Source organism: Rattus rattus, chromosome 13 (genome assembly GCF_011064425.1).
Source record: "Rattus rattus isolate New Zealand chromosome 13, Rrattus_CSIRO_v1, whole genome shotgun sequence".
Taxonomy (NCBI): domain Eukaryota; kingdom Metazoa; phylum Chordata; class Mammalia; order Rodentia; family Muridae; genus Rattus; species Rattus rattus.
The window spans coordinates 40,468,056-40,608,055 of NC_046166.1; the positions used below are offsets into that span (position 1 = coordinate 40,468,056).

At 43.5% G+C, this 140,000-nt stretch overlaps 2 protein-coding genes and 1 non-coding gene across 4 annotated transcripts; 1 reads left to right on the forward strand and 2 right to left on the reverse strand.

Moving 5' to 3' along the window:
* Positions 1 to 19,511: 19,511 nt before the first annotated feature.
* Positions 19,512 to 37,355, reverse strand: Rwdd4 (RWD domain containing 4). Of its 2 annotated transcripts, none has more exons than XM_032918925.1 (8): positions 37,065 to 37,355; positions 33,674 to 33,754; positions 27,961 to 28,070; positions 27,733 to 27,880; positions 26,487 to 26,604; positions 23,213 to 23,262; positions 23,076 to 23,078; positions 19,512 to 20,726 (listed from the first exon to the last, which is right to left on the reverse strand). In XM_032918925.1, exons 1-8 carry the CDS (start codon positions 37,086 to 37,088, stop codon positions 20,694 to 20,696), a joined length of 567 nt encoding a protein of 188 aa, XP_032774816.1. In that variant the 5' UTR covers positions 37,089 to 37,355; the 3' UTR covers positions 19,512 to 20,693. The 2 variants fall into 2 exon arrangements, with proteins under 2 accessions (XP_032774816.1, XP_032774817.1); XM_032918926.1 differs by having other exon boundaries at positions 27,961 to 28,066; positions 37,065 to 37,347.
* A 169-nt stretch (positions 37,356 to 37,524) lies between these two features.
* Positions 37,525 to 83,032, forward strand: Trappc11 (trafficking protein particle complex 11). The gene is made up of 30 exons (XM_032918601.1): positions 37,525 to 37,683; positions 40,122 to 40,347; positions 41,324 to 41,493; positions 42,770 to 42,840; positions 43,757 to 43,871; positions 46,101 to 46,200; positions 46,523 to 46,596; positions 47,741 to 47,837; positions 50,566 to 50,699; positions 53,465 to 53,612; positions 55,317 to 55,410; positions 56,044 to 56,123; positions 56,215 to 56,293; positions 56,369 to 56,423; positions 56,744 to 56,889; positions 57,653 to 57,714; positions 57,807 to 57,939; positions 59,168 to 59,298; positions 60,591 to 60,746; positions 62,412 to 62,599; positions 62,704 to 62,852; positions 64,612 to 64,733; positions 65,190 to 65,309; positions 66,859 to 66,924; positions 67,026 to 67,182; positions 69,907 to 70,018; positions 72,570 to 72,661; positions 74,348 to 74,481; positions 77,182 to 77,349; positions 82,193 to 83,032. The coding sequence occupies exons 2-30, from the start codon at positions 40,144 to 40,146 to the stop codon at positions 82,235 to 82,237; spliced, it is 3,402 nt and encodes a 1,133-aa protein (XP_032774492.1). The 5' UTR covers positions 37,525 to 37,683; positions 40,122 to 40,143; the 3' UTR covers positions 82,238 to 83,032.
* A 29,443-nt stretch (positions 83,033 to 112,475) lies between these two features.
* LOC116915184 lies at positions 112,476 to 112,609 on the reverse strand. Its single transcript, XR_004389843.1, has one exon. It is a non-coding gene; the product is annotated as a small nucleolar RNA SNORA70 (small nucleolar RNA).
* Between the last annotated feature and the right edge of the window lie 27,391 nt (positions 112,610 to 140,000).

Below are 140,000 nucleotides of genomic sequence, written 5' to 3' on the forward strand. Positions count from 1 at the left end.
ATCCCAAGTATTCAACAAGGTAATCAGCCACTAGCCAGGTGTAGCTACTCTACATTAAAATTATCGAGTGTCGGGGCTGGAGAGATGGCTCAGCGGTTAAGAGCACCCGACTGCTCTTCCAGAGGTCCTGAGTTCAATTCCCAGCAACCACATGGTGGCTCACAACCATCTGTAAAGAGATCTGGTGCCCTCTTCTGGTGTATCTGAAGACAGCTACAGTGTACTTATATATAATAAATGAATAAATAAAAAAAAAAATTATCGAGTGTCCTAGTTTGATTTCTACTTCTGTGCTAAAACGTGGACCAAGAACAGCTTGGGAAGCAAAATGTTCATTTGGCTTCTTCATCACTGTCACAGTCAATCACTGAGGGAAGTCAGTGCCTACTGTGTAAGTAATGCAGTAACTGTAGATTTAAGTAGTTTGGGGATGAGAACCATCATTGTGTTGGTCTCTTTCTCTTACGCACAAAGCCAGGAGCTGAGGCAGGGGCCTTGGCAGAGGCTGAGTGGAAGGACACTCATTTTTAGCTCACTCCTCAAGGCTTGCTCTTCTCGTGTATACAACCCAGGAGCACCTACCCAGGTGTGGTAACACCCCGGGTGGGCTGACTTGCATTCGGACCAATCTGATGGAGTATTTTCCCATTGAGATTCCTCCTTCTCAGATAACTCTGCTTTGTGTCAAGCTGACAACCAGCCAAGTAGATGTCATTTTTCTGTGGGTTCTGGGGAAGCTAGGCAGACAGTCTACTCTTTTTTTTTTTTCTTTCTTTCTTTTTTTTTTTTTTTTCCAGAGCTGGGGACCGAACCCAGGGCCACTGAGCTAAATCCCCAACCCCCACAGTCTACTCTTGAACTATGCTCCAGACCCTGTAACCACCGACTATAAATTAGCAGTTAATTTTCTTGGTCACACTACCCACATGCATGCAAATATCCACATCCAACAGCCACGTGCCCCTAGCAGCTATCTTATTGGGTGACACAGCTGTAGCATACTCCCGTGGCAGACGAAGGTTATGTTGGAGAGTTAGGCTGAACTTGGGCAGGAAACAAAGCTTTGAATTGGCCGATGTCTGAATGTCAACAGAAGCCTGTTAAAAAGAAACACTGTTTACTGTGGAGTGGTGGGTGGGGCGTGGGTGCAGGTTCCTCGGCCTTCGTCTCACCAGAAGCCGGTTAAAAAGAAACACTGTTTATTGTGGAGTGGTGCGTGGGAGGGTGGGTGTAGGTTCCTCCAATTACTCTTGAATTTTCGTCTTGGGCCAAGCAAATTCACCATAAGTAATTCTAGATCCAGAGTCTTGGCTTCTTACAGACAATGCTTTCACAAGCCTCACTTTGGGGTTTTGCTTGGGGAATTGCGAAGGCATAAGCTGTGGTATTCTGATGTTACTGTGGTATGATGGAGACCTGTGTAGAGATTGGGTAGTCCCTGACAGATGATGTGTAAACAGAAAAACACTTGGTGAGGAAACTCTGGGACAAAAAATAATATTAGCGGGTACAGAGAACACAGAGAAGTTTCTTGGGAGCATTGTGACTTACAATAGTTAGCCAGCAAATTGGCTTTGAACTTTCTGCAAGCCAAAGAATTGGGGAGTGAGTGGCATGTCTTTAATGAGCAAAAGGAGAAACTACATATTTTGAGGGTGGGGGAGTGGAAGCTCTTAAAGCATTTCTCACCACAGGAATTGCTTATATTAAGTTTCACACTGGGAGTACAAAGAGGTTTGAATAACGGTTGTGTAAGTTGATGTTTGGGTTTTGTTCCATTTCTTTTTGCTTTTGTTTTGTGACGCTGGAGTTTGAATGCAGCCATATCCCCAGCCCCTGCTCGTAATTTTCACTTTGAAAGAAGCTCAGACCTACAGACAAATAACAAGACTAGTACAAAGAGTACCGAGTCCCATACACTCTTCACATTCCCCTAGCAGTGGTTTGAATAGCCACGGCCCCCACAGACTCATGTGTTTGATTGCTTGGCCTTAAGGAGTGGCACTACCGGGCGGTGTGGCTTTGAGTTTCTGATGCTCAAGTTACACCTAGTGTGATTCTCAGTCTCTTTTTGTTCCTTCAGATCAAGATGTAGAACTCTCAGCTCTTTCTCCAGCACCATGTCAACCTGCGTGCTGTCATGATGCCCACCATGATGATAATGGACCGAACCTCTGAAAGCAGAAGCCGGCCCCAATGAAATGTTTTCCTTTATAAGAATTGCTGGGCTGGAGAGATGGCTCAGCGGTTAAGAGCACTGACTGCTCTTCCAGAGGTCCTGAGTTCAATTCCCAGCAACCACATGGTGGCTCACAACCATCTGTAATGAGATCTGGTGCCCTCTTCTGGCCTGCAGTCACATATGCAGGCAGAATGCTGTACATAAAATAAATAAATAAATAAATAAATAAATAAATAAATAAATAAATAAATCTTTATAAAAAAAGATCTTAAAAAAGAATTGCTGTGGTCATGGTGTCTCTTCACGGCAGTAAAAACCCTAATTAAAATACCAAGTGTTAAGTATGTTGTTTCTCTGTGCAAGAACTTAGTCACCATTGCTTTTTCTTTCTGTTTACTTCTCACTGAACTTATATATAAATTTATATATAATTGGACCAGAAGATCAAGGAAATATACACGTATATGCATATACATACATACATATATCGATGTATGCATGTTTCTAAACCACATTTGGAAACAATGGTCCTTTACTTCTAAATACTTGAACATGTTTAGCCTAAAAAATTTTTATTTTTAATTCTATGGGGCTGGAGAGATGTCTCAGTGGTTAGAAACACTGGCTGCTCTTCCAGAGGATGTGAGTTCAACTCCTACCATGTACATGGTGGCTCCAAACCGTCTGTAATGATGTGTGTTTGTATGTGAGTGTGGGTTCCCAGGGAGGCCAGATATGTTGGCTATCCACTGAGCTGGGGTTCTAGGTGATTGTGAGCCACCTGGTGTGGGTGCTGGGAACTGAGCATGGGTCCTCTGCAAGAGCAGCTGGTGCTCTAACCACTGGACTGCCTTTCCAACCCCTCGATGTGTGTTTCTTTAAAATGAGGGCATTTTCTCACATAGCCATAGGACAGTTGACAATAAAGCACTGTTTTCTAGGTTACAAACCTTTCCTAATTTTGCCACGCTTCTCCTTGTAGAAATTATTTAATCCCAACCCTCGGTTTCTATCCCACCTTTGACCATTTAGTTCCCAGATAAAAACCACACATGGCCTTTATATTTACAATAAGCCTCAGCCAGTACAAGAGCTGGCCGGATACCTACCCTCTATGCAATTAAAATCTACATTGTTATCAATAACCCTGAGTTATTATTTACTATTTGCTATGTTTCCTCTGGGCTGCTCTTACCTCCAATCGGCCAGCCCTCAGGGACATGTTTTTATGCCTCACCTAACCCCTGGCAGCCTCTCCTTCCTCCTGCACCTACTTCTCCTCTTGCTTCTCCTCCCACCCCGAGCCCAGGAAACTAAACCCCACCTATATCTCTTCTACCCAGCTACTGGTTGTTAATATCTTTATTTACCAATCTAAAATAACCTAGAGGACTCTCTCATCTCAGGGACAACCAGGTCCTGGGGCCTGCTCTTAGCATTACAATGAGAGCAAAAGACCAAACCTCAACATTTCTCTCCTCCACAAGAATCTTCTTTAAACTCAGCCTTGTAATCTGTCATTTTTGGCTTCCAGGCTTAAAAAAAATGGTTGGGACAGCAAATACGTGACAGCAAATGTTAAAGGAGAGGGACAGCTGATTATTCCACTGCCCATCACACCAATTTGCTTTTGTTTCTGGGGAAAAATGCATATACTTTTTCCTCGTATACACATATATATGTATTTATACATATATACACATATAACTATACATATGTATATATACCTATATATGAACTCGTGTATATATATCATAAAAGCAAAAAAAGCAAAAGTTGTCAAAATCAAATAGGAATTGTTCATGTTAACCCTAATGTCCCAAAGTAAATAAAATCAGGTTGGCTGATTGTGTCTTTACAGAAATTACCCGAATCTCATACTTGTATAAGCCCTTGTGGTAGCAAATTTTGATTGTTGACTTAATATACTTGGGAAGAGAGAGCCTCAATAGAGAAACTGTCCCCCATCGGGTTGGCCTATGAGTGTGTCTTTGTTAATTATAGGAGGGTACAGTCCACTGTGGGCAGCACCATCCCTAGGCAGGTGTATCTGTGCTATACATGAAAAATTGTAGAATAAGATCCTGAAAGCAAACTAGTGAGCAGAATTCCTCCATTGGTTTCCATTTGAAGGTCCTTCCTTGAGTTCCTGCCCTGGCCTTCCTAGCTAATGGACTGTAATCCGTAAGCTAAAACAAAGCCTTTCCCTTTAAATTGCTTTTGGTCACAGTATTTATCTCAAAAACGAACCCTGCTACAACTTGGTACAAAAAGCACATCTTCAAGGACATCTGCCCAGCAAGTGTGTCTTATCATGAAGATTATCAATCATCGCGGCCAAAGATATCTGGAATAACCATCTTTATTTTCTGTCTTTAAGACTTCCGGGGTTGAGATTTAGCTCAGTGGTGGCGCTTGCCTAGGGCGCAAGGCCCTAGGTTGATCCCCAGCTCTAAAAAGAACCAAAAAAAAAAAACTTCCCTTGTCTCAACCTGCTTGAATGTGTTCCCTGTACAGTTGAGTGTATAGACCCATTGCAAAACTCTGCTATTCCTAAATGCATATGTGATTCTTTTTTACACCATCTGTCTCTCTATCTCTCTATCTACCTACCTATCTATCATCTATTTACCTATCTATTTTATGTGTCTCTCTATGTATATGTGTATGTGTGTATACGTGTGTGTATGTATATGTGTATGTGTATATGTGTGTGTATTTATGTGCATATCTAAGCATGTGTGTGAATGTGTATATGCATATGTATATGTATATATGTATGCATGCATGCATGTGTGTGTTAGTGTATGTGTATGCATGTCATAGAGAACACAGGGAGGTCAAAGGATTTCTGAGAGTGGTTCTCTCCTTCCACCTAGGGATTGGACTCAGGTCGTAGCTGTTTGGTGCCACGGTGGTCGTTAAACAGCAGGTATTACAAAGCTTCACTCATAGCTGAGGAGCCATCGATAGCTGCTGGGGAAAGGAAACTCAATTTTCTTCACGATGTAGCCCCGGGAGGCCTCAAAGCCCTGTGGGTGGTCTGTACCCACACACATACTGGCAGCACTTATCGGACTCCACAAAGAGTTAAAAGCCCACATGAGCTGTGCACAGTGGCACACACGTTTAGTCCTAGCATTTAGGAGGCAGAGTCAGGTGGATCTCTGAGTTTGTGGCCAGCCTGGTCTACAGAGGGAGTTCCAGCATAGACAAACCCTGCTTTGACAAACAAACAAACAAACAGAAAGACCACATGAAATTGGGAGGGAATAGCTGTTGGGAGTGAGGGACAGAATTTAGAGGGTGAACTAATGGGTGTAGACTTGATTAAAACACATGCTATGTATGAAATTCTCAAACAATTTTAATTTAAAAATATCTGATGCAATCGTCTTCATTTCCATCATTAAAAACTAAAAAGAAAAAAAGGAAAAAGTCCAATCAGGCGGTGTGGGGGCTGGAGAGATGGCTTAGCATTTACGAGTAAGTATTGCTCCTGCAAAGAGCTGGAATTGGGAGGTCTCCGCTCAGGACTACCTGTAGTTTTAGTTGTCGAGTGTCAACCATAGAAAACCTCTTCTTTTATGTGACGCCATCTCAGGCACGGGCACACCGCTGAAGGCCCACTGTGCTGTATATACAGCCCCAAAGGCCAAAATCATAACTTCACAGCTCAAGGTTTGAGGCTAGACCCCATGGTTATATTTTGTCCAAACTAATCTTAAAGAGTTTTAAGGACCAAACTGTGGTGGTGTGAATATGCTTGGCCAATGGGAAGTGGTACTATTAGGAGGTGTGGCCTGGTTATTGGAAACATGTCTCTGTAGGAGTGGGTTTTGAGGTCTTTCCCTATGCTCTAGCTCCAAGCAGTATGGAAAAGAGCCTCCTTCTGACTGCCTGTGGAAGCCAGTCTTCTTCTGCCCATCCCCGGATCAAGATGTAGAACTCTCAGCTCCTCCAGCACCACGTCTGCATGGACGTTGCAGTGTTTCCCACCATGATGCTAATGGACTAAACCCCTGAACCTGTAAGCCAACCAATTAAATGTTTTCTTTTATAAGAGTTGCCTTGGTCAGGCTGTCTCTTTACAGCAATAGTACCCTAACTAAGACACCAACGTACTTAAATTGAAATTTGGGTGAACATACATAAAAAGACAGATTTTTGCTTCTCTTTAAAAGATCTATTCCAGCACCTTCTTTCTTCTGTGGTGACTTTGGGATGCCATCCAACAGTAGGTGCTGACTTTGAACTCCTGCATTCCCACGTTTCCCTTCCCTGCTCTTCTCTCTTGCTATGGACACCAAGACTGAGTGGTATGTTGTCATTCCTTAGCACTCCATGATGTTGTTGCTTTTCCTAAGCTTTTTTTTTTTTTGTTTTGTTTGTTTTGTTTTGTTTTTTTTTTTTTTTTTTTTTTTGGTGGTGGTGGTGAAATTTGAGTGGTGAATCTCTCTGTGCAGCCTTGGCTGTCCTGGAACTCGCTCTGTAGACCAGGCTTCAAAACACACAGAGATCCTCTGCTTTTGCTCCCCACATCCTGGGATTAAAGGCTTGCTTTTCCTAGTTGTAACGTATATGTCACTTTGGTGACTGCCTAACTGGTTCATGTAGGCTTTTAGCCATGCAATCCCTCCCTGCCAGTGTACGTCTCCTAGGGTCACAGAGAGTCAGCCCTTGGCTCAGGAAGCGGCAGCAGCGAGCGCAACCTTACAGGTTCTAGGATTGAGCTAAGTAGAATCATCTGCTTGGAGTCTGGCAGACTTGCATTGCACACTATGGGTTCATAGGGAGCAGACAATTCCATCGTGGCACAGGATGGTAGCCTCTGGGCTGCGCTTGTATTTCTTTGAAATGTCTCATTTATCTTTAGAGTAACAGTGGCTTGGAGGAATGGGATACACTATTTACCATGTTTGTGTTTGAATTTGGGGAGAATAAAGCTTCTGGAAGCCATATGTTGAAGAAGGTGAAGGAATATAAGAGCTGGGTGACCGTGTCAGGTTAAGGGTGGGACATGGAAGGAGGGTGACTGCTTTGGCAATCCCAAAGACTCCTCTTCCTGCTCTGTAGCCTGATGCTATTCGGGCTTCTATAAGCTGACAGCAGAAACATTTGCTAAAATCTAAGCCATCTGTTCCAACTGCTGATGCCAAGTAGTAGGGATGCCCTGAGGAATACAAAACAAAGAGAACGTCCACTATGGGTGTCAGACCTGACTTTGGTATTTTAGGGGCGTTGAGGGTCTGTGACAACCCTTGCCCTTCAGTGGATACCCAGAAGCTAGGAAGACAGAATCCTAGCATTCAAGTATAGCAGAGTCTTCTATTAGGCTGGGTCACAATTGGGTAAGCTCACGAGTCTCTCTGGGGCAGGGGAGGACTCAGTGGATGAGCTTGCCTGCTAGTGACATCGGAAGTGAAATGGCAGGCGTTGGGAGGCGTTGGGAGGTGTTGGGAGGCTCCACGAGATCCTTTGCTGTGCCTGAAGGACACACCAGCCACGGTAAAGTCAGAAGCAATGGGAACGAAGGGATCCATAGTAAAGTGAGAAGCATAAGAGCTCCATTCAGTACGCACAGCAGAACATTTTGGCCTCACCGATGGTCAACAATGAAAGGGAACTTTGCTGGACAGGGAGGCAGAGATGGGTAGGAGAGTAAAGCAGGGTTCATTGCTGTTATCTGACAGGAATGATCAGAGCACACTGCTGCTGACAGGGATGATCCAGGAGGCAGAAACTGATAGAGAAACGGGGACCTGTGGAAGCCATCAAGAACAGTAGAATGTGCGGGACATAGAACCCAAGTAAGAGTGGGTGTTTCAGACCGGCTCTGAGTGGAACCGTGCAGGTAGTCTTGGCAGGCAGGGAAGTGAACCATGAAGAGGTAAGAACGAAAACTCAGTGATCTACTTCATCAACCGTGATCAGACTTCAGGGGGCCTGACCACAGGCACTTCATTCTCAATCATTTTAAACGCAGTATGATTTTGGGGGGGGGGGAGTTTCCTGGTGTAGTACAATCTCCCTGGGGACAAGGAAGGGTAAGTACACCAGGAAACAACTCAGGGTACATTGCCACTTCTTCCAAGAAGGTGGGCTCCAGATATAGGCTGCTGTGCTGGCTTAAGGGCCTGAGGAAGGATTAGGCCTGGTCTCTATCATACAGATAGCATTTGGGCTATTAGCCACCTCTGGCCCTGGTTATAGGAGGTTGATATGGCCAGACACAACAGATGATACAGTCCACCAGGCTGTTAATCACCTCCAAGTCTCAGACTTCTGGAAGAACAGGTTTACATCTATTCTTTTGTGAGGCAATCCTGTGTGCCTAACTTTCCTAGTGTCCTAGTGGAGATCCGTGGGCCCAAGGACTTCTGTGCTGTGCTCGGCACCAGGAATGGCTGTGGATGTGGGCACAGGATGTGCTAGTGGTGGGAGAAAGATGAGCTGCTTTAAGCCGTTTTCCTCTGCATCTAGAGTGGCAGGCACTTAATCAGAGACATTGATGGGCTTTTATAGACAAAGGGGTTATAGAGGATGAGGGCACAGAGAAGGAAATTGGGGGGTTAACAATAGTATCTGGGTGCTGAGAGCATGCAGCGGGAGACGGGAGTGTGTTGGGAGGGAGCTCTCAGTGTTTGCAGTTTTACAAACTAAAATACAGGCTTCTATTCACAGGGATCTGTCCACAGATTTCCTGTTCCCGATCTACTTGTAGATCGTTGATGGAGCCAGGCCAATGAGTCAACCAATAATCATTCAAACAGAACCAAACCATAGTTCCCAGCAGGGGAAGGCGTTTTAAACAGCCAGAAAAACTACCTTAGCCCAGTAGCCTAAGAAAAAGAACATCTTAGTTTGCTTTGTTCTGCTGTGACAAAACATTGACCAAAACCAAGTCGGGGAGGAAAGGGGTTGTTTCCGTTTTCAGGTTACAAGTCCATCCTAGAGGGCAAACGCTCAAGGCAAGGAGCCTGGAGACAGGAACTCGGCAGGACTGTGGAGGAATGCTGCTGCTTGCTGGCCTGCTCACCTTTCGCCTCTGATTTCTCCCAGGACAACCTGCCCAGGGGTGCCTCCATCCACAGGCCAATCTGATGGTGACGATTCCTCCATTGAAGTTTCCTCAGTTTGTGTCTGGTTGACAACTAACCAGGGCAGTCAGATCTGAACATACGTTTATTTTTCAGTCAGATCTGTGCCCACTGTCTAAGACGTAGTATATGTGGAAATGCCAGGCGGGTGGCAGGTCTTGAAAGACCAGCGGGGTGGGAAGACCCCCACTCAAATCTCAAGACGACGCAACCCCCAAGAACTCACGAGAAACCGGTCTTGATGTAATGAGCAAGAGGTGTATTTGAGGAACCAGAGCTCTGGGGACGACACGTACCTCACACAGGAGACAGAGGAGTCGACCCGAGCCCAATTAGGGGAAGGCATTTATAGGGAAAATTACGTAGGTAGTTAGCAACAGTTACACAAGCAAAGCAATTTCACTGGTTTGTTTACATTGGCGCACATGATCTAGCTTGGGCTCAGTCCAACTCCAGGCCACCCTGCCTCTTGGGTGAGCTGACCCCAACTCTTTTTCCTCAGGACTGGTAAGTCGAGGCCAGGTGTGTTACAGCGAGTCAGGCCTTAGTGAGGCCAGATGGCTTATGTTCGGCTAGGCCTTATCGAGGCCGGATGGTCTATGCTAGGCTAGGCTTTCTCGAGGTCAGGTGGTCTATGGCTGGACTACTTCCCCATAACATGTGATGTTGCTCTTTTGTGAGGTGCACTGGCCCTCACAGCAGGGATAGTGGGGGATAGTTTAAAAATCTTTATTCTTTCATTCTTTCAGGAAGCCGGTAGCTCAGCGTGTCATGCAGTAATAAGAAAGAAGTCACCATGTCTGGAGAAGGAAAATCACCCGAGGGGTACAGGTTACAAATACGAAATTAGAACCTGATAATCAACTGCTTCTAAATGATGCTTCTCTTGCACATGGGTGAAGAGGAGGGGTCTGTTTCTGTTTTTAATGACCGACTCAACACGGTAGCAAAGCCTGTGTTCTGCCCTAAAGCTTGACGTAATCAGAATGACTCAGGCACGGCCAGTTCTGCAGCGCAGGAAAGGAACCCCCGGGGTGCTTCTTCCACAGGGTACATGATTTTGCTCCATATTGAAAAATAAAATTATGCAGAACCCATTTGCTGACAATTTAAGGTGTTGGATGCTTGTTCTGTTTGCTTTAATCTCAGCCTGAACACTCTTGGGACTTTTATCCTGCTACAGTTGTTGGAGGCTGGAGCGGGCAAGGCTCTCAGGATGCTGGCTGTCTGATTTGTCAGAGTTCATCCTCACTGATTCTGCTACTTTGATCCCATCTAAGAAGCACTAGGGATACACACGAGGTCAGACAGTCTGAGTCTGCTCACCTTCGAGCCAGGTGGCAACTTAGGGCTGAGAAAAGTGACTTTTGATTTGTTTTCCATACAACGCCGGGATTTTATACTGCGGCCTACCCTTACAGAGCCACTTGCGGGTTCTAACGCAAATTGGCATCTCATAGAACACTGTCTAGTCTTGGAACGTATACGACATCCAGTCTCTTTTGTTCAGAAAGAGGCCACCAACATTCGACCCAATTGCTTCATAACCAATGGATTGTGAACCAGTTTGGAAGCAAACACACTTGGGAAGGTATGGTTTTTTTCCCTCTCATTTTACATGTCTATACAGTATGAGAGGTGAGACTTTATAGACTAGGCAATCCCTGATATTGATATTTAAGGATATTTGAGCTGGAGAACAAAGGTGATAAGAGTATTTATTCTCTATCTTCTCCCTGTCCCTGTCCCCCCTCTCCCCCTCTGGAACTGAGGATCTGTCTCAGGCCCTATAGCTTGCTGGGTATGAACTCTATCACTGATAACCCCCTACTCCTGGTTGTTTGACACATGGTTTCCTGTACCCCAGGCTGGACTTGAACTTGTGGAGCTACTAGAAACTTGATCCTCCTGTCTGCTTCCCCAGTGCTGGGATTATATAGGCACAAACCACTATTCCTGGTTCATGCAGTGCTGAATCAAACCCAGGGCTTTCATGCATGTTGTGTAAGAGCTCTGGCAGCTGAGCTGCTCCCCCCAGCTGAGCTGCTCCCCCCAGCTGAGCTGCTCCCCCCAGCTGAGCTGCTCCCCCCAGCTGAGCTGCTCCCCCCCAGCTCAGCTGCTTCCCCCAGCTCAGCTGCTCTCCCCAGCTCAGCTGCTTCCCCCAGCTCAGCTGCTCCCCCCAGCTCAGCTGCTCCCCCCAGTTCAGCTGCTCCCCCCAGCTCAGCTGCTCCCCCCCAGTTGAGCTGCTTCCCCCAGCTCAGCTGCTCCCCCCAGCTCAGCTGCTTCCCCCAGCGTGCTCCCCAGTCTACCCCACCTTGACATTTATTGTAGTCTCCAGAGCTAGTCTTAGGCTGTCCTGGTCGTTGCTGTCAGCTAGACATACTCCAGAGTCTTCTGGGAACAGGGAACCTCAGTGGAGGAACTGCCACCATCAGATTGGCCTGTGGGTGGAGCCACCTCGAGGCAGGTTGTCCAGGGAGAACTAAGAAAGCAGCCAGTAGTTTCGGGGGTGCTCCTTATTCTCATCAACAGGAGGACTCCAACCCACAGAAGGGTAAGAAGTAACCAGGCTCCAAAGAAAGATGACTAGGCCAGCAAATGAATGGATGTGTCACCGTTGCGGAAGGCGACACGATGAACCAGAACGTGACAGCGTAGCAGCTCAGTGTGGTAGAACCAGTCCCCTTGACTCCAAGTGCTGTGGGATGGGCGGATGGCAGCTCTGTTTATGATGATGGCTTACGTGCATGTGGCTGTGGAATACAGGCAGGCTGCCACCCACCCACCACACCCGGCTTTCAATCTGTATTGTGCTTATTTATTGTTTGTAAATGATCTTACTTAGTTTCGTGTCACTTTGGAACGTGTTTACTAAGCCGTTGTTGGGCTGTTTCAGCAAGGACATTTTTTTTTCTAGTTAGTCTGTGTGTTTGGTTTGCCTTAAGAAATTGACTAGTAGGGCTAGAGAGATGGCTCACTGACTGCTCTTCCAGAGGTCCTAAGTTCAATTCCCAGCAACCACATGGTGGCTCCCAACCATCTGTAATGGGATCTGAAGCCCTCTTCTGGTGTGTCTGAAGATAGCTACATTTACTCACAAAGTAAGAAAGAAAGGAAGAAAGGAAGAAAGGAATTAGCTAGTAGTGGCACACACCTTTAATCCCAGAACTCAGGAGGCAAAGGCAGGTGGACCTCTGTGAGTTCAAGGCCAACCTGGTTTACACAGTGAGTTCCAGGACAGCCAGGGCTACATAGTGAGACCCTGTCTCAACATCAACAAAATTAAAAACCACAGTGCCAAAACCAAAATAAAAAAGACTTTGGTTTCTCTTTCTTTAAAAATCCTTTTGAGGGTGTAAAGATAAGGCCTAAGGGCCCTGGATGATCTTCCCGTAGACTCAGGTTTGATTCTGAGAACCCACGTGGTGGCCCATAACCATCGACAACTCCAGTGCTAGGAGGTCTGACACCCTCTTATGGCCATCGATGACACCAAGCACACACGGTATATAAACATAAACATGGGCAAAACATTCATACACCAAAAATGAAATAAATGGATTTTTTAGAAAAATTATTTGCAGTTGGTGGTAGTGTACACTCTTAATCTCATTGGATGGGAGGGAAGAATCCCAAGTTTAATCAACCAACCAATCAGTTAATTCTAGGAGGATTATCTAACATGGCAGTATAATTTTAGGGAGATTTAATATTTGCATTATTTTCCCAGTAGCCCAGTGTCAAACACTAGAAATCATTGTTGCCTCTCCCTCCCACTGACAAGTTCTGTCGGTGTTCCTCTCAGTCTAAAACCAGAAGCCTCTCCATCTGACATCAATTGCCCCGTGTTAGATCTCCCTGCCCTCTCTCTTTGCCTCAGTCGCTCAAGCAGACAACGCATTGTTCAAACACGATCACACCTCTGTTGAAGCCCCACAGGGTCTCTTCCTCATTCAGTGAGATACAAAGCTGTCAGCTCAAACCTGAGGTATGTGAGCCTGAAGAGGACTTCCTGGAGCACACGCAATAGCCAGGTCAAAGGTCACAAGACGGGTCACAGTGAACAAGGTCACAGACAAGGGCCACAGAATCATCTGCCTGGAGCGGGAATGGAGGTAAGAGGCACACAGCAGAAAGGTCTTGATGAAACTTGATGCATGACTTTGAGACAGAGTTTCACTATGTAGCTAGTCCTGACTGGCCTGGAATTCTTTCTCTACAATAGGCTGGCCTTGAACTCACGAAGTCTGCCAGCCTCTGCCTCCCGAGAGCTGAGATTAAAGACGTGTGCCTCCACACCAGGCCGTGTATGACTTTTAATGAAGCAATATTTTCAAACTTAAACTGGAAAGAAACATCTTGACACTCAGGGACAACTGAGCAGACGCCACTGGTCAGCATGCAGTAGGAATTAGGCTTTTCTTTTAGCAGATGGACAGAAATCCCTACATTCTAGACTCCATAACTTCTCAGTTATCCCGGGGGATTTTAATGAAAGCAACTCACATTCGTCAATTTAAAAGTTAAATGCCTTTGGAGGGCATTTGTCAAGTGAAATGGAAAACTAATGAATAGTAGATATCCAGAAAAGGATTCTGAGGAGACAAGACAGTCAAAGGATGTAGGGGGAACTGTGTAATCCACTGAAGGAGTCTCAAGGTGACTCTCCCCAGGTGACGGGTCTAAACGTAACCAAGCTTAACAGGGGTCCATGACCCTTCCTAAGTGAGCCTGGCCACAGGCAACCCGAATACCTTCGGTCTTCTGAAGAAAAAAAACCTCACAGGCCGTCCAGCTTCACCTTGCAGTGTGAGCAGACTCCTCAGAACTGGGGTTCCCGGTAGTTCTGAGCTGTCTGACGGGGTGTTGGGAACTGAACCTCAGTCCTCTGCAAAAGCAGTAAACATTCTTAATCTTAACTGCTGAGCTGTGACTCTGCCCTGAAGGCCTTTCTCCATACATTTCTGTGCTTTACAATCCTTCATAATATTTAAAAAGATTTGTGGGCTGGACAGATGGCTCAGTGGCTTAGAGCACTGGCTGCTCTACCAGAGGTCCTGAGTTCAAATCCCAGCAACCATGTGGTGTCTCACAACCATCTGTAATGGGCTCCGATGCCCTCTTCTGGTGTATATATGGACAGCGACAATGTTCTCACATATAAAATAAATATTTAAAGGTTTATTTGTTCATTGTGTTTGTGCGTCTGAGTGTACCACATGTATTCAGGCGCCCAGGGAGTCCAGAAGATGGTGACAGAGCCCATGGTTCTAGAGTTACAGTCTGCCCTGTGCAGCTGCTGGGAACCCAACTTTGATTCTCTGAAAATGCAGAACACACTCTTATCCATTGTCCTGTCTCCCCTTCCTCTTCCTCCTCCTCCTCTTCCTTCTCCTTTTGGGTGCCGAGGCTAGAGCAAGGTCACATTGAATTTCACACAGCTTCAGGCAAAATGTTTTAAATCCATGTGCTATGGACAAAGCTCAGTGGTAGGACAATGGCCCAGCATGCATAAGGCCTGAGGCTCAATTTCCAGCAAAATAAGTAAATAAATAAGTAAATAATATTGTTTTTAATTTGTATCTTTCTCGTGGATATTTGCCTACTTTTCTAAGATAACACTTCTTTTATTAAAGAAAGAAGAAAGGACAGCCTACAGGTCAGAGCCTCAGCAGGCTAAACCCCAGCTTGCTACATCACAGAGACCTGGAATCACAAGTGGAAAAAACAGCAGGGTGAGGCCATTTCCTGACTGTTTGAACTGGGCCATTGTCCCATTAGAACAATTTATTGTAGAAACCAGATTCATGCAGGAAACTCAGCAAACGGAGACGGCAGGAGAACAAAACATATTTTTTTGATTTTTGGTCCTCATCTGTTAGAGATCGGAACCATTAGAAGAATATGCCTTGTTGGGGATTTAGCTCAGTGGTAGAGCGCTTGCCTAGCAAACCGCTCAAAGGCCCTGGGTTGGTCCCCAGCTCGAAAAAAAAAAAAAAAGAATATGCCTTTGCCGAGATGACCCCTTGGACTCTTCCATCAGCAACAATCCTTCCTGAGCGTTGTCATTGTTCCGTGTACAAAGCCATTCCCAGTCCCACTCTTACGGGCAGTGCTTGTGGCCTTCCTTACTTTATCATCGGGAGCAATAAAAGTCCTCAGTGCTCCAGAGGCAAATTAGGTTTTTACATTTTTGCATCTTCACAGTCAGTGGCTTCTAGATTCTCATTTTCACCTAATAAGTTTGACGTCATGACCAGTACCCTCCACCACCCTCACCAGCACGGAAACCCAAGCAAGCTCTCACAGAGAAAGCGACCCCAGGAAAGGTAGAGGGCATGCTGGTATTTTCTGCTCGGCTCTAGCCTTCTGTTTCATTAAAAACAAAACAAAAACAAAAACAATGCAGTTTGAAAGATGCACTCTGGATTTTGTAGCAAAACACTGAATTCTAAGACACAGCCTTGCCAGACCGTCATTCCTGTTGCTTTTAATTTTGTGGAAATTCTATGTTAAAAAGAAAGGAGTCTGTCAATAGCAGGAGTTTTTGTTTTTTGTTTTTTTCCCGGAGCTGAGGACAGAACCTAGGGCGGCCTTGCGCTTGCTAGGCAAACGCTCTACCAATGAGCTAAATCCTCAACCCCAATAGTGGGAGTTTAAACATTCTATTTTTAAACAGGCTCTCTGTAGCCCACGCTGGCCTCAAACTCTCCGAGATCCTGCTGCCGTTGCCCCTCAAGGCATGAACCACTTTTGCCCCTCAAACTCACAAGGCTCGAGCCACCACACACAGTCTCAGTTTATTGTTCTTCTGACTACCACATCATCCTCTGGAAAGACTGCCCAAATCTTGCATACTTGTCTTAAGAAATAAAGTGTGGGTTTGGGCACATCTCTAGTCCCTAGCAGAAACTGGGGTTAGATTTATCCAATTAATCTAACCTGTCGTGGCCAGTGAAGAAATGATATGGGATGAATGAAGTTTTAATGCTGAAATCTACAAGGAAAAAAAAAATCTAAATTAGAGGTTTAGCATTAGTTTCACTCAACAGGGTATTTATCTGGCTTGACTTACCTCCTCCCGCACGTTAATTTCAGTGATTGTGTTTTTCACTGACAAATTCTGTATAGGGCATTCCTGCTTGATTTTTAAGTTTCTTGAAACATATGCAATTTAAAATACTTAGTAGAGTTGGAGAGATGGCTCAGCGGTTAAGAGCACTGGTTGTTCTTCCAAAGGATCCAGGTTCAATTCCCAGCACCGACATGATGGTTCACAACTGTCTGTAATTCCAGCTTTAGGGAATCTGAAACACTCACACAGTCTACATGGGAGCAGAACACCAATGTACATAAAATAAAAATGGTAAGTTACTGAAACAAATACTTAGGGTGTGGGAATGCCACTATATCCTGGTGGCTTAGTCCTCAAGCTTTCCTCGTCAGGTTCTTACAGGACGGTGCTTGTGGGAAACTGCCCATGATACCTGACGCTGGGCAGACATCCATGTGCTATGTGGATCTATCTGGAGTTTCGTGTTGAATGTGGTTGTTCTAGAGTAGATTTGTGTTCATTTCTATCATATGCCCACATACCTTTGTAATTTGGGTATCATTTAATATTTTTTCTTTTTAAATAGTATTTTATTAATTTTTTGTGTGTGTATGGGGTGAAGTATCATAGAGCGTATGGCAATCAGAACGATCAATTCTTTCTTTTTACTGTTCTAGTCCCAGAGGTAAGCACCTTTACCTGCTGAGCCCTTTAGTAAGATCTTATGTGAAAGTTTGTTTTGTATTTTTCTCACTGCCTTAGTAACCTTGACATCACAATGACAAACACCCAACAACACTGAAGAAGAAGACATTGTGGTTCAGGATTCAGGGGATGGTCTCATGGTGGGGAAGGCACAGGGGTGACAGGATGAAGACATGTGCTCATTACAGTGGAAATGAAGCAGAGAGCTTGGGGTGGAGTTGGGAGCCTGCCCAGAGAACCCACAGTTCCAGCCTTGCCTACTGCCTTGAGCTAGGCTGGTTCCTCTTTCCAAAAGTTCCACAACCTTCTCGAACAGCGCCACCAGCTGGGGAACATGTGTTCTAACACATGAGTCTGTGGGGGGTCATTTCATACTCAAGGGATAACAATTACTAGGGGGCAGGATTTGGGCTGAAATCCTGTAAGGAGAATTTTGGAGTTTTGGTTTCTTTAGAAAACGCATAAGTATTATATGTTTTTGTTTTAATCCCAGGGGTTGGATATGGGGCTGCTTCAGATTGTCCACAGCGGATGACTGTGATTTGCCTTGTGCTATGGCAGATATGTGGTTTTGCCAGCTGCAGACAGTTTCTGTGATTGTGTGACGTTTGGAATTCTGGAAACTTTTCAGGTTATATAGCTGCTACAGCCCTGATAGGTTGGTTATTAGTTGCTGTTGGTCACGGTTTGTTAAGTAGTGGTGTTCAAAGAAGAAGGAAGAAATTAGATATCCTGATAGTGAAGATCAAACTTGCCCCAAGGAACTAGAAGCCCCTAACCAGCAGGAAGTAGCTTAACATTACATCACTTCCTCTCCATTCTCTCCTTTCTCTCTCCCCTATCTACCGTTAGGGAGTTGAAAGGGTGGAGAAGGGTGGAAGAAAGAACCCACACGATAGTAAAAGACAAGTTACAGGATCCGAGTGTGTGGTAACTCTTGGATGCAGCGTGTGCTGATAGCATATGTATTTGTGTATCGATAACCCTCCATCAGAACAGAAGCTCGGGGTGGGGCCTCTCACTCAGGGCCCTGGCTGGACAATGGGTCTGAGTTAGTAATGTGCAGACAGGTGTGTGTAGCTTCCAGTACTAGGCTGACCGGAAGCACAAGCTGCTTTAACTTCCATTGCAATTTCCATCTACTTATTTTGGGTATTCCTTACTTTCTCTTGAGCTTTTTTTTTTTTTTTAATATTTCTTCTTTGAATGGTTCCCAGCAGGAGCACATATCTCACACCATAAGATAATTTTACTGAAGATTTTAAAAGTTATTCTTTCTGAAGTGATTTGAAATAAACATATAGAAAAAGTCACTGTAATTCACACTTTATTGCTCATCAGTCACGTCGTCACACACAGTTTAAGTAAACAGACTTTGAGAAAATATACTGGGAGCATTATCAGACCAGCATTATTTTTGATGCAAATGTTCAAGTGTTTATAAGGTAACAAGGGATAGCATTGCCACCGTCTGCCCCAGAGATCTATACATTTCATAGAAAAGAGTAAAAATAGTTCATTGGCATTTAACTAGCATTATTGTTTGCAATCTAAGAACCACAATAACTTTGACCAGAGAACCAGAGAAATGACCTTTAGAACAGAACAAAATACTTTTTTTCTATTACAAAATGTTTCTTGAAAAGAAAAAAACAAATAAGATGACAATGAAAATGCACAAACAGAAGCTGTCAAAGAAAAGCTGTTGTAGTCTAGGCTTCTCCAATATTTGTCTAGAAAACAAGACAGGCGTGAACAAACTCTCACTGTGACTACAGGTGTGAGCAAACTCTCTCACTACAGGTGTGAGCAAACTCTCTCACTACAGGTGTGAGCAAACTCTCTCACTACAGGTGTGAGCAAACTCTCTCACTACAGGTGTGAGCAAACTCTCTCACTACAGGTGTGAGCAAACTCTCTCACTACAGGTGTGAGCAAACTCTCACTGTGACTACAGGTGTGAGCAAACTCTCTCACTGTGACTACAGGTGTGAGCAAACTCTTTCACTGTGACTACTCAGCTCATACAATTTAACCAGAGCCAAGGGGTAACTTTGTGAAATCCATACATACATCTGCTCTTATGCTAAGGTAACGTCTCTGAAAGTTGATTGGTCTTTAAAACATGATATAAACTACACAGTAAAGCTTGGTGTTCTAAGAATGTGGAAGCACACACAACCACTGTAATACTAACACACACACACACACACACACACACACACACACACACACACACACACCAATACCCCAATACCTGTCCTAGTAAAACTATAGCGAGTTTCCTTTTCTAATGATTTTAAAAACCAAGCATGTATAACAATAGTTCAGCATGTCAAAGACTGGATATATATTATTAAAAAGACACAGAGATTAGGAAACACATTTGGATACTTGAAAAGACACTATAAAAAAAAAATACCTACCAAAAAACAAAACCCCCACAAGAACCAAGCACCGCCCCTCCAGATTCAAAGCGTGTTTAATGTTGACTCCACTGAAAGACCTCTTACCAAACAACAAAACATCACAATAGCAAATATTAGGAATTAAAACCACTGTCTCCAACAGTACAAAAATTAAATATTAAGGCATCTTATACTTTCATCCTGACCTATGCAGCAAAGAGAAATATCTTAAATAAGAGCTAGCACTTATTCAAATGCTTCCTAAAGTATTTGGCAAATTTGTTGTTTTTGCTTTGTTTGGTGTGGTATACGGTCGTGCATGCAAGTGTACCTGGTATTTGTATTTGTGTGCAGATGGGTGTATGCACATGTGCTTGCCCTCAAGGCCAGAGATTTATGTTATATGTCTTCCTCTATTGCTCTCTACCAGAACCAGGAGCTCAAAGATTCAGCTAGACGGTCAGGCCAGCAAGCACCAGGGCTCCTCCTGTCTCGGCCTCCCCAGCTCCGGGTTCCAGGTGCAGGCCCAGTTTTTTATGTGGGTGGTTGGGGATCTGAACTCAGGTCCTCAGGCTTGCACAGCAAGCCCTTGACTGACTGAACCACTTCCCCAGCCCCTTAATTTTCTTCTTATATTCCTTTATTATTCACATAATTGAAAGCTTTCATGATCACACACCTACATCCAATCTAAAAGGATACATAATTATCAATTTATTTAGGAAAAGCAATTCGCTATTGAAAATGAAGAGGAACTACAGAGTCACACAAAGCTCAACACCCGTACTCAGACTTCTCTGAATCAATTTATGTTTTGCTACCTAGGCAAAAGGCGAGCCGCTTTAGTATGGGTCACACCTCGGATGCCAGAGACTTGGAACTGGGCTCTGCTGAACTGAGAGTTCAAACATGGTTTTGTCGGCCTTTAAAAATGATCACATGGCTTGGGTCAGATGGCTAAGTGACCGCTGACTTCACTCTGTGGAGCCATCCACTGGTGATGATGCTCGACAGCTTCAGAAAGTACTCTGAACAAGTTACACTTTGACCTTTTATTAAGGCGAGTTTGTGAAGATAAATTTACTACAACCAAACCCCTTCATGAACCTTCTGCTTATATTTTTTCAAGACACACACAAAAGAACATGTCCTGTAAAAAGCCACTCAGTACCAGAAAAAAAGGAAGGAGAGATGCTGAGCCGGGCTGCTTTCAGAGGCTGCTCTTGCTTTGGTGCAGGGGCTTGCTACTCGTCATCTTTAGAGCCAGATTTGCTTAACTGATTAAAAAAAAAAGAGAGATACAAGTATTAAGTGGAGACAATCTGCAGTATCTGAGTCATTGTTTCTAATCAGAATCAAAACTAAATAAGTAATGGGAAAGACAGATCAAGTCATGGGAGCTTAAATTGTAACTGTTTTTATATGTAACCATTTCTAACCCTAGGTGAAGTTACTTCCAACAGGTATAAAAAATAACCCCAAAGCTGGGTTCAGCAGAACAAGGTTATATGGGGGAAGATCTGGCGCAGCTTTCTAAGAATAAATCAAACCCGAACCGAGCATATAAAAGGTAGCTTGCTAAATGAATGCCATTCTTCTATTCCGTCTTCTATCACAGGTTGCATTTTGTTCGCCCAGGCTTGATATTTTTGCTGATAATAGTCTGCGAATCATGCTATATTGATAATGTCTAGTGCTTTCTCGGTAACTAGTGCTGTTCTAAGTGTTTTGGTGAACACATTAACTCCATAGGAGCCTCCTTTTCTGTCACACTTTATTAGAAGTGTGAGACCTGAGATACAGTTGTCCTAAAGCATCTGGCTGCGGGGCAGAAGAACAGGCTCCCACCCAGGGCAATCTGACTCTGTTGGCCTTGGTTGTAACTCCTCAGACACCATGTCATGCATGTGTCAATACAACAAAGTGGGGCAGCAATAGATGATAAACTATTATGTTTTATAAATTTACACATTATTGTGTGTACTGGTGTGTGCACATGCGCATGTGAGGGTGCATGAGTGTGCCCAGATGTGTCTGTGGAGATTCAAGGAGCACTTGTTCTGACTTAGTTCTTTTTTCCTACCAAGTGGGAGCTAGGGATTGAACTCTGGCCAACAGGCATGACACCAAGTGTCTTTACCTGTAATGTAATGTAATGTAATGTAATGTAATGTAATGTAATGTAATAATTCATGGTGATGGAGACCTATATCATCAGACCAAAAGGTAAATTCTTCCTTTTGTAAATTTAGATTTTTTTAAAAAAAAGTGTACATGTAGTATATGTATGTGTGCTATGCATAGACGTGTGTTTGTGTGAATAAAAAAATAATTGCTTTAATAAAATAAGCCACCTTACAGATAACAATTCCTAAGTGTGAAACCATAACTTAAATTTTAAATCTGCTTTTTTTTTTTTCTGGTAAAAATCTTAAGGAAGAGTTGGCAAATTTGGGGATGAAACTGATTAATTCTCAAACCACACAAACGTGATTCTGAATAGGATAACCACCCATCACCACAGATCAATCCCATTGTGTACCACATGACGAAGACCGTGGGAGTCGGGGCTGCAGAGATGCCTCCGTGGCTAAGAGCTCTTGCCGCTCTTGTGAAGGACCCATGTTCAGTTCCTAGAACCCACATTGGGCAGCTCACAACCAACACAGACATGGTGTACACACAAGCAGGCACATATGTACACACATGTAAATGGCCAAGAAAATGATTGCTAAGCCAGACGACCCTTCAGTCTCCAGGACCTACAGGGTAGGAGAGAACCAATTCCTCCAAGTTGTCCTTGGGTCTCCACACCCATGGTAAATAATGTAATATGGTAAATAATGTAATAAAACAATTTTGAAGAATACTGTGGGAAACTATGGCACCATGAAGGGTAAAAGTTCCCAAACACAGGGATATTGCTAAATAATTGAAGGAATTAAAGACTTCCTGTTTTTAAACCGGTTACAGCTGCTGCCTTTAGAATTAAAACTAACATTCATTCATATAAAACTAATAATAAACCTATAATGCAACAACCCAACCATTTGCGTGTGTGCGTGTGTATATGTGTTACATGTTTATGTGTGTGTTACATGTTTGTGTGTGTTACATGTTTGTGTGAGTGTATCACATGATGCCAGTCAAGTGACCTTCTTGATTGTTTTCCACGTTACTTTTTTAGACATGTCCTCCCACAAAAGTTAGAGCTCATTAAGTTAGTTAGGCTTGCTGGGTAATGAATTCTGGGCTTGGCCAGTCTCTCACCCCTAAATGCACGCCACTGAACCCAGCTGTTTATGTATGTGGAAGTCTAAACTTGGGGCCTCATATGTGCACAGTAGGCCCTTTACTGACAGAGCTATCTCTCTTCCCTCAGTAATAGCTACGCTTTCTAATGAAGACCTGGAATGGGGCTGCTTTCTGTCTACTGAGCTCTCTTTATGATCTAGTGCAACAGAAGGTGGCTGGATTCACACAGATCTGCTCTACAGAAACTGATCCTGGGCTGACAGCGCAGCAAAGGGACGAGAGCCAAGCTTCCAGCTCCAGGGCTCTCACTTCTGAGAAAGAACGCCTAACAGGAAGGAAACAGAGAATGTAAAGACTTCAAGAATACTTACATGCTAAATCCAAAAATGTGAACAGACATCCGGAAAGTCCCGAAGGCAGCAGGAAGAAAAATGAAAAATACACATTTTGTTATTTGATGGCAATAAGTTTTAACAACTTTGAAGGCTTGAGTGTAAGTCTGCTATACCTTCACGACGTCAACCCAGTTCCAGCCTCGAGGGAGTTCCCCTTTGTGATCTGGAAAACAAAATCAGTAACTTTACTACATCCGGTCTGTTAGCTGTAAATGAACCAGCCCAGCAAAGAATACTTTCTATATTATTGCACTGAACAGGTCAATGGCAAGCTGACATCACACACCACGAACGTTATCTTTGTGACCTTAAAGGCCCATCCTGGAGGTAGCTGCAAACTCTCTGAGACACACCCCCTTTCACATTTACCCCACATCCACTCAGGACGAAACCTGTTACCAAAAAAGCAAGCAGTGCGATTGACAACATATTGCTTCCACGCAGGTGCACAGTCCTGCTTCCCCTGGGCCCTTGGCTCTGAATAGGAGAGAATGTGTCAACAAATGTTTGGCTTCAGGACTAAGAGGACTGCAAGCTAACTTCTATATAGCTTGGCCATGCTCTGACAAAACATTATCTGACGTTCTTCAAAAGGAGCTTCAGTCTATTGCAGCGTTTCTCCACCTATGGGTCACGACCCCCACAGAGATCAAACATCAGATCTTCACGTTACTATTCATAACAGCAGCAAAATTACAGTTACAGAATAGTAATGAAATAATTTTAGAGTTGGGGGTCACTGCAACATGAGGAATCGTATTAAAGGACTGTAACATTAGGAAGGCTGAGAACCAATGCTCGATTGAGAATGCTTGGGACAAAGCTCACAAGGCCTCATATAGAAACACATGGTTTAAACTAGGTTCTCTGCATATATGTTATACTTGTGTTGTGTGGTCTTCTTGTGGGATTCCTGTGTGGGAGCGGGGGTTGTCCATGACTCATTTGCCAACCTTTGGGGACCCCTTTCTTTCTGGGTTATCTCCTCAAGCCTTGGTGTGAGAACATGTAGGGTCTTATTGTAGCTTGTTATGCAGTGTTGATGTCTCTGGAAGGCCTGCTCTTTACTGAGGGGGAGTTAGAGGGGCAGTGGATCGGGAAGAAAGGAGATGCTCAGGGGAGGGCCTGGGGAGGGAGAAGAAATGCAATCAGGTGTACTGCATGAGAGAAAAATTAAAAAAAGGAAAAAATGCATGGTTTATAAAATGTTTTCATTTTTTTAAAATTTATTTATTTATTATATGTAAGTACACTGTACTGTCTTCAGACACACCAGGAGAGGGCATCAGATCTCATTACATATGGTTGTGAGTGGTTGCTGGGATTTGAACTCAGGACCTCTGGAAGAGCAGTCAGTGCTCTAAACCACCGAGCCATCTCTCCCCCATGTTTTCATCTTTTAATATTCAAAGTCAAAGAACAATTTAACAAATAGACATTTTATTTAAAAAGTCTTCACTATTAGTGTCAGCAAGATGGCTCAGCAGGTGAGGGACACGCTGCCTAGCCTGACCCTCAAGTCCAATCCCTGGGCCCCACAAAAGTTGTTCTCTGATCCCACACAAATACTCATGTGTCCACAGAGACAGGTGCGTGCACAAAGGAAATGGAGACAATTCTTCTACTTCAAATGCCTTCTCTTATTCTTCATGTAGGCTGCATGTCTCACTTTATGAAGCTTTTAAAAAAAAAACCTCACATTTGAAACGTATTATATGAATTAAAAAAACCCTCTATAATCTGAAAGTTTTTGAATAGTTTTAGACTTTGGAGCATTTTAGACCTTGAATTTATGACTGCTCAATCAGGAACTATGAAAATATTCCAAATCTGGAAGGTTCTGAACTCTGTGGCCCCAAGCATATGTATAAGACCTGAATTAACTTTCCAGAAAATAATTTAGAAACTATGATTCTCAGAGAAAGGCAATTCTTATAGGAGCCCGGTTTCTGATGGAAATGTCAGACCAGCCAGTAAGCATCCAAGTCACGGGTCACTCGGCACACGGCTGGATCATCAGTTAGGTGCACAGGCTAGCCTGTTTTCTTTAGCATGAACGTTCTCAGTCACACACTCCTCCATTGTCATCATAGGGTGATTAAACCTTAGTAGGGCATCATCAAAGAGGCAAGCATTGGGGTGGGGGAGACACTGTTTAATGAAAATGACCACAGGCTGTAAGGCACGAGGGGTGACTGCTACAGATGCTAAAATGTTCCAAATGACAATAACCAGAATTCTAGAAAACAGAATGCCATGGCTAATTTCTTTTTCCCTTCAGCTATGTACACTTTACCACTTCCTGACATGCGGGTGAACATCGCCTTTTGTAGCACAAACTGTTATAATTTCAAAATCGTGTTGAGGGCCACTGCAATATTAGTTTCTTTTATTCTACCATCAACAGACATTAAACAAAAATAAACCTATGATCCCTCCATAAAACCCAGGGCAGAGGCTGGAGAGGTGACTTGGCAGTTAAAAGCACTTGCTGCCCCTCAAGGACAAGAGATTGGTTTCCAGGACCCACGTCAGGATCTGCCTGTAGTTCCAGGGCTGGGGGCTCCAACACTCTTTCTGTGACCCCATGAGCATGCATGCACACACGCAGACGCACACACGCAGGCACACACACGCAGGCACACACGCAGGCACACACACACACACACATACATTTATGTAAATGTGTATGTCCATATAACAACACTCTTCTTTTCCCTAGTTGGGAAAATTCAGATGGATGCCCATTTGCCAATCTAAGAGGAAGAAGAAGGAGCAGACATAGCTGTTGATTGGAGCTGAAGCTTATAATCCTTTTCTGGAGGAGTCTGTTCTCATATACACGGGGATTCTTTTCTGAAGACTTATTGTATAATCAAGTTAATTATAGGGGAAAAAAATTAAACAACTATGCTAAGTTGGAATGATGTGCCAGACTCGAGTGGAAACTATTTCACACAGCTTTTACAAGTACACGGGCAAGTAAGACCCCACACGCTCAGGTAGGACGTGCCTTGTCTATTTTTCTAATGCCCCTCAGTGAGAATATTTATAATTGCTTTGTGAGTCATTCTCTCAAAGTAGCAATAAATAAGTAGCATCTGTACTGTGACCAATGAATCTCTGATTCACATGCTCCAAGAATACACTACAGAATTAGCCAGGTAGTGGTGGCACACGCCTTTGATCTCAGCACTCTGGAGGCAGAGGCAGGAGGATCTCTGAGTTTGAGGCTAGCCTGGTCTAGAGTGAGTTATAGGACAGCCAGGGCTGTTACACAGAGAAACTCTATTTTGAACACAAAACAAACGTAAACCTAATCATAGCAAGCACCACAGTAAAGCAACCCACGTCCCGAGTTACCCAAGACAAACAGCAAGTGCAAACCTGTTTTATCTGCCAGCTTGCGCTTCTGAGCTTTGGAAAGCTGTTCTTTCTTGTCCTTTTTCTTACTTGATGGGGCTGCGCTGGGAGCTTCAACCGAGATGATATTGGCTATAGGCGTCTACAAGAACAGAAACAGATCTTAGACTCACACCCGAAAACCTACTGGATTAGAGTAAACATGGATACATCTTGAAGGGAATGAATGGTGGGTTTCTAAATTTACAAAGTAAAAATGTTGCTGCTGTTAATCACTCAGTGGCCCAGGCCTCCTCACTCAGTGGCCCAGGCCTCCTCACTCAGTGGCCCAGGCCTCCTCATTCAGTGGCCCAGGCCTCCTCACTCAGTGGCCCAGGCCTCCTCACTCAGTGGCCCAGGCCTCCTCATGCATCACCGGCCTCGCTCCCATTTTCAAGGACACAACGCTGGGACAGCAGTTGAACCAGGAGAAGGAGTCTGACTCTCCATGTTATGTTGACGATCTGAGGTTCCAACATTACTGTCTAAACCACTGGGCTTGCTGTCACTATTGGTGGCTCTTTAGAGACATCACACATTCCCCCTTAGATCTTCTTGTTCCCTGAAGAAAATCTTTAACATATTTGGGCTTGCAGAGTCAGCACTTCTGACTACATAGATCATTTGTTTGAGCCTTACCATGGCTGTCTAAAGTAGACACTATCATAACCCCACATAACCCTGAGAAACTGGGCACACAGAGATCATGACAGCTGGCCAAAGTCATAGGGCTAAAAAGGTAGTACAGGAGGATTGGAACCCGTGTAAGTCTCCAATAGAACCATGACAAGACCGACTCCCCTTCTCCTCCCCCCCCACCTCCCCCCCTTTTCCCTTCATTCTTCCTTCCTTCCTTCCTCTTCCTTCCTTCCTTCCTTCCTTCTTCCTTCCTTCCTAAGTCAGCACCTTACTATGCAGCCCTGGTTGGCAGAAATCACAGTCCTGCCTCTGCCTCCCTGGCTCTGGGATTAAAGACATACACTATCATGCCTTGCTTCAATTTCCATGGTTAGAGGTATTTTAACCTTTGCTGGAGAAGGAAAATTGACAGCTCACAATTGCATTCTCTCCATTCAATAGAGGAAAACCAAGATTCATTGGTCTCATTTAACCCAAATGTCATTCTCTGTTTACCGCAAACACAAAATCTTCTAACTTTCAGAAACCAACTAGTAAAAAATAAAACCGACACGCCCAGGCCAGAACCATCTGTGGCACCAACTGCACTCACTGTGGAACTTCCGGGATGATGGTTCTCCATGAACTGCTCTTTATTGTCTTTAGCATACTCGAACAGCGTGTAGGTCATGGCCGTGCCGAGATTCACTTCTACTGCTTCCTGTAGCTTGGCTAAGATACTCTGCTTCACAGCCGAGGAGCTGCGATACAGAGAAATCATTGTCAAGGGCAAGTAAAAGGGAAGAAACCGCTGAGAAAACCAGAAAACCAAACCACTCACATGGTGTTGTTAAAAAAGGCGTTCATAGAGATGACCGGAGGCGTCTGGGGGTATGTCTCTGTCCAGGAGATCTCTATTAGAAAGGCTTTGGGATCGCCGTCTTCACCTATCTGAAGAAAAGGGAGTCTTAGGCTTGTGGAAAGTCATCAGGAGAACCACATTACTATCTATGAGGTGATTCTCTCCAATACTCATGTTCAAAATCTGAGGCATAATATGCTGAGAAGTTCCAAGGTACTGGGTAGAGCTGACCAAGGGTGAGGGGACTATGAACAGCTCTGACTTCTGCTTTAGTCCCATCCTGCTCCAGGAAGTGCCATTTCTGCTGCGGGCTTTTCAATGCTAAGGATACATTTTACATTTTTTTTTGTTTCCAATGGGGAAGATAAGATATCAACTACAAGGAACAGATGACAACCGAGCTGAGCTGTGTGTGACAGCACGGGGCTGGGGTGGAGGGTGGGGGTGGGGCAGAGGCAGGTGAACCTCTGAGCTTGATGCCAGCTTGGTCTACAGAGAAGCCCTGTGTCAAAAAACACAATCAGGACCTCAGTAGGCGAGAATAATTATGCACAAATTTGAAACACCTTGTCTTGGAGGCTTCTAACTGCTAAATTGCAACAGGCACAAAGAACTTGGCAAGTGATACATGCTGTACAAGTGGGAAGAGACCAGAAAATGGAGTGTAAAACAGACTAGCAAAGCAAAGGGCCAGGGAGAGGGCCCAGTAGCCCCACCCCGCAGAGCAATTCCTGAGAGAATGCCTTCTGTTTTGTCAACTTTTTATTTAAAGCATCTTTAATCTTCGGGAAAAGCTAAACTGGCACCATAAACGCTCACTGGTATGTACTTACTAAATGCCACATTCCGTTTCTTTGTCATTTCCCTCTAGCACAGAAATGAACATCCACTCCTCTAACATTTTCTTCACTTTGGTTTTGGTTGACACATTTGAAAGTAATGCAACGTCTTTAGTTATTTATGGGTGAAAAGAAAATAACTCAGGGTATCTTTATAGTGAAAAGACAATCGTCATGCCCCCAAGAATTCAACACATATAAAAATCTCACCCAATAATTATTCATATTCATCCTCCAACTATGCTTAGAGTGCCCTTTAATTGATACCACTCCCACCCCGGAAATCTAAACCCACTAAAGGTATTTTGTAATTCATTGTAATATCTCTCTAGTCTATATTAATAGAACCCTCCTCCAGGCTTTTTAACTCTTTTTATGATCTTAAGAGTCTAGGCCAGACCCAGGTGTGGTGATGCATGCCTTTAATCCCAGCACTCAGGAGGCAGAGGCAGGCAGATCTTTGAGTTCAAGGCTAGCCTGGTCTACAGAGCAAATTCCAGAAGAGTGGGCAGACAGCTACACATAGAAACGCTGTCTTGGAAAAGAAAAGGAGTCTAGGCAAGTTTTCTTGACTAACACCCCAAATAGACAACGACCTCCTCTGTTCAGATTCAGATGGACCACCTGGTGAGGAGAGGTGGCACGGTGGCTCTCGCTGCATCCAATCAGGAGTCACCCCCAGGGACAATGTCTTCACTGTAGAGGTAATGAAGTAATCCGTGCAGTAATAACACAAAACTACGTCACCACCCTGTTTCCTAGCAACCTCTGCCTAGAGACTTTAGCATCTGTTAATAACACTTGCTGGAATCAAGCCTTTCACTTCCGGGGCCTGTGAGATAGATGGCTTAGGGGGGTAAAGGCATATGCTGTAAATAAAGTCTGATGACCTGAGTTTGATCCCGGAACCCACATAGTGGAAGGGGACAAGCAACTCACATGCGCTGTGGCACGCCTGTGCCCCTCCAACATACACTCACACCAAATAAATGTAAAATAGAAAAAAATTTCACCTCAAATGAGTATTTGCTTCCCCTTTATATTCTGCTCACACTCAGTCTCCTACTTCCTGCTACACTCAGCATCAATGCAAGTTGAGGCCCAGAAACAGCATCAAATAAACGTAGGACCTCTTGATAGGTCAGCATGAGTCAATCACAGGCATGCTGGATGCAGTAAAAGGGGAGAGAAGATGGACGCTTCAGGTCCTCATCAGGGTTTAGGAGAAACAGACTGCCAAGCTCTCACCGTATTAAAGACAGAGCCAGGACCACTCCTGTCTTCGAAGACACCCAATGGCTTACAAAACTGCAGAATGGATAGCGTTTAAAAGTAAAACGAGGCAGGAAGTGAAGATGAAATTAAGTCTGCTTCAAACTGAGGGCAGACAGAGACTGGGCAAATGGGTCCCAGAGGTTATTTTAGCTCAGAGAAGTCACATGGGTAAGAGACAGAGAGGAACAGAGTTACAACGTATTAAAGACAATACTTAAGTGGGGGAAAGACACTGAGATCATTTAGCAGTCTGTTGTGCCTAATAAGTTGACAAAATTTGGCAGAGGTAGCGCGAGACGAAAGGAGTGGCTGGAGACCTACCTGGCTGAAATTAAGAGCACCTGCCACATAGGACACACCCTTAATCCCAGCGCTCGGGAGGCAGAGGCAGGTGGATCTCTGTGAGTTTGAGGCCAGCCTGGTCTACAGAGGGAGTTCCAGGACAACCAGGGCTACACAGAGAAACCCTGCCTCAAAAAACAAAACAAAACAAAGAAGAGTGTTTGTCACTATTGCAGAGGACTGGGGTTAGTTCCCAAAACTCTCACAGCAGCTTACGAAAGCCAGTTAACTCCAGTTCCCTGGGATGTGAAGCCCTCTTTTGGAAGAGTACCAGGAACACATGATACACACACACACACACACACACACACACACACACACACACACACACACACACACACGATACATCTAGGCAAAGCACTATAAACACAAAATAAAAATAAATCTCTTTTTAAAAGTGGACTTTGATTATGGATCTAAGAACAGAGCCATCATTCTACAGGCAAGAAAAACCCAGAAACCTCTTTAAACAGGCAATGACAAGACTACTTAAATGTTGAACTGGTGGCGTGGTACAGTGTAAGCAAGAAGTGTGTGGGGCGGGGTGAGGGGAAGGAGGTGGGGGACCAGGGCCATCATTTAGGAGCCTACTCAGCTGCTCTGTGCAAGAACAGAGGGTCCAATGGGGCAGAACCCTGGCTCTCCTCCTCTGACTACTGACGCACTATCTCCAATGTCCTGTTTCACTCTATTGTATAGCAAACATACGTAACCCAGACCATTCTGCATAGTGCACTCGATAAATAACTGATACCATTAGTGGAGATGTTTAGGAAAGCATATGAGAATCCTCAGAGCCTTTTGGTGAAGAAAAATAACAGTGTCTGGGAAAATCTGAGAAGGCAGCTGGACTTAAAACAGAAGAGCCCAGGTCTTAATTCTATCATGACCGCGGTCATTAAGAGTTCCCTGATATAACTTGATGGGATTTAGAATCACCCCAGAAACAAACCTCTGGGCATGTCTGTGAGGGGTTTTCTAGGTTATGTTAACTAAGGTAGGAAGACCCAGGCTAATGTGGACATCGCTTCGTGGGCATGTCAGAAGAGTGAGACCTGGGTACAAATGTTCTTTCTCTCGGCTTCCTGACTTTGGGTAAAATATGGGTAAGCCACACAGGATGCTTCTGCCACAACTTCCTTGCCACTGATGAACTGTACCTTTCAAACGGTGAGCCAAAATAAAGTCTTCCTCCCTTCCTTTTTTTTTTAAAATTCATTTATTATTACTGTGTATGTGTGATTTGTATGGAGAAATACAAGTCCCACAGTACACAGAGGCCAGGACTGGGGGCTTGCACAGTAAGTGTTCTTAGCTCTCTGGCCCTCTAGTTGCTTTGTCAGATATTTGGTTCCAGCAACAAGGAAAGTAACAGTTACAGTTGTTACACAGATAGAGGCAGTAGGAAGGCAGTCAGGCCTGAAGAGGAACTGGGAACTGCTGTAGATCAGTGCTTCTCGAACTCGTGATCCTCCTGCCTCTGACTCCTTCAGCAAATCCTACCGGTGTGCGCCACCACAACCGGCGATCAGTGCTTCTCAGTCTGAGTCTCGACCCCTTTGGGGTTCAAATGACCCTTTTAGAGAGGTCACCCAAGACCAATGGAAAACACAGATATTTACATTATGATTAATAACAGCAGCAAAATTACAGTTATAAAATAGCAATGGAAGTAATTTCATAGTGGGGGGGGTCATCACAACATGAGGAACTGTATTAAAGGGTCACAGCATTAGGAAGGGTGCGAATCACTGCTATAGAAAGTTTATTCTGGGCTGGAGAGATGGCTCAGAGGTTAAGAGCACTGACTGCTCTTCCAGAGGTCCTGAGTTCAATTCCCAGCAACCACATGGTGGTTTACAACCATCTGTAAAGAGATCCTGATGCCCTCTTCTGGTGGGTCTGAAGACAGCTACAGTGTACTTATATATGATAAATGAATAAATAAAAAAAAAAAACCTAAAAAAAAAAAAAAAAAAAAAGAAAGTTTATTTCCTAACTATACTTGTGAGTCTAAGGTAAGAGAATCAAGAATTCAAACTAGCCTGGGCTATATGGTAATATTCTGTCTTAAGAAAATGAACAAATGGGCTGGAGAGATGGCTCAGTGGTTAAGAGCTCCGACTGCTCTTCCAGAGGTCCTGAGTTCAAATCCCAGCAACCACATGGTGGCTCAAAACCATCTGTAATGGGATCTGATGCCCTCTTCTGGTATGGCTGAAGACAGCTACAGCGTCCTTATATATAATAAATAAAATAAATTAAAAAAAATATTTAAAAAAAAAGAAAATGAACAAATAAAAACTCATCTTCTGTTACTGTATACAATCAAGTTTGAGGCTGTATCATTATCAGCTGTGGCAGACTTTAGGCAGCTAGGACTGAGGGGCCTTCTTTAAGAAGGTAATACCATGCAATTCCTAAGATATCTTTTACCTTTAACATTTTATAATCAAGTCAAAATGATTTTTACTGTTTTTTTGGTTTTGCTTTGTTTCATTTTGTTTACCTTCTGAATTAGGCTAGAGTGATGGTTCAGTTGTTAAGAGGGTTGGTTGACCTTCTTAAAGGACTTACGTTCATTTCCCAGCACCTACATGTCAGCTCACAATAGTTGTCCATGACTCTAGTTCAGGGGATCCAATGCTCTCTCACCTGAGCTCTGTAAGCACCGGGCATACATGTGGTACACAGACATAGTTGTTGGCAAAACACCAGACACATAAAATAAAATTATATATATATATATACATATATATATGTGTGTGTGTGTAATATATTTATATACATATATAAATATATATTTTAAATATAAATATATGAAATGTATTTTTTACAAGAGATTCTAAATTTAGTTATCAATACCAATATCATAGTGATGTGTTTTCTTTTAAATGTGTCAGGAGGGCTGAAGAGATGGCTGAGTTGCTACTGCTCTTCCAGAGGATCTTAGTTTGTTTTTCAGAACCCACGTTTGGTGAATTACAGGTGACTTACAACCACCTGTAATTCCAGCTCTAGAAGACTCGATGCCCTTTTCTGGCCTCTGTAGGCTCCCACAGAGACACACACAAGTAATAAAAACAAATTATTTTTAGAAAAACAAAAGTTTCAGAAACAATGGGTATGCAATAACGTTAAAGCACTAAGTGAAAAGACAGAACCAGGTTTTTATAGAATCTCCACATTCTTCTCAGTACCACAAAAATGCATGCACTGTACATGCTGTGTCTTACCCTATATTGAAATGAAACTGGACTTAATTCCCGGAAACTTTCATCTCCTTCATAAATAGATCGTAAAGCTTCTAGTTCCATCTGGAAAAACAAACAAACAACAAACAAATAAACAAAAACAATGGATTTTGTTGAGTGTTATGCATGGATTAGAAAGACTTTAGCTTCTCATTCAGACCCACATTACATATAGTTAAAATGTGGTCTAACTTACTGGCCCTAAACCAGGATATGTGTGCATACCAACACAGTACGATCACATTAACAGCATCTTGAGGGCAGGTGTTGGGCGGAGCTAAGGACTTTTATATTGTATCAGCTCACTTAATTCTCACATAGGCCCTGTGAAGAGCACATTACCATACTTCCTTCTCTATACGGTAGAGGAAAGATTTAGGTTAGAACAACATGAAAATATTTTGTCTTTTATCACTCTACTTATGGACACCTAACCCAGTGTATAGAAAATGCACTAAACTTGGAAATGAGAAACGGAAGCACAACGATTTCCCATTTGGAAAAGAACATCAGTTATATCTAATTATTTCTATAGAGGAACACACAGCTTAAGTGATATACAACAGCCCCAAGAAAGAAGAGAATCGACAGGATCTATTCCAGGATCTATTCAAGATGGTGGAAGGACTAGACGAGAAGATGCTAATTAGTAACCCCTGCCTGGGATTTGTTCTCAATACCGTGGTTCCACAAATGAGAAAGCTCCATCACAATGACTGAAAGCAGGGTCTTGGAGAAACAAAACCAAGGCTATCTGTTTTCATTTGCAAAAAGATTGATGTCATTAATCCTACAGATTAGAGAGGGGGACCTTGATTTATTCTCCGTGTATGAATTTTAGATTAGATCATAAAGAAACAGGGCATAAGAGCTCAGAATCCTTAGGATCCAGCAAGCATTACAAGATATAGCTAAAAAACCCTTCTCAGAGTGATCGTGTACTTTCGAGAAGAGCACCAGACTCGATCTCTTTCGATTTCAGCAAGGCTCCCGTTAGATCAGAACGAAAACAATACAAAACGATAAAGAAAAACACAGAAATCCAAACTGGATTCAAGAATGTCACTTCAGCCATAACCCCTTTCCATACTTTAATTAATAACTTGGGCAGGAACAAAAAGAGAAGACAGGCTTGGTAAAATGTGTGGATGATAATTTGATGAGAAAACGAATCATGACAATGAAAGAATTAAGATGAAGTGCTTTTAAATCAAGCTATGATATACTTAACAGGGTAAATATTAACATTATTACATTAAATATTACATTAAAATTGCATCTAATACCTAAATATCAAAGTAGAGGATGAAGGATGAACTGTTATTGTATAAAGCACTGAGGGGATGTTGACAGACAGTAACTCAGAAGACGGTGTGATGCAACAGTTTCAGCAGAAGCAAACGGAGATTCAGTTCACACACTCAAGTCAGGACAGCGAAGGAACTAAGATAAGTGAACAAAAGTGAACTGGAGACGTATGATGTCTCTTTTTTGCTGTTGTTCCATTTTATTTTCAAAGCCAGCATCTTCAAAATTGGGCAGGAAACTATCTTCAAAGATCCAGACACCTATCATGAGGAAGAATAAAACTTCACTGTTGAAATCAAAGGTTCCTGGATGCTAGCACAGTAATTTTGCTAATTAGTAACCCCTGCTGGGGATTTGTTCTCAGATACTTTAGGTCTGATGTGGAGTCAGCTACCAGCCATGATGATGAACCATCAGTCAAGTCCATGAAATGTTACATGTGCTTTGCTGCAAGAAAGAACTATTTTCAAATTGACACATAATAATTTTATTTACTGGGCTGGAGAGATGGCTCAGGGATTAAGAGCACTAGCTGCTCTCCAGAAGACCTGGTTTAATTTCTAACACCTATATGGTGGTTCACAGCTGTCTCGAACTCCAGTTCAGTATATCCAACACCCTCTTGCTGCCTCTTTGGTCACCAAAAACACCCAAGTGGTGCACATACATACATGTAGGCAAAACACTCGTATAGGTAAAAATAAAGCCATTTTAAAAATTGTATTTATTTATGGGATACAATGCAGTTCTTTGATAAGTGTCCTGTTACAACTATCACCTCAAGTTTTCAACCATTTATCTGTCAATGAACCGTTCAAAACTCTTCTAGCTATTATGAAATGCATGGGATACTTTAAAACTAGTCATTCATGGTGTAAAAAGACATCAGACTTTCCTCATCTCCACTTACGTTTGTATTCACTCACGAGTGTCTCTCTCCTTTCTCTATAGTCTCTCCCCGGGATTCATCCATGCTTTGGATTCACTGAACTGGCAGGAATATTTTAGCAGGATATTCAGATACCAATTACCCTATGGATGTTGGGGTCCTTTATGGAGTATTTGTAACCTAGCTTCTTTTAACATCTACATTGTCAGAACATTTTAAGGAACATAGTCAAAATAAACAGCAAATTACTACATTTCTACTACTACACAAGGAGTCTACTGCGACATAAGATTTGTCTCCTATGAGATGGGATTTCTGGAACTACTCCTTTGAACCAGGTTAGTCTCAAACTCTGAAATCGGCCTGCCTGCTGCCTCCCTAACCCTGGGATTAAAGGCGACCATCTAGAGATTTATCTTCTAATCCTTATTCTACCACACTCACCAAGCCGCCCTAGGGTGCTCGAGCACTGTTGACACTTTGCTTTCTCACCTGGACACATTATAGAGTTAGAAAGTTAAATGACAAATAATTTATAGCACCTATTCCTTCCGACTCTATACCAATATATTTTGCAAAACGAACAAACAAAAAAACCACCACCACCACCATCACCAACAAAACCCAAAGCACAAACTACAAGATTCGGATTGATATGTGGATGCTCAAAACATTGTATATCTACTCAACAGAATGACTTCAGACTTCACTAAGCATCAGGGGCTGAAACCAAAACACAGGGTCATTCATTTTTCTCCAGAGATTTTACTTACTCAACCCTTTCTACGAAACCACAAGTTTTAAAATTTAAAGGTGTCCAGATTTTAAGACAGAATAACTGGACACACAAGCGCTAAGCCACAAAAGGGATTTAAGGACGGCCAAGTGCACTAGGGTCGTGGACCAAGGACACTCATCTTAGCAAGAAAATCTAAGGAGACCTTTGGGTTGAAAAAAAAAAAAAAGACAAATAAGGGAAGCGGGGGGTTTAGTCTCACGTGATCCATTCATGCTTGCTGGCCATACGGTTGCCCAGTGCTATCTGGCAGGCGATCCACCAACGTGGGACATCCGGACAGGCAATGAAGGCTCTCAGAGCGAAGGACATGTGCGAAGTCCGGGTGCACCACGTTGGGACCTGGGCCGAGACAGAGGTGACCAGTCCTGTGTTCTCACCTCCTGATCCTCGTTGGCACCCATCGCGCCGGGCGCTCGGCGTTCGCTACCGCGAAGAACGGGCGGGCAGCGGGCGGGAGGCCGGGGCACCCCGTTTCCGCGCCTCGGTCTAGGGAAACCTTCCTTGCAGCCGTGGGTACGACCTCGCGCACTCCCGATCCTCGGCAGCGCCAAGCCACCCGCAATCGGCTTTGGGCCGGGAACCAAGGATCGCGTTAAGTGTAATCAGGAACCAGGATCACGTTAAGGGACACCTAGACCTCTGACCAGCTACTGATGGGCGGTAACGAGGAAGCCCCGCCCCCTCTCACGATAGCTTCTCCTATTGGCTTCTTCTTTTTCCGCCCCCAACTCCTTCTCCTCTAGGAAATGGAACTCCTTCCTAACAAGAAACCCCGTTCTATTCCAGGACTGGTGTGTGGTACTGTCACTCAAGCCCCAGGAAGTGCTTCCTGTGCCAACGGAGGCGGGGAAAAGGAAGTCTCGCTTTCTGCCGCCCGGTCTGGGGCTGGGGCTGTCGGTTGTCCGTGGCCGTGTTCCTAGACGCCCCTCCCTGACTCTCCTGGCTCTTTCGGGGCCGACGGAGACTCGCCGCGGCTGCAGCGGGTCCTGGGCCTGGGTAAGTTGAGCCCAGAAACCTTCCAGGCCATCCCGACTGGTTTAGTGGCCTGAGTGTCCCCTTGGGGACTGAGTTTCTCCTTCACCTGCAAAGAAGAACGCACTTATTTCTAGTGAGGTGGGAATGGTGGAGGAAAATTGTCAGTTTCTAGGACTTTGAGGTTATTCTCCTTGCCCAGTTGCAGCTACTAGCGTCGAATGCTGCGACCCTAGGGACAGTCTTTTCGTTCATTTGATCCTTTTGCAGGTGGGCGTCTGTCAATCCTTGGTTGCTAGCCCGTGTCTTGCATCCCGAACCACCTGTTTATTGATAGCCGTCTTCTTTAGTAGTTACTTTGATTGAGTTAGCTTGTTTCTCTTCTACGATAGCTTGCACTAACCAGGTGATCTGGTGCTGAGCACTTACTTTGTACTTTTATATGTTCCCTCCCTGTCAATGGTTTGCTTGACATATATTGACAATAGTTACTCCATTATTTTCCAGGAAGCGATTTATTTCCTGTGTGTCATTGAAATCTATTCAGTCAGCACTTGCCCTGTACCATCCCTTTTTAAATTTCCCTACAGCATAGGCAGGACCATTGCAAGTGCCAACGCTTGTAAGGTAGAATAAGGCAGGGATGGCTGGTGCAGTTTTCATGATGTTGTTGGAACAGATTTGCAGTAATCAAGAGCTACACTGTCAGTAGCCAAGAAGGGGCTATAGACACTTGACATTGGCTAATCTGAACTGAGGCGTGCTGTTCCTGTACAATACACACAGGGTTTGGGTTTGAAGACGATACACAAATAGGTTTTTACAAGTTCATGGATTACTTACGATGTTTGGGAAATATTTTTGGCTAAAATAGAATATGTCTAAAATCCCCCATCTTTCTATTTCTTTTTTGCCGGGTGGGTGGGGGACACTCTTTGAGATCTCCATAGCCCTGGCTGCCCTGAAATTGCCCTATGGACTGGGAATTTGAATAGTCCTCCTGCCTCTGCCTCCCGAATGCTGGGTTTTCAGGAGTTTGCTTTCTGAACCAACTTCTCTTTTACCTTCTAACATAACTGCTGGGAATTTTGACATTATTTTTGTGATTCATACTATATGCCTCTCAGGCAGTACTAATTTAAAAACTTTATTTAAAAAGGTTATTTCTACTCCCTGCCTGTATCCATTCAATATTCAAGGGCCACAGCTATTTCTTTCGAGCCTCTTAAGATTATCAAGGGAAATGCTCTGTTCACACTCTTGTCTAGAATGTTTGGTATTAGGCAGATATGGAAGCCATATTATATTTTGACTGCTTCTGTTTTGCTCATTTTCAGTTCCCCAGAAGCAGTTCATTTCTTCGCCCACACAGCCCTTCCCAAACGTCTTTTAAAGCAACTCTGCAAGCTTATGTTGTAGATGCATCATTTCTGTCAAGCTTTTCAAATGTTTCACTATCCATTGCTCCTTAGCATTTGAGCAGGAGGTCGCTATTAGTAAAGGTCGTTAGCTTTCCAGTTAGAAACAATCCACATTTTAGGGATCAAGTGGCATTTGACACTAAAATTTTCCCAGAGTTGGCCTTGCATTTTGTATCATGTGATGATGACAGTCCCTTCTTTAAAGAAGCATATGATAAATCCTTTCAGAAATAAGAAATTACTCTAAAAATATTGTGACACTTTTGTTTGGAATAAGCACATTTTTATACAGTGATTTTCTAAAGTCAGTTCATAACTGCATTTATTGTAGACTCAGCTAAAGGATGCCATACAAACGTGTCCTAGGGATTTCTGTTCATTTCCAATGTCTTTTTTTTTTTTTTAGAGATTTTCCTTTACCTATTGATTTTCATGCTATGTTATGAAAATCAGGAAAGCAGCTATTAAATGATGCACCCTTTACATGAATTATATTCTAAGTGCTGAGAAATTAGATAATTGTAATTCCAAAGAAATTTGAGAAAGTTGGATTTTTTATATATGTAAGTCAATAACTATTTTTTAATTTTATTGATTATTGTTGATACAGGGCACATATATGGCTTGAATATTCTTCTTAATAAAAATTTATTTTATACCAGCCCATCTTGAACACTTGATCCTCCTGTGTCAGCCTCCTGAGCTCTGGGATTACAGTATGTGCTAGCATGCTCCAGGCTGGATCTGTTTTAATTTTTCACTTAATCTGCTTTCTTAGTCTGTTCATTCCACACTTTGATAGACATTTTGAAAGATTATTGAAATAGAGAATTTGTCTGAAAATTGAGTACAACCTTTTCTAACAGCAGTGCAATTAGTAATTTTAATAAGTCTGACTTAGTAATTAGAGTTTTCATCTGCTCTCTTCTATTTGCTTGACTGTGTATATGCAGAGCCTTTTGTCTTTTTGCAATGTTTATAATTAGATACTGATGTTGGTTTTTAAAACTAATTATGGCTATCTTGACATTTGTATTTCAGAGTTTTCTGTGACGTCTTAAACATGAGCCCCACACAGTGGGACTTCCCTGTGGAGTTATGTTGCCGGCCTATGGCTTTTGTTACACTTACTGGCCTTGATGTGGTGTATAATGCTGTCCATCGAGCAGTCTGGGATGCTTTCTGTGCCAATCGGAGAGCTGACCGGGTACCAATTTCTTTCAAAGTGCTCCCAGGTGACCATGAATACCCAAAATGTAGATCAAAGGTAATGACATAGGGTCACTTGCATTCATTCATAGCCCCTGTCCTCTTCTTCCTTTCAATCCTGCTCCAGTTATGTGTACTGGGAACCCCTGAGTTTATCAGGGCAAAGGTTACCATGTGCCTAAGGAAGAACAGGTATTTCATATACTGTGGAATGTATGCGTATGTTTAATAACACGCACTTTTAGCCTCAAGAGCACTAGTCACAATGCTTTCTGTACTTGAGCCTACATTGTTTTTTCTAAAAAAAAAAAAATGTATCTAGTGTGCGTGTTTGTGTGTGTGTGTGTGTGTGTGTGTGTGTGTGTGTGTTTGCGCACACAAGTCTGATGACAATTTGCAGTGTGGGTTCTGAGAATTGAACTCAGGAACTTTTAGGCTTTGCAGAAAGTGTCCTTTCTATCTACCCCCCTTTGCTTTTCATTAAAATACCCCCACGTTCCATAATGTTAACAGTCTTCTCAAAAGGAAGAAGCCGCATTACCCATTCATCACTGCCAGCTTCGTTTGGAGTCCATGGCCTTTGCAGTTAGGTTCAGCTTCACCTGTTTTCTAAAGCACTTTTATTTTATCCACAGTAAGACTGTCATGGCAGTACGTGAACAAATGAAGGCACAGTGGATCTTAGATCATTTTACTATTTTACAGGAGCAGAAATCAGGTGGGAAAGTGTAGAAGCAGACCTAGAAAATGGCTGAATACTTTTTACAGGAGCCGAGGTCCTTGGCATTACCGAGACTTTTGTTTTTCTGCTCTGGCCATTCTTCCTTCCATGGGAAGTGTAGTGTTTGTGTGGTTGAGGTTCCACTCTGCTTAGACACTCAGACCTTTTATTAATATCTGATGGGTTGACTTTCCCGTCTTAATAACAGATAGTGTGCATACTGAATGAAGCAGACAAATGTGACGTGCCTGGTGCTCCGGGGGTGGCATCTGCTGCTTTTCTCATCAGCTAACTTTTTCGTCACGGTTGGCAGAGAACTTCGTATGAGTGGTACATTCCTAAAGGAATCCTAAAGACCGGCTGGATGAATAAGCATCTGAACCTCGTGCCAGCGCTGGTGGTCGTGTTCTATGAACTGGATTGGGACGAACCTCAGTGGAAGGAAAAGCAATCTGAGTGTGCCACCAGGGTGGAGATTGTCAGGTATGGCTCTGTCAGGCTTGCAAACCTCTGTTCTCCAGGGTCCTACGTGTGTGTGGTTCCCGGGTCGAGCCCACGGCCAGCACTGAACCCTGCACTGTACTCTCACCCCTATTCACAAACACTTTTTGGAAGTAACCGAATAGTGTCTAAACTGTAATGGTTACTCTGAGAGTGTTAACCTCCTTTGAAACGCATTCTGTTTCTAAGAGGTGATATTAAATGCCAAGGATGTGAAGAAATTTTGAAGGCAAATTGGCCTGGAGTTCCAAATTTTTATCTTATACTATGATCTCTTGAGAGATAACAATTTATATCAGGCCCCATAAGATACTTTTCTCAAAGGACTTTTTTTTTTTAAAAAAGATATATTTTATTATTTATTTGTGTATGTGTATACATATGTATGTGTGTTCAAGTGAATATGTATCCTGGAGTTTGTGGAGACTTAGAAAAAAGCATCACATCCCCAGGAGCTGGAGTTGTAGGCTGTTGTGGACCACACCACAGTGGTTGCTAGGGATTGAACTCTGGTCCTTTGGAAGGACAGCAAGAGCTCTTAAATGCTGAGCCATCTCTACAGCTTTCATAACACTTAGACATTGTTTATCGTTGTTTATGTACATGGTTTGTTTTTGTGTTCATATGTGCCATGATGTGTGGGGGCCCAAGGGCAGCCGTGGAGGGTTGGTTCCCTCCTTCAACTTCACATGTGTTTGGGGCTCTAACTTAGGTTGCCAGTTGACAAGGCAGGCACTCTACCCTCCGAGTGTTTCACTGGTTCCCATAAGACTTGCTTTATCATGTGTCATTCTAAGATAATTATTCCAGATGATAATGTATCACTGTGAAAAGGTAAGCTAACTAATTTTTATATAGAAGTGGGTGTTTAAAATTCACATTAAAATGGTCTTTACATTTATTTATTTATTTATTTGGAAGGCGGGTCATGTGTGTGGTCAGAGAACAGCTTGGGGGAGTCGGGTCTCTGCTTGCAGTGTGTATGGTTGGAGAGTCCAGCTCAGGTCATCTGACTGGCCCTGATGTGTCACTTCTAAAGGAGATTAGAGTAAGCTTGATATGAGATTATTCTTTGAAAAGGGAAGTCATTATGGGAATGCAGTCACTTATAGGAAAAGATTTATTCTGATCTTAATAGTTGTTTAGTTGAAATTTATCTTCAGTTGAATCATGAAGTTTGGGTTTGATGTGAAACCTGAAATAGTTTAGGTAAAACAAGTTCATTGCTTTATTAGTTTATTGTTTTTTTCCATCACAGGCAAAGTTTGCAAGGGAGAAACACAAAAGTTGCAGTCGTCCTGATTCAAAAGAAAACACCTTTACCTCCAGGTATCAGAAGGTTCATTTATTGCTTTATTCTCCAGTTGCCAATCCAGGAGATACTAGATTTTTTTTTAATGTTTAAATGTTTTGCATGTTCATTTGGGGGAATGACAATATGTTAACTTTTAAAAGGCACCAATAAAAGGCTGGAAAGATGGCTCTGCAAGTTAAAGGCATTCACTGATGGCCTGAGTTCAGTCAGTTTTGGTGGAAGGAGAGAATCAGTTCCTGAAAGCTGTCCTCTGACCTCCAGATACACTGTGCCTCAGGTGCACATGCATGCATACATGCATACATACATACATATATACATACATATGTATGCACACATACAAATAAATAAATGTTGTAAGTAATAATATACAGACCCTTGAACAATGACATTTACAAATTCTGAGTCCTGTTTTTTCCTTTCTGCTTAGCCCCTCATGTACATGTATCAGTTGACAGAACAGTTAACTCAGTTGCTTCTAAAGTGTCATTTACCTGGCTGATTCTATTTAAAGTGTACTCTTACACAGAGAAACATCAGATTTAAATATTGTCGAAGAAAAATCTTCCTTTACACGATTCTCTTCTTTTCATAAGCTGAATAATTTTCTTGCCACATCGAGCACCCTGAGGTCCTTGGAGACTTCTTTCTGAATGAATGCCTCCATTTTTATTTATGTTTTGGAACAGCCATGTGATGTGGTTTAGGCATTGTTTGTCCTATCTGTTGTGCTCAGGAGAAGATTCTACAATATTTTCCAGATAAATATGAACACATTAACTTATGGGAGTCCTAAATCCTCAGGGAGAGCAGGAGCCCTACTGCCGTGGTGATGGACTTGGAACTTTTCCTGATTACAAACCTGAGTGAATTTTACTACAGTAAACTGACACCTTGCTTTGTTTCTGTTTGTCTGGTGCTTGTCGACAGGGGAAGATATCATTGCTTCTGAGCGGGCTGCAGCTTTATGCAATGTGTGTGAGCTCTCTGGCAAGTCTCTGTTCGTGCTGCCCCACACTGACCACCTTGTGGGCTACATTATAAGGTAAATCAGGGTTTTTTCTTGGAAGGAAAAGTTGATAGCTTAGAGCCTTTTATTTATAAACAACAAAATGTCCATTAAAACACTTTGGACGGTGAAGTTCAGCTTGGCCAACCACTAAATGAACAGACTGAAAGGAGTCTGAGACCAGCCTGGTCTACATTAGCAAGTTCCAGTCCACCTGCGCTACATAGTAAGACCCCCACATCAAAAACAACCAGTGAGGATCTTGCAACCTTGCCTGATAGCCAGGCTAACTCTCTATCTACCTATTTTGCTTGAAAGCAGGGAAGAGTTCAGGTAGCCAGGGGTTTTGCTTTAAAATGGCATGTATTTACTAATGACTAAGTGGGCAGGGGTGTGCACACGCCACAGAGGTCAGAGGACGGATCAGGGGAGTCAGGTCTGCCCTTCCACTGTGCGAGGCCCTGGGCTTGAACTGAGGTTGGGGCAAGGCAGCGCCTTTCCCTGCCGAGCCATCTTACCAGCCCACCGTCCAAGTTTAAAGGATTAACCAGGCCTACCCATCCTCAGGTCTGTTCTACTTGGTTAAAACATGTTTTATCTGAGTACTCAGCCCACTTGGAAACTGGAAGGAGCTTCTCTCCGACATTTCCTAAGGACAGAGAGGAGGAACTAACTTCTTAGGGAAGGTTATCTCTTCATCATTGAGAATAACCCGTAAAGATAGTTCTGGCTACAGTTGGGTATTTCATGGTCTCCCTTAGTGTTCCCACTTGTAAACCTTGGAGGACAAGTTTAAGTTAATAACATTTGTTTCAAGATTAGAATCTAATTTATTTTCATATTTTAACATTTTTTTTTAAATAAAAAATGTTAGCCTAGAAAATCCAATTTAAAATGCATTATCTGGGGCTGGAGAGATGGCTCAGCGGTTAAGAGCACCCTACTGTTCTTCCAGAGGTCATGAGTTCAATTCCCAGCAACCACATGGTGGCTCACAACCATCTATAAAGAGATCTGATGCCCTCTTCTGGTGTGTCTGAAGACAACTACAGTGTACTTATATATAATGATAAATAAATAAATCTTAAAAAAAAAAGGGTTAATTTATTTAAAATGCATTATCTGCCAGGAATGGTGGCAGATGCCTGTCATCCAAGCACTTAGGAGGCAGAGGCAGGAGAGTTGACAGTTTGAGGCCAATCTGGGCTACACTAGTGAGTTTAAAGCCTGCCAAGACTACATAGTTAGACCTTGTCGATAAAAAAGTAAATAAAATATTTGATTTTAAAATTTGACGTACTCCATTTTCCCAGATATGCTAAAAAAATCTTTTGAACAAAGGTTAAAGTTAGGTTTTATTCTGAGGAGGAGAACCCTTGGTGTCTGTCACCTGTTCTTTGCCTGTGGATGTGTGCACAGTTACCTCTGACAGTCACGCTCTCCAGAACAGCATGAGTCGCTTACTGGTCTTCCAGCAGATTTCTTCTTTGGTGCTTATATAATCTCAGAATTATATGATGAAGCAAGACTTTAATAACATTAATGTCATTTCTATCTCGCTTGCCAATTGTTTTTATTCTCCCCATAAGTTTTCTCATTCTTTTAAACAATAAATATTAGAAAAATAAAAAACAGTGAGATCACCTAATTAGTATAAATTATAAGTTTTGTCTTTTTTTAAATCTTGTATATCTTGTGTTGTAAATAGTTTTCAGTGGTGGTAGGGGAGGTCTTATTTTGGACTTTAACCCTAGAAATCCAGATTATACACTGCTTCGTTTTCATCTTAATTATGAAGTGTTGGTTGACAAATTTGCTTTCGATATCAACAAATATTGCTCTTAAGAAGAGTTTGCTTTTTGAAGGGGCTTGAGACCCCATATGAACAACAATTCCAACCAACCAGAGCTTCCAGGGACTAAGCCACTACCCAAAGACTATACATGGACTGACCCTGGGCTCCAACCTCATAGGTAGCAATGAATAGCCTAGTAAGAGCACCAGTGGAAGGGGAAGCCCTTGGTCCTGCCAAGACTGAACCCCCAGTGAACGTGATTGTTGGGGGGAGGGTGGTAATGGGGGGAGGATGGAGAGGGGAAGCCCATTTAGAAAGGGACGGGGAGGGGTTAGAGGAATGTTGGCCTGGAAACTGGGAAAGGGAATAACATTTGAAATGTAAATAAGAAATATCCAATTTAATAAAGATGAAAAAAATAAAAGTTTGCTTTTGAATAACTACTATTTGTTGTTTTTTTTTAAAAACAGATTAGAAAATGCATTTTATGAGCATGCCCAGACCTATTACTACACTGAGATCAGAAGAGTGAAATCTCATAAGGAATTCTTGAATAAAACAACACACCAGGTACATTTAAAAAAATAACCATTACTGGTTATATTTGAGATGATTCTTATTTCTTCAGTACTGATATTTTAAATTGTTTAGTACTTTAAAAGTTTTTCATTAAGCTCTTAAAAATGAATTTGTTTTCAAATTAGATTCTTTTGCCCTTACTTTCAAACTCTTACGTATAAGAGCTCTTAGAAGCCTTTTTAATTATGTCTTTGTTTCTTGGGATCATTGTGAATTTAATTTTTAATAATTTCCTTCATATTTCAATGCATCATAATAAATATTTTACCTTTAAAGAGCATGTATGTAATCATTCTTTAATCATTCTTTTCAGCTTTTGTTTGTTAGACATCAGTTCAAAATAGCTTTCTTCAGTGAGTTGAAACAAGATACACAAAACGCCCTGAAGTAAGTTTCTGTTTTCAAACTAAATCTTTTTTAAATTCTTGATGTTAATGATACTATATAGCTGTCTATGAATCTCAGTCATCTTGATTTTAAGATTTTTTTTTTTAAGATTTATTTATTTTATTTATACGAATACACTGTCACTGTCTTTAGACACACCAGAAGAGGCCATCAGATCTCATTACAGATGGTTGTGAGCCACCATGTAGTTGCTGGGAATTGAACTCAGGACCTCTGGAAGGGCAGTCAGTGCTCTTAACCACTGAGCCATCTCTCCAGCCCGATTTTAAGATTTTTCTGTCCTGTTCACATACTTACTTAATAAGTAGTTCTTCCATGTTAATCTTGGAAATAAATTGTTGTAAAATTTCCTCGTCTAATTTAACTAAATTTCATGATTTAAAGAAAACAATGTCAAAATTATCCTAATTTTTCTATTTGTATATTCAGTAAAATTTTTACAACTAATTTTCAAAGTATAATAGATATTAAATATTTTATTCAATTCAAATAATATTTTATCATTGTTTAGTTTGTCATGTCATATTCTATTTGAAGGCCCTGCTTGGAGCCCCAAAGGCTAGCTGCATGTATGTTGACGAGCTCAAACATTTGATTCCTTTGTTTTCCCAACTGCAGTTAATAAAACGTGACCTCTGTGTGTTAGCTCAGATCTTTGGATGTACAGTGGCAATGTGGAATGGGTTATTTATTTATCTTGTAATTGAGGAGGTGGAGAAGAAAGCAAGAGAGCAGGGTAGTAGCTGGCTGTAGTGTAGTTTGTTTGCATTGGTGGACGGATGGCGTCAGGTGAGACCCTCAGTTTCAGGTCTGCTAGCAACTGATGCTGTAGAGGAAACCACTTACTGGAGAGGAGAAGAATACTCTTTTCCTATAGACATGCTGCATTTTCTGATTGTCTCCCTTCTCAAGGCTGGTTTCTCTCCTCGGTCTCCTGTACTAGATATGCTAAGGGTATTTCTCTCCTCTGCAGCCTCTAAGATTAGTGCTATTTACTTAACCTTCCTTTGTACCTGGCCATAAAACACTTCTTTTGGAAATGTTATGTAAATACTGTGTTATAATAATACTGTTCTTCGGGATCCTAAACATGAATTAATCATCATCCTCATGTTTACATTAGGAATTACAGGACTGCCTATAACCTCGTACATGAACTGAGGGCCCATGAAACTAATATTCTGGAAATTAAGACGATGGCAGGATTTATAAACTACAAGGTATAGTTCTGCTTTAAAATAAAGGGATTTACTTTAAATGTTAACCTTTTTAAAATGCTAAAATCAAAATCAGTTCTTAATTCATAAACGTGCTATTTGGTGAATTATGTTCTTTTTGATATTCTTTTACTCAAGAATGGCTGTGATTCTCAGCAGCCTCATTTAATAGCTGTGTTTTAAATTTATAGATACTAATTGAAACTCGAGAGTGTTGCAGTGTTTGAAAGAGAAGGGAATAGTAAGAAGAGAGCCTCCTGTTGTTGAGTTTTGAAAAAAAAAAGAGATGTAACATCTCTTTAAGAGACTTGAGAAATGTGTATGCATTTCTTGTCTTCATGATTCGACCATAGAAAAGATACATCTGTACACTTTAGTGGGTTGTGTTTTGGTATAGACTGGTCTCGAACTCTGGGACTCAAGTGATCCTCTTGCCTTAGCCATAGCCATAAGGACTCAGCAATCCTTAGCTGAGTAGCTGGGATGACCGTGTCCACCCCCACTACTGGCTCAGTTCACTTTAGAGAAAACCGAGCTATTGTTTGAGCATTTTATGGTCATGCACAGTAGAGATGATCCTGTTTGTCCTGTGTCTGTCCCATTCCATCCCTGTGCTATGGCCTGTTCCCTCCTCCCCACTTCCCAGGGACAAGACTATAGTTTTCCCACTGTCTGCTACCAGGAGGGTGTTGGCGTAGAGAACATATTTTTAGTGAGCACAAATCTCAAAGTGGGTATCCCTACCTGATAATCCTTTTTAGGAAATTTCTTTGCCAATTATGATAATATCTATAACTCAAAATCTGTGGATGCTTACTACATTTTCAAATAGGAATATGTTGGAAATAAGCCAATAGGTGATTGGTTAAACTAAGACTGTGGCAGTTCCATCATTTGAGATGAAAAGGTAGCAATGTGTCTTAGTTTGGTTTCTATTACTGTGATAAAAACCATTATGATCCTGTGTTCACAACCTTTCTGCTAGTGCAACCCTATAATACAGTCATTGATTCCTTATGGCTGGTGACCCCAACTGTAGAATTATACAGTTGCTACTTCATAACTGTAATTTTTCTAGTTGTGAATTATAATGTAAATATCTGTGTTTTCTAGTGTTTTTAAGGTTTATGAACCATTTCCAATGGTTCTCCAGGGGGTTGTGACCCACAGTTTGAGAACCATTGCCTTCACTGAATGCAAACTGGGGAGGAAAGGGTTGGTTTGTTTTAAATATATCAGGTCACAATCCACTGAGGGAGCATAGCCAAGTTAGGAGGCAGGAGCTGAAGCAGAGGCCATGGAGGAGTGCTGCTTTCTGGCTTGCTCTTTGTGACTTGCTCAGCCTGCTTTCTTACAGCACTGAGGACCACTAACCAACCTAGTGGTGGTATCACTCACAGAGTGCCATCAAAAAAATCCCTGGGGTTGGGGATTTAGCTCAGTGGTAGAGGCTTGCCATCAAAAAGGGCCCTGGTCTGGTTGGTCCCCCAAAAAAAAAAAAGAAAAAGAAAAAAAAAAAAAAAAAAAAAAGGAAAAAAAATCCCTGAGGCTTGCTGGCCTGCAGTCTGATGGGGGCATTTTCTCAATGAAGATCTACTCTTCATAGGTTTGTCTAGGTTTGTGTAAAGTTGACAAAAGCCAGGTAGCATAATAAGATACTGTTGGTTTAAGAATGTTAGATGTAACTCAGCATAATTAGCCTGATGCCACATGGCTCCTAGTTTATAAGTGTGAATATACACACACTTACCTGTCTGTAGACTATACTGCCTATATGCTAAACACTAATTGCCTCTGAAAAAAAAATTTCAATGACTGAAGGACATGATGGATAATAAACTTTGGCTTAGTGGGTAAAGTACTTAGCAGCACAAGCATGAGGACCTGGTTCAGATCCCCAGAGCCCACTTCAAAGCTGGATGTGGGCATATTCTGTAACTAGAGCTGCCTGGGGTGGGGGTGGAGGTGTGGGCAGATCCGGGGGCTCCTTGGCTGGCCAGTCTGGCTATAACTGTGAACTTCAGGTTCAGTGAGAGACCCTGTGTCCTAAGTGAGACAGAGCAGTAGAGCAAGGTACTGTGAAGCAGTCTTCTAGCTTCCACGTGTGCACACAGGTGTATACTCATACCACACACATTCATACACATACACACACATGCACATATACACATAAAACACACACAGATTGTTTTTTATATACTTATTTGAACCTAAAAAATAAAATCGAAAGTTGTTATAATCATATAATCAGATGGAAATAGTCTTCAGCTTTGTTTCCTTTGGGTTCATTAACCCTCAGTTCACGTAGATTATACTATTTTTGAAACAATGTACAGTTAGTGTTCCAGGAAAAAAAGTTAGGAAATTTTCTGTTATTCTTGTTGATGTGTAGGCAACTAAACTTTGACTGTGCCACAGAAATATTTAGTCTTCTGACAATTCTAATACTCAAAGTCAGTCTCTCCTGTATAAATTCCTATTGAAAATAGTACAGCCCATTATAATATTCTTTTGATGTGAGTTTTAAAAAGTCTGTACTTTGAAAAACTTTTGTAAGGCATAAGACAAATTCAGTTATTATTTTATTTCATTTCTCAAAGCATTCTGATGAAGAGAATTGTATATTACAGAGAACTTTAGAGAAGAAAGTTAGTCTCTTACCGTTTGCATTGTTAATGTGTCTGAATGTGTCTTTAGGCTTCTCTCTCATTTGGGGATTTACATTTTTCAGATCTGTAGGCTGTGTTTTCAACACAATACCCCACTAGATGCCATTGCTCAGTTTCGAAAACACATTGACTTGTGCAAGAAGAAAATTGGGAGCGCAGAGCTGTCCTTTGAGCATGCTGCGTGGATGTCGAAACAGTACGTTTAATTGCATTTTCGTAATATTTTAACAATGGAATGTGGGATTTGAAGAGATGGCATCAACTAAGGCTTTGGCTCTAAATTGAATTGAGTGGGTCTTTCTCTTATTAAGTCAGGTTTTAATAACATATCCTAGGTATGTGTGCAGGAATAGTATGTATTGACTGTTGTGATTTCTTGATGGAAATTGGGCAATTTATGGTACTATCTTTGACACTGAACATCTATTCACTGGGCTTACACTTTGTGTTTACATTCTGAAAATAGAAGAGTGCACAAAGCAAAATTCCCTCTTGATGGAGCTTAGTGTTTGTCTCAGTCAGGGTTTCTCTTGCTGTGATGAAACACCATGACCAAAGCAGCTTGGGAGGAAGGGTCTTGTTTCATCTGGCACTTCCAGGCCACCGCCCATCACTGAGGGAAGTCAGATAGAAACTCAGGACCAGAACCTGGAGACAGGAGCCAACGCAGAGACCAGGGAGGAACACTGCTACCGCTTGCTCCTCATAGCTTACTCAGCCTGCGTTCTACACCCAGGACCCCCCTAAACCCTCCACCCCAAACACACAGCAGCCACTAATCGAGAAAATGCCCACAGACTTAAGAGAAATCTGTCAGAAGTGTTTTCCCAGTCGAGGCTGTTCTTCCCCTGTAACTGTAGTTTGTGTCAACGTAACAAGAAAAACAGACAAGTAAACAGGGCAAATGACTTGTCAACTGGACACACCAATATATTACTGTTAAACTATAACCTTTCAGTTTTTCTTTATATTAGTACCACAATATAAAATACAAATACTTTTAAAAATTCAGTCTTTTTTTAAGCATTTTAAGATTTATTTATTTTATGTATGTGTGCTCTCTGCATATACACTTGTGTATCAGAAGAGGGCATCAGATCCCATTACAGATGGTTGTGAGCCACCATGTGGTTGCTGGGAATTGAACTCAGGACCTCTGGAAGAGCAGCCAGTGCTCTTAACCACTGAGCCATCTCTCCAGCCTCAGAGTTCACAGTCTTTAAAAAAATCAAACACTTCAAACATTTGGTCCCTTTAAAAGAAATCCAAAGTCTTTTTAAAAGTTCAAACTTTCCTTAAAATAGCCAGTGTCTTCTGTCAGTTTTTATAAAGTAAGAACCAAGATGAAAACCGGTCTTAAGGAGGAAGAATCCATGCAGTCACAGTCGACTTAAAACCAAAGGGAGTCTGTGCTTGATGTCAGGGACCCGGCCTCTCCTGACCAGGGGTCTACAAGCCTGGGCCTCTGTCCTCCACAGCACCATAGCCTGTCTCATAGGCTCAGGCCACCTCCACTCCACAGTAGCTGCTATTCTTGGTGGTTGTCCCATGGCCCTGTCATCTTCGAAATTGTGGGGTCTCTACTGCAAATGGTAGCCTCTCACCCTGCAAGCCTCAGTCGCTCTCTGACTTCTCTGTAACATGCTTCCAAACCTGGTAAGCTCTTAGACTTTACCTAGTTTGGCTGCCAGCTTGGGATGTGGCCTTGGCCTCCTTTGGACCCCAGATTGTGTGAGGTGACCCTGAGGAAGTGTTCCCAGAAGATTTCACCACAGTAAAGCCTGGCTCCTCTTAATCACTCCTCATTTCTCAGCACCAGCTGACCAGCGTCGGTTCAGTTAAAGCACCAGGTTAGCGTCAGTGCTGCAGGTCCTTTGCTAGTCACAGCTGGTTCTTCAGCTCCAGTTGATGACACCACAAATTCTTAACACAGAATGTCACACAAAGTGGCCCTGGTAAAAGCTTTGCTTCCTCCTGAACTTTCACAAGCCAGAACTCCGTCATCTGCATGTCTCAACACACCCATCTTTCAAAAGCCCAATAAGCTTTCAATAGTTTTTTAAGTCCAAAGTGCCAGAATCCTTAATCCCTTGATAACATGATAACAAGAGCAGATTAATATCCCATGAGGCTGCTACCAGTTTCTGAAGAATTTCTTTCCTTTTTTTTTTTTTTTTTTTTTTTTTTTTTTTTTTTGAGCTGGGGACCAACCCAGGGCCTTATGTTTGCTACCAAGCGGCTCTACCACTGAAATAAATCCCCAACCCCGTAAGAATTTCTTTCCTATTGCTGTGATAAACACCATGACCAAAGGAACAAGGGTGAGTTTATCATCTCACACTTTGAGTAACAGTTGATCACTGGGGAAAGTCAGGGCTTGAACTCAGGCAAAAAATGGAAGCAGAAGAGCATGGAGAAGCAGTCGTACTGACGTACTCCTCATGACTTGCTCAGCCTGTTCCTGAGACACTCAGGACCAGCCGCTCAGGACTGGTACTACCCACCGTGGCTGAGCCCTTTCACGTCAGTCAGGAAAATGCCCTATAAACTGTCCATAGGCAATCTGATAGAAGCATTTCTCTACTGAGGTCCTCTTCCAGATAGTGCTTGCTCATGTCAGTTAACAGCAGCAACAACAACGACAAAAAGACCAACTAGGACCATATAGAAATGCTGAGTAAAGTTACTTCCAGGAACTCGCTAGTACCCAAAGAGTGAGGTTAAGAATGATACAGTGGCGCAGTCATGGACTTGAGTGGAAGACATCACAGATGACTTAAAGAATGTGCTTGTAACCTATCAGTAGTGTATGTTGTTATTTATAAATAATTAGTTGTTAGTAGCTTTATTAATAAAATAGTATATTGAGCACATGTTTCCAGCATAACTAATTAGAAGTAAGCTGCTTTTTCTTTCCCTTCACTACCCATTCCTTTTATTTCTTGGTTTGTTCTTTTTAAGATTCCAGGCCTTTGGAGATTTATTTGATGAAGCCATTAAGTTGGGGCTGACAGCAATTCAAACACAGAACCCTGGTTTCTACTATCAGCAGGCCGCTTACTATGCCCAGGAGCGAAAACAGCACGCAAAAGCCCTTTGTAACCATGATGTAAGTCCCGGCCTGCATCACCTCCTGCTCAGGACACTGGTTAACCTTCCCCTAAGAGAAGCTAGGGCTAGCTCATGGTGTCGCTTTCCCCCTCGTCTTTGAATATCTTTTAACCCAGGAATTCCATGAGCAGGGTATTTCTATTTATGTTTTATGTGTATTAAGATTTTAAGCTTTGGATTATTGTAATTTGAATATAGTATTTTAATAGATGATAAAAACTAGGTTTTGTAAAGAACTTGTGGAGTGGGGCATTAACAATAAGATCCAGTAGGACATAACGAGCTCTGCTGTCAACAGAGGCGTGACCTCTCCACACGTTTCATTTTCAGAAATAGGATGACAGATCTTAGGGGACACATCAGCTTAGTTACCAAGTCCACATAGGCTTATTGAGTGCATTGTAAAATAGGAACATTTTTAAAGATTTGTTTACTTTTATGTGCATTGGTGCTTTGCCTGCACGTATGTCTGTGCGAAGATTCCCCGGGACTAGAGTTACAGACAGTTGTGAGCCGCCATGCGGGTTCCGGGTCCTCTGGAAGAGCAGCCACTGCTCTTTAACTGCCGAGCCATCTCTCCAGTCCTATAAAATAGGAATATTATAAAAATTTATTAAAAATATGTAACAGCTGAGAAACATAAGAAAGCAAATGTCTAGAAGAATATTCAGTGTTAAAGTGAAATGTATGGAGTATATTTAAATGGAAAAAGTAGGTTGAAAATTATGCTAATCAGTTAAAATTAAAGTTTTGCATGATAATATGTGAGAGTAATTATATATTCTTAACAAGTGGCAGTAGATTTTATTAGTAATTGAAATTTTGTTTTTTTCCTTTTGGGTGTTTTATAATTTTCAATAATGTAGTTATATTACAGTTTGGTTTTTAATACAAAAAAGAAGTAGTGTAAATATTTTCTTTCTAGTGTTGAAAAATACCATTTTCTACCAGTATCACAACTAATACAGAATAATGAAGAAAAGCAAGTCTGTTTAGTACTCCATATGACATTGTTTATTTACACAGAGAGCATTTTATATATGAAGTACATATAAACCATCACTTGTAATTCTCTACTTTATTATAGCAAGGTGAAAAAGAAGTCAGTAACTGTGAACTCAGCACCAGAACCAGATCACAGCTCTTACACGATCTCTTGTTTGTTTTGCTTGCTTGCTTGCTTTTTGATTTTTAAGACAGTTTCTCTGTACAGTAGTGGCTGTTCTGAAACTTCCTCTGTAGACTAGGCTGGCCTTGAATTCAGAGATCCACCTGCCCCCGCCCCCAAAGTGCTGGCATTAAAGGTGGGCACCACCACTGCCCACTTCAGTTTTTGTAAGCTTTCTAAATGTCAGTAAAGAATGTTAAAATATGGGCTGGAGAGATGGCTCAGCGGTTAAGAGCACCCGACTGCTCTTCCAGAGGTCATGAGTTCAATTCACAGCAACCACATGGTGGCTCATAACCATCTGTAAAGAGATCCGATGCCCTCTTCTGGTGTATCTGAAGACAGCTACAGTGTACTTATATATAATAAATGAATAAATCTTTAAAAAAAAAAAAAGAATGTTAAAATATGTATAATGGTGCTATGTAACAAGTACTTGATGTGTATATTTACTGGTATCTCTTTATTCAATCAAAGATTGGGTTTGGGGTGGATGACATAGACTCTTCTACAGATTTGTCCTGTTGATTTCAGGCTGCTGTGGTGTACCCCAGTCCTGATCCTTTGGAAACACCAACAGGTGTTCTTGACTTCTATGGACAGAGGCCCTGGAGACAAGGAATACTAAGTAAGTAATTTTCCTGTCTTTTTCTCTTAGCGTCAAGAAGACAGAGAGAGCTGTCACACTATCTGATGCCTGATGGAATTATATTTAAGTGCATGTACAGGTTTTTAAGACTTTAAAAAGTGTGATTTCCTCGTCTGTCTGTCTGTTTCTAAGATTTGTGCACTTAGTTTTTGGAATGCTTTCTTTCCTTACATATTAGAGTCCTAATTAAAGGTAATGATGCTGTTAAAACACTTGACTATTTAAGCTTCAACTTGGGTGAGTTATTTGACAAAGCTGCAGGCCACGTATGGCCTTGAGCAGCATTTCTGGGCGTCGTTTGCACTCAGTGCGTGCGTATTTGATCGAGTGGCATCCCCGGCAGTTGGCAGCTTAAACACTAGTGCCTGCGAGTCATCCACAGAGTGTGAGGGCATAGCACTCAGCAGCTGGGGAAGAACAGCAGGATTAGGAATGTTCTGGACAGAACAGAGATGGCAGAGAACTCTCTAGGTTAATAAAGCTACGTCTTAGAGTCGTTAGGCTTCTAGAATATTCTCAAGTCTTAAGTGTATACGATACTGAAGTGAAGGATTCAGGGCACACGTGTACAGAGTTGTGTGAGCTAAGATGATTGCTTCTCGTCTTACACAGGCTTTGACCTCTCAGACCCTGAAAAAGAGAAAGCAGGGATTCTCGCCATTCAGCTGAAGGAGAGAAGTGTTGTCCACTCCGTGAGTTTCTTTCTCCAATATAAACAGTTTGAGCACTAGTCTAGTCAAATCACATTCATTCCGATGTCGCACACCGTCTCTCTCCTACCAGGAGATGATAATCACTCTTCTGAGCAATGCCGTTGCACAGTTCAAGAAGTACAAGTGTCCACGGATGAAGAGCCACCTCAGTATGTACCCACTGCATGCCGCTCTGGGCCGCGCGGAGGACTGCTAGCTTACTTACACCTTCTCTTCCTTTGCAGTGGTTCAGATGGGAGAGGAGTATTATTATGCGAAGGACTATACCAAAGCTTTGAAGTGAGTCACATTGCTTCCCATTCACAAGTGTCTGATTGCCTTATAATGAAATTGGAAAAGAAGTTTATATCGAAGGGTTTGCCGTTACTGTGTTTATTTTCATTAAATTCCAGGTATGGTATTTTCTCAAGGCTCCTCTGCTAGCATAGCCCTTCCTTAAGGTCTGAGGTAACCTCAGGTGTAACTACCTGGGAACAGTATCCGTTAAACCATCCTAGCAGGCTTTCTGTAGTTACACAAGGTTAGAAAGCACATGCCTTTATTCCAAAGACCTGTCAGCCCTCTGGAGAAGCCCTTTCAGTGGCTCTTCTCTCTCTCAGGCTGCTGGACTATGTGATGTGTGACTACCGGAGTGAAGCATGGTGGACTCTCCTCACATCTATATTGACAACAGCCCTGAAGTGTTCCTACCTCATGGCCCAGTTAAAAGATTATATTACTTACTCTCTGGAACTCCTTGGAAGAGGTAATTGATGCTTTTTTTGTAAAAGTCCAGCTCACATAGTTGTTTGCATTATAAATATTTTTAAACTGGAATATTTCATTGTCAAATATTTAGAAGTGTTTTGGGGTTGGGGATTTAGCTCAGTGGGGGGTTGGGGATTTAGCTCAGTGGTAGAGTGCTTGCCTAGGAAGCACAAGGCCCTGGGTTTGGTCCCCAGCTCCGGAAAAAAGAACCAAAAAAAAAAAAAAAGAAGAAGAAGAAGAAGTGTTTTATCCTGTGTATGATATAGCACATCTTTAATCCCAACATTCAGGAGGCCAAGGTGGTAAATCTCTATAAGGTCAAGGTCACCCTGGCCTACATAGTGTGTTCTACAGAGCTATATATGGAGACCCTGTCTCAAAAAAACCAGTAAGAAGTAGTACTTTTATTATATAAAATTGCCACGTCATGGTAGAAGTACTTATTATAAGATATCTTAAGGGGCTGGAATGATACCTCCATCGGTACAGAGCTTGCCTGATTCTAGCTCCCAGTACCCATGTTTCTGCCAGGCATGGTGGCTTCCAAGACTAGCCCTGGGGCTCCTGACTAGTCAGTCTGCCATAATTGGGGAGTTCCAGGCCAATGACTGACCCCGTCTCAAAGGAGGTACACAGAAAGAATGCATTTTGTTAGGGCTGGAGAGGTAGCTCTGTTCCCAGCCTCCTTGGGCTGTAACCCCACAGTAGTGTGATGGACTGACCTGCCTGTCTTACAGCTCTATTTTCTTTTCCTATGTCAGCTTCAACTCTGAAAGATGACCAGAAATCTCGGATAGAAAAGAACCTCATGAATGTTTTAATGGTGGGTTGTGATTCCTTGTATAAAGTGCACCAGATCTGCATCTGGACCTGTTTTCCCCAGCTAACTGGACAGAGTTTGAACTCTCATTGCAGAATGAAAGTCCTGACCCTGAACCTGACTGTGACGCCTTAGCAGTGAAGACTGCTCAGAAGCTGTGGGCGGACCGGGTCTCTCTGGCTGGCAGCAATGTCTTCACAATAGGCGTCCAGGACTTCGTGCCATTTGGTGCGTAGCCACACCCAGTGTGCGTAGAAACCCTTTGTCTGAAGTGAATACATGCAGAATAATGGAGATGAAAGCTAGTCAGAGTATAGCCATCTCGGGGATAATCAGGAATCTTGTTTTTCTCTCCAGTGTCTCGATATGCTAGCAGATATTTTATTTTAAGTTCAACAAGTATTTATTGAACAAATATGTAAGTCAGGAAGACCATCATCTTGTTTACTGTTACTTTAAAACACCACAAGAAAGAACATTTTTCTAGTTTTGTTCTATTTTCTTTTTTGAAAAAGGTGTTTTATTTTGTGTATAACAATCTAGTGTGTGTCAGTGGATCTCAACCTTCCTAACACTGTGACCTTTAATGCAGTGCCTTGTGTTGTGGTGACGCCTTCTTTGCTGCTATTCTATAACTGTAATTTTGCTACTATTAGAATCATAATGTCCATATCTAATATGCAGGATATCTGATATGTGACCCCTAAAGGGGTCGTGACCCACAGGTTGAGAGCCCCTGGTTTACATATTAAATAACACTATAATAGAATGATTTGATGTTGTATACATTTGGTATATGTATATAATTCACAATTTAAATTTGCTTAGAAAAATCGAATTTGAAAAATATTGTTCTGGGGGATTTTACAATCTGAAATACTCCCCTGTTCAAATACTTATATTTGTTTATTAAAATACACTTTGCTTGTTTATAATTCAAGTATGATATGACGTGTCCTGGAGAAAATAGTATTTTAAAGGTATGTGCATTATGTCCAATCAGGTGCTTTGAAATAAGATAATTCAACATTGTTGTGTTCATTTTGACACCAGCTTTTTATGGACAAGTGTGGTTTTAAAATTAAGAAAGTTTTGAAGCTGGGCAGTGGTGGCAACACCTTTAATCCCAGCATTTGGGTGGTAGAGGCAGGTAAATCTATCACTTGGAGGCTAGCCTGATCTACATAGTGAGTTCTAGGACAGCCAGGTCTACATAGAGAAACACTGTCTCAAAACAAACTTACAAACAGCACCCCCACTCCAATGTTTTTGAAACTACTTTGTTTAGCCTGTGTTTTCACAAAGAGTTCTGTTTGCATTTGCTGGGCAGCGGCCCTCCATGAGGACACTAAGTAGGCAGTGAGAGTAGATTAGCTGCTTCTGCAAGATGGCTCCAGGCTGTGTGTGCTCTAATGCCTGGTGCTGCCTGACTTAGCCCCTCTTGTTTGATTTCCAGTGCAGTGCAAAGCCAAGTTCCATGCTCCCAGTTTTCACGTGGATGTTCCTGTCCAGTTTGATGTTTATCTGAAGGCTGACTGCCCACACCCCATTAGGTTTTCCAAGCTCTGTGTCAGCTTTAATAATCAGGTAGTATACCCACTAGTCTGTCCACTGTGTGCGTCACTGTAGCTCTCAGTAAACTGCAAAGTGAGTTTGTGAATTTCATGTCTTACTATCTGATTTTGTCTAGACTTAATTAAGAATGAATGTATTTGTATTTCCAAAGTCTACAATTCAAATATGCCTTTTTACTCTTATTTTTTTCATTTCCAGCTTAAGTAAGCCAAGCATGCTATTCTTAGTTTTTATAATGTGTATCTTGAATTCCAAATAAGATATATTCAGTGTTAAGTTAGCCTAATTTTTAAAATCATTTGCTTTATTTGTTTTATTATTGTTAGTTTTCATTTTAGAACTAGTATATGTTTGGTTTTGAAATACTGGAATGGAGTGGACAGACTTGATGTGAATAGTGAACCTGGGCCCCTGCAGTCCCGCCCTGCTGGAGGCAGGGTTTCTCTGCTAACTTCCTAAACAGTCTAGTGTTTTCTATGGACACACAAGCAACATTTCATTCTCTAGGCATATGAACATTTTAAAGTGTGATATACCAAAGCCAAGGGCTGGAGTCTGTTCCCTCTCACCTATGTGCTCAGTTAATTATCTTCTGATCACCTAGAAAGTGTATTAAGCCTTTAACCAGCACATGTATTGAAAGTTACAATATTCTCATGGTGAATGTAAAGAAATATTGTGTATCGACCCCGTACACACACACACACACACACACACACACACACACACACACACACACACACACACAAAGTAATAATAAAAAGTAAGTGTTTTAAAAAAGGAAAGAGTGATCAGTGGTAGTCTCCAGTGCAGCAAAGAACATATACTGTTTCTCCTTCAGAATTGGTAATTCAAATCTTCCAAAAATCAGGCATACTAAATGCTTTTTTTCTTTGTGTCAGCAGTAAGTACATGAACTTGGCATCAAAATAATTTTTATATAAAAACCACTTTATAGTGTATTAATGGTATTTGTGCTAGAGCAGTGGTTCTCACTCTTTAATGCTGTGACCCTTTAATACAGTTCCTCATGTTATAGGACCCTAACCATAAAATTATTTCATTGCTACTTCATAACCGTAACTTGCTACTGTTATGAATTTTAATGTGAATATCTGGTATACTGGCTATCTGGTATGCAACCCCACAACCCCCATGAAGGGTATTTGATTCCCAAAGGGGTCACAGTCTACCCGTTGAGGGCCCTGGGCTAGAGCTGAATGTGCTTTGAATCGCTTAGTGCTCAGTGTTAGCAAAGAACCAGTGTCTGATGTTGCAAATGATGATGCTGCTCCCTCTCTAAGGGTTACAACCAGTTCTGTGTATTGGAGGAAGCATCGAAGGCAAGCGAAGTCCTAGAAAATCTGACTCAAGGAAAGATGTGCTTAGTTCCTGGCAAAACAAGAAAATTGTTATTTAAATTTGTTGCCAAAACTGAAGATGTGGGAAAGAAAATAGAGGTGAGTTATAAAATTTGCTTTAAAATAATTTGAATGGCAAATGTAGTATGTTTATGCTGAAAGTGTAAATACTGCATTCATAGTTGTTTGGTAGGCTTCCTTCCAGATGCTCTTTGTTGATATGTTTGTGCTGTAAAATGATGTAGTTAAAGATTGGGCCCTGTGGGAGTGGATGTGGATGGAGGTTAGTGGTAGAATCAGTGCTTGCTGGCATGCTCAAGGTCCCCAGCATGAAGGAAGACGAGGGAATTTACTGGACATCATACTCGGTTCCTGGCTTTTTTCCCACCAATATAAGTAGACATTATTTGCTCTGAGTACATAAGACCAATCTCATTTTTTTAATGAGTAAATTATCAGTTAAGAAGTTTTCGATGATTTCTATTACATAATACATACTTTATCTCTTTGGTGTTCAAGCATTGCTGTTTGATACAGTATAACACTTGAGAAGCCCTTTGGAGCTGTGTGGTGAGAAGAGTCTTTCACGGCGTGTGCACTCTGGAGCCAACTGCTTCTCTTCAATTATAGTCTAGCTTATGAGGTCCTGGGCATTCCGTCAGTCAGCTGTAAGATCTGGCATTCATGGACTTGCCAGTCCTTTCAATGCCGACAGTGTTTACAGTGTAGTAAGCACTCACCAAGTGCTTGGTGTCCGTGACTTAAAGAGAATGGGTCAGACCTTGGGACCATTGTTAAAAATGTATGCACATAAGCACATAAGGTTATACTACTTACACTTGCATGGCCACCTCTATAAAGTAAAGGGATTCCTTATGGAGTAATATCTAACACTTAGGCTCTTCCAGGTAAAAGTCCTTCATGAAATCTACCTAGAAGTTTACTGCTCTAGTCGGCAGCGTGAACCTGAGAGAGATGGATTCAAGTCTCAAGCAATAGCCAGCTTTATTCAGAGCAGCAGGCAGTTTTTATCCTGAGGCTAAGAGGGGTCACCTGAATAAAGTTGTCATGAATTCAAGCTGCATATGGCTTTCCAGAGAGGCATAAACAATAACAATAGCCAGTTGTGATGAGTAATCTGTTCGCTACACCTGGGAGGGGGCACAAAAGCATAATCAGGAACAGCCCTATGTTTTTGAGGAAACTGAGGTCATGAGACTTGGTTTCTTGGGTTTTTTTCCCCAGTGCTCAGAATTCCTTTTCCACAATTCCTCTTCCACAATTCCATTCTTGGACTGTGTTCCTACACTTAGAGCTGTATTTTATTTTTTACTTAGTATCTGAGGAAACTATCATATTAATAATCTGATGTTGGGTCCTTTTGTAAGTGGATTTATCTGAAAGTAATATTCAGTTAATAAAACGTTTCATTACAAGCATAACAGAAATGTTTGTGGGATTAGACACTAGTTTGTAAGTTAATCAGTGGTACTTCTTATTTCCTTCAGTGTCCACCAAAAAGCACCTGTTTTGCCAAGGGCTATGCCAGTGCTGGCATCATGTACACGTGCAGGCTCTTGGAAGTTGAGGGTGTGAGCAGTGTCTGGCCAGGGTGAGCGTCTGACAGCAGGCGTTCTGTCTTTCTCATCCTGTGGTGACGAGGTGAATGTTAGGTGTGATCGTCCTCACTGCAGATAGGTTGTTGACAGGGGACGACGACAAGCACATATGTGATGGCGGTTCTGGTGTGCCTTCTTTTTTCAGATCACCTCTGTGGATCTGTTTCTGGGCAGCGAGTCAGGCAGGTGTGTGGTTTTGAGCTGGCAAGGAGGAGGAGGGGATGCTGCTTCCTCCCAGGAAGCCCTGCAGGCTGCAAGGTCTTTCAAGAGGCGGCCAAAGCTTCCGGACGATGAGGTTCACTGGGACAGCATCATAGTCCAGGCAAGCACAATGTAAGTGTGCTGTGAAAGCGCTGAAGGTTGCCTTACTTCCTCCAGAGGGTTGCTTCCCTTCCTTTATCTCTTAAAGTTGCTCACTGAGCTCTTTCTTCTCAAAGGATCATTTCCAGAGTTCCAAACATTTCTGTACATCTGCGACATGAGCCTCCTGCTCTAATGAATGAGATGTATTGTTTGGTTGTAACTGTTCAGTCCCAGGAAAAGTCCCAAATCAGGGACGTGAAGCTCACTGCTGGCCTAAAGCCAGGTAAGCATTCACTTTGTAAGTTCATAAGCATTGTAAGTTGGCTCGGTATCCATGTATTATGTTGGTTGAAAAGGCACTGTGGTTTTTTTGCACTGTTGAAATTTGCCATTTAATATTAGAATAACACTAATAAATATGGTTATATTAAACATGGTTTTAACATGGATTTCTGACTTTTGATAATTACTGTTTAATTTTATATTTACATTACACTATGAAAGTTGTGTTACATAAAAAGCAGGTTTGACTCTTGCTCTTGCCTTCTTCCTCCCTGCTCTGTCCCTTGACCCTTCCCCCTCTCTCCATGTACTCATACTGGCCTCTACTCCTCTCCTCTCCTCTCCTCTCCTCTCCTCTCCCTATTTCCTCTCCTCTCCTGTCCCTATTGTATTTTCTCTCCTCTCCTCTCCCTATTCCCTATCCTCTCCTCTCCTCTCCCTCTCTTCTCTCTCTCTGTCTCTGTCTCTCTCTCTGTCTCTCTCTGTCTCTCTCAGTCTCTATCTCTACCTCTACTACTCTCTCAACTCCCTTCTCCATGTCCTGAATAAACTCTATTCTATACTACACTGTCATGTGGCTAGTCCTCTGAGGAATTTAAAAAAAAAAAAAAAAAGGTTTGAATGATTTTCTTTGAAAGACTTTTTGGTTGTATAAATGTTGTATAAATTTGGCTGTGGGCTGCATGTACCATAGCATGTGTGGATGTGTGGGGAGGTCAGAGGACAGCTGTGGGGGTTGATTATCTCCTTTCATCATGTGTGTCAGGTCATTAGGCTGGGCAGCAAGTGCTTGTACCTGTGACCCATTGAGTGGTTTTTTCATACAAGTTAAAAACGTGGGATAAAGCACTGGAGATAACTCCCAACAGCAACAGCACATCTGGCCTGTGTACACAGACAGAGACACACACAGACACACACACACACACACACACACAGTGCTGGTGGTTCGAGATCTTGTGGAAAGGAAACCAGGCACCTGAAATGAGGAGCTCCTGATGTGCAGCCCTCAGAATCTGACCATGGGAGAGCGGTCTTCAAAGCTGATGTCTGCAGACCTGTGTGAGAAGTTGCCAGAGAACTATTCCATAGTGACCGGCTTTTAAGTCAAGTGGGAAGGCGCAGAAGCACCCTCAATAGATCCTCAGTGAGCTGACTGAGAAGAAAACATCCATCGTTCTGAACTGTCGCTCTTACGCTGTACAACACCAAGCTTTTTTCTGGTCAGATGGTGAAGTGAGGACGATCAGTCGGACGGACTGTACAGACACCAGGCTGTGAGCAGTGCTGTGGTGGAGAAGCAGTTCCAAAGCACTTTGCAGAGGCAGATTTGCAACAACAAAGCTCATGGTCACTGCTGTCCACCGCTCCATTGATCCAGTGCAGCTTTCTGTGTCTACCACTCTACAGCATTCTGTGGGGAAACACTTCCACAGGCAGCAGGGTGCAAATGCATGCCAGGACTTTGTTCAGTCCTAAGCCCAGATATTTACACTGTAGGAATAAAACTTCTTCTTCATTTGCAAAAATATATTGATTATAATAGTTCCAACTTGGATCCATAAAGATGTTTTTGAGCCCCGTTACAGTGAATTAAAATGCAGTCTGAAACCACAGTTCCCTTCACACCAACATAGGAACAAGGTAAACAGCATCACGTCAGTGATAGGATATTTATTGTAAAGCTGGTGTACAGAGTGTTCTTCATAGAGTATCAATTACTATAACATCCTAAAACACCGCTCTATCAACCTTCACAGGGCAGGATGCCAACCTGACTCAGAAGACCCATGTGACACTTCATGGAGCAGAACTATGTGATGAGTCCTACCCAGCCTTACTCACCGACATTCCTGTGGGAGACTTAAACCCAGGGGAGCAGGTGGGCGTGGCCAGCGGGGACTGAGGACAGGGCTTGGTCTGTAGTTCTGCCGCAGCGGGGCCATCACTGGCAATGTGACTGACCCATCCAGCATCTCCTAGCATTTGACAGACTTAGGTTTGCCCTGTGCGGGGGATTTAGAACAAGTGAACACTGCTTGTGTTGCTGGTGAAATCCCTGGTGTCTGTAACCACACTGATTTCTCCATCAACTTCTGTTTCCAGATCACATAAAAGCTTGTGGGGGGTGGAAGGAGAGTGAGAAGGCGGGGGATTATGTCATGGACGTCAGCTAGGGTTCTGGGTGGCTGGTGGCCGAGCTTTCCTTAGTCACATGGGTTGCACTGCAATAGCCTCTATAAAGTATCTAAGCAGACATCTCTAACGGGAACGTTGTCTTAGAATAGCTGGAGGAAGTCTCTGTGACATTGCATTTTCAATACTTACTGTGTTGCAGCTGGAGAAAACAGTGTATGTTCGCTGTGGAACAGTGGGTTCCAGAATGTTCCTTGTGTATGTTTCTTACCTGATCAATACAACTGTTGAAGGAAAAGGAATTATGTGCAAGTGTCACAAGGTATTTTTTTTCATGACTACTTTTCATGTATGAACCACTTCCATTTTGTTACTTTAATATTATTTTGGTCTTCGCAGTAATATCTTATAGGTTGTCCCCTTGGCCCAACAGAAGCAAAAGCTCAGGAATTGAGGATGATAGTGTGGTTTTTATAGAAGTTTTGTTCCATGGGCCATTTATAAGTCATTGGGAGACAACCAGTTGAAAGGGTAACTTAGCAGATAGGCTGCCAAACCCATAAAGTTAGAAAGTATGGACTTTATGGAAACATCTTTTCTTTTCTTTTCTTTTCCTTTCTTTTCCTTTATTTTCTTTTCTCTCTTTCTTTCTTTCTTTCTTTCTTTCTTTCTTTCTTTCTTTCTTTCTTTCTTTCTTTCTTTCTTTCTTTCTTTCAAGACAGGATCTCTCTCTCTAGCTCAGGCTGTTCTGCAGCTCACTGTGTAGACCAGGGTGGCTCAAGCACACAGAGATCTGCCTGCCTGCCTGCCTGCCTTCCAGAATGCTGGTTGTAAAGGCATATACCACTGTGTCCGGCTTACATTACTTTATTTAATCTTCATCACCTCGGAGTGTTACAAAACTGAGACCTAGAATGTAGGCTTATGTGTGTGATTTTCCTAAATCACATCATCATGGCCATAGTCATGCAGATGACAAACATCTGTCTGATATTACAGCCTGACTTCTGTTCGCATTTGCTATTTTGCACACGCACTTGGGCACATACACATACATGTGCACGCCACAGTGCATATGTGAAAGTTGGGGAACAGTTGTTGAAGTTGGTTCTCTCCTTGTACTGTGTGGTTTCCAGAAATTGATCCCAGGTTATCAGACGTAGAAGCAAGCTCCTTTATTCTTTGACCCATTTCACTGGTCCAAAATAATCTAAAAAGGTTTCTCATCAATGTGTTGGGTTATTTCTTTTAAAAGGAAGAATGACCCATGGCCTCTCAGCCATTTAGAGGGGAGATGCGGCATGTTGGTTAGGGTAGAGTAGAGTTTGTCTTGTGACTTACACTCTAGGCCTCCATCTTAGAGAGTCAGTTATAATAGATGGGATGCTATGAGCGTTGCACTGTGTGTGCATGGCACTTGTGGTAGTGTCTGTTACGGGACTGTGTGATTAGCTCAGCCACCTTGAGTCAAGGTGAGGTAAGAAAAATCACATGAGGGGAGGGTGCAGATGCTGGGCGTGGCCCCATTGGGACATTAGGCAAATCATTCTGTCTTCTTAACATCTGACTCTCCTCTGTAGACTGATGGTGATGCTTGTCTTGCCTGCTCCACCAGACCCTGAGATACATAGTGCAGAAGAAAGCCCCTTGCTGTCGACAGCTAGGGCTAGGCAGTCAGATGAGTTACTAGGGAGAGCAGGTTGTTAGGAAGACTTTTACAAATGATATCAGGAAAAGACCCTTGCTTCCTGTGTGTAATCTGGGATTCTTTATCAATCAATTCTAGATTATGCCTTATCTGCTTTTTAACTTTAAGACTTCCTGTTAGGAGATTAGAAAAGCCATTGTGTGCTCCTTGTGCTTTCTTACAGGATGAAACAGTGACAATAGAAACTGTCTTTCCATTTGATGTCGCAGTCAGATTTGTTTCCACAAAGGTATGTTCTGTGATGGGTGCCAGAAATCATGACAGTTTGAGTGATTCAAAGAAACAAATTAGTATAATTGCTGACCAGCCTCTTATGTTCCTTGGTGGCAGTTTGAGCACCTGGAAAGAGTCTATGCAGATATCCCCTTTTTGTTGATGACGGATATTTTAAGTGCCTCACCTTGGGCCCTCACAATCGTGTCCAGTGAGCTACAGCTTGCTCCGTCTATGGCTGCAATGGATCATCTGGAGTCCCAAATAGACAAAGGTGACGCTTGACATCATTCTCGCATACTGGGCAGACATGTATGTGCGTGCGTGCGTGCGTGCGTGCATGTCAGTTAGCAGTATAATAGTTGATTTTTGCAAAATAAAGGAATTTGAGACTTAGACCTTTAGAGTTAAGATAGGATTAGCATTTATAATGTGCATGAGTATATTATATTTTAAAAGACCAGATATGGGTTTTGTTTAGTTCTTCTGTTTTGAGAGAGGGTCTCATGTAGCCAAAGCCAGTCCAGAACATGGTAGCTCAGGGTGTCCTTGACCTCCTGACCCTCCTTCCTTTACCTTTTGAGTGCTGTAATTACAGACATGTGTCACCATAAAAAATCAGCATAAAGGTCAGATTCTTTTTTCTTTTTTATTTTAAGGAAGTAACATTTTGAGAAATATACCTGAAAGCAAAATAGGATTTTCATTTTTGAAATTTTAAGTTCTGTTTATTTATTTGAAATTAATGTTTGCTGTTATTTATAATTAGAACTAGCACAAGGTATTTATTAAATAGACAACAGATCTGCTAACTTGCCCAGCTAAAGCAGTTCAGAGAGCAGGTTCAAACCTAGGTGACACCATTCCTGTTCAGTGTACTTTGATAAACTGTTAGAAGTTATAAAGCCAATGTGAATGTTAAACCAAGCAAAAGTATACTCAAGTAGGCACTAAAGTTAAGTGTTGTGAGGAAAACAAAACCGGCAATGGCTGGTTGCTTTGGTGCAGGTATTGGCCATTGCAAGCAAATCAACTCTGTGTGATGTTGGTCATTTCCAAGGTCGTGGCTTGGGCTTCCCTCTGTCTTTAAGTCTTCAGCTGCCATACAACTTTAGGCCACCATGTTACTGGTCCTGCTGGAGGGATGAGTGTGCAGGCAAAGGGAGAGACTGAATCCGGCTTCACGTGCCCTTTCTCACTGCCCTCCTGGCCCCCTCTCTAGTGGCTGGCAGAAGTAGCTTTCTAACTGGACTGTTTCCCTCTTCCCTGGTGCCTGCGGCTAGAGTCTGATTCCTCTGAAACTATTCTGGTCCTGTCGTTCCCACTCCAACAGCCTTCTAGCACACTAGACTTTAGAGTCCGACTCTGGGACACTTGCAAGCGTACTTCACACCAGTCTCTCTGCCGTCCTGTGCTCTCTTCCCACTTCAGCTGAAGCTGACTTGCTGTTAGCCGACATTGCTCTGTGGAAATTCGAACAGGTTATCTATCACTTTTCCAAAACCCTCTCACATCTCTTTCCACGTTTCACCTTTGCTCCCTGTGACTCACGAGCTCAGGACCACTCCTCTTTACACCCAGGACACTCTGTACACACGTCTGTTGTGACAGCCCATCATCTGCCTCTACAAATGACCCCCTCAGTACACTCTGCTCCTGTAGACTCAGAGCTTTTTCATCTTTATATTGCTGGCATCATTTAATGACCATATATTAAGTTGAGGACTAATTTCTAGTTGGAACCTCTAGTTGGAACACTTTAGGGAGAGCCTCGGTAGATTGTATTTTATAAAACATCTCCAAAGGTTTGAACTGATGCATTTCTAAAAAAGCAATAGGCTGCAATATTATTTGTTACTTTTTAAATTTACTTGAAACAACTTAAGAACTGACCAGCCCTTTTCTTTCTCACTGGGGACTACTTCTCTACAACCAGTAACTGTTCACCTAGTACAGTTGTCTTTATTGGACAGCTATAAAAATACTGACCCAATGTTTAGGAATGTTGTCATTTCATACTTGATCACAGATTGGCTAAAACTGTGTTAGCTAGAAGTTGGTGTCCACTTGCATTTAAAGACTGACATTGTGGCTGTGAAGTGTTGAAAGGTAGAGATTTGATTTAGATAAATGCTTATCATCAAGGAGTTTGCTAAAAAGTAGCCAGAGGAACTCTTCCTCTACAGAGATGAGTACAACTGGTCAATAGTGGAGCGATGGTGATTGATTTCTGTTTGCGTGAGTTCAGTAGTGAATCAAAAAGAGTAATGGTGTCAATAGTATTGGAATAACAGAGTTTTCCTTTATCCTTACCCCCAAAATATCTATCTACCTTCCTTCCTTCCTTCCTTCCTCTTCCTTCCTTCCTTCCTCTTCCTTCCTTCCTTCCTTCCCTCTTCCTTCCTTCCTTATCTTCCTTCCTTTCTTCCTTCCTTCCTTCCTTCCTCTTCCTTCCTTCTCTTCCTTCCTTCCTTCCTTCCTTCCTCTTCCTTCCTTCCTTCCTCTTCCTTCCTTCCTTCCTTCCTTCCTTCCTTCCTTCCTTCCTTCCTTCCTTCCTTCTTCTTTCTTGCTTTCTTGCCATGAAATAATTTGCAAAAGGGAAAATAATTACTGTATCATATTGTCTCTTCAAGCCGTCTATAGGACTTTGTTGTATATCTATAAATGTCCCATTGGTGGTGCTGCTGCTGGTGTGTGAGTGTGCATACACACATATGTATGTGTGTGAGTACACACACCCATGTGCACATGCACACCAGAAGAGTGTGTCGGCTGCCCTGCTTCGGTTCTACTCACTGGCTTTTACTGTTTGGAATATTGATAGATTGGCCCAATAGTGGACTTACGTGACCCAGACAAAGTAATTCATGTAGCGTTTCTGAGCCTTGGTTTCTACGTTTCTAAAAACAGTCAATTTTTAAGGGATTGCTTTATTGTCTACTTGAGGTGAAACTCTCATAGATTAAATTATGGTGCAAGCTATAAGTCTTTCTTGCAGTTGTCTTACAGACAGGAGAGAGCGCTAGTGAGTGCTTCTGTCTTCGCTGCCCATCTCCTGGGAACATTGAAGGTGGAGTGGCAACAGGACATTACATTATCTCCTGGAAGAGGTAAAAATCGCACAATGTCACACTCTCCCTCAATGTCTTCTTGTGATATCGGTACTGCTTGTCATTACCATTTGTCACACTGAAGTGCAGGGTGGAAGTGACAGCCGGATGTGTGATTACCATGTTAAGTCACAGATGAGGAAGATAAAGCAAGCTTTGTCTGACACAATTTCTGACTGAATGCCAATAAAATTTTAGTCAAACTAAAGCTGAATATGGGGCTGTGAAGAGCCTCAGGTGGAATGCCCATGTAATCGGTAGGATCGTCTCCAGGAAACCCAAGAGATGCTGAACCCAAGATGATGGTTCAGCAGCCATCGTGCTTGCTGCTAGGCTGACAGCCTGGGTCTGAGCTCTAGAGTGCACACGATGGGAAGACAACCTGCACACTCAGGCTGTGGCCACACATCTTTATACACGTGTGCCTGTGTACACGCTTAAACATAGACACGTCTTTATACATGTGTGCCTGTGTACACGCTTAAACATAGACACGTCTTTGTACACGTGTGCCTGTGTACATGTATGCTTAAACATAGACACGTCTTTATACATGTATGCCTGTGTACACGCTTAAACATAGACACGTCTTTATACATGTATGCCTGTGTATATGCTTAAACATAGACAAAGTAGATTTTTTAGGAAGAGAACCCAAGGGATTAAGGATTTAGGGGGTTTACTGGACATAATGCCAGTGTACAAAGCTTGGTTATGTTTCTGTTGCTTAGAAATAAGCTTTTCTGTGTCTTAGAAAGGTGTCATCTGGATCTGGAAAGATAGCAGTTAAGAGCACTTGTTGCTCTTGCAAGAAGACCTGGGTTTAGTTCCCAGAAGCATATATTGGCTCATAATCATTTATAACTAGGAGATCCAACATCCTCTTCTAAAGTTCATGGGAGGACACCAAGCACACATGTGGTGCACATATATCCATTCAGACAAAATACTTACACACAAAAGATAAACAAGTCTAAAAATATTAAAATTAAAACTTCCAGTTCATTGAAAGAAATTACAGAGAATGGAAAGATAAAATGCAAAATGGGTGAAGATCTTTGTAGATCATTACCTCTGGGTGAACTTGACCTCTAAGATGTAGATGGGTTTAACATTTCATAGGTTTTAGTCAAATTTGAGGAAGAAATCCCAATAGGAATAGTTATAAGGGAGCTTTAAGTGGCGTTTGTCTGTTTTGTTGGAGGGTATGTGGCTGTCAGAGGACAACTTGCAGGAGTCGGTTCTGTTCTACATGTGGGCCATGAGTCTGCTCAGGCCATCAGGCTTGGTGAAATGCCCTTACCCACTGACGTAATCTTACTGTCCCACAAGGAAGGGTTTTATACATCATTTATAGTGAATGGGAAGAGCTTAATGTTAGGGAATGCCTGTCTCTAAAATGTTACAAATTGTCAGAGTTAACTGAAGTAGAAAAACATTTTAAACCTATAAAATAGTAATTCAAAACTGTGCAGAAATATTAAAGTTGCCTTTAAGCTTTGAAAGAAATGTTTAGTGGGTCTAATTCCCCTGCGTCACTGTTCTTGTGTTATAAATCAAATGCCAACAGGGCAGGAGCAGTCCCCAGAAACTATTTCCACTGCTGGGGTGAGCCTATTGCCTACCTCATGCTTGGCTCCAGGCACTGACAAAGCAGAACTGTATGCCATTGTCAAATCTGTGGTCTCATGACACCTCCACACTTGAGACTCCCTGGCAACACTGGAGAGGAGGGCCTATGAGTTATGCGTACCAGTGTCTTCACAGCAGACTGAAAGGTGAGATGATCTCACTAAGATTAAAGCCTAAAATAGAGTTCAGCCTGCCATTTCACTCCTCCACTTGTAAATTTACCATGCTGATGCTTAGTTTATGTGTTACACAAGGTAAGCATCAACTGGAAGGCACTTAATGTCTGCTACTAGAGTTCTGTAAGGCAGGCTTTACTGGCCTGCCTCCTGCTGCCTTTGCTGTCTTGTAGGTCCCACAAGTCAGGGGCTCTACTCTCCATGCAGGGAGGTCTTACAAGAGATTCAACAATGTAGCTCCTACCTAAGCTCTAACAAAGGAACACTGAGTAGTCCTGTTTTATTACTTTATCTCAGTAAATCTTACAGTACTGTACTTTGTACTGATAGTAAAATGTTTTAACTTTTTGTTTCTACTGTGTACTTGTGATGAGTTCTAACTATGCCCTTTGAAAGCCCACCTCAGCATCACCCTGAGAGAGGAGGGGTTTGTGTCTAGTGTAAATCTGCAGTATTTTTGCCTTGAAAAGTCCTCTTCCCAGACATAGGATTGAGTGGAGTGCTTAAAGTCTTGACAGTCACAGCTTCTACCTTAGCTCCCAGTGGTAACGCATAGCAGCCATAGGTTATAATATCTGCTCATTGAACATTCAAAACAACAGTTGGATTAAGAAAGCTCCTTCTGGACAAAACTATTGGTGGAGTTTTGGAAAATGGATAATTTGTTTTTCTTTTGATGCTAGTTGTAAAACAGATTCCTATATTTGGTTAAGTGAATTTCAAAGCTGAACTTTTTGCCGTAGGTCCTCAGGCATGGAAAACATCCCCGCCATCAGCACCATCATCACACTGCCTCACGTGATTGTTGAAAACATCCCTCTCCATGTGAACGCAGGTAGCAGGATTCAGATGTGACCGATACTGGGCTTCATAGAATTTATAGTTTTGTAGCAGTGTATTATGCAACATGCCTGACATCTATAAACTTTAAATGGTCCTATCCCGATTATTATCAGCCAGATCCTACATGTCATCTCATCTATAAATACTTCAGTATGAGGGGAAGCATAACTTTTTGTGAACCAATTGTTTCATTACGAGACTTAAAATTATCAATGAATTCTGTGTAGGAGGGTGGTTGAGGCAGGATCTCACTATTTAGTCCTGGATAGCCTTGAACTTGCTAATAGGCCTCAAGCTCACATAGAGCCTCCTGCCTCTGCCTCACGAGTGCTGGGATAGAAGGTGTGTGCCCTTGTGCCCAGCCTAGCAGTAGATTCTTAAACATCACCAGATTCCAATGTTGAAACTTGGTTGGCTGGGGGTTTCTCAGCTTGTCTTAAGGTCTTTCCACTGCAGCATGTGGATAAGTCGCATAGCCATCTAAGTCTCTAGGTGGGCTGCTGTCCTGCCCCCTCGTCCTCGCTTCCTCACTGTTAGCCCCTAGCGCTGTTCTCAGTGCTCCTGTCTGCACACCCACCTCCTCTCCTGCTTCCTTCCACCTGCCCTCCCCTCTTCCTGACTATTTATTGAAGAAACCAAGTCATTTGGCAGAATTTCTAACAGCTTGGATTTTACCAATTTTATGCTGTCATTTTTAACTTTTTGTATCCCTGTAAATTGACAGTCTTCGGACTTTATCAGATTCAGGTTTAAATTTTTGTTAAGAATGCTTCACAGTTAATGTCCCCTTTAGTGGACACATAATCAGCCCCTCCTGTTTTTACATAGGCTCACACACAACCCTGGCTGATCTCAAATTAGGAAGCACACCACATCTGTCATAATTTCAACCTATCACCCTCTGTTCCTGTCTCTGTCATTCTATCTCTGTCTCTGTCTCTGTCTGTCTGTCTGTCTCTCTTTGATCTTTTTAAGGTAGGGTGACATGTAGTTGAGACTAGCCTCAGACTAATAAGTATAGCCAAGGCTGACCTTAAACTCCTACTGTTACTTCTACCTCTCCCTTCCAAGTGCATGGCTTATAGGTGTGAGCGACTACATGCCTGGTCCATTTCTCCTCTCTTTGTCACATAATTCTATGAAGAGAAACATTTCATTCAGCCCCCAGTATGTCTATAATGCTTTAAAATAGCACAGTGCCTGCCTCCCACCTGCCACTTCCTGCGGTGCTTGTCTAAGCGGAGCTGCATGTGACAGAACAGCATTAGTGTGGCCTCTGCAAGGATGGTCACACGTGTACAAAACATTCCATGTTTATATGTTAGCAAAAGTAAGTCTGCAGAGCTCCACTGAGGAAGGCACATCTGAAGGCGTGGGTGAGTGGAAATTTTACTAGTTTCAGTAAAATACAATGCTTGCTTGTTTAGGAGTAGGTTAGGAACGGTGCTTGGTATTTTGGGAGATGGTTTGCAGGTTGTAAAGTTATTTGTAACAGTTCATCATGGCAGCCAGACTCCCTCTGTGTGTCAGTCACTTTCAGACGTAACTCCTCCTCTCCCAGTGAAGGACCTCGGACACAAAGCCCTGGCCTGTGTACCATTGTGTCTGTCTAGTCCAAGCCCCTGTGATGAGCCAGCTTTCACTTAACTGAGAGAACCATGCTCCTCTTCCTCCCTAGACCTGCCCTCGTTTGGACGAGTCAGAGAGTCGTTACCTGTCAGGTATCACCTACAGAATAAGACCGACTTGGTTCAAGATGTGGAAATTTCTGTGGAGCCCAGTGATGCCTTCATGTTCTCAGGCCTCAAACAGGTACAGGTCTTCTTTGCTGGTGCTGCATGTGTGACCAAAGGAGTGGGACCAAGAAGTGTTGAGCTGGAGTTCGGGTTTTGATAGTAGTAAGTTTTTAAGCCCTTTTAAAGATTAACTTCCTGCAGAGGTATGTTCCCGCTTCACATCTTTGAGATCAGACAGGGGTTCTTACTCGTTATAAAGCACGGTTCACTGGCGACTGGACTATATTCTAACAACATGCTAGAGTTCCTGAGAACTGTGGCCTCTTCTTTATTTGCCTTGTGTCGGTCTGGAGCCTGGAACACAGCCATAACGAGGATAAAGCTTGCTTTTCTTCTCTGAAGACTTGTACAGGGTTTGCTCTTGTGTAGAATTTATGTTTCCCTGCTATGTTCAGGAGCCTTTTATCTACTTGTTTGTTTGTTTATTTATTGCCTATTCAACCTTTCTTCCTTATTCAGTCAAATCAGATGGAACAGTTTGTCAGTTTTTAAAATGGAAAACTCTGTCAAAAACATGTTCCTGAGGAGAGTCAGAATGCTAACAGACACCTCATGTTTGTCAGGAAATGCCTGTTATGAATAAGGAACAATTTTAATTACAGAACCTAATGTGTCTTAACACAAGTGTCTACTCTGAACAAATCAACCAGTTTGCTGTGCATATTCAGAATTCTGAGTTTATTGTTAGATGCACAGTAGAATTGTACATGAATTATGCAATATTACTATGTACCATTATAAATTTATACACAGTGTACCATTATAAATTTATACACACTGTGTACCATTATAAACTTATACATGCTGTGTACCATTATAAATTTATACACAGTGTACCATTATACACACTGTGTACCATTATAAACTTAGACACACTGTGTACCATTACAAACTTATACACACTATGTACCGTTATAAACTTATACACGCTGTGTACCATTATAAATTTATATACACTGTGTACCATTATAAACTTAGACACACTGTGTACCATTACAAACTTATACACACTGTGTACCATTATAAGCTTATACACACTGTGTACCATTATAAACTTATACACACTATGTACCATTATAAACTTAGACACACTGTGCACCATTATAAACATACTGTGTACCATTATAAACTTATACACAGCTTAGCTTTAGTACATCCAAAGCCTGTGCTGTCTTGTCCCTGGCACAATGTGTGCGCATACATGCGTGTTTCTCATTCATAAAGAGTGAGCTCTTTCCGGATATTGTCTTGATAAAACTTTATACTGTATGTCTTTCTAAAGTTTAATTTTACATATATATATATATGTATATATATGTACATATATATAGTGTTAGGTGTTATACAGTTATTGTGTGTTAGGTGTTGTATAGTTAGTGTGTTAGGTGTTGTATAGTTAGTGTGTTAAGTGTTACATAGTGTGTTAGGTGTTGTATAGTTAGTGTGTTAGGTGTTGGATAGTTAGTGTGTTAGGTGTTGTATAGTTACTGTGTTAAGTGTTGTATAGTTAGTGTGTTAGGTATTGTATAGTTGCTGTGTTGGGTGTTGTATAGTTAGTGCATTTATTTGTATGGTTATATTAGGTGTTGTATAGTTAGTGTGTTGGGTGTTATAGTTAGTGTGTTGGGGTGTTGTATAGTTACTGTGTTAAGTGTTGTATAGTTACTGTGTTAGGTATTGTATAGTTACTGTGTTAGGTGTTGTATGTAGTGCGTTAAGTGTTGTATAGTTAGTGCGTTAGGTGTTGTATATTTAGTGTGTTAGGTGTTGTATAGTTATTGTGTTAGGTGTTGTATAGTTAGTGTGTAGGTAGGTGTTGTATAGTTATTGTGTTAGGTGTTGTATAGTTAGTGTGTTAGGTGTTTATAGTTAGTGTGTGCTGGTATAGTTAGGTGTTGTATAGTTATTGTGTTAGGTGTTGTATAGTTAGTGTGTTAGGTGTTATATAGTTAGTGTGTTAGGTGTTGTATAGTTACTGTGTTAGGTGTTGTATAGTTACTGTGTTAGGTGTTTAGTTAGTGTGTTAGTGTTACATAGTTAGTGTGTGTTAGGTGTTACATAGTTACTGTGTTAGGTGTTATATAGTTACTGTATTAGGTGTTATATAGGTGCTGGGTTAGGTGTTATACAGTTGTTGTGTGTTAGGTGTTAGTTAGGAGTGTTGTGTACGTTTGCATCAGAGTGACTGTGGAGGTCAGAGGACCTTGTGTCGGAGACAGTTCTCTCCTTTCATCATGTGGGACATGGAACTGAACTTAGGTTGTCAGCCTGGGCAGCAAAGATTTCCAACCCCTGCCTCTCCCCCCAGTTGTTTACCTTAATCTATAGTATGAAATCCCTAAAAGAAATAACCAAAATCGTGTAGTTTTTATTTGGATGAAAAATGCCTATAAAGAGACACAGGGTTTGGGTTTTGGTGAATTATTATATAGTATCTTGTGAAGATTGCGATATACTTGATCTAAGACAGAATGGTAACCTGACTAGAGCTCTAAAAAGGCCAGGTCACCCTTCAAACGTCACAGAAACTGAGCGATGGCTCCTGTGTCATCAGGCACATTTCCATGTGTTGTAGAAGGTGGGCTAGAAGAGAGGGGGCTTGCACACTTCACCAGGAGGATTTGTCCTTCATAAACAATTGAGGGTAACGACGTAAGTGATGTGTGTTCATACAGGATGTGCGTCTGAATGTTTTTCTCTGGATTTTTATCACTAGATCCGATTACGTATTCTACCTGGCACCAAACAGGAGATGCTGTATAATTTCTATCCTCTGATGGCTGGGTACCAGCAGCTACCATCGCTCAACATCAACCTGCTGAGGTTCCCCAACTTCACCAACCAGCTGCTCAGACGCTTCATACCAACCAGCATTTTTGTGAAGGTAAGGCCTAGCCTTTTCCTGGCTTTTAAACTTAAAAACTTTTTAATCTTAAAAGCAGGCAGAAGCTTCACCGAGTCCAAGTGCAGGCTAGCAGTGGAGGCTAGCGTTTGCTTTTATCACACGCACTGGTAATTCTCTTTACTTCTGTGCTACTATTTTATAGATTCTACTTCTAAAGATTGTCATTTCTGTAGATATTGGTTCACAACCTGTGGGTTGAGACCATCAGAAAACACTTCTAATGGTCTTAGAAATCCCCAACCGTACATTCATTTTTTTTCTTTTTCTTTTCCTTTTTTTAAATTGGATATTTTATTTATTTACATTTCAAATGTAAATAACCCCTTTCCCAGTTGGTTTCCCCTCTGCAAACCCCCTATCCCATCTTCCCTTACCCTGCTTCTATGAGGGTGCTCCCCCACCCACCCATCTACTCCTGCCTTACTGTCCTAGCATTCCTCCACACTGTGGCATCCAGCCTTCACAGGCCCAAGGGCCTCCCCTCCCGATGCCAGATGAGGCCCCTGCAACTCCTTTGGTCCTTCCCCTAACTCCTCCGTTGTTGTCCCTGTGATCAGTCTGATGGCTGGTTTCAAGCATCCGCATCTGTATTGGTCAGGCTCTGGCAGAGGCTCTCAGGAGACATCCATATCAGGCTCCTGTCAGCATGCACTTTTTGACATCAGCAACAGTGTCTGGATTTGGTGTCTGCCATGCATTCATCTTTGTTGCTACTTCATATCTGCTATTTTGCTACTGAGCCACGTCTCAGTTCTTAAGACCATCAGCAGTAGGTGCTTTCTGGTGGCCTCAACTCACAGGATAGAACCACTGCCATAGACAGTGACTTGTCTTTGCGGTCTCCTTGGACTTGGTTTTCCTTAGACGTAGTAAAGTGTGTTGTCATTTGTAGTTCATAACTGTTTTATCAGACAGATTAACTTTCTAAATAGCCTTAAACTTTATTAATTCTTACCTCTTTAATATGGATTTAGATCTCTTCTGAAAAAAGGCCAGAAATTATATTCTGAATTAACATGTCAGTTTTAAACAGTCATTCATTCCAGTATCTGCCTTGGTTGCCGTGTGTGTGTGTGTGTGTGTGTGTGTGTGTGTGTGTGTGTGTGTGTGTGTGTGTTCATACCTCCTGTTGGGAGGACAGATGCCCTTACACCTTCCTGTGTATCTGTCTTAAGGTTTGGGGATCTTTGTCAGAAATTGGTAGGCAACTAGTCTGTGCTAATGTCTCCACACTCCCCATTTTCTTGTCTAATTATAGACTTAATATACAATATTGCTTCACCTAGTGGATGATTTTACTAACATCCCAATCTCCAGTTTCTTACTGTACTTTAAATTATAAAAGGACATCTTGGCTTAAGAATGTAAGCAGTTTTGCATTCCTGAGAGCCAGGGTTTGATCCCCAGCACCAAAAACAATAATGGATCTCTTTATGTTAGAACTAGAATTTTTTTTTTTTTTTTCCGGAGCTGAGGACCGAACCCAGAGCCTTGTGCTTGCTAGGCAAGCGCTCTACCACTGAGCTAAATCCCCAACCCCTAGAACTAGAATATTCTTACCTGGTCACATTTAAAGGCACCCACCTTGCCATTCTCATGCCCAGTGTTGCTTCAGACACTGGCAGTAATTATTCTGAGGAGAGGCTTGGGCTCATCAGCTCATCCCCTTCATTCCGTTATCTACCAGACCTAATCCTAATCAAGGTCATCTCAGTCTTTTGATTGCTTTCATGGTAAACCTTTGTGGTAACAGTTGTTTAAATTCACGAGGAAAGGTTCCAGGTAATAAGCGCAAGTTTTTTGTTTGTTTGTTTGTTTGTTTTTTAAAGATTTATTTATTTATTTCATGTACATGGGTACACTGTCGCTGACTTCAGACACCAGAAGAGGGCATCGGATCCCATTACAGATGGTTGTGAGCCACCATGTGGTTGCTGGGATTTGAACTCAGGACCTCTGGAAGAGCAGCCAGTGCTCTTAACCACTGAGCCATCTCTCCAGCCCATAAGTGCAAGTTTTAATGTAATTAGCAGTCTTTTTCCAGCTGTCATAACAAACATGCTACCTTTGCAGTCAAGAGGGACCACTGGACTCCTTGGGCAGCTCTGTCATCTGTTGGAGAACCTACAGTTCCACAGAGTATGCATCTTGAAATACAGTGCATGCCATATGAGACAAAGTCTTTATGTGCAGCCAAGCTAGCCTCGAAGTCTCCATCCTTCTGCCTCAGCTTACCCAAGAGGCAGGATTATAGGCATACCACCGGGCCTACTCCTCACTTCTGTCAATTAAAGTAGCATGAGGGCTACCCTTTCCCCCACACCGAATTATCACTTTCCTAGGTTTTAATCCTACTGCACCTTTATGTATTTCTAGGCTGGTCAGTCTAGTTAGGTAACTACTTGCCGCTTGAGATTAAATGACATTAAACTTAGAATTCTTAGTGTCTGAATGAGCCACACTTCATGTGGTCAGAAACTAAGTACGGTCAGTCAGCTATTGAACACAGCTGTTCTAAAGCAGAGTTGTCACTGTTTTTCCTTGAGTACTTATATCCAGGTATTTATGCACTGTGAATGTAGTCTGAGGGTGTACCATGTGTGTTTGACTAGCGGTAAATGGGGCCACCATTTTGTTCCTAAAATAGTCACCTTCATCAATACTAAACAGATAAGGAATAAAAGTCAGGGGTAGGAGCCTAGTCTTCAGTGTTCGGTTCCCACTGTAAATGTGAATATCGTATGTTCACCAGTCTAAAGGCAGTGGCACCTGTAAGGGTGGGGCCCAAGAATGAGGCGGACTGAAGTCTCATGCAGTAGGTGACTTTCAGAGCATCAGACAGTTTATACTCTGAGAGTTAAGAAGAATCACCTCAGGCTGGAGAGATGGCTGAGAGGTTAAGAGCACTGGCTACTCTTCCAGAGGTCCTGAGTTCAATTCCCAGCCAGCACATGGTAGCTCACAGCCATCTGTAATGAGATCTGGTGCCCTCTTCTGGTATGCAGGAATACATGTAGGCAGAACGCTGTGTACTGTGTACATAGTAAATTAGTAGTTAAAAAATAAAGAGTCACCTCAAACACAGCAGCATATAAACAAATAATAGTTGGAATGGCCAATCTGAGGTAAACCCAAACCTGTCCGCTACATCTGGGAGGGGCCCAAAAGCACATTCCAGGAACAAGTCATTCTTTTGAAAATACTGCCAAATCCCCAACCCCAGGTCTCAAGAGTATTGTCTTGTTTTCTTGACGTTTCCTCAGAATTCTCCTTATTGACTCCATTCTTGGAGCGTGTTTGACACCCACACATTCTACGCGAATCTATAGGGTACACTCACCCACACCTGCCTTGCAGATGTACACCTGCACACTCATCCACATGTACATATATTGACTGCTGTGGAGACCCAGTGCTACCTCAGGAAAGTGAATGGCTTTTGATTATGGCATTGTTCCGTTCCATATTCTGAGCACTTTCCAATGCTTTCCCCTACAGAAGTTGACTGTTGAGTATCTGTGATAAAATCAGCACCTGAGGGACAGAGGTGGGTGGATTTAGTCTATAGAGAGTTCAAGGGCATCCAGAGTTACACAGAGAGAACCTGTCTTTAAACCTAACCCCAACCCATTGGTTGACTCTAACGTGTTGCTAACCTATTGGGAATTTTACAGCTTAAATAGTTATATTCATCCTCAAAACTATAAATCAAAGCAAACAAAGCAGTTGTAATGCCATGTGAGTCTGCGTGTATGTACACATGCATTGGCACAGCTGCGTGGAGGTCCAAGGTCAACCTTACAGTGTTTGTCAGGAGCTGTCCATCTTGCTTTTTGAGATAGGGTCTATCACTGACCTGGAACTTGTCAGTGAGCCGTGCTGACTACCCAGCGAGCCCCAGGTATCTTCCTGCCTCTGCCTTCGTCCCATTGCTAGGATCACATGCCACCAGGCCCTGCTTTCCCCTTGACATCGAGGGCTCAAACCCTGACCTTCAGCTCTGTGGCATCTTCATTTGTTCTTAGCATTGACTGCTGTGGTACGGTTTATTGTCAGCATAGAAAAGGGAAAGTATTTGCTTTTATCCTTGAGCTATAGAAATGGAGATGATGGATGGATGGATGGATGGATGGATGGATGGATGGATGGATGGATGATGGATGGATAGATGATGGATGGATGATGGATGGGATGGATGATGGATGGATGATAGGATGGTGGATGGATGGGTGGGTGATGATAGATGATGGAGATAGATGATGATGGATGGATATGATGGATGATGGATGGATGGATGGATGGATGGATGGATGGATGGATAGATGGATGGGATGGATGGATGGATGGATGGATGGATGGATGGATGGATGGGATGGATGATGGATGATGGATGGATGGGTGGGTGGGTGGATGGATGATGGATGGATGGATGATGGATGGATGGGTGAGTGGGTGGGTGGATGGATATTTTGGAAGTCTATTGTAAGTCATATTTTCCCCAAATCAGAGATTAGGGGAATACCCAAAGGAACTTTGTGTCAGTTCAGGTCTTGAGACACAGGAGGACCCTGAGCTGGCATGGTCTGGTCAGCAGGCATTGGATGGAAGTAGCTCCCATTTTACACTCGGCTCTGAGGATCTGTGGGAGCAGGGGAAGCACAGGGCTAGGAGAGAGGTGCTGACTCAGGTGGATCTGCAGGTAGAAGTACGTGGGCCGCTGCTATTTCAGTTTTGTAAAATAGTAGCAGAAATTCAAAAATGCTTTCAGTAATAGAGCTCTTATGACTCTTTTGTAATTCCACTTTGCTTTCTTGTTGTAAAGCCACAGGGTCGACTCTTGGAGGACACCTCCATCGCTGCTGCATGATGTCCAGGACCAGCTCTTGGTGTTCTTACGGAGGAGTCAAGAGAGTACCCGGGAGGTGTATTGTGACTGTAGCTTTGTTCATGGTGAAAAGTTAATCCTGCCTGTTTTTTAATGGACATAATATCAGCTCTTCAGAGAACTCATGGTTAAAATATTGAGGAAATCATCTTCTCTAGTTTTACTAATAAAGTTTGAAATGTGTCAGTGTGATGTGAAAGGTGTCAGGTCATCATTGCTGTTAGAAGTCCTTTCATGGTTAGCACGATGTGCCTTGACGTACAGCATCAGTAGAACAGAGACCAAGTGTGGCTGACAGAGGAGACACAACTCATCCAGGTCTGCCTGCAAGTGACCCACCCCATAAGTCCCCTGTGTGCTTAGCGCATACACAACAAGCAGCACAGGTCTGGCTGAAGGACAGACCTTTAGGGGAGGGGCTTCATTAGAGCAATTGAAAGGTGTAAGAGTTTTACTTACTGTTGGAAAGTTTCGGACTACGACCCACACATGCTCTTGTGCATCCTGAGAGGACCTGACAATAGGCTTAATTAGTAAACGAAGTCTGTGAGAATGAAGCATTAGAGTGTTCGGTCCCATTACGTCACTTCCTAAGGGCGATCAATTTAGAATGACCTTTAAGTTCATGTAAATGGAAATAGATCATATGGTGAACATTTTCTTTGTAAAATATCTTAATTTAAAACTACATAATTTCTTGGAAATTTGTACTATGCAGACTGCGGGCATATTGTAAAAAGGAAATAGTGATGTAAATAAAATATGTTCTCTTTCACATCTGCTTGTAAATACCTTTGATTTCTTTTATGTGGTTCCATCTCAGTATATTAAAGAGCCTTTACCAAGAACACTTTGCAAGGTGACTGGAGAACACAGGAAGGTCTCTCCGTGTTCCAGGACCTGCTCAGACAGTGTAAAGCTGTATGGGGGCATGAGTCCCTACGTCATGATCTCATCTGTGTGGCTGGCTGGCTGGCTAGCGACTGTTTGCTTCAGTGTATTGACTTTTCCCAAAGAGAAGCTGATGAGTCCCGTTCCATTAGGCTTGCTGTGAGGATGTCAGTTAACAGGTGAGGACGGCTTGACCCTGTCAGAGCCAAGGTCCATGCAGAGCTAGCTTGCCCTCCTGCTTTCTGTGGAATGCTGAGGAGGATTGGTTATGTCCTACATTGTACACAACATGATATGGAAGTGAGTATATACATGTATATAAACACACGTGCTTAATATAACCATAAACAGGTTCAGGAAATACCTACACTCTTCATTGGCCTATTTGTTTGCTTTTGTTTTGTTTTGATTCCTCATTGTAACCTGCCAAGTTGATCCTGTGACGTCTGGTAAGATGTAACTGGAAATTTGAAAATTTCAGATGAAGGTCTTTAAGGTCCCTGTGGACACCAGGGTACTTGGACATAATGCACAAACCATAAAGTCCCACATGTTGACACTGGCATTTTCTTTTTTTTTTTTTTTTTTTTTTTTTTTTTTTTTTTTTTTTTTGAGCTGGTGACCAAACCTAGGGGCCTTTGCATAGGGCAAGTGCTCTACCACTGAGCTAAATCCCAACCCAAAACTGGCATTTTCAAATGTAAGATTTGTGCTCATGCGTAAGCCAGGAGCAAGCCAGTAAGCCCCACTCCTCCATGGCTTCTTTGTCAGCTCCTGCCTCCAGGTTCCTACCTTTGTGAGTTGCTGCTGATAGGTTATTCTCTGCCAGTGAAATGATCCAAGTCAAGCAGAATTGACACATATAAGGAAAGGCAAGTTAGTTCACTGGTCCCAAGGAGGACTCAGGGAAGTCACCCTAGAGAGGGAGACTGAAGGGAGGGGAAGAAAAAGAGAGAAAGCATGCATGCAGACAAAAGGAGAGAGATCAAAGTATCTGCTTCTCATAGGGAAAAGTTTCTGGGGGAGGGGAAGTCCGGGGCAGAGGGGGGGGTGTGCCTTGTAACTGGGGGGGTCAGAGGGCTGCCAGGGAGATGGGGAGGCTGGAGGCCAGGTAGTACCAGGCTTTGGAATGTAAAACACGCACCTCCGATGTTTGTTCAGGGTCTGAATCCCAACGCCTGCCTGAGCTTCCCAGACTGGGTTTTAGGATACCTAAGCCTAATAAAGCCTTTCCTCGACTGACCCACGCTGCTTTGGTCATGGCGTTTCGCAGTAGAATTTACAAGAAATGAGAAATTTCTTGGCTATGAGTGATAAATTTTTTATCATGGAAAATTTTAAAAAGTATGGAAATTTAAAAAAAAAAACTTGTTTATTTGGTAAAGCAGACAATGTTAATGCAGTTAAGATACCACACTAACATCAAGGCTACGTTGAAGTGCACACCAGTCATTGTACACAGCCTCTCTAGGGCGACTTCCCTGACTCCTCCTTGGGACCAGTGAACTAACTTGCCTTTCCTTATATGTGTTAATTCTGCTTGACTTGGCTCATTTCACTGCAGAGAATAACCTATCAGCAGCAACTCACAAAGGTAGGAACCTGGAGGCAGGAGCTGACAAAGAAGCCATGGAGGAGTGGGGCTTACTGGCTTGCTCCTGCCTTACTCAGCCTGCTTTCTTGAACCCAGGACCACCAGCCCAGGGGTGGCCCCAATCACAAGGGCTTGGCCTTGCACATTACTAATTAAGAAAATGCCGGGGGTTGGGGATTTGGCTCAGTGGTAGAGCGCTGCCTAGGGAAGTGCAAGGCCCTGGGTTTCCCCAGCCCGAAAAAAAAAAAAAAAAAAAAAAAAGAACCAAAAAAAAAAAAAGAAAATGCTCTACATTGGCTGTAGCCGTCTCATGGAGGCCTTTTCTCACTTGAAGTTCTATTCCCTCAAGTTGACATACGACTAATCAGCACCTGCTCCCAGCAGTACCTTCCTATAGCTCCCTCTCTTGACCTCAAAACCCAGAAAAAGCACCAACTGTCCGATTCTTAGTTTGAAAACTGCTTAATGATGAGTTATTTAAATTTTAATGATTGTAATTGTTGGCATTCCTTCTGGGCTCTGCCCAACAGTTACCTGGCAACAGCCACACAGGCCTGGCTTGCTCTGAAAGGTACTGTTTGGTTCCTCCTCCATCTCTCTGCCCCTTTTCTCTCTCTGACTCTCCAAGCCCCCTCTGCTCTCCCTAACCCCTTTCCCCTTCTCTCCCCTTCCCCCTCTCTCTCCTTGTGTTGTTCCTGGCCGGCCTCATCTCGTCTCTTCTCTTCTCTTCTATCACTCTCTCTGTCTCTCTCTTTTCTCTTTGACTCCCTTCTCAACTCCCCTTCTCATGCCCCCAAATAAACTCCATTCTCTTCTAGACCAGCATGGCTGGTACCTCGGGGAAGGGATGCCTCAGCAGGGCCCGCAGGGACACCCCTCCCACCTCACCATAGCTCACTCTATAGAACATACCCTGACGTTTTATAACTCATCAGTAATCTTCAGGAAACCGTTACCCAGGCCATTAACGCATGGAGACCGTCAAACAAATACAAAAGTAGGCTTTTTCTCATCCTGTCAGTTTATTTGTGGCATGTGCTCCCTCCTGTGGGGCTGAATCTTCTCCACCGTGTGTGGCTGCTGACTGAATACCACAACCCTGGGCACAAGGATCATAAAGAAATTCAACCTTACTGTCACAGTATTCCAAAGTAGCGTTTTACTTAAAGATTAATCACTCTTAATCACTATTGGAAATTTCTAGAGTGCTCCCTAGCCATCTCTGTTTAGCAAACTGCCATCCTCAGACATTTACAAATTCACTAAATGAATGCAGAATCCCATTAGAATGAAACAGAGAAAAATCTTATGTTTGCTTTCCCTCAAAGATCAGACTTGGGAACAATTTCCCTTTCTATTCAGTTTGCTTAAGCTGAGTTCAAAAGCCAGCTGACCTGGGGCTTTATGTCTCGTTTTTTGACACATTTCACCCGAGGGAACGATCCACTCACAGGTGCCAAGTGTGCCTGCATTTCAGGGTCTATGTACCGTGCAAACTACACCCTGAGCCATCCCTTGAGTTTTCTTGCCTCGGTCACTGGAAGAATGCTAAATCTACAGCAGCCTCAAGGCTGGTGCCCCGTCTTTAGAACACACCCTTGCCCAGGTGTTTCAGCATGCGGGACAAACTGCCTTGGTAGGGCTGCCCAAGACGTCCTAAAGTTGGACCGGACAGATGGCTCAGTGGTTAAGAGCACTGGCTGCTCTTCCACAGGACCTGTGTTGGGGTCCCAGCACCCACGTGGCAGCTCACAGGCATCTGTAATTCCTGCTTTAGGGTCTATGATGTCCTCTTCTGGCTTCATGCAGAAATGGAGGAAGAACACCCGTACACACAAATGAATAAAAACTAAGATAAAAATATTACTACAGTTGTGTATCTTGCACAAGTGATAATTGCTAATGCCGACTGCACGCTACAGTGTGTGAAGTAGGGTGTACTTTTCTCTCTCAGCCTTAGAATAGCTGCAAACGAGGTGCCCATCTCCAGGCCTAACTCCTATAAAACTTTACTCAGTGTGGCATGTGGTTCTGTGTTAGAGACAGGCTCTCAGCTGTGGCTCTGGCTGCCTTGAACTGGTGGGTGAACGCACAGTGACTCTTAACTTCAGCCTCCTGCTCAGTCCTAAATTGTTTTGAGTTAAATATGCATCTGATGACCAAAGGGCTATGCACTGTTTGAGTTGAGAACCAGCCTTAAGACTGTGAGTTTAGCTACTTAATTGAGCTTTAGTGTTGTCAACTTCCAACCTAAGGGCCTTTGTTGCTAGGCAAGCGCCTACCACTTAGTGTTGTCAACTTCTTATGAGCCACGTTCTATGCTGGTTTCCAAGCCAAAGAGGAGGCTCCATTGTTCTGGCCAGTGACCAGAAGGAGAGAATGCGAGTCTAGTGTGAGAACAAGACAGGCAAGCCGATGGGAGAGCTGGCACTGCTTTAAAGTACTTCCAAAACCAAAACCAAAACTTAGATATGGTGCCTCTCTTGCTAGCAACTTGGGAGGCGGAGGCAGGAGGATCACTGCAAGTGTGAGGTCAGCCTGGTCTACACAGGCCTCTCCAAACAGGTCAGACTGTACAAAACCCAACAAAACAAAACAAGACCAAAAACACTTGTTAAGTTAAGGAGGTTGTAAAATATGGAAGATGCTGTGAAGTGTTGTATGGGGCTCAGTCAACTAGTCAGATTCCTTTCGGGATGTGTTTGAAACTTTCCATAATAAAAATAAAAGTCAACAGGCCGGAGAGGTGGCTCAGTGGTTAAGAGCACTGACGGCTCTTCCAGAGGTCCTGAGTTCAATTCCCAGCAACCACATGGTGGCTCACAACCATCTGTAATGGGATCCCATGCCCTCTTCTGGTGTGTCTGAAGACAGTTACAGAGTACTTATATATAACAAATAAATAAGTCTTTAAAAAACTAAAAAAAAAACAAAAAGTCAGGTAGGAGGCCCAGGGCAGAGTAAGGAGCCAGCAGAGGGGCGGGGTGTGACGGGAGGTGTTTTAGTCTTGATGTTCATAAGAAAAATATTCAACGTTTTTGTTACATGAAAGTGCATCTCCATCATCCATGGACAGATGGTAACATGCAAACTGAGGTTTGGAGCGCATATAAAGTGTGTAAAATAACCAGAGCAAGGAAGACCTTTCCAGAGGAGGAGAAGGATGCATGCATCCACCCCTGTAGCACCCAGGCATGCAAGGGCTTCCCTGCAGGCTGCTCCTCTATGATGAGAGCCAGGGTTTCCTCCCCAGAGATTCCCTGATGAGCCAGCTGGGCAGAGAAGCTGACACTCACCTAAAACCCAAAGCTCAGGCGGTCTGCACCCCCCCTCCCACCATGTCCCCCAACACCACAGCTGAAGGGCAAGGCTTTTCTTTTGGGTTTGAGTCATGATTTGTGTAGCTTGAAGTAAGAAAGGAGCTTGTGTAGTTTGAAAAATATATGATCTTGGTTGATCACTAAATGGACGAAAAGACTGGATCCACAGGCATCCCTAACAGGAAAAAAAAGCCAAGAAACCCACTGTTAGGTGAAGTGTTTAAGCGTCACTGTTGGTATTCTGTCTAAGCTCCACCCCCACAGCTACCTGGGAACAACCAGGTATGCTCCGCCTCACAGTTGCCTAGCAACAGCCATCTGTGCCTGACTATATAAGGGGCTGCTTGCCCCTCCCCCCACGTGCCCCTGTCCGACCTTTCCTCTCCTCTCTTCTTCTCTCTCTAAACCTCTCCACGTGGAACCATGTTGGCTTGGTGTGTTCTGTCCTGTCCTGGAACCGAGATTTAAACCCCAACAGTCACCATAGCTGCTTTGACTTGTTTGGGTTTTTTGTTTGTTTGTTTGTTTTCTGTTTTTAAATCGGATAGCTTGTGGTGTGGTGTGTGTGGGACCGAGGCTCACGATGTAGTTTAAACTGGCCTGGAACTTGCTACATAGTGTCCAGACCTGCCTCCACCCGCCTGGTGTTGGGATTACCATTGGATGGCCAGACTACATTTATGATGTTTTTCTCCTTTAGATACTTTTTATTTTACTTTAATATAAGTTTCTCTAAATACACTTGTAGTCAGCTTCAGCCATTAATGTCATTTATTTTATCCATCCCCTTATTAAATCACTTCACTTATAAATATTTCAATCTCACCATGTATTATTATATGTAATGAATCAGTAATCCCTTGAAATTGTCTAATACACAATATACACGCAGTCTTCCCTGATTGATGAAGCAATGTGTTTACAGCTAGCTTTGGTAAATCAAGAGCACATTGAGTTCAGTCAGACTCAGCTGTCCGTGGCCTGACACTCCTCTTACCTTAGTCCTTTGTAGTCCTCATTGTTGGCTTGGTCATCCAGTGGCTCAACACTCCCACCACCCTGAGAGGTTGAAGAAATGGAGTCACTTGTATATCACTCAACATTGTGGACTTGACTAGTTACATCTCCAGGGTGTTAATATCACAGGTTTCTTTATCTTCATATTTCCAGTGGACTAGGAAAGCTCCAAGTTTGTAAGTCTAATGTGGTTAGTAACCCCTGAAGCACTTGGGAAGTAGAGGCGGGTGATGGTAAGTTTAAAGTCATCCTTGGCTACATAACCAGGCCAAGGCCAGCCTGGATTACATGAGACCCTGTACCCCTTCCCCCCCCCAAAAAAAAACCATTTTCTTAAGCTCAACTAGAACTCTATATAGAAATTTTTTCTCCTTCAATTACTAAATATAGTCACTTGTCTTGAAATACATTTCCTATGAGAGACAAGTTTTCTCTGTTATTTCAGGAGGGGGGGGAGTATGAAATATTGGTGCTCATGTGATCTCCAAAACTATTAAAAGCTTTGAGCTGGGTTTGGCACATGCCTTTAATTCCACCGCTTGGGAGAGATCTCTGTGAGTTCAAGGCTAGCCTGGTCTACACTGAGCGCCAGACCAGCCAAGGTTACATAGTGAGACACTGTCTCTTCAAGGAAAAAAGAAAGGTATTTCAGCTTCTGTGACACACATTCGTTTATTCTGTGAAACAATATCATAAGCAACTGGCTTGGACTGGTTGTGGCTTTCTGACGTTTTGGATGTGAGCTCTAACTCTCTTCAGTTCCTTCCTCTTTGAATAGTTTCCAAGGACTCTTCAGCTGTGGCAGTAGAATCAAGACAGCTACGAACACGACCCTTTATTAATTGCACACCTAGAGTCAATATTAACCGGCGCTGTTCCAAGGACAACCTTGAGAAATGGGCACAGGACCTGGCACTGTGGGAAGTTACATGCAAAAGCATTTTTGCATTCATCTCTCAGGAACGAAACTTGTGCCACACACAAGCCCTGACCACATGCAGACTGCTACCTGCAGTTTTATTTTGGGCGTAACTGCTCCTCTGGTGCATACTGTAGTTCCAGTCCCCTTTGCCCAAGTGTGGGGGTTGGGAAGAGCATTTTAAGTGTTTGCTTCCTTTCCATTCATTGAAAATTAAGCTGGAGTGCTTTTTTTTTTCTTTTTCTTTCTTTTTTTCCCCTTTTTTTGACAGAGGTTTGCTACGACGCCCCCCACTAACAAATAACAAACAGTGAGTCTCCCTATGCAGGCTGGGTTGGAGTGACTGGTTCCAAGTCCAATGGCGCATAACGAAATTTCCAAAGTGGTCAGACGAGCTGGGTGAGTTTAGGACAATGAGCTTTTATGTGTAAAAATGGGACCCCAGCTGTGACAGGCTGAGAAAGTTTTCTTGTACTGTGGTGTGCCTGGGACCAGGGGGTTGCTGCAGAAACTGAAGCAAGCCCAGTGAATGCGTTACCTGCTGTGTATCACCGGGAGTTCACTGTATCCCCAGCCACAAGTCAAACCTGCAAGGCCCAAGCCTGAACTCTGGGATAGTGGGGGGCACCAGGAAGGAGGTGGAGTGAAACAGCATCCCTACGGGATGTCCTGGACCCCATGAGAAAACCATCCATCCGTGGGGAAGCTGCCGGTACTGCCTCCACTTGCAAGTTGGTATGGTAACCTACTTGAATACGCTTGCATTTGGGAGTCAATACTACAAAATGTCTTGCAGGGGTTTTGCCAAGCTGCCTAAAGAGATTTGGATTTAGAAAGTCCTCCGAAATGCTTAAACCCTAAGAGGTCAGCCCTCGTGGGAGTGCCCTCTTGGAATTCTCAGTGTTGGTATTCTGTCTAAGCTCTACCCCCACAGCTACCTGGCAGCGGCCAGGTATGCTCCGCCCACAGTTGCCTAGCAACAGACAGCTGTGCCTGGCTATATAAGGGGCTGCTTGACCCTTCCTCTTCCTCTTACCCTCTCTTACCCCTTCTTACTCTTTGTTCTTCTCTGTTCTTGTCCCTTCCCACATGCCCATGGCCGGCCGCCTTTCCCTCCCTCCCCTCCCTCCCTCCCTCCCCTCCCTCCCTCCCTCCCCTCCCCTCCCCTCCCCTCCCTCCCTCCCTGTCTTCTCTCCCTTCTTCTCTCATTAAACCTCTCCACATGGAGCCATGTTGTCTGGGTGTGTTCTGTCCCGGCATGGATTGAGATTCGAAACCCTAACAGTGTTACTGATAAAAGAGTTGAGGAACTATTCATAGAGGAAATAGAGGAAAAACTATTCATTTAGGCTGCCAGGGGGGACAGACGTACAGCACACAAGCAATCACATGAAGAGAAAGAGTAAAGAAGCCCAACATGTTGGGGAAACTTAAAGCATTAAAGTTCATTTAGAAACGAGAAAGGGTGTGCTTTTTATTTTGTTTTTAAGACGGGGTCTATAGAAGTCTTGGCTACCTGGAACTTTCTGTGTAGACCAGACTGGTCTCGAACTCATGGAGATTCATTTGCTTCTGAGGGTGAGCCTCCACACCTGACATTTTTTATGTGAGTCCTTGTGCTTGCAAAGCAAGCGTTTTTTTCTGACTAAGCCATCTCACCACACTTACGGAGGCCCTCCAAGAGCAGGACGCGAAGTACAAAGGACTCAAGCACACCCTTTATTCTGTTGCCAGCCGTGTGTGAATTTGAGACTATGGCATACATAATGTGCCTTAAAGATACCGGTGATTGCTGTCAAGACATGAATCTTCTCGGGCAGACAGACATGTTCCTCTGCAATTCAGACCCCACAAGCTGGCTAATCCTACTTCCCTTTACAGCAATCCTCCTGTCACCAAGCTGTGTCCTGCCCACCCTTGAATAGAAGGGCATGTCCTGGGAGGACCGTTTAAAGAGGAGGAAGTGTAGCGCAGGTGATGTCTGCTGTCTGCGTCTTAGAAACCTCTTCAGCATGTTCCTCAACCGTGTTAGGAACGGAATCACGTGTGCCCAAAGCCTGAAGCACAGGGGCGGTTGTCAATAGCGGTCCTGACCAGGAAACTCACGCTTCTTCCTTTGCTCTCCCTTTGCTGGCATCTTCAGAACTCCTCGGTGTGAGGATTGTATTTCCTGCCTTTGGAGCCTGTCTCATCTCCTCTGTTGATGTGAGAAACAGCTGAGTGGCCAGCTGCATGCGCATGCGTGCGCGTGCACAAGGCTACGCACCACGTCAGACACGTCACATTGACTCTCTGAACTGGTGAAGGTCCGGGCTGGACAAATGTTGGCTCCACTGCCTCTGAGCCACACCTATGTACACTATCGAGTCCAGGTTATAATCTCTCTGTCTCAGTGAAAGCTACCTGCAAGGTTCTGCGCTCTCGTTTTCTCTTCCACAAACAATAAAGTGCATGTAAATTTTCACAGTGAAAACAATGCAGAAGGCTGGGATGTCAGAGGTACCTGGAGCTCTGGGGACTCCACCAAGCACCAATCACTCCTCTGCGGGCTGGAGAAGGACAGCTAATTGACAGCACACACTAAGTGCTGCACACGCAGACTGTGTGTCATAGCACACTACGAACACACTCCTGAGAGCTGCCTCGGCTCAAACCCCTAACTAGCCCACACGTCCAAGGACTTGGCTTGGCGTCAGCTGGAAAGTGACATATTGGGCTCAATGACGCCAACATGGTTTCGAACCCTAAGAGGTTCTCCCTGCTCACATTCCACTGGGTTGTCATGGTGTTGTTGGCATCGCTGATGTTCCCGGGCACACATACAGCACTGCTCTTCTGACTGGCACAGCTCTCTTATGGCAGTCAGAACTCCAGGAAACCTCAGGAGACCCACACTTGCTGGCCAGGCTCCTGTAACCAAGCTTGAAGGTGGGCAAGGAGACATTGGCAATGCTGTCTGGGAATCAGGCTTCCTGAGGTCTCCCTGAAGAACCCCACTGAGAAAGTAAATGAGGAATGTAGGACCCCTGGAGCCAGAGAATTAGTGCAGTGAAAAGCTCTTGCTCTTGCAAAGGACCCAGGTTTGATTCCCGGCATCCACATAACTGCTGACAACCATCTGTAATTCCAATCTCAGGGAACCGGATGCCCTCTTCTGATCTTTGAGGGCACAAGGCACTTGTGTGGTGCACATAGACATACACGTACAAAACCCATACACCCATACACATAAAACAGTACAATAAATAAATCTTGAAAACAAAAAAACCCAGGACCTGAGTCACCTTCCATCAGCAGCTGGGGAGACATGATAAATTCTTTCTTCCTTCTCCACTTGGACTCTTTTAAGAAAGGAGGGGGGTCAGTTGGAGAGGGGGAGAGGCATACAGAAGAAGCAGATAAAATACAGAAGGAAGATAAAATAATAGGGTCTGAAAAAAGTTACGAGGAATCCTATTAACAAAAGTATCTACAATACACAAGTTGATATATAAGTATGCATATATAACTTGTCCTTATGCCCCAGGTAAATGTAGTCCTCACCTTTCGTCAAGGAAAAATCTCTGTAACAGAGGAAGACCATGACACAACCGCAGCCACCGAGGTGCAGAGTTGTGGAGCCCAGCGCCAGTTAATGCTGTACAGAACAGCTCCTGTGTTACGGCTCAGGGACCATTGCAGAAGAGAGACCACTGCAGAGAGAGTGTCAGAGCCAGCGGAACAGGGGCTTTGCTGTGAGATGGTGTCTCATAGGAATGTCAGAAGCTACATGCGTGATGTCTCACCAACATGGCGGCCTAAAGCTCATGAGGCCGAAACATTGCACAGGCAATTTCGGAATGTGGAGACCTGGAGAAACATGCATGCACGCATGCAGAATTTAATGAAAAGAGGCGATAGGTTTGAAAGCGAGGAAGGGGATATGGGAGGTGGAGGGAAGGAAGAGGAAGAGAGAAGCAATGAAATTATATTAAAATCCAAAAAAAAAAGGGGTTGGGGATTTAGCTCAGTGGTAGAGCGCTTGCCTAGGAAGTGCAAGGCCCTGGGTTGGTCCCCAGCTCGAAAAAGAACCAAAAAAAAAAAAAAAAAAAAAAAAATCCAAAAAAAAAAAAAAAAAAAAAAAAAAAACAAGGAGTTAAAGCTGTGCTTTGAGCAGCTCAGAGATGTACAAATATTTGCCTTTTTTTCCCTCCCTGCCGGTACCACCCAGAATCACTCACTCCAGAAAGTATTAATGTACTTGATTTGACATAATTTCTGGTTTTCAGACCTGGGCTAGGAAAGGCTTATTCCAAAATACCTAGAACTCTTTTCTCAACTTAAAAGCTTGTAAAAGTTCTCTCCCCTCCTCCCTCCCACCCTCTCTCTCTCTTTTTCCCTTCTCCCTCTCCCTGCCCCGCATCCCCCTTTTAAATATGTATTAGCATTTTGCTTGCCCACACATCTGTCTCTGCACCACTTGTATTACTGGGCCCATGGAAGCCAGATACTTGCTTACCCGCTACCTTGTGGGTGCTTGCAATCAAAAGTGGGTCCTCTGGAAGAGCAGCCAATGTCTTTAACCCCTGAGACATCTCTCCAGCCCCCTAAAATGTTCTTATTTATTTTTGTTGTATGACTGTTTTGCCTTCATGTCCCCCACATGTGTTCCTGGTTCCCATGGGGGTCAGCAGAGAGCATCAGGTCATAGGAGCTGTGAGCTGTCAGGTAGGGGCTGGAAATAGAACCTGGATCCTTTGAAAGAGCAAAGTGCTCTTAACCAGTGAGCAGCCACCTTTCCAGCCCCCTTGTGAAAGGTTTTGACCTGGACCATTATCTTCTCATTTTTATTATGTTATTTATTATGTGTGGGTATAGTAGAGAATTTGAAAAAAGGAAGAAAAAATACAAAGATAATGAATACAATTACTAAATAATAAAAACCTTGGGAATGCTAGAAAGTTCTCCTCCCTCTCCCTCCCCCTCTCTCTACCCCTCTCCCCACGTCTCTCCCTCTCTCCCCTCCCCCTCTTCTTCCTCCTCTTCTTTTTTAGAGTAAACACATTTATTTGTGTATTATTTATTTCATGGTTTTTAGTCTTTACAAAAGTTAGCTGTTAGCAGTCTGCCTCTGTGCTTCTCAGGGCTGAGGGGCAAACCGTGCTAAGCAAGCACCCCCTCAGCTCAGCTACATTTCTTGCCCATGTGCGTTTGTTTTCTGCTGTTCTGTCTACAAAACAGCCAGATGTATTATTTCTAAAATCTCTCGGGCCCACAGTAGGCCATCTGTGGATTTGTATGTGGACCTTACATGGTGTAAACAAATACATATGATGGGAATAAACATAACGTTAACACATAGGCAAAGAGTCCCAAGCATAATCCCAGAAGCCGCTACAGTTTCCCAGCACGCCCAGCAGGCGTTAGAAATGCCTCCGTCTTTGGTCGACTCTCTGAGCACACGTGACTTCTGTTCCTCCCTTCACATTCGGTGGTGCTAATAATAACCCCCGGGTGGTGTTCTGAGAACAATAGGCATGGGAGGAGAGCTGATGAGACGCCACTATAAATACACACTGAAATAAGAACTGTCAGGAAGCCCTCAGCACCCAGCGACGCTCGGCGGCTGGAGTGAAGACTGCTAACGTAGAGAACATCCGTGTTGGCTGTGGAAGCGACATCCAACATCAGCACTTTGGGAGACTGTTGTAGTTCCTAACCCCACAGAGCTGTGGTGAGCCAAGCCTGGCTTTCCTATTTGTCCATTCTTTGACCTTTGGGTGTTATTTAAATGCTGTAGATTCCCGTTTGCTTATCTGAAACATGAGAATCGTAGCAAAAACCTTGCTGAACTGGGAAATCATTTATTCGAGTATCTGCTTACTATCAATGATAGTGTGTACATTTGCTTAATAGGTTGTACGGAGTCATCCTGATGAGGTCTCCGTCTCCAGCCTTTGCTGGAATTCGGTACTAACCTGTTATCATCTCCATCCCCATTAGTGAATTCTTCCTCAAGCTGGCTATTGAGTTCTTAAAAGATTAGCACCAAACGGTGTCTTCGAGAAACATAAGAATTCACATACATTTGTTGGAAATATGAGTTCCTTTGTAGTGAGATCACCACAGAATATCAACATTGGTACACTTCAGCAGCCTTACCCAAGATTTACCAGTGTTCCAAGTGCACATGCACTTTTGTGTACTTAGTTCTGGGCGTTTGTATCACCCAGGTTATTGCGTTTATCCATCACCACAACAGATGCAATAGACCCCTTCCCTGTAGACACCTCACCTTGCCCTTTCATAACCATAGCTACCACCAAGTGCCTAAAGCATCCCTAACTGTGGTCCATTTCTGGAGTTTCATTATTTCAAGATATATGAGTAGATCAGGACCATGTGTAAATTCAGAGGGACAGCCATGTTTGACACAGGGTAGTTCCCTGGAAACTCATGTTGGAGACTCATCATCTACATTAATGATTTCTTCCTTTGTATTGGTGAGTATATAGTACTAACCACAGAAGAACCCATCCATATAGGTTGTTTCCATTAGGCCTATTCCAAATGGAACATGGGTCTGTAGGGACAGCTCATCATGGTCTTGATGTGTGTTCCTCTCACAGATAAAGAGGTCACACATCTTTCCCCTGTACCTATTTGTCATCTATGCATCCTCCTCAGTGAAACAAATCCCTGACACTGGCCTTCCCTATCCTCCTCTCCTCTCTTCTCCCACCTTTCCCCCACTTCCCTCTCCCTTCCCTGTTCCTCCTTTCCCTGGGCTCCTTACCCAGTTTTTAGCCCACAAAGGTCCTGGACAGGTTTTGGACAATTGTGACTCTACTCAAAATTATCCTGGGATCCATGGGGGAATCAGTTGCTTGAATGGAAAGCATCAAGAATTATGTAAATATTGTAATCTTATGTCTGGAGATATTTCCAAAGTTTTATAATGGTCTTTCCAGGGTGGAAAGTCCCCAGAAATATTTTCTAATGTTATTGATAGTAACATTTCCATATTTACAGTTTTTCCTTATTTTTGAGAATTTCACATTATACAGTGAAATCAATTATAACTTCTCTCAGTTCTCCCTTTAATGCTTCTCTACCATATTCCCTTCAACAAGCTCTTCCTTCAACTTCATGTCTTTGATAACCCAGTATGCCCATAGCACTGCCCATGTATGTTTGGGTGTGAGGCCATCTACAGGAACCTGGAGAATCTACCAGTGACCAAATCCTTTAAAAAGAGTGATTTTCTCCCCACCCCCAGAAACTATCAACTGCCAGCATCTCCTCAGTCAGGGGTGAGGCCCAGAGGTCGCCTTTCCCTTTGTGCTGGGATTTGGGTTGGCTCGACCTTGTGCAGATGCTGTGCAGGCAACTGTAGCAGCTGTGATAGCCGCTGTACCTTAGGGAGCTTTGACTTGATCATCTTATGAAGTAGACGGCCAACAAGAAAGGCTTTGCTCATCCATAGTTGATAAGTGACAAAGGTAAAACTAAAGTTTGAATCATTTTCTAATTCAGATATAGTGCTCTACATGAAGTTATAAACTTATTTGTAAGAAAATGCTTCCTTTGAACTAATAAGCTGTCAAAATTGAAGGCAATGTTTAGATTTTTTTTTTCCAAGATAGGGTTTTCTGTGCAGTCCTGGCTGTTCTGGAACTCACTCTGGAGACCAGGCTGGCCTCAGACTCACAGAGATCTGCCTGCCTCTCCTGTGATTAAAGGTGTACACCACCTCTGCACATTTTTGAAGGCAATGATTAGATTTTTAGCATCACGTGAATTAAATATCCAGATACGTGGTTGAGTTGCCTCGTTATCCTGGCACTGGATTGACCTCTCTCTCTCATGTTGTCCTTCATGTCAATGTCACCATACGTTCCTGGGCACACAACCAGAGAGAAGGGGGAAGAGAGCCCATCCAGGCTAGGAAGCCAGAAAGCCATCTTTCCCTTTCTCTGCCCTCCACACAAATTCCTTCCTGTTCACTGATGCTTGAAATTCCATAATTTATTGTCTTGGCTTAAAGCCAGAAGAAGGGATGCAAAGTCAATTTGGCTTGTGCCTGGCACAATCTTGTTTATATTCTCGTCAGACTTAACACTCTGCACCTTCTTATAAATGAAGGAAACTGAGAAATTTAGTAATTTTTTTCAGGGTCACAAGATAGCTAGAAGGGGTTATAAGTAAGCCAAGCTAGCTTGGCGTCAGATCTGTGATTTGTTACTAAAGGATAATATTTATGCCAACCTGGCATTTTATCAGATTTATATCTCAATTCATACTTATTCTCAGTGTAAACGAGTGTTACCTGATGAAAGGACCTCACCTTGTGATGTCCTATCTGCTCATTGTCACCCATCCTGAAGGAATTCAGACTGTCTGAGGTCTTTGACTCCAAAGTGTGCTTTTCCCAAGAAAGTTGGTACCACAGACTAAAAGCAGAGAAGAATCCATCTCTAACTCCAACTCCAGTAGCCAACGACTGATGGGAATGTGTGTAAAAATCAAAGCTCCTAGTACTTATACCAAGTGACTCATAACCATTAGCAACTAAAGTTTCAAGTGATCCAGTATAGAAGGTGGTTCTGATGCTCTGATTAGGAATGAGTGCTGAAGGTCCTGTTCCTAATTGGTTTTTGATTGATCAATAAAGATGCTAGCAGCCCATGGCTGGGCGGAAGCAGTGGAACTTCCCGGATCCTGCAGGCAGGCAAATGGATGCAGGAGGAGGAAAAAAGATTCACTGTGCTTTGGAGGGAAGGAGACCCACCAGTCATGTGAGATCTTCAGTAGAGTGGCCATTGGCTGCTTCCCCACTTCCCCAACTGGGTCTGGGGTAGCAGGTGGGAGATTAGAAATGCAAGTTGAGGGTAGATTTAGGGTGCTGAGTAGGAGAAGGTAACCAGGCAACTAAAGTTGAGGGCAGATTTAAAGGTATTGAGCCAGGACTGAAAAGAAGAGCTCACTAGCCACAGAAGGCTTAGAAGAGCCTGGCCATTGAGCTAAGCCTATTAACAACGAGCTACTGTGTGTGTATCTTTCACTCACAGATCCAAGGGAACCTGGGCAGGGCTGGTAGCGTGGTCCACCCAGAGCTTAAGGCAGGGGGTTAGAAAGTACAGGCTACAATCCAGTGGCCACTTCTGGTCTCCATGGACACCTGCATACAAATGTGTACAAATATAGATACACACACAAATAAAAAATCTTTTAAATGCAAAAAAATAACAAATAATTTTTCTTTCCCCCCTTTTCTTTTTCTTTCTTTCTTTCTTCCTTCCTTCCTTCCTTCCTTCCTTTCTTTCTTTCTTTCTTTCTTTCTTTCTTTCTTTCTTTCTTTCTTTCTTTCTTCCTTTCTTTCTTTCTTTTTATTTTAGATAGAATCTCTCTACCTTTGGCTGTCCTGGAACTTGCCATGTAGAATAGGCTAGCCTCAAACTCATTGAGATCTATCTGCCTCTACCTCCACAGTGCTGGGATTAAAGGTATAGACAAATAGTGAATTTGGGAGACACTTGGGGGTGAGACAGGACAGACTCAGCGCGACAGGGGAGATCTTCCAAAATGTAGGTGGAAAGGGAAAGCAACCAGAAAGCATCTTGGGAATCAGGGCCAATGGGCTTCACAGAAGAGCTTTCGGAAGGAGATGTTGATTGACAGCTCAAGCCTAAATGGGACGTCCTCATCGAATCTCCTTCCCTCAAGGCTCAGGGATCGTTGTGGAAGCTCAGAGGGGCAGAAGGACTCTGAGAGGCAGAGATAATCCAGGATTCTCTGAATATGACAAGGCTGGGAACTCACAGTGGCCAGGACTGCACAGGATCGTCCTAGCATGGATGAGAAGCTCACCAATACTGCTGCAGGGCAGGGGAGAACTGGTTTCCTTCAGGTGTGGTCCCTGAGAGGCGTCCCATATTCCAGTGGTTGCCCCCTCCCAATACTGACAGCATTAAGCAGACTGAGGAAAGATGAGAAAAGAGAGAAAAAGACCCCACAGGATATCGGCCCATGAGGCAGACCCCGCTCTTAGACCTTACGCTGAGGAGACCCACAGAGGTGCCCAGGACCAGGCAGGCATGTCAGGTAGATGGAGTGTGAGCTGGATAGTCTAAATACATGTTAAACAGAGAAAAAATAGTAAATTTGTATAAATATGTATACATGTTTATATAGCAGAAAATTTTGTTAAAATGAATTTTTGTATGATATATCTTCAGTAAATGTTTGATTTATATATTTATCTACCTGGGGCCATGTAAAAATTTTCAGGAAAAAAGGGCATGGAAATGTGTAAGAAGTTCAATTTAGGTCTTCCATGAAAGCTTAAAATTGGATATTCTGGGGCTGGGGAGATAGCTCAGTGGTTAAGAACACTGACTGCTCTCCCAGGGGTCCTGAGTTCAATTCCCAGCAACTACATGGTGGCTCACAACCATCTGTAATGCGATCTGATGTCCTCTTCTGGTGTGTCTGAAGACAGTGACAATGTCCTCAAATGTATAAAATAAATAATCTTTTAAAAATGAATATTCTGGAATGGATACTAATCAGAAAATTTAAGATAGCTTAACTCCAGAAAGCCCAGTGAAACTAAAAACAAATGGAGAGAAATTAGACTAATACAAATACAGAAACAAAGATTTAAAAAAAAAAGAAACAGAGCTTGTCTGGGAGTGGTAGTAGATTTCTGCAATCCCAGGTTGTTACTCCTTGGGAAGTAGAGCTAAGAAAAATGGAGAAAGACCAAGAAGGAATTTCAAGCATTAAAGTAAATAAATTAATTCTGAATAAAAAAAAAAAAAAAAACACTATTAGACAAAACATTGGAAAACTACTGAAACAAGTGAGTTCTAAAATAAAAAGGCATAAAAAAGGAAAAAGCCTGTGCTTAGAATATATAAAACAATTTGTCCCCAAAATCAAACTAAACAACAATAACAACAACAAAATACCTCAGTCTCTGGGGAAGCTGATTTGGTCATTAGCACTCTAATAGATAAGCAATTAAGACATGTGGGTCTGGATAACTGAAACTTCCCAGCATGTCTGTGGGCACTTGAGTTTAAGTCCAGAGCAGTCTCTGAAGTCAGCTCTTGACGAACCTCTTAGTTGCCTGAACTTTTTTATTTTCTCTCTATCTCCCTTTCTCGATTGTAAAACGAGGAGAATAATAACATTCACTTGTCATGGTTCCTACAGAGAGATTAGTGCAATGTTTAATTTCCAGCCATCTGGGGATTTCCCTGCTATCTTTCTGTAGAAGTTTAAAACACCTGAACACCCAAATGTCTCCAAATCCTGAATATTTTTGAACACTGACACGGTGCTAAAATGAAAAACTCCACGTTGTAAAACTGTTTTAACACATAGCATTAGTAATATATTATATAACATTGGTGCCAGGCTGTGCTTATGTAAATGTAACATGAGCTATTTCATGTATAGACTTGGGTCTTACACCAAAAAGATTTCATTATGCAAAGGCAAACACTCCAAACTGAAAAAAAAGTGAAATTTGAAACACTTTCGGTCCCAAGCATTTAAAACACACAGCCTGAATTTCTTGTTTAACTCAATTCTGTTATGGACCAGGAACGTCGTTTGTGTGTTCCTTTGAAGCTTATGTAGGAGGCTTATGTAAAGATACAGGACTAGCCTGTCTTGACCATTCCCTGCTCTCTTAACTTGCTGAAACGATTACATATTTTATCACTGGTACAGTGTTCCAGACCTGCCATGTAGATCCCGTGGCTGATGACACAATTTAGATTCTTCCGGATTCTCCCTGGAATATTTCTGCTTGCCCAGTAGTTCTCTCTACTGCTGAAGCTGGAGTGTAAAACCTCCAAGTAGAGCTAAGAATTCCCCAAATCTCCTGGAAGCTCTCTCAGTTTTTCCTGTTTCAAACAGGAATTCTGAACATAAACGCACGTGCCTTTAACCGTGATGTCATATGTGAGATACGACATGGAGGATAAAGCTGTATCTTTAAAACTTATTATTTAGGTCGAAGATTCGTTTTACTTTTTACTTATGTGTGTGTGCTTGTAACTCGGTGTGGGGTAGGTGCACATGAGGAAGGGATAGAGCATTGACTCCCCTAGAGCTGGGATGACAGTTGGCGCTGTGCGAGCTGTTCAATGTACCTGGAACCCAATTGCAGGCCCTCTGCAAGAACAGTGTAACTGTGGAACCATCTTCCAGCCCCCAAATGCAACTCTTAAAATGCCTGAATTAGGAAGAATGTTGCAGGAGATAGCAATCTCAGAGTGCCAGTGACCACAAGTGTCTTGGGGGTCCAGTGAATGAAAGACAAGCATTACAACCCAGAGAGTCATCGAGAAGCCACACAATTCATTGTTATTGTGCTGACCTTTGACCTGAATAAGCCCCAAGGCAATAAACAAATCGTCAGGATCACTCTCCATGGAAGCAGCTTGAGAGAGGACTTCTGTAGGCTCCAATGTGTCCCTACAGAGGAAGTGGCATGATCCAGTTTGCTAGGTCTGGCTTCTTATCCCAACACTCACCAGCTGAGTGGAACATGAACATTTTTCTTTTACTGCATCATTTCGACTCCATCTGTGACAAAGACGCTTCAAAACACAGGAACTTTTCCTCGTCAGATAACCATACCCACCGACGAGGGTTATCTAAGGATTAAGTGAATTGACCCATGAAGAAGGGTGTTTAACACAAGGTAAACATTCAACAAACAACATCTATTCCAAAAACAACTGAATTAATGGAGTGAAACAGGCAGAAGACGACCTTGTGTTGGTTTCCAAGGAATGGAAAAACTAAGAACCACAAACCGGGCGGCCGCTACCAAAGAAGATCATTTGACCACATATCTGGAGACTAGGAGTCTATGGTTTTGTGCTGGACCACACTCTCTCTGATACTCTAGGGAAGAACAGTTTCTTCAACAGCGTCTAAGATGGTCTTCATTTGTCTACCTCAGTGGTTCTCAACCTCTGGAGACCCCTGTTCAATGAAATAATTTTTACAAATGGTTAATTTTTATGGTTGGGGGTCACACCACAACCTGAGGGACTGTATTAAGGGGTTGCAGCTTTCGGAAGGTTGAGAACCACTGGTCTACATAGTTTTCTGTCTCTTAGCCAAGCACGCTTTTACTAATACCCTAATTTCAGCCTCTTGGAGACCCTTTCTCTGTTTTCCTCCCTACACAGATAGTTGCTGGAGGGGAACTGTTGCTGTGAGGGATGTGACTGTTTTGTGTCTGATAATGGGTAGACGCTCAAGGGATAATGGAAGGGACAGTCCTTGTGTCACTAAGGCTCAGATTCCCAAGCGCGTAACCTCTGCTCCTTTCCTGCCAGGATTCACCAAAGTAGAAATCACAAGTTTAAACTCTCAGTGAGGAGGAGAGCCAAATGTGTAAATTCAGATTTTTCTAGGCATTAAAGTAAAGACTCTGTGCTGATCTCATGGTGTCCTGCAATCACATCTTCCAAGGAAAAGGCTGGGAGATGCCATTTCCATGGAGAGTGTTTATAGACACTTTGCCATTAAATTTAACTTCCCACCTTTAGACCCAGCGCTGCTAAAATGATAATTCTGCCTCTGTACCTTCCACGTGATCCCCCCATGCTACTGGATATCTCCTTTCCGCTTCAGATCTTTGTCAGAGCTCTTTCTGTCCAGTTGAACCTGATGCTCCAGAACATTCTATCTCTGATGACTGTCTGCTTTGTCCTAGGTTCTGTCAAAGCCGATCCAGATACCAATCAGCCCAACCCAGGATTACAGAATCTTCAATGACTTGTAGAAAAGAAGATAGGTTTGTCTTAGTAAAAGGCAGGAAAGGGGTACATGTATACACATGTCATGTGTGGAGGTGAGTACATGTGTGCACACAGACATCTGCTATGTAGCAATTTCTTTCTGAATAGACTGTCATCTGGGAGGCAAGCTTAATAAGAAGCAGTAAGTTAAAAGGAAGGTAAAGCAACATTTCCTAAGGGGAGATGAGGCCCTCCACCCTGCAGGAAAGGTAGTGAGCTACACATCAATTCCCATCCTTCCCAAGCATATATAAACCATAAGGACTGTTGGAGGACAATCTCAGACAGACAACTGCTTAGAGGAGAGACCTACCAAACTGCCTGGAAGAAGCAGACACCAGCTACGCTGCCAGGAAGAGGCTCAGACCAACTGAACCACTGGGACAGAGCACCCTCCAACCCACTGAGCTCCCTGCAGGATGGGGAGGGAGCTCCAGGTTCCCAGTTTTGATGGCCTGTCACTCATGCTATGGTGGGCTAAGGTGATGCTGCTGTCTTTGAGTCTTCTCTGCTCCTGTAAGTTACCCCTCATCTATTAAGTAACCCCAATAAAACACTTTGGTTTGCCAGGCTGGTTGCATGTGGCTGGGAGGGGTACTTTGGTTGTCAGTTGGTTCCTTACCTGGCATGCACAGATGCATGCTCACGTCTCCCTAGGAACGGCGCTGCACAATGCCCTAATGTGCTGATATGCAGAGGTGCTTGGGAAGAGTCCCCCAACTGCTTCATAGCAAAGCTTCCCTTCATCCCGAGACCAGCTCAGTGACCAGTCCACAGCGGGAACCTAAAACTGCCTTCTAGCAGAAGGGCTTAGAGAGCCCCATTGTCTGCAGGAACGTTTGCTGTCAGAGTTCACTGTTGGCCTATAAGGCTCTTTCGGGTCTTATAATTATATCTTTATTAGCATTTTCCTTTATTAATTGTTTTCATACACATTACATCCTGAATGCAGTTTCCCCTCCCTCCCCCCTTACTTATCATTGTTATACTTTATAAAGTTCTGAGCATTTGCAAGAAATGCACACAGTACATTGACTTCAGCTGCTAGCTTCCTAGAGCCTTGCTTACTACGGGTGTGGCCAGCGTACAATGGCGAATGCACAGGTTGTTAAGACAACTGTTGGTTGTGCTTCACAAGAGGCCTCTTGAGGGAAATGAGATTAAGCAATAATTGTATGTATGAGCTAGCTAACACACGTTGATAGAATGCTGGTATACAGTCCTATCCCTACTTGACTCCTCATCCTGACCCAATTCAAGACCAGAACGTATTTTGTTTCTTACAGGTTTCCCACCTTTTAAATCACATATTTAATCGCGTGTGTACTTTTGTGTGTGCATATGGGTGTGTGTGTCTGTGTGTGGGCGGAGAGGAGATTGTGCATATGGCAAATGTATAGACGGAGGTCAGAGTTGGTTCTCTCTTCTTCCACCAGGCGGTTTCTGGAGATATTAGTACATAAAGAACATATTTCTTTTTACTTTTAGTTTTTACCATACAACAAACACTTAATGTCGTTCTGGTCTGCAGTTTTTAGCATGATCACAATCTAACTTGAACAGTGCTACTGTTTCCTCTTTAATTTGGTCAAGGGTTCGAGCAGAAGCTGAGGAGGGAGGTCTGGAAGGTGGGATCTTGTTCCTTCTTGGTCTTCTTCCTTTCTCTTAGAAGATATTTTAGACAGGCTCTCTTGTATAGCCCAGCCCAACTTCCAACTTGTGACTCTCGTGCCTCTTGCTCCCTGGTGCTGAGATTACAGGTGTGGGTGACCACACCTCAGCCGGCCAGCGTCTCTTTTCTGGAGGCCATTGCTGTTCCGGCCAAGTCAGAGGAGGAATATTGTTCCCACAGCACAAAAGGAGTCCCATCTGTCATTCTGGCTCTAGACTTCAGACAGGCAAGAACGCTGCCCCAGGGCAACCATGTTGCAAAGTAGACAGCCTGCTGTCAGAAACCATAAATATTTGGAATTTGAAGTTGATTGAACACCCAAAATAAAACGCTTCAAGAAACTCAACTTTAGGAACAACTTTTTATCCTAGCTTGTCACCTCAGAAGTTTGTTTGGTGAGCGCTTCATTTGAGTTGACCTTTCTGCCAGGGCTGATGGGGAAAGGTGCTTGTTAGTACTTCTCTTCTTTCTGTGTGATATAAATTCCCTCTGCCATCTGAGCGTGCTCTGTGGGGTTAGAGCAGGTTTCTCTGTGGGAGAGGGAAGGGGGAGGGGAGGCCCTCTGGGGCAGTTCTTGATGCTGGCCACAGCTGTGTCGGAAGCTTAAGCTGAAAGCTACATCAAGTTCAAAATACATATTTAACAAGTAGAGGGTAAGGAACGGTGTCCTGGATTCTGTCAGGCATGCACGCAGCATCCTGTCACGCAAGGCAGAGGGGGGTGGTGCTCTGACCGCTCGGATCCCTCCTGCGGGATGTCTGCTTCTCAGCAGCCAAGCTGTGTGACTTAACTGAGAGGGTAAAATTCTAGAATCCCGAGGAAGGCAAAAAGTAGCTGTACACGGAATGGAGGGGTCGGGGGAAGGGGGAACTGGCTGAACTGTTAAAGGTTTTCTCTGCCATGATCCCACAGAAAAATCTGTGAGATAACTTAGATTTGTTGCAATGAGGTCATTGAGCAAGCAGGCGCTCCTGGGCAGCCTAAGCTAGGACCTGCTGGGGTCAGAGGTGGCAGCTAGAGTGAAGTCAAGCGCACATCATTGTGGAATCACACGATCTTCCTTACCTTTCTTCCCTAACATTTCAAGAAGGGAAAATTGGGTGACAAACAAGATAAGATGGCACTACAAACAAACAGCAAAGCACAGGGAAGGACTAGAAGGCAGAAGACATGTCCTACTTTGCCTCCTGTGGCTGTGTACTCTGACCAAAAGCGATCCGGGGAGGAAAGGGTTTATGGCTCACACTTCCCTCATTAAAGGAACTCAGGGCAGGAATTCAAGGCGGTTGCTTAAAGTAGGAACCATGAGAGTCACTGCTTGTCAGCTGGTTCTCTGGCCCACTCACTGACTCAGTAGGGTTCAGTTCGCTTTCTAATATTGCCCAGGCTCACCAGCCTAGGGATGGTGCAGCCCACAGTGGGCTGGACCCTTTCACATCAAGCCATTCCCTCACAGACATGACCAGAGTTCAATCTACTCTGACCAATTCCTCAGTTGATGTCCCCTCTTCCCGAGTGACTCAAGGTTGTGTCAAGTTGACAATAAAAACTAACCAACCTACAGAGAAGGTAGAAGGCCTACCTATTTCAGGTCATAAATTTAGGATTCCATATATTTATCCATCGCTTCCCCTCTGCCTCAGGGGACTTCATCAACTGCCCCAATGCTAGTCCTAGAAGGTTCAATCTGGTTCCAAATATCCAAATCTAGAATAACAAACCTTGAAAGTCAAGGGCGTCAAGAGAGGCAAACATCCAGGCTGGGATCTGAGTCTGTTAGGAAAGCATTGCTTTGATCTTTGGTTAGGCAAATGGACTTACTCCATATCAGCTAACCAGATCCCAAGGAAGGTATAGAGCTCACCAATATATGATACCAACATACGGAAACTTCGCTAAGTGAACGAAGCCAGGCATGGAACACCACATACCGCATAATGCCTTGTACATGAATGTCCAAAAACGGGAAGATAAAGAAGTGAGTTAATTATCCGGGACCACAGAGCTAAGGAGCTGTGCTGTAATGTGACTGGTAATAGCAATACTTCCTTTCAGGGTGCTCAGAATGACTGAAATTAGGCTGTGGCTTGAGTTGTGTAAGTCTTTGGATGGACAGTCACAGGCTGCTTAAATGTGCCACTAGGTGATTTAATCATTGAACAAACATCATGAAACATCCCTTCCCAAAGATAGCTATAATGTCCCCACTCTGTTCAATCTCATAGGACCAATGTCTCACATGGGTTCCATTATTGATCAAAACTCTATTGTATAGGGCCATGATTGCTCTAAAACTCAGCGATTTACTTACGAGTTTAAGATACATAGGAATATGTGTAATGTGCTTTTTTAAAGATTTATTTATTTAATATATATGAATACACTGTTGCTGTCTTCAGACACACCAGAAGAGGGCATCGGATCCCATTACAGATGGTTGTGAGCCACCATGTGGTTGCTGGGAATTGAACTCAGGACCTCTGGAAGAGCAGTCAGTGCTCTTAACCACTGAGCCATATCTCCAGTTCTTGTGTGTGTGTGTGTGTGTGTGTGTGTGTGTGTGTAATGTATTTAAAAACAAGGTAAAAGTTAAAACTGAATTTTAGAGAAATCCTAAAATAAAAATTTAGTAACAACATCCCTTACAATAAATTGGAACACATTTGAACCAAAAATATATTATTCAATCAAAACATTTTTGTTGGGCTTTTTTTTTTTTTTTTTTTTTTTTCGAGCTGGGGACTGAACCAGGGCCTTGCGTTTTCTCGGCAAGCGCTCTGCCACTGAGCTAAATCCCCAACCCCAAAACGTAAATTTTACTGAATGCTCCAACTTTAAAATTTTTATATAAAAAAATTCTGGGGTGGGAAATAAATTTTTAAGTTTTTTAAAACCCAGAAACTCAGTTGAAGAGTCAGGAGAGCATCCAAGGGCTAATCCTTCTTTAAGAAGCACTCAGGCGGCCAACAGTATTGTTAGGTTCACAAGAGCTTTTTGGCTGAGCATTTCTAGAGACAGGAGCAGAGAAAACCCTCAGACACCTTGTTATGTGTTGGCTCTTGGGGTCTGCTGCTGTGTCAATAAAACTAACATGCAAAGGAAGTCAAATTTCCATACCTGGGGTCGTAAGCAACAAAGTTTCAAGGGGCATGGTTGGCATGGAATTAATTGCTGGGGAGAGCAGTGTGTTTACTTTAGCCCAAGGGATGAATTCCAAAGGAAAGAGAACAACTGGGGATGGGTGGTGGTGGTGGTGGTGGTGGTGGTGGTGGTGGTGGTGGTGGTGGTGGCTGCGGCGGCGGCGGCGGCCACTTTGTGCTTGGATGGCTAAGAGAAGTCAGCTGGACGCTCTCATTAATATTAACCTCATTGTGCAGACCTTATGAGGAGAGAATATTTCAAACTTGCAATGGCAAGGCTGTGACTTTCATACTCACAATGAGAAGTGGGACCAACTTCACAAAGGCTAAAATTTTTAGATATACGTGAGAAAAGAACCAATTTATTTCCACAATTTTTTTTTTCTGAGACAGGCTCTCACCATGGTGTATGTAGCTCTGGCCATTCTGGAGCTCCATCACGCAGGCTTCAAACTCAACAGAGATCCCCTGGCTTCTGCCTTCCAAGTACTGGGAAAGGCATGAGTCACTATCCCAGGCTTCTGATAAAGACTGAGCATATTTGAAACTAGGACTTGCATTTTCTATTTCTGTTCATTCTGTATGAGACGCCCTCTCCTTGCTGAGTAAAGGTTGAATGTAGCCTCTTTGGGTTCAGATTTGCTCAACCAAATGAGAAAGGTAAGAGAGGGGCTAGAGAGCCGGCTCAGCTGCTAAAAGCACATGTTGCATTTACAGAGGACGGGTTCAGTTCCCAACACATCCTATTACACGATTCCAGTTTCAGGGGATCCAGTTCCCTCCTCTGATCTCCATGGGTACCGGGCATACATGTAGTACACATTCACACATATAGTCAGATACTCAAACACATTAACATAGACAATCTTTAAAAAAGAAAATACAATGGGCTGGAGAGATGGCTCAGTGGTTAAGAGCACTGACTGCTCTTCCAGAGGCCCTGAGTTCAATTCCCAGCAACCACATGGTGGCTCACAACCATCTATAATGGGATCTGATGCCCTCTTCTGGTGTGTCTGAAGACAGCTACAGTGTACTCATATACAAAATAAATGTCTTCAAAAAAGAAACTACAATGTTCCATGGCTACTTGACTACACACAAGAAATCATGAATCTCTGAATCTGTTACATAACACATATTATTATAGTTACCTATGTAAATTAATGCAATCCAGCAGTATATTCTTAACACATAGATCCTGGATTTTCCTCTCCGCTCCTGTTGGGATTAGTTAATACCGTCTTGTGGGTCTTGGGTTATGTATTGCAACCTCATGGCTCATATTTAAGCTGGGAACAGTTTGCGTCTGGCAATGGGAAATAAAGGAGGGTGCATGTTTGACACTGAGGAGAACTCAGCTCTGTAGGGGGCTAATGGCCAATGGTCCTGGAAGAGACTATGGGAAGATCTTCAGACACAAGCATCCAACAGGAGAGGAAGAACTATGACTTCTGCTAAAGACCCTTTGACAGGGCTGTGGTGTCGAGCGCCTCTAATCCAGCACTTGGGAGGCAGAAGTAGGTGGATCTCTGAGCTTGAGGCTGGCCTGTGAGTTCCATGATATCCAGGGATACACAGAGAAACCCTGTCTCAGAACAAAGCAAAAGCAAGCAAACAAAATAGAATCAGGGGATATAATCTGGGGATTTAAGGTCTCCAGCTGCATTGACACATATATGTATTTTTGCCAAATTTGGGAACCCATTTCCCAGCCAATGCCCTCACTTTTACCAAAAGAGATTTTGGAGTTTGTTTGGATTGGACTTTTGATTTGGTTTTTGGAAATCTTAGCTCTGTCACTACAAAAACAAAAACAAAAACAAAAACAAAACAAAACCCGAGGTGGGGGAGGTGGTTTGAGGGACGATCGTAGGTGATTTCTGGTCCTTCAGCCAGGCCTATCGAAAGCTCTGAGTTCACTGTGCCCTTTTCCCAAGTACCCATTAGCAACCATAGAAACAGCTTTGCCCACTTGTATGTATGTTTATGTGCGTTCTATGACAGAGACTCAGTCCTATTCTTGTTTTCTTTAGACATGCTGACGGATGTAAACAGGGACGTTGGAGGTACTTTTCCATATCCATATTAGTTACTTCTTTTCCTCATCACTGTGGCCAAATATCTTGCCAGGAATAAGTTAAGAGAGTATTGCCCATCATGGCGGTGAAGGCACAGCAGCAGGCGGTCAAGGAAGCTGGTCCTTCCTGCTGGTCTGCAGCCTGGAAGGAGAGAGAGATGAATGCTGTACCCTGATCACCGCTTCTTTGCATTCAGTTCAGAATGGTGCCGGCCATATTCAGGGCGGGTCTCCCCTCTTCCGTTACAGCTCTCTGCAAACGCCCTCAAAGGCATACCCAAAAATGTTTCTCCGGAGTGACTCTAAATTCAGTTGAGCTGATGTTGGAGGTTAACTGTCACCTCTCATGCTCTGTGCTTTCTTCTCTATTAGTGGAAATGAGGTCATTACTGCCTGTAAAATCAAACCAGGGGGCTAATTTCACATAGCCTAGAAATGGCTCAGACAGCACATCTTCTGGAACTACTTCTGGTCCTGACTTCTATAAAGGTCAAGGGTCCAACAGAGAAGCTGCAAGGGATAAATAGGGATTCATTTCAGGGAGTTCCTGGAAGAGTCTGTGCAAGGCTGGTGCTTCTCCATCTGACAACGATATATCTATAGGTTACCTAGACCAGGAGGGGAAGGAAAGGTAGATATGAAACAGAGTCAACACAGACAGACAATGAGAACCCCGAGAACAAACTGGAACCTATGTTTGACAGCTACCCTGCTGCCTCTAACCCTGACACCCCAGGTCAGTGTAGCGACTGTGTGGACATCCCCCGGCTCAGAATGCAGCAATACTCACAGATGAGCTCTGAGGAGAACCGGGGAAGCACCGAGGGTCAGTGACAACATGAACTGGCATGCTGCCCCAACGTACTCTGGCCTGGGAGCATACAGGTGTGGCTGAATCTTTGCTTTTCTCTTCCAAATGTACAATTCTCACGTGGTCAAGTCTAACCCAGTAACACACTGGAAAGACAGCCATGGGGTGCAGTTCCAGGTTACCCAGGCTGCGGGGTACAGCCAAGGATGTGTCCCATCATCATAGTAGAACACGATGGAGAGGAATCAAACAGTCGCAAAGAAATGAACAATCGTCATTCCTCATAGCAGCCTTGTGAGATAGATACTTGGAATACCCCCATTTTACAGAAGAAATTAAGGCAGAAACCAATTATGTATTTATCCTAGGTCCCAGAAGATGGAGGAACCAGGCTCTGGACATAGACCAGTGGCAGTCAAAGCCCTTGACATTAACTGATACTTACTCACTCTGCATAAAGTCTCCCTCACACTCAAACTGACCTCACTTCAGGGATTTTAATTGTTTATTGTGCTTGTCCATTTGATCTTTTTTTCTTCCTAGACTGGATGTGGGGATTTATTTTGAACATGGCAGACTGGAGGACTCAGCATAATGAAAGCTCTCAGGAGCGCTGGGCTTACCACGGGTCCAGTGGACCATAGCTGGGGATATGTGTGACCCATGGCCATCGGGACTCACCAATTCCCATCTTCCAGTCTTCCAACTCATCTATATTAAACTCGTTGAAGCCCTGCTTCTTCGCGATGTGGATCTCCTGGTGCCAGAGAACTCGCACTTGTCTTAATGATGGGCCTCAGTCTTGTGTCTGTGCGCAGGTCTGCAGCTTGGTGCTGATGAACACGGTGACCTCGCCAATGTGAAAATGACCACCATGCTCTAGGCCTTCCCAAGGGCACAGCACACATCTCTGGAGCCTAGATTGGAAAGAGCAGGAAATAAAGGCATATGAGTATCTACCAGAAATCTATCCCCAAGGTTCTTAAGCGTAGCCCTTATAAGCAACAGGCTTCATACACTACCAAGAAGATGGTTGCCTATAGCCATTGTGCACAAGACCCCCATGAGGGAAGGACCTGTTTGGCCAAATTGACTACACAGTCACTCATGTCCTCTAACAGTGCCATGTATGTATGTATGTATGTATGTATGTATGTATGAATGTATGTATGTATGTATGTATGAATGTATGTATGAATGTATGTATGTATGAATGTATGTATGAATGTATGTATGTATGAATGTATGTATGAATGTATGTATGTATGAATGAATGTATGTATGTATGAATGAATGTATGTATGTATGAATGTATGCATGAATGAATGTATGTATGAATGTATGTATGTATGAATGTATGTATGTATGAATGAATGTATGTATGTATGAATGTATGTATGTATGAATGTATGTATTTATTTATTCATTCCTTTTCCATCCTCTTTGTTTCTCTCTCTCTCTCTCTCTCTCTCTCTCTCTCTCTCTCCTTTTAACATGGTCTCACGTAGTCCAATCTCAATCTCTCGATGTAGCTAAGAGTGGCTTTGAACTTTAATCCTCCTGCTTCTATCCCCCTAAGAGTTGGACTTAACAGTCCTGTGCTTCCATGCCTGACAATCGTATGTATTGATAGTGATCCTTCTAACTCTGGTTCACAAGTTACACGCTCGCTGTTACTGCCGACAGTGCTGAGCATTCACCTGGCACCTTATTAATTCGTGTGGCGCTGACTTCCTGTCTTTGACTCTCAGAGTGAGGTGAGTAGGTCTTCGTGACCCAGCAGTGCCAGCTCTGAACGTGCTTCTTTCTGGAAATGCTCTTGTCAGGTCTTTGGAAGACAGTCTGAGCTCCTGCAAGTTGGTCTCCTGCTAATCACATTCTCCAGACAAGTCAGGGCATGGGCACAGGGAGGAAGAAGAAGGGTCACCCTCTGAAGGAGGGCAGGTGGGGCTTGTGTTTAGATTTTCTGTGAAGAAAGACGCTCTATAGGATTATTAAGCAAATTCCAGAAGCTGAGTCAGCCACTGCAAAGAAGGAGAGATTCAAGGCTTCAGACCCAAAGCCTGTGTGTTTGCAAATCTCAGAATGAAAAACCCTTTGTTGACATTATTTAGGTTTATTTAATGTCCAACCCACAGAAGACGGAAGGTAGACAAGTCTTTGAGGAAAGCTGCTCGGCTCGCCCTACAGCTTTTTGGCCTTAGTCGCTGCTCCATGAGCGAGCCCTAGGCTCCCTTCCGGGCCCCCCTTTGAAACCCTATTACAGTAGGAGCAGCAGGGCTTCCTCACATCTGAGAGGAAGGGAGGGCCACTTCCGAAAGGATAGTATCTATATTTTTAGACTGAACTATGTGTTTACAATGATTTTCTCAGAAAACACACAGGTGAAAAGTATTTTGTGCAGAAAGGCACCCCTTAAACCATAGCTGATTTCACTTCAACATCGAGGAAGTGGTGAACAATTTACATTATTTCAAAGGTGAAGCAATTTTTTTAAAATGCTTCTTAGAGTAGGCACTTACCTTCTTCTTTCTTCTTTCCTGTGTGTGTGTGTGTGTGTGTGTGTGTGTGTGTGTGTGTGTGTGTGTGTTGAGCTTGCCAGTGAGTGCTTGTGTGGAGGACACAGCACAACTTTGAGTATCTCTTTCTGCCTAGCTCCACTGTGTTTAATGAGATGGTGTTGCCTTTTGGCCACACTGGCTCGTCAGCAGGCTGCCAGGATGTGCTTGTGTTTGCTTCCCTGGTGTCGGGATTACAGGCATGTGTCACTATGCCTGCTTTGTGTCACTATGCCTGCTCTAATGTGGGTGCTGGGGACCAAGCTAAGCTCTACACAGCAAGCGCTTTACCCACTGAGCCATGTCCTGTACTACAAGCAATTTAAACGTCTCCCCAACTAGCCTACAGGTAAATGAGACTCAGACTATGGTTTTATTATTTGACTTTGACAATTTTTGGGGAGGGTCACCCTTATTCCGCTTTTCTAACTGCTGTCCTGGCTACCTCACCATCAGTGTACTTCCAAATACTTGCTGTTTCTCCTGCCCACGTGTGAATGGTCCATCTTCCCACATGGCTGCTTCCTCCTCTCCTCCTACCCCTCCTCTTCACCTTGTAGTCTCTCCTCTCCTCTTCTCTTCTCCACTCACATTCCAGCAAGTCAAAAACCACCCATCTCCAATTCCTCCAGTCATTGGCTGTAGCCAATTTTATTTAACCAATGCTTTTAAATCAAGGAACAAGGTTTGCCCAACAATAGCTTGTGAGAATTGTAGGCCTAGATCTTCTGGTACAGAATTCAGCAACAGACCAAACCTCAATGATGGGCCCAGCCCACTCTGTTTCCTTTAAGTTCCCATGGCAGCAGAGCCCAGTGAGCAGTGTTTCTCCCTTTGGGGAGATGCCCTTCTGACATCTTCATCACTCTGCTGAGTGCTCAGGTTGCTTTGACATAATGCATACAATTTCAGTCACCCACCTAAAGTTCAGGAGAGGGGACAATGGCAGAGGAGAGACCTCCCAGGGATTGATATCATCAGAAAGTATAGTATTTCCAAGGAGCTGAGGCCCCAAGCATGGGTGTTGTTTTTCTCATATTCGATTTGGTTTGTAAGAAAGAGGCAGCACTTGCTGGAAAGCCAGGAAGCATTTCTCCCAGCATTCTCTCTGTGCAGGGGAGAGGCTTGAGGAGTATCTCTGGCTCTTGGTCTGAGTTCTGACCAGCTCCCTCTGCTGTAGGACTCTGTGCTACTGTTCTCTTTCTGGAATATTCTTCCTATCTTTCCAACAGGCACCCAAACCTGCCCCCAGCCTGTATACTCCACCCCTCCCCCAGCCTGTATACTCCACCCTCTCCCCAGCCTGTATACTCCACCCCTGCCCCCAGCCTGTATACTCATTGAGATCTTCTTCCTGTAGCTGCACTTTTCATTCTGGGCTTCCTGCTTGCTTAGTGCTTTCTCCTTGGACCACAGACTTCCCCATGACTAAAATCCTGTCCTGATAGCTTTTATGCAGCCTCAGCACTAACATTCACCCCTGTTACTAGTCAACATGCGATAACTAATACTGGTCGAATGACCAGAAAACATGAGCTTCAAAGGATTTGAGTTTTTGCTCGTTGTGACCAAGGTTTAAATCCACACGGAATCAAATGTACCAGTACTTGTTTTTGTTTTGTATTTATTTATTTGGAGTTTCTTTTCTAAGAGGAGAGGCAAGAGAGAGTGTTTGGCCAGTGCTGAGGGTAAGAGGAAACAGACTTCAATGTCATTAAGACAGACTTAAGCAGGTTGGACGGCAGCCCAGGGGGATATTTGCAGAGCTGATGGCCCAGTGCTGAGGACAGAGGATATGGAAGTTTTTAAACAAAGAGTTTATTGAATTCTGTGCCACAGTCAGCCTGGGAAGGTGGTACAACAGAATAGGTGGAGGGATGTGCCAGGGACAGGAACAGAAAGTGGACATAACCCACTGCTGCCTCCAGCCACAGGAAGTGAGTGGACTTCATGCTTAGCCTGAGCAGGCCTCTCTGAAGATCAGCTGTGTAGATCAAACCCAGAGCCAACACTCTAGCACCAAGCCATACACTGACTTCCATGTTTCCAAAAGCTCCAACCAATGTCGTCTTAGGGTTGGTCAAGGGTTACTCATCCAATTAGATATATTCATTTCTCCTTTTTGCCCAAAGGACAAGTTCAGGCTCATCAGTGTGACAAAGTCCAGTCACCCATCTCCCATGCTCCGTGTGCACAGACTTGAAAAAGCAAGTAGACTGAAGGAACTATCTCTGACATGAGCAGTGTAGACTGAAGATCACTAGCAGGCGGTGTACACGGAAGATCACTGGCAGGCAGTGTAGACGGAAGATCACTAGCAGGCGGTGTAGACTGAAGATCACTAGCAGGCAGTGTAGACTGAAGATCACTAGCAGGCGGTGTAGACTGAAGATCACTAGCAGGCAGTGTAGACTGAAGATCACTAGCACGCAGTGTAGACTGAAGATCACTAGCAGGCGGTGTAGACTGAAGATCACTAGCAGGCGGTGTAGACTGAAGATCACTAGCAGGCGGTGTAGACTGAAGATCACTAGCAGGCAGTGTAGACTGAAGATCACTAGCAGGCGGTGTAGACTGGAGATCACTGGCAGGCGGTGTAGACTGGAGATCACTAGCAGGCAGTGTAGACTGAAGATCACTAGCAGGCGGTGTAGACTGAAGATCACTAGCAGGCGGTGTAGACTGAAGATCACTAGCAGGCGGTGTAGACTGGAGATCACTAGCAGGCGGTGTAGACTGGAGATCACTAGCAGGCGGTGTAGACTGGAGATCACTAGCAGGCGGTGTAGACTGGAGATCACTAGCAGGCGGTGTAGACTGGAGATCACTAGCAGGCGGTGTAGACTGGAGATCACTAGCAGGCGGTGTAGACTGGAGATCACTAGCAGGCGGTGTAGACTGGAGATCACTAGCAGGCGGTGTAGACGGAAGATCACTAGCAGGCGGTGTAGACGGAAGATCACTAGCAGGCAGGGGAATTCATGGTGAGTTGACTCTCATGTAGATAATTGCACAGAGGCCTGGGAAGGGGCACCCTTGAGATCGGGCTGTGCCCTACCTGAAGTTACTCCGTATTGTTTAAAATGGTGGTTTTCCTGGCTGCCTGGCCACGGGAGACTCCACATCACAAGCAGCTTTTGACTTCATTTGTAGAGTGGAGCGTGGCTGTTCACAGGACAGCTACTGAGCAGCACCACTCAATGGCACAGGCTGGTAAGTGATTTACCCCTGGAGCATTAAAGGTGCCACCCTATAGATTTATCAGGGTGAACTGGGCTTAAGAGCTCACGGCAGTATCCACGTCTTCTCAAGAAAGCCAGGCCTGGGAACTTACTGGATGCAGCAGGCTGAGGAAAGGGTGCGACTTCCCATCTGGATTCCATAAAAAGGAGGGCACCTGACACTGATGACAATGACCGTGACCTGCGTGTGACCATTGAATGTGTACGTCAAGGGACCGGCAGTCAGAGAACGCTCTGCTATAGGGGAACTCAGCTATTAATGGGTGGTTGGTCCCTGATAATGTGGCCATTCAAATTGCTGTCTGTTTCTCCACCCATACGTCCATCTGGCCCTGATGCTGATCTGCCTGCCTGTTTCTCTGACTAGATTCAATCCGTCTTACCCTTGTCTTCCATGGCTTCGCCACATGTTGCAGCTCCACTTTGATCCCATAGCAGAGCCTCCAGAGGACCCCAGGAGACTCTCTGCCTCTCAATCATCTTCTCTGATCCCCAGAGTTCTTTAAACCTTCTTGAGTCTACGGTGGCTTCTTTGGCTCTTTACAACCATTATGTTACTTATGTATAGTGTAAAAATTGTCTGTGGGATGCGTAATGTGTGATTTATGTATAATTAACTAACATTAATTACTAATTAAGATTGGAATAAAAGAAATTGTGTTTGTCTTGGCCAGGGGTATCAAGGAAAGTGAGACTACCTTGTGAATTTATTGCTATTCAGTACGTTCTGACACCGTGGGAAGGCACCGTGTACTCATTTGTTTTGTACATAGCCTGTTCAGGACACTCTTTTATTCATTTGCAAATATTCCCTTGAGACTGCTACCTCCACAACATCCTAGAGACAACCTCAGCTAAAGGCTGAATGAGAAACTTGTGGGTGGAATTCTACCGTTTCGGGAGCTAAAAAGGAGCGGGTTAGCTGAAGTCCATCCACCCACCAGAGAGCAGCCCAGCCTGGTTTCCAGTTGAGCACAGGGTAGGACTCCAAAGCCCGCAGAGTTGAACACATGGTAGAAATGTCTTTAAGTTCAATTAGCAAGGGCCAGACTTGCCATGGTCTTCAAGTTAGCTGTTGGCTGAACCCAGAGGCTGGAAAGTTGTTTCCTTCCTGTGCTTCTGGTTAAGACCTGAGAACTTGGTTAGACACAGCAAAACCAACGATAAAAGCAGTTTTATGTTTTGGAATCGGTAAGCAGGTGAGCTGGTCTGCCTTGGGGGAAACCGTTTACTGCACATGGATCCCTGCCCATTTGTTCTTTTGTCATGCAGGTTTCGAAGGAGCATTGAGTAACTTTGTCAGGTCAGGGACTGATCATTAGATCTGGGAGTGACAAGGTGCCTTGTGTTAGACGGGTGTCTGGGTAACGTCGATATAATGAGAAGAACTCACAGAGGTCATGTTTGAGTCTCTTGGAGAAAAGAGATGCTGGCAAGGACTTCCAGCATCCGGAGAGGTGTGTCACCAGGCACGCAAGCCAGAAGAGTCTTACACTATCTTAGACTCACTCTGGAGAGGACATGACGTTTGAATCAACCATTTCATCGTAGTTATGAAAACTGACTATTGAAGAGTACAAGCTAATAGTGTAGTCAATACTTCCAGTATCCGACTGATCAGAGCCACAAAAGTGAGGATTTTTACAACTTAAAATAACCAGTTGCCTTCTCCGAAGGCGCATTCACACTAGGCGAACGCTTTGGTAATCCCTTGAGCACGGGCAGTTTGTCTGCACTCCTGCCTGTGGGAAAACGCCGGCTTGAGGACCCTACGAGACTCTCCCGAGGGTGTACTGCGACTTCCACACAGCTGTGTGTTCACTATGCAGAGTGGTTCCCTGTGCCTTTCTCCTGGTGCTTAATTGAGCAGAGGTGGGTGGTTTTACAGTGATGTTTTCCCCTTCTGCTTCGTGAGAATGTTGTAGACTAACTTTCCCCGGAGACTGTTTGCAGTCACAGAACAGCATTTGGTTCCAGTTGGTGAAGTATTTATGGATTCTAGAATCTCTTACCTGCCTTCCAAGACCTTCTGTAGTGTAACTCCAAGTGTAATTCCTGGCCTGTGTTACATTTTGGAACACATTGGCTAAGGTCTGTAACCTGCTGGGTGCGGGTGGGTGGGTGGATGGTAGGCGTGCAGATTGTAAAGGCATGGCATGGGTTGCTTGCTCTCCAATGCCGTGAGCTCATCTCCTCCTCATCTGGGCATCAGCACGCAGCCTTCCTATTTATTGTTTCTCCTTCATGAAAATCACCTCGCTGCTCTTTCCACACCGTGGGCAGTCTGTTGAGGTTCTAGAACAGGATCCCAGAGGCTGTGTCTATAAACACTGCGACTTTCCACAGTTCTGGATGCCGGGAGTCCAAGGTCGGTTTATGGTAGACCAGTGTCTGGTGAGATCCTTTCCCCAGCTCATGGACAGCCATCTTCTAAGACGTTCTTAAATGTCACACTAGCACCTACGATTTCAGCACATGAACTTTGTGAGGTACCAACTCCCAGATCCCGGCAGACAGCAAATGGCTCTCTTCGTTATGGGTGCTTCTCTGACTCCTTTAACCCTTACTGCTCTCTTACTCCGAAATTCCAAAATGGCCGTACTCACCTCCACACGATGGAGAGGCTACTCCAGCATCTTTGTTGTTGTTGTTTATTCTGGGCCTGTGAGTCTCGTATGTTCCTAATCTCTGCTCTTGACTGTGGATATGAACTAATTATCAGCTCCAAACTCTGACACTGACTTCCCTCCCATGCTGGACTGCATCGCGAGCTGAAGTAAACACCTTTTCTTCCTTGGTTTGCTTTCTTTTTGGTCAGGATATTTTATTACAGCAGCAAAATGAAAGCAGGACACGTTTCATTATGTATAGTGCACTTCTTTAATTTTACTTTTTCCCTAAAATTTAGAGAGCATGAGTGCGATGGATGTGTTTAATTACATTTTTAAATATTATAAAAGCACAGATCAGGATCAAAGGGCAGATTAAATGCTTTAGCCACACTGCTGGGTCCACTGGCTGATTGCCACCACTGTCGGTTGCTTTTGGCTTGGCAGGCAAGGGATGGTACCCAGAAAAGGGGGGACAGAAGACTCTTTATCGTGCCTATTTAAAAGGTGTGGTCAAGACCAAGAGATGGGGATGGAAGCCGGACACTCCCTTGTCACTAGCTAGCCTAGCCTGAAGAGAGAGAGAGAGAGAGAGAGAGAGTGAGTGAGGTGAGAGGACTCCACCTCCCCCACTCCCTCACCCAGCAAGAGCAGCCATTATAGAAAAGGTCTCAGGCAAAGGAACACCACAACTGCCAATGCTGGCCTAACCAGGAAAAGCATGAGAGTAAATACCCCATTGTCTCTCTCTCTCTCTTCTCCTGGCTTCTAATGACTCCTTCATCCAGATCCAGCTGGAAGAGGGCAGGAGAGCTGATTGGTACAGTCCTTGGCAGGGTAGCTCCTCGGGAGAGAGCTGGGAAGAGGGGGATGGGAGGAAAGATGGCAGGACTCCAGGTAGGCAGTTCCCCCACAGCCTCAGTGGTTCCAGTCTCTGATCAAGTCGCCCACAGCACATGTCGTTTGCAGGATGCCTTGGCGTTCCTCTTAGGTCAGATAAGTCTGCCTGCCTCTCTGTCGGGTGATCCCTTAAAGGGGAGGGCTGGAAGAGCAAGAGGCTCCCAAATGGATGTCTGTAGTCAGGATACCACAAAAGGGCAGATCTGAGCAACAGACATGGCCTGGAGGGGCACTTTAATACTTTGAGTCTGACTCATCAAATCTAAGTGGTAATCAGTTAGCTCCTGGGGCCACCAAGCCAGAAACTGTGAAAGAACAGCTCGCTCTTAATTAATACATGGTAACACATAGAGGCATTCTTCCTTCCTGGGAATACAGCACTTAAACTAGTCAGATCATATATTGAACCCACACTACTGAAGACTTGCTCAGCCATAATCCCTTCCCCAACTTGTATTGTGTGGTAATAACTCAAATGAACTACTTAGTCAGCAGGAAACTGTGTACAGTCATTTCCATGCCAAGCGTGGGGCCATAAAACTACTGAATGATAGCCCAGCGGTGGTGGCACACGCCTTTAATCCCAGCACTTGGGAGGCTGAAGCAAGGGGAACTTTGTGGGTTTAAGGCCAGCCTGGTCTACAGAGAGTTCCAGGACACCCAGGGCTACACAGAGAAACACCATCTCAAAGACAAAACAAAATAAAAACAAACAAAAATAAAACCACACACACAAAACAAAATAAAAAACCTTAACCAAACAACCGAACAATCCAACAACCAGAAAGATATGGAATTATATCAACACTATGACCAAGTAAATTTTGGAGTTTTTTTAATTGTTACCTCATTGCTCTTTACTTTTAGACATGGGACTCTTGGGGGTCAGTGGTTTACAGAGTGGACCACAAATCTTCCAGGTTGCGTTTTTCTAGGAGTTAGGAGAACAGTGCATCCGCAGAGAAATTGCTTTGCAGTCAAAAGCCCCAGACTCGTCAACAGAGAGTGACACACTCGTCTGTAATCTTCGGCAGAAACATAAGTCTTCTTCTTCAATGAGAAACATAATTCATAAGAAAACAAATGTTCGTTTGTCCAGGGACTGGAGAGATGGCTCAGAGGTTAAGCGCACTTGCTGTTCTTGTAGAGAACCAGAGTTCAGTTCCTAAGCATCCGTGTCAGACCACTCACGAGCCCCTGCTACTCCAGCTCCAGGGTATCTGACACTACCTTTTGACCTCTGTGGGCACCTGAATTCATGTGTTCTCCCCCTCCCCTTCCCCTCCCCTCCCCTCCCCCTTCCCCCTTGTGCACACAGATGATTAAAAAGTAATACATCTTTAAAAAGTTTTTATCAGAGGGTTTGTTGTATGTTGTATGTATGTATGTATGTATGTATGTATGTATGTATGTATGTATGTATGTATGTATTTTTGATTGCTTTGGTTTTTTGAGACAGGGTTTCTCTGTGTAGCCCTGGCTGTCCTGACACTCACTCTGTGGACCAGACTGACCTTAAACTCACAGAGATCCTCCTGTCTCTGCCTCTCAGGAGCTGGGATTAAAGGCGTGAGCTTCCACTGCCCAGTAGAGTTTTGAAGGCTGAGAAGTCCACAAATCAAGGCACTGTCAGGTTCACTGACGAAGGTCTGATCTCTGTTTCCAAGTTAGTGCTTTAAACACTGCATCATCTGCAGGGGAAGGGCATGGTGTCCTTGCCTGGCAGAAGGGACGAATTCCACAAGCGCCTGCATAAGGACATCTAATCCCATCTCTTCATACCATCGCATTGGCCCTCAGGTTCCAACACCTGAATTTTGGAGGCGACCCATTCCCACTGGCTTAGAAGAGGCTTGAAGACCATAGTGACTGGAGGACAAAGTAAATTTGTTGTCTGATGTCACAGTTTAGAGTCGACCCTTTCAGCTGGGTGATGATTAAGAGGAAGTTGGCTAAATGATCACCCTGAACGTTTTGCAGCGGTAAGGCATAACACTGTCTGTGTGAGCATAATTAGAACCTTTCTAGATGAAAAACATTTCCTCTGCTCTCCTTGCATAACCTCTGTCACCCCCTGCTCAGGATTCAGCTCTGCGTGTGAATCCAACACCTTGTCCACTCCCACTAGTGACAGCACAGCCGAGATGGTGAGCCTCCTGGCAGGTCTAAGCAGCCACAGGCTTCAGTCAAGCCCACCAACTCTTAACGTGAGTTTCGCAAATGTATTTTCGCTGTCGTTTTGATTTTGATTTGTCTTATGAGTTAGTTGTGGCTGAATCCTTGCCTTTTGGGAGTTCTTTATGTATTGTAGATATAAGTTCCTCATCATGTATGTAATTTGAACATATGTCCCTTAGCTAGGTATGTTTTTTTTTTTTATTTTTTTTGGTTATATTTTTACAGCCTTGGGATCCAGGATCTTCCTGTGTCAGCCTGGTTAGTGCTGGGATCGCAGGCGAATGGCTTGGAAGTCTCTTTGGATTGCAGGAGTTTCAGAACTTCACTCTTTTTTTCCCTTTTTTCCTCGTCTCGCACATGTTTGCAGCAACACGTCTGAGATTGGGATGTCTTATCTTAATCACTCTCTTGAGAACCTTAGAGTTTTGACGCTGACCTGTAGGTTAGGATCAGTTTAGATTGTATCTTTGCATACATGGGAGGGAGTCTTCCTTGCACGCACCCAGCTGTGACAGCACGAGTCATTCAAAGGCCCACTTCTCGCCGGCTCTATTTTGTAGGTGTTTTTATTATGAATAGTTGGTCGTCAGCCAAAGCGTTTGTCTCTGAGCTTTCCAATATTCCCTATTAAGCAGCAAGCCTTTTTTTCATCTCTGAGCAATACAGTCTTGATGCCTATAGCATATGTGTGTGTATTTTTATATATTACACACACACACACACACACACACACACACACACACACAATCTTTCTTTTTCCTTTTTCCTTTTTTTTTCTTTTTCTTTTTTCCAGAGCTGAAGACCGAACCCAGGGCCTTGTGCTTGCTAGGCAGGCACTCTACCACTGAGCTAAATCCCCAACCCCAACACACAATCTTTCTATTTTGAAAAACAGCCTATCTATTAATTTAGAATCATTTGATTCCTTGACCTTTGGCCCTAGAACATTCAAAGGTATCCACCTGGCCCTGGCGGGGACACCCTGGTTTTGTTTCACACTTAGACTCCATGCTCACCAGCTACCCCAGTTCTCAGTTACAAGACAAACATTCTCTGTCCTCACTAGCTCACTCTGGAGCCGCCCTTAGATTCCAGAGCCTTTTCTCTGGCTCTCAGACATGGGCTTCACATATTCAGGGCTGCAACAATCCATCAGATTAGTTTTTCTTTTGAGACAGTGTCTCACCATGCAACCTTGCCTGTGATAGAACTTACTATGTAAGGCTGGCTTTGACTCAATGATCCCCTTTCCATGTGTGCCACCCTGCCCAGCAGATCTGTCAAACCCTTTCCAGCCTCTTCCAACTTCCTCTTTCTCCATTTTTCTTCTGCTTTCAGTGGGAAGAAGGGATATTATTTTGGGTCTATTCAGACAAGCCTGAAAATGTTCTTAATCAGTGTTGAGGCTTTTGTCTGTTACTATGTACTGTAATGCTAAGTTCTGTAGCCCAGGGTCTAGTTGCCTTTAGACTGGTGAATTCTCATGCATGCCCTCTTTTGTTGGGCAAACCTTGCTCCTTAATTTAAAGCCATTGGTTGAGTAAAGAGGCCTATACTGTTAGCTGGGCAGAAGAGAGGTAGGTGGGGTTTTGGTTCTTGGGCTTGGGGTCTGAGGCAGAGATCAGGAGGAGAGGGAGGAGGAAGGAAGTACCATGGGTAGGGGGATCTGAGTCACGGTCATGAGGTCTGGCCATTTGGTGTGGGAGCTGCCCAGGTAGAACATGGTAAGTGATATCTCAGGGTTACTGACAGGGAAGTAGACAAATTAGTATAGAGGCTTGGTATCTGCCCAGCTCTAATCCTTTAAGGCTTATTAAATACGAAGGTTTTGTGTCTTTTATTTGGGAACTAAATGATCTAAGATGAGGTAGAAACTCCCAAATAATATTTACTGCAACAAAGCAGCTGATTCGTAATCCTAATAAAATACCCCTTTCCACCGTGGTGGAAACCACGGTGAGAGGCTCCAATAATTAGGATGTGGCGGTCTCTGAGGGATCATCATCAGCTCACACACAGAGGTCAGAATGGTTGAATTAGCGCTGTAATTTTGATTGGAAACATCTCTAGGCCACTTGAAAGATGTAACAGGTAACAATCGTCGGTTGGCAACTCTTTTCTTCAGTGTTTCAAAGGCAACCCATTGTCTTCTAGCTTCATCCATTTTCCTGAGAAGTTGGCTGACTATCTTACTGTTCTATGTAAACGTAATATGTCTTTAAAAACATTTTTTTAAAACAAGATTTACTTTCTTTTTAGTTGTGAGTCTGGTGAAGGAATGTGCATTTAAGAGCATGAGTGGAGCGGAGGAAGGACGCCCTGGAGCCCTGGAGCTGGAGTTGTGGTGAGCTGCCCAGCATGGGTGCTGGGAACTGAACTTGGTTTTGGAAGAAGGGCCGGTTCTTAACTACTGAGCCATCTCTCCAGTTCTGAGCTCTTATAATTTTAACCAATGGTATAGATTGTTTACTAAATGTCAGAGAGCCCCAGATGATGCTATCGTCTATCAGAGGATGTATGTTATTTCCTCCGCTAAGCAGTTAAACTGGTGGTTGATCACTTCAGTTCAGTGAGAAAACAAGGTTGTTGCCTGGGCTACCCTCTTGGTGCAGTTCACTTTGCTTCAGGGTCACCATTCTTCCTCTGAGGACTGAATGTGGGTTGAGTGCTTTTCTCATTTCCGTGAGTTCAGTTCTAGGAGGCTGACACACAAGCTCTGCTCTGCTCCTCAGTTGGGGTTTGTACTCTTCCTTCTGGTGTGGTTGTGTAGCTGAGAGAAAAACTATCTGTGGAGAGGTCCTTCAATGGTGTCTCTCCAGCCATATAAAACTGCTTGTTCCGAGTTGGTTAGAAGCAGCGCTCTCCTCAGACAAAAGCTGGGTCTCCTGCTCTTTGCTGATGCCCAGCATTAATCCTTCCCACACACCCCACCCCCGCACAAAAGTGAACGAGGAAACTCAAACCCTTGCTTTATTTCTCTCCTCTGAATTTTATTATCCTTTTTCTCGTTCCTTCTTTTGCAACTGTGTGACATCTTCCAGGAGACAAGTTTCTATTTCCCCTATCTTTCCTAGGTGTTCCTGGAAGTACAGGTGTCTGATATGTAACTCCATTCTACCTAGAAGCACTCGGCCAGTTCTAGAGTCCCTTCCTCCTGTCCTTGCACTCTGTCTTCTGAAACAGAGCCTCCGGATGTATGTCATGATTGTCTCGAAATTCCTATATAAGCTAGGTTGACTTGAGACTCACCATGCTTCGTGTTGGTCCCTATAAAAATGTTGTTTCTACCAGCCACATACGTTTAATTCTGGTAGAAATACAGTGTTTAGACATAAAATGCAAGTCTAATTACCTTTTCAAGGTATGGCAGTGTAGGTGATGCAGGTGGTGCAGGTGGTGCAGTTGGTGCAGGTGGTGCAGGTAGTACAGGTAGTACAGGTTGTATAAACAATGTAGGTGGTGCAGGCAGTACAGGTGGTGCAGGCAGTACAGGTGGTACAGGTGGGGCAGGTGGTGCAGGCAGTGCAGGTGGTGCAGGGGATGAATGTAGTACAGGTGGTATAAACAGTGTAGGTGGTACAGGCAGGTGCAGGCAGTGCAGGTTGATGTGGTGGTGCAGGCAGTACAGGTGGTGCCAGGCAGTACAGGGGGTGCAGGCAGTACAGGTGGTGCCAGGCAGTACAGGTGGTGCAGGCAGTACAGGTGGTGCCAGGCAGTACAGGTGGTGCAGGCAGTACAGGTGGTATAGGCAGTACAGGTGGTGCGGGAAGCTCATCTCAAGTCAGACACTTTCCTACTTTGTCTCAACCCTGCTCTGAGCACAGAAAAGGGGGAGGCGATGGGTCTATAGAGGGGAGTTGAATGATGACACAAGAATCGACTCCCAGTTTACAGATACCTGGACAGAACTGCACACCATTGAGGAAGAAGTGGATGCCGTCAGAATTGTTCATTCGTTCTGCCATCTGAGGCATTCTGACAAGAGAAAGGACTGAGTGGAAATCTTCCCAGAGCAGCGAGCTATCTGCAGCCTCAACCAGACAAAGGTTGGCAGGACTGAGAGTCCCATGAGAGTTGTTGGCTGCTCATCTCTACCCTCACATAGCTACATGGTCTTGCCATGTGGTGTTCATACCTAAGCTCTGTGCCAGGCATTGTGGGGCTTGTTTTTTGTTATTGGGTTTTTGTTTGTTTGTTTGTTTAAAAGGACAAAAACACAAAGACTGGTTGGGTACTGTACATTTGTTTCCAATCTCTATGTGGCGACTTGAATAAAAATATCCCCCCATCCCCAGAGGCCCATAGGAATCGGCACCATTAGGAGGTGTGGCCTCGTTGGGTAGGCATGGTCTTGTTGAAGGAAGAGTGTCACTGGGGACAGGCTTTGAGGTCTCGGAAGCTGAAGCCAGGCCTAGTGGCTCTTCCTGCTTCCTGCCAATCTAGATGCAGAGCTCTCAGCTACTTCTCCAGCACCGTTTGTCTGTGTGCTGCCATGCTTCCTGCCAGGATAATAACGGACTAAACTTCTGAAACTGTAAGACAGCCCCAATTAAACGTCGTCCTTTAGAAGAGTTGCCATGGTTATAGTGTCTCTTCACAACAATAGAACCCTAAGACACCATACAAATCGGAAAGAGCTCAGTGTGAGAGAGAATTGAATTCCCAATCCATATTGTATCTCCAATCACCATTGGAAATGTATGTCTTGAATGCTTGAGCTGCCAGGGATCCTGGGACAGGTAGACTGGACATATATAGGAGACTCTTGCCCTTACACATCTGGACTCAGTTGAAGCTGAGATCATACTGGCTCTGTGTTTATCAGGCACTTGCACATCCAATGTCAATGGTCAGTGGGCCTCTATTGCAGTGGTTGGAGGACAGACTGGAGCAAATCCAGTAGCATTCTGTCTTTCTACTCTAATGAATCTGGGTTTATTTTTCACTGAAGTGACTCAGCTCCAGGAGCCTTTGGTGTGATTCTAACACACCAAGACCTTATGAAAGAGCTGTCTTCCCTAGAACAAAGCAGAATGAAAATCGAGGCAGATGAAGACATCTGGCATACAGTATATCCAGTGACATAAATTTCGAAGATGAAGATGGAAGGCTCATTTTACAGACCTTCCAGAATTCCTATAAAGTTACAGTAATCAAGACACTATGGTATCCACAAAAGAATAGACATGTAGATCAATGGAACAGAAAAGAAAAGCCAGAAATAAAGCCTCAGTATGTCTGACTAATTTTGATAAAGTATGAACGTGGTCCAATGAAGAAAGGATAGTCATTATGACAAACTGACCCTCCACAGACCAAAAAAAGAAATTGCAAAAGCATCCAAAACAGGATGATTTAAATATATAGAGGAAACCTTTAGAAAAAACATCATATGGCATTCAGAAAACAAATTCTCAAACTTCCACTCAAGAGCACAATCCACAAGAGATCAAAGTAGTCATATTGGACTTTGTCCAAAAGAAAAGAACAAGGAGGAGGAGGAGGAGGAGGAGGAGGAGGGGGAGGAGGAGGAGAAGAAAGAAGAAGAAGAAGAAGAAGAAGAAGAAGAAGAAGAAGAAGAAGAAGAAGAAGAAGAAGAAGAAGAAGAAGAAAAGAAGAAGAAGAAGAGAAGGAGAAGGAGAAGGAGAAGGAGGAGAAGGAGAAGGAGAAGTAGTAGTTAAGAAAAGAAAGGAGAAAGGTAAGAAGAGGAAAGGCAAGAAGCTATTTGCAAACCCCGTAATCTGATCAATATGGAAAAGATAATATGCTCAAAACTCAAAAAGAAGCAATCCAAGTAGAAAGTGAATCAAAAAGAACGATTTTTCAAAATATTTAAATAGGTATAAATAGAATGAAGTAGCTGTAGCAAGCTGGAAAGATGCTAAGATTTGCAACACCTCTTCCAGGAGTGGACCAATCTCACCTGCAGGCTATTCGTTTTCTTTAAAAATCAATCAATCAATCAATCAATCAATCAATCAATCAAAAGTCTGCCTTTTTGTCCTATTTTTTCTTTGTCTTACATTTTATCTCTGTTTGTATGTATGTGTATGAGGTCAGGTACTTACAGAAGCCAGGATGCTAGGTCCTAGAGCTGGAATAACAGGCAGCTGTTAGTCATCCAACCTAGGTGCTGGGAAAGGAACTCGTGTCCTCTGACAGAACAGTCTGAGCTCTAAGCCTCTGAGCCATCTCTCCAGCCTCCTGTCCTCCTTCTTCGTTCTTGGATTATCAAGACATCCCCATTGGTGGCACACAGCAGGCGACACTCTAGGAGGCACCAACTAACTCTGATGCACCATTATCCTTCTCTTGTATGTCTCCCTCCCCTTACTCTCTGTGCTCAAGTCAATGTCAAAACCCTTTTAGAATCAACGTGGAAGGAGAGCATAAAAGCACTATGAGTGAAATAGACATTAAACTACTTGCATTTTGAAAGATGATTTATTTATTTTTATTGTATGCAAATGTGTGAACGCCTATAAGGATGTGTGTGAGCACTGCATGTGTGCCCTGTGCCCATGGAGGATAGTCAAGGTGTTGGATCTCCAGAGTTGGAGTTAAAGGCAATTGTGAGCCCATTTCACGAGAATGCTGGGAACCAACTGGGGTCCTCTGCAAGAGCAAGTAACCTTTAACCTTTGAGCCATCTCGCCAGCCTCAAGTACTTTGATTTTGAAATTGGACACACTTATTTTTCCATCTAGAGTCAATGTGACAAATATTTAGAAGTTAATGACTTTGTCTCGATTTTCGGGGAAATCCAAATACATGTTGTCAGTCACATCTAAATTAAAAGTCTAAAACATTATGAGAGTTGGGTCTAGGGCAAGGCTAGTGGTAGAGCAATTGCCTAAAAGAGCATAAGAGATTCTGGCTTTTTCCATAATTGAACGTCCAGTGCAAATGCTTCAGAAGTTGTATTTTCTAATAAATCAACACCAAAGGGATCCTGTTATTTTATGAATGACTATGCTTCTGCCTTTGCAATGTTTGGATATCTGCCTGTTTCCGATACCAGTTATCTGATTAACTGTAGTTTTCCTACATCAGTCTATTTTCTTTAGGCCCATTCTTTCCCCCTGACAACCTGCCATGTACAGGGATCTCAGAGGAGGGAGGGCTCCTTTATGGGGGACTATATGTGTGGATAACATGGCAGGCTATAATCTCCCTGTTGGAGATCTCAGGGTTCACTTTGGTTTTGGAGGGAAATATAATCAAGGGTGGGATTTGGCAATTGCATTAAAAACCAGGACAGCTAAGGGAACTGCTGGTGTCACAGTGAGCAGAAGAAAATCTATGAAAGTTGCACTTGGTCTACCAGTTGGCTCTGTCATTTCTATCAGCTACTCCACATGAAGCAGCACCGAGGTACCATACACGGCCGTCTAGCTGGGAAGAAGATGGCAGCGTAGAATGGATTGTAGTGGTAGGCGGTCAGGACTCCCTCCCTGAGTGGCCTCGATGGAACACAGTCCTGTTGGACTACAGATGACACATATAAGTTCCACCACAGCGTGTGTGTGTGTGTGTGTGTGTGTGTGTGTGTGTGTGTGTACATTATTCCTTTGCTTATTCCTTAAGGAAGCAAGGCAGTACACACAAGAGCAAAACGCAGAAAGTCGATGGAAGGAACTTGACATCTGCCCCAATTTAAAAAGCACCAACCGCTAATGTGACAGCCTCATCTTATTAACTCTTTAAAATATACTTTCCGGTGATGGAAACCCAGTGGGAGCTCACAGTCCTTTGCTGGGAATCAGCTGTACTGCTCACCTGTATGTCATCTTACAGTAAGTCCATAACTTCAGGACTTTAGATGTGTGATGGCTTATATATGCCAGACCCAGGGAGTGGCACTATTAGAAGGTGTAGCCCTGTCTGAGTAGGTGTGTCCTTTTTGGAGTAGGTGTGTCCTTTTTGGAGTAGGTGTGTTACTGTGATGTGGGCTTTAAGACCCTCATCCTAGCTGCCTGGAGGCCAGTATTCTCTTAGCAGCCTTCAGAGGAAAATGTAGAACTCTCAGCTCCTCCTGCACCATGCCTGCCTGGACGCTGCCATGCTCTCACCTTGATGATAATGGACTGAACCTCTAAACCTGTAAGCCAGCCCCAATGAAATGTTGTCCTTATAAGAGTTGCCTTGGTCATGGTGTCTGTTCACAGCAGTAAAACCCTAACTAAGACAAGAAGCAACAATGGTTGCATTTACCACCCCAGCTCAGCCCATCATCACTCACGGGGTAAGCCCCGTCTCTCTTATTTCTCATTCCTCCATTCCAACTGACTATACCTTTCTTTTCTCTCCCTCTTTTCCTCCTCTTCCTTCCACAGTATATACATGCTTCTACCATGGCAGCATTAAGGCTGGGTTTCATCTTAGGAGTATTTGTCTGTCTTCTCTTACAAATTATGAGACTTCTCCTTAAGTGGTCTGCAGATAAGAGGTGGCATATTTATCCCATGGTGTCTGGAACACACCACACAGTTTAGAAGATAACAGTAGCCTACTCTGTGTTTATAAATGGTAGCAAGATTTTCTAGCTTCCTGTCACTCAAGAGTTAGATCTGGACAGACTACAATGACTGTTGCGATGTTGAACATCTTCCCAGTTGGTTTGGGATGCCAGCATTTTTTATTGAAATAAGAGTATGAAGCTTACGGTACCGTGCAGGAAGAGAGTGAAATGTTTTCGGGGGAAAATGTGTTACCCTAGACTGCTTTCTTCTCTCAGTTATCATTACGCAAAGGTACAGGGACTAAACGAGAGCAAACCAGTAAGAGAAAATAAGTCAAAGAACAGTACAGTTGTCACGCCGCCCTTTAAAGGCTGATGGTAGTCTGGGGTGAGCCTGGTGTTGCAGTGTTGGGCCAGCACCATGGGAAGCTAGGGTAGGCAAGGATCACAGCCTGGGGAAGGCAGCAGAGGTTGCTACAGTCTGGGGAAGAGGCGTCAAAGGCCCGTGTGATGTATTTGGTCCTGTTCTGGTTCATTTCTGTTGCTATAATAAAACATTCTGAGTCAAAACAACCGTGTTGGGGATGGGGGTGAAGAGGAGTAGGGAAGGAGGTTGTTCGTCTTTTACTTCCAGGTCACCATCCATTATAGAGGAAGTCGGGGCAGGAGATGTAGCAAGAACTGGAGCAGAGAAACCTGCTTTGTGCTTTCTTTCTGAATTGCTCTGTCTCTAGTCCTTCTGTGGCTCTCCTCTCTCTTTCTGTTAGCTTTGTCATAGAAGCCAGGCTCATCTGTTTGGGGATGGTGAAGCCTAAAATCGGCCGGACCCTCCCACATCAACCATCACTAACAGAAACATTTCCTCATAGACGTGACCATACACCAATCTGATCTGGGCAATCACTCAATTGAGGGCCTCAGATGACTCTAGGTGGCGTCAAGTTGACAGTAAAGAGTAACTAGGAAAGGGCCCTAGTTCATCGTGTTAGTGGGAGGTGGCAAAGCTTCTGAGATGTAGGCCCACATGGAAAGAAGTTACATCATTGGAGTTGTGCTCATAAAGGGCCTCTGGTGCTCTGCTCTCTTATTTTTCTGTCTTTGTCTCTCAGACACCTTGAGGTAGACGACTTCCTTTGTTAGTCTATTCCAAGTTCCTCCAAGGCAGTTAGTCCACTTGAGAATGGAAAACTCTGAAATTATTAGACAAAGTGAACTTTATTTCTTGAAAAATCGATTGTCTAAGATACTATGTTACAGTAGTAGAAAGCTGATTAATGTTGAGGCATTATTCAGAGCATCTCAAGATACCTCTACAACCAAGACGACATTTAATTATGTCCTAAATGAGATTCTTTTCGACCCTGCATGCATGTGTGTGTATATTGTATGTGTGTATGTGTGTTTGTGTGTGCACACATGCATGTGGGCGTGTGCATGCATGTGCATGCTTTGGTGTATGCACATCTGTGCAGCTGCTCTTACCTGTGTGGAGGACAGAGTTTGTTGTCACGTGTCTTCCCTTGCTCATGTCTCCATCCTATTTTGTGAGTTAGAGTCCGGCTGAACCTAAGGACCACCATTTTAGTTAGAATCGTTGACCATCAGGCCCCTGGAATCTGCCTGTCTCTGGGCCCCAGTGTGGAGGTTATGGCCACACATCACAGCACTTGGTTCTTATGTGGGCTCTGGGGATTAAACTCAGAGCTTTACCCTTGTACAGAAAGCATTTTACCCATGGAGCCACAGACTTGAGATTCATTAGCCTGAGGAAAAAAAATAGGTGAGGAGTCCAAATAGATAGGCTAGCACTAGCCTAATTACTTTGAAACATTTTGATAAAATGTGTCAGGCAAATAAAAAACGACCACCTATTAAAACCAATGGGCTGGAGAGATCAGCTATTCCAAGCATCTGTTGCTTTCACAGAGAACCCAGGTTGAGTTCTTGCATCCAAATGGTGGTTAAAAGTCATCTAAACCTCTAGTTCTAGGAGATATGACTCCCTCTTCTGACCTCCACATGCCTGTGGTGCACATTCATGTAAGCGGGCACAAATTCCCACACATAAATAAAATAAATAAATCTAAAACTCTTTTAAAATAATCTATCAAGAATTTTGAGGGAGATTGTGTCATCGGTTGGATTTGGGAGAGAGAGAGAGAGAGAGAGAGAGAGAGAGAGAGAGAGAGAGAGAGAGAGAGAAGAGAGAATTGTGGGATTAATTTTTGCAGTTATTGTCAAGAGCAATTCTCGACCCTTCTAGAGCCAGTGTTCTCAAAGAAAACAATTCACATAGTGTGGCTATCATAATGAGCCCCCTAACTCTCTGAAAAAGAGTAAAGGGTGCTTTCATAACACCAAATGCATAGTCTCTGCCACTCAGCTGCCTGGATTTGCATCCTGGCACGGTGTCTTCATGACTGAGACCTGGCACACGTTACATACTCCTTTGGGTATGGTGTGCTCCTTTGTAAAATTAGGACAACACCATGTATCATTACGTGAAGTACGTGAATGATCCAGAACACACTTAGTATGGCTTGCGATACATAATATCATCAACTGCTCTAAGAAGAACTCTTCTGGGATAAGTGCTAACTTGAGGCATCAGTAGCTCCTGGGCTGCTTTCAGGGATGGGAACAGAATGGTAAGTGGTAAGTGAATGTCCAAATATTGTGTAAGTGACCAGATACAGTCAAAGATGGATTAGCCTTGAAAGGAAGCTTTGGAAGACTGGTATAGATAAATGGTCACCCTAAGATAAGGATCTGGTGGAAATTCCAGACTCCTACTGTGGTGATTTGAATAAGAATGGCCCTCATACACTCATATGTCTCCAGTTAGTAGAACTGCTTGGGAAGGATTAGGAGGTGTGACCTGTTAGAGGAAGTGTGTTACTAGGGATGGGCTTTGAAGTTTCGTACCCACACCAGGTCCAGAGTCTATCACTGTCTTTGTTAGGGTTTCCATTGCTGTGAAGAAACACCATGACTGTAGGAACTCTGTAGTTTTAGAGGTTTAGTCCATCATGGTTTAGAGGTTATCATCATGGCAGGAAGCATGGCAACACGCAGGCAGACATGTGCTGGAGAAAGAGCTGAGAGTTCTACATCTTGATCTGAAGGTAGTCAAAAGGAGACTATTATCCTTACTGGGTGGGGCCTGAGCACAGGAGGAGACCTCAAAGCCCACTTACACAGTGACACACTTCTACCAAGGCCACACCTACTCCAACAAGGCTACATCTCCTAATGGTGCCATTTCCCCATGGACCAAGCATTCAGACACATGAGTCTATGGGGGCCAATCCTATTCAAATCACCATAATCAGTCTGTAACTTGTGGATCAGATGTGAGCTCACCCTCAGCCACTTCTCCAGCAAGATGCCTGACTGCCTGGGACCATGCATGATGTTAAATGAACTAACCCTCCAAAACTGTAATCAAGTCCCCAGTTTAATATTTTCTAAGTGTTGCCTTGACCACAGTGTCTCTTCACAGTAATAGATCAATGACTAAGACACCTACTATGGTAAAATTTTAGTGTGTGGTTTGTTTGAACAACATTGTTTTGATGCAGACTCAAACGGCACTTGGAATCATAGGCTTAGACATTCAGACTCAAACGTTTGCATTAGAGAAGCAATATCATGCGCTGGAGAGATGGCTCAGTGGTCTAGAGCACTGACTGTTCTTCCAGAGGTCCTGAGTTCAAATCCCAGCAACCACATGGTGGCTCACAACCATCTGTAATGAGATCTGATGCCCTCTTCTGCTGTGTCTGAAGACAGCTTAGTGTACTTATAATAAATAAATAAATAAATAAATAAATAAATAAATCTTAAAAAAAGAAAAGCAATATCATATGCCGCCCTTTTTCTTTATTAAATTGGACTTTTCATGATGTCACAATTAATGTACCATTGAACTATTATTTCCTGCCCAGGTTTGCAAAACTTATAGCTCTACAGGAAGCATTTACATATTGCCAAAGCAAAAGTGCTCCATGGTCAAATTCTTTGTGTGTGAGTGTGTAGGTGGGTAGGTGCTGGTGTCAGCAGGCATGGAGCATGTGTCATCAGAGGACAGCCTTGGGTGTTGTTCCTCAGGTGCTTTCTACCTCTTGTTTGACAGAGTCTCTCATTGATTAGAATTCCATCATGCTAGCTGGCCTGTGAGCGTCCATGGTTCTTCCTGTCTCTGTCTCTCATATCACCATGATTGGATGTCCAGCAATATGCTAGGTGTTTTACATGGGTTCTAGGGATCCAAACTCACATCCTCATACATGGCAACACTTTACCAACTGAGCTCTCTCCCCAGACCTTGGTGATACATTTCTACAGAACCAGTCACTGTAAACTTTGTGATATATAATGGCCGTCACCATATTATGATCATGATTCTGTGGAAAAGGAATCTAGGCAAGACACAGAGGGGATACCTCAGCTCTGCTACTCCAATATTAAGGTTTTAGCCAGAATGAGTTATCTGGAGGTTTATGGTGAAGCTCAATGGGGGTTGTCAGTCTAGGGCACAATTCTATACCAGGTGTCTGCTGGGGCTAGAATGTCTTCTACGCTCAGAAATTTAGTGCCTGGCCTAAGATAGCAAGAACAGCCTTGGGCAGCCGCAGCTCTGTCTAAACACAAGCTCCTTGAGTCTGGTTTGAGTGTCCTCATGTGGTAGTCTCACTGGCTGCTTGTTACCTGGTTGGTAGTTGCCTTCTAAGGAAGGACAAGTAGGAGCCATGGAATCACTGGGGAGGCCTGTGCCCAGATCTGGGACAGTGTGTTATTAGCTCTATTCTGTTGGCTAAAGAGTGAAGACAGCGAAGAGATGGACTGTACCTCTTGATGGAGGTGGTGAGGTTATATCACAGAAAGGCATGCAAACAGGAGATAGTATGCCAGCCATCTTTAGAAAACATCATTGGGAATTAGAGAGATGGCTCAATGGTTAAGATCACTGACTGCTCTTCCAAAGGTCCTGAGTTCAATTCCCAGCAACCACAGGGTGGCTCACAACCATCTGTAATGGATCCAATGCCCTTTTCTTGTGTGTCTGAGGACAGTGACAGTGTACTCATATAATACAAAATAAATAAATATTAAAAATAGAGAAAAGAAAAGAAAAACCAAGACCATTGGCCAGCACCATAAATTCCAAACTGAAGGCACTTGGCTGGAACATGACTGAGTGACAGTTGTTTGGGCTTCTGTTCTAGTACTGATATGCTTGGAGAAGAGTAACTTCAGCGAAGCCTTTTTCCAGCAAGACTGCAGTGGGCTGCAGGATGATGCAGATTTCATTCACTATGTCCTTTTATTTCAGATGAAAGCCCAAGGACCTTGAACGTCAGACTTGAGAACATTGGAGGTAAATGCTCCCCAAGGCTTTGTGATGGCTCTGAGGATTATGGGATTAGGTTTTTCCAGGACTTCCTTTGTCTTGTCCAGATTGGTCTCCAGCAAATCAGCATGAGAATTTCTTATAAATATTCTAACAGGGGTTTATCTTGTGGGTTTCCAATTCTTTTTAGAAGGCTCTTTTAATTTATGACTACGTTGCAAACTGTCTGGGTAGTGGAAATACTTCGTAGTTCATTATGAACGCCATAGGCAGTTTCTAAGTGTTGCACCTCTTATAAGGTCCCCATGGCCTCTACCTTTTGGTATTAATTCTCTCATTTAATTCTCTTGGGTATGGGCTAGGATTGAGTGACTGCCTTCTTGGAAACTATCCACCGCAAAGTGGTAGAGTGTCACTCCAAAGATAACACTGTGACTTCGGTCTTGGGTAATATAAGGAAGCCATTTGGCATGCTGTTGGTACCCTAGGGAGTGGTTCATGCTACCAGGAGCAGAGAGGACTTCCAGAGGGTCAGGACCTGAGGCCTTGCTAACAATCATGTGAATGGCCTGGAGGTGAGCCCTTAAATGCAACCTATGGAGAGATGGTGAGCCAACACATTCGGGTGGGCCAGGCCTGGCTTCTTGACCATCCAACATTGAGAGACGATAATGTCTACTGTTAAACCCAAAAGGTTGAAGATAATTTGTTGCTTAGTAACAGATAAGTAATATAGATGTCAAACACAACTTATTCGTGTAGCACTGTTGAAGAATCTTTGAGGACAGTGCCTGCCATAGTTGGTCGGCTAAACTGACCGTACGCTGTGGCACTGAACAAGATGGTAGGTTTAAATTCTACCTTTATAGCCTCACTGCTGTGCAAGTCAGACAAATTACTTACATTCTGTGTGCCTCAGGCTCCCTAACATAATAAGAATGGTCAGTAGCTACCTTGAAAGACAGTTATGAGAATGCAAGACCTTTACATGCCCTTAAATGTTGGGTTGTTACTGAAGGAAGTCTATTAATCCCATCTGGATCGAGGTGTAAAAGAGAATGTGGACTCACCCAGACCTTGAAGGTGGAGCCATCTGTTTTGGAAAAGAGGATTCTTCTCTGAAGGCTTAGGGCCAGATGAGGACAATGTTGAGTGTCCGTCCTGACTGAAACATGGCTTGCAGAGCTCAGGGCCTTGATAGGAACTGCAGGACATAGAAACTCTTATTGTTTTTCAAACAGTGCACTCAGGTTTTAAGAATGATCTCGTTTGCTCTTGCTCCTCCTCTCTCGCTCTTACTCTCTCCCCATTCCCCTCCCCCTCTTTCTCCATGTGATACCAGCCTCTTCTCCTCTACTTCTCTATTTTGTCTCTCTTTCTGCTTTCTCTGCCTCTATTAACCTCTTAATTCCCCTTCCCATGCCCTGAATAAACTTTATTCTATACTTAAAAAACAAAACAAAAAAGCCCATCTGTTTTAAAGCATAGTTCTTTAAACGTCTAGAAAATGACTGTTGTTGCTCTGGGATAATCATTCAAAGAGGTCATTTAGTCACACAAATTCGTACCAGCCTGGGTTTGATAGGAGGTATTTGAGATGGAGTTCCAAAAGGAAATATCTGGTTGAGAACACAAAGGCAGCATGGATTGAAAGTAGTACTTATTTTCCCAGGGAAAAGCATGCATTGCACTTACAAGGGGGGCTAGAATACTTTTCCTCAAAAAAACACTCATGGAAAAGAGACACAGTGGCATAGGCCTTTAATCCCAGTCCTTGAGAGGCAGGAGCAGGGAGATCCCTGTGAGTTTGAAGCTAGCATGGTCTACATATTAAGTTGCGGGCCTGGCACTAAACAAAATCCCCTCCCCCTAATTTTTTTTTTAAAGCGATGCACCAATGAATAACAACAAAGAGAAAATAAACTTTCTATGACTAGTGTCCAAGCCTGGGCACACTGTCCAGGTGTCTGGGCACAAAAGGTCTACTATAAAGCAAGGTGACCAACCATGTCCCTGGGTTGAGAAGTCCATGGCAGTTAGTGGTGTGTGTGTGTGTGTGTGTGTGTGTGTGTGTGTGTGTGTGTGTGTGTGCATGCGGCTGTGAACTTGGCCGAAGTCAGGGACATTTGGAAAGAGGAATCTCAATTGGGAAAGTGCTCCCTTCGGATTGACCCTTAGGCAATTCCTGATATGTGATTGATATGGGGGGGAGGGTAACACCAAGGGGTGTTCCTAGGGTGTATGGAAAAGCAGACAGGTATGGACAGTGAGGTGGTATGCAGCACTCCTTCACGGTCTCTGCCTCAGTTCCCGCCTCCAGGTTCCTGCCCTGACTTCCCGCTCTGATTTCATGACTACAAGAGAAAATAAACTCTTTTCTCCCCAAGTTGCTTTTGGTCCTGGCCTTTATCACAGCAATAGGAGGCGAAGCAGGACGAAGGCCGAAATCACAGAACATGCGTTGCTTTGGCACCCGCAAGCGCTAAGATTTCGAAAGACCCGGGAGATACTCAGGATGTTGATGAGCAGCATCTAAGGGGTCTCAGGACCAGGGATCGGGTAAGAGGACAGCCTGATGGAGCCCTACACAGACCCGTGGTGACTGGGGAAGAGGGCAGCCTAATGGAGCCCTTCACAGACCTGTGGTGATCTGGGAAGAGGGCAGCCTGATGGAGCCCTTCACAGACCTGTGGTGATCGGGGAAGAGGGCAGCCCGATGGAGCCCTACACAGACCTGTGGTGTCTTCAGCTAGCATAGTAGTTTGGCAGTACTCAGGTGGAAAGGCTGATCTCGGGATGGTCCAGTGTGAACACCAGTCTTTTAAGAAAGTTCTGGAAGGGAGTCAGTTGCCAGAAGGAACCTTAAAGGGACCTTTGAGATCCCTTCTTTCCTATGAAAATAGACTTTTTAAGGAAAGCAAAATGCAATAGTGTTCAGAATTGAAACCCCCCGCGCATCTAGTAGTAGGTTATTCTGTTCTGTGGAGGGGGAAAGCTAAGTACCTCAGTACAGTCATATTCAGGGCTCTGCGAGGCAGGCAGTATGTGTAGGGCAGTAGTAAGGGTAATCATATCCACATGTGCAGGTCTAGAGAGGGTGGGGGATGGGTGTTCTGCTGCATCTCCAGCCGGTGTCAGGCACTCTACCCCATCACTGCGCTTCTTGTAACAGTTCTTTACTTCAGAGAG

Bases quoted from the DNA above. Each gene is read 5' to 3' on its own strand.
- Trappc11 (XM_032918601.1), top strand. From the start codon at position 40,144: ATGAGCCCCACACAGTGGGACTTCCCTGTGGAGTTATGTTGCCGGCCT. The intron at 56,424-56,743 runs GTGAGTCACATT...TCTCTCTCTCAG, and splicing joins GACTATACCAAAGCTTTGAA to GCTGCTGGACTATGTGATGT. The intron at 77,350-82,192 runs GTAAGGCCTAGC...CTTGTTGTAAAG, and splicing joins CAACCAGCATTTTTGTGAAG to CCACAGGGTCGACTCTTGGA.
- Rwdd4 (XM_032918925.1), bottom strand. From the start codon at position 37,088: ATGGGTGCCAACGAGGATCAGGAG. The intron at 33,755-37,064 runs GTGAGAACACAG...TTGTTTTTCCAG, and splicing joins GTGCCAACGAGGATCAGGAG to ATGGAACTAGAAGCTTTACG. The intron at 23,263-26,486 runs GTTTGCACTTGC...TTTGTTTTCCAG, and splicing joins CAAGCTGGCAGATAAAACAG to ATCACAAAGGGGAACTCCCT.